Below are 143,463 nucleotides of genomic sequence, written 5' to 3' on the forward strand. Positions count from 1 at the left end.
GAGAGAGGGAAGGAGAGAGATTGAGCGAGAGAGAGAGAAAATGAGAGTGGGGGAAACCAAAGAGGGAGAGAGAGGGAGAGGAGGGAGGGAGAACACAGAGAGAGAGAGAGAGAGAGAGAGGATAGAGAAAGAGGAGAGGTGAGAGAGATAAAGGGAGAAAGGGAGAGAGAGAAGTAGAGAGAGAGAGAGGAAGGTGTACAGAGAAACTAGAGAGTTGGTGAGGACAGAGGGAAAGTGCAGACTCGACTGACTGAACCGGCACCCTGCCCCATCTCTATGAATTCTGCTTACTCTGTGTGCACCAGAGCATTGCTAATTCCCTATCCATCTGAGCAAGTGTCCAACTAGCCAGATGCTGAGCACTCTGCAGTTGTTGTGGCTCGGGTGTGGGAAGGTGTTTTGTGGGCAGTAATGGCTCCATGTGTTTGTATTCCAGCTCAGACTCCCCCATCTCCAGCTGCACAGATGACCGACAGAGTCAGCAATGGCACAGACTATTCAACTACTGAAACTACTAATGTAACCACAGGTAGGCCTGATGAACGTGGCTTGAGAGGTGAGGCATTTGGGGCAGAGGGAAGAGGGTGGAAGTGGGCGGAAGGTTAGAGCAGTGGAGGTGGAGGAGGGCAGTAGACATAGATTATGAGCAGTCATTGAGGAGAGGGGCTCTTATTGCGATAATAGTGCCACACAAGACTTGATGTTCCCGCTACTAATCAGCCCCCATGGATCAGTCACTATATCTTTGCTGCACTCTCTGTCTTTCTCTCTCTCTCTCTCTCTCTCACACACTCTCTCACTGACTCTCTCTCTCACTTTTTCATTGTCGCTCACTCTGTCTCTCTCACTATCTCTTTCTCACTCTGTCTCTGTATTCCTCTTGCTCTCTCTCACTCAGTTTCACTCTCTCTCCCTCACTCTCTCTCTCACTATCTCACTGTCTTACTCTGTCTCTCCCTGCCTCTCTGTCTCTTTCTCACTCTCTCTCTGTCCCTCACTATCTGTCTCTCTCCCTCCCTCTGCCTCACTCCCACTCTCTGTCTCTCACTCTCTCCTTCCCTGTCCTTCACTCTATGTCTCTCTCTCTGTCTCTCTCTGTCTGCATCAGTCTACCTCTCTCTCTCCGTCTCTCTCTCTCTCTGTTTCTCTCTCACTCTCTCTCTGTCCCTCACTCTATCTCTCTCTCTCTCTCTGTCTCTCTCTCTGTCTGCCTTGCTCTATCTCTCTCTCTCTCTCTGCTTCTCTCTTACTCTGTCTCTCTGTCCCTCATTCTGTCTCTCACTTTCTCTCTGCCTTGCTCTATCTCTCTCGCTCTCTGTCTCTCTCTCACTCTCGCTCTCTGTCCTTCTATCTCTTTCTCTCTCGCTCTCGTGGAATCGTCCCAGATTGGCACTAACGCGGTAGCCGGCAGAATAAAGAACATTTTGTCTGCTGGCCTCAACAGCAGCTTTTCACACCGTATCATCCCAAACCCGCCTCCTTAATCATGCAATCCCTGGGATCACATTGTTTCCATGGTGGGCGGGCTCTCATTCACCTGCCACGCCATCACCTCCCAGCTTCATCACGCTGGGCACCATCTTTAAAGTGCAGCCGTGCGCACACCTCTCAGTGCTTCCAGCCCAGGACTGCTGCACAGAAGACAAGAAGACTGCAGCCCCCCCAGTTTAATGACACGGCCCTCAAGCATCTTTGGATGCACTGGAGGCTGCCGGGGTGTCCTGTACCCCTGCTCTGGCCACAGGAAGGGCAGAAATGTAACCAATCCAGCATGGGAGGCAGTGGCGATGGTGGTCAGTGCCAATGCCCTGCAAAAGAGGGCAGCCACCCAGTGCCACAAGAGGATGAATGGTCTCCTCCGTTCTGCCAGGGTAAGTCACTCATCTCATCACTCTCAACTCACACACTCACAAACCCAGCACACACCCACAGGGCCCTCACTCACTGTCAGTTCAAAGGACATCACCATTCACTCTCTCACACTCACCATCATTGTCCTCATCCCATCCATGGGAACACTCACCACCCACACAGGCCATACCCTCTTCCCATCTCTATCCAAACAGGACAAGCTGGCACACAACAAGAGGGAGAAGTCTCAGACAGGTGGAGGAATGCCTGAAATCCAGCTCCTCACGGACTTTGAAATCAGAGCCATCCAGCTGGCCAGTGATGACTGGGACCGGTCCTGTGCTAATGGTGAGGTCAGTGCTGCTCTACCAAGTGAGGATCCAGCAGTGCAACATCCATCAGACAACCTGGACTTGGACATATCACAGTTGCTGGAACTGCAAAGGCAAGCTCAGGAACATCAGGAAGGGATGTCCGCTACCCTCAGGTTGCAAGGCATGATGGAGGAGTCTGTCCATCTTCAGGCTGGGGTGATAGCGCCAGCATTGCAACGCATCAAGGTCAACACTGGCAGGATGGTGACTGCCATGGAGACCTTGGTCCAGGACATCGCTCCTGCACTGCTATACGGGCTTAATTCCATCGCCATAGTTGGCTTCCAACAGCGTGCATGCGAGAGGGGTGCTGAGTAGCTCAAATTCACTCCAGCTTCCCTTTCTCCTCATGGAGTCAACCAGGGGCCCTTGGGCACCCATAAGGAGGAGGATCAGCAGGTGCACATCCCGAGGACTTCCACCCTAGTGACTCCAGGAGTATCCAGCCCATCCGAATCCCCTCTTCCTGTGACCTCAGCATCTCCAGCTCCACAGGTCGAAGAGAGTGCCATTGCCACAGAGCAGGACTCCGAAAGCAGGCTGGGGCCCTCCAGGTCTCAGCCCTCCAGAGGACGCCCACCAAAGTCATCACAGACAGGGTGTCACAGTCAGCAGGCTGCCTCCACCACCGATGTGGGGGAGCACCAAGACACAGTGGCAGGATTAGGAAAGTTAAGAAGATGTAACTCTTTCGAGTACAAACACGTTTCCATCTGTTCCTATTCAGAAGAAGTTACATTGTTTCATAGTTTGCCATTGTGAGATTTGAACTCTTGATCTTGGGGTTACAAACCCAGTACCATAACCACTTGACTATCATACCAGTTGCACAGACTGGGCATGTGTGTTAATCACTTGTAAATAATGTTCACTATTGTCAATAAACTCCCAAGGATGTCTCCCTGCCTGTGGCTCCTTGTTCTGATTAGCAGTGTTTGTGTCATTCAGATGTAAAACCTTGGTTCCTGCACAAGATAAAGGCAGGTGTCTCAGTCCAGGGCCTTTTCCCTGTGCAGTGTGTGATGTGGACACATTACTGACGCCTGCACCTCGAAGGTGCTGGTCATTGCTGCCAGAATGTAATTTCTCTCTCTCTCTCTCTCACCCTTTTTCTCCCTCTCTCAAATGTATCTCTCTCACACACACTGTCTCTCACTGTCTCTCTCTCTCTGTTTCCCTCTCTCTGTCTCTCTCTCTTTATCTGTCTCTTTCTCTCCCCCCTCTCTCTCTCTCTCTGTCTTTCACTCTTTCTCTTACTCTGTCTCTCCCTTTCTCACTCTTTCTCTCATTCTGTCTATCTTTCACTCTATCTTTCTCTCTTTCTGTCTTTAGGTATCCCTCTCTTACTCAGTCACTCTCTCTCTCTCTCTCCCTCTCTCGCTCCGTCTTTCTCTCTGCCTCTCACTCTCTTTTTTTTATTCATTTACGGAATGTAGGCTTCGCTGCCTGGGCCAGCATTTATTGCCCATCCCTAGTTGCCCTTGAGAAGGTGGTGGTGAGCTTCCCTCTTGAACCACTGCAGTCCCTGTGGTGTAGGTACACCCACAGTGCTGTTAGGGAGGGAGTTCCCTCTCTCACTCCATCTTTCTCTCACACACTTTTCTGTGTCTCTGTCTCTCTCTTTCTCTATTTCTCCCCTCTCTCTCTCTGTCATTCTTTCTCTCAGTCAGTCTCTCTCTCACACCTTATCTCTCTCTCTATCTCCCTCTCTCATCCTGTCTTTCACTCTATCTCTCTCCCTCATTCTTTCTGTCTTTCAGTATCCCTCTCTCATTCTCTCCCTCTGTCTCTCTTTCTCTCACACTCTTTCTCTCACTCTGTCTCACACTCTATATCTTTGTATCTCTTTCACTGTGTGTCTCTCCCTCTGTCTCTCCCTGTGTATCCCAGTCACTGTCATTCCCTTTCACTCTCTTCTCTCTCTCTCTCTCTTTCTCTGTCTCTCTCTCTTACACACTATCTCTCACTCTTCTCTGTCTCTCTCTCTCTCTATCTCACTCACTCTCTCTGTCTCCCTTGCTCTGTCTCCCCCATCTCACTCACTCATTCACTGTCTTTCTCTGTCGCTCCCTCTGTTTCTCTCTCCCTGTCTCTCTCACTCTCTCTGCCTCTTTCTCTCTGTCTCTTTCTCTCTGTCTCTCTCTCTGTCTCTCTCACTCTCTCTCTCTCTCTCTGTCCCTCACTCTGTCTCGCTCCCTCTCTGCCTAGCTCTATCTCTCTCTGACTCTCTTTCTTTGTCTCTCACTCTGTCTCTCTCTGTCATTCATTCACTCTCTCTGTCTCTCACTCTCTGTTTCCCTCTCTCTCTGTCTCACTCTCTCTCTGTCTCTCTCTCACTCTCTTCTCTCTCTGTCTCTCTCTGTCTCTCATTCTCTGTCTCTCACTCCATCTCTCTCTCTCTCTGTCTCTCTCTCACTCCCTTTGTCTCTCTCTCTCTTTCTCACTCTCTCTCTCACTCTGTCTCTCTCCCCTCCCTCTGTCTCTCTCTCTCTCATTCTCCGTCTCTCTCTGTCTGTCTGGGCGGAATCGTCCCAGAGTTGCACTAAGTGCGGTAACAGCGTTTTACCCGCTGGCCGTGATGGCAACTGTTCACACTGTTTCATCCCAAACTCGCCGCATTAATTATGCATTCCCGGGAAACACACCGATTCCATGGCGGGCAGGCTCCAATTCCCCCGCCATGCCGTCACCTCGTTGCTTCATCACGCCAGGCGGCGTATTTAAAACACAGCCGCATTCAGCGCTCCCAGCCCAGGATCGCAGCAAAGACATAGCCCCGAAAGACAAGAAGACTGCAGCCCTCGAGCGCCTTTTGGATATCCTGGAGGCTGCTGCGATGTCCTCTACCCCCGCTCTGGCCACAGGAGAGGCAGCAACGTTATCACTCCGGCTTGGTAAGCAATGGTAGTGGGATCAGTGCCAATGCTGCACAGAAGAGGCTGTCCATCCAATGCAGAAAGAGGATGAATGATCTCACCCGTGCAGCCAAGGTATGACAACAATCTCATCACTCTGAACTCACACATTCACTGGCATCTCACTCACTGCCAGCTCAAGGAACATCACTATCCATTTCCACATACATACCCTCACATCTCCATCTGGCCTCATCTCCTCTGGAGACTGCTTTCTCAGCCCTCTTGAGGCCACTTGCACCGATCAACACGTGCCCCCCCCCCAAAAAAACAACCAACCCCCCCCCCCCCCCCCCCCCCCCCATCCTGGGATACCCCCCTTCCCCAGTACAGCCTTCACCCTGCAGCCTCTTCCCTTGCCTGAGGCCACTTGTCCCCCTTCCCCAAGGAAGGCCTAGCCCTGCAGCCATTGAAAAGCCACCCATATATGGCTGATCTGGTAGGTGTGTTGGGGCCGTGTGACATTGGCAAGACTGCCTAGTGCTGGAAAAATAGTTGAAAATTGATCCCGAAACTCCCCAAATTAGCTTCCAGCCTCAGATTTGCCAGTGGCCTTGTCAGTGTATAATGGAGGTGATGGGGGGGTCTCATCCATTGGCTGCGGAGCTGGTGAATGCTGGGAAGGCTGGCTGCAGTAATTGCCAGGCGTGGATCAAAGACTCCAGAGGCAGGAGTCTTGCCCACCAAGAGCTGCTGGCCAATCAGATCCTGGCAGCTGTGCATTCCTCAGCTGTGCAGGGAGCTAGTGGTCCCTACTGACCACCTTCTGCCTCATTAAATGTTCCTCCAACCACCAAACTCACCATGGGGGGAAGTGGGGTCAGGGCATTATATTCCCCTTAGGACCCAGACCAGAGGTGGGAACTCGTTGGCAATCCAGCCTGACCCAGGGGTGTCATGTCCTCCCCCCGGAACCTTTGGTGGTGTGTGGCACTTAATCAGGTGGGAGGGTGACATGTAGGGACCCCACCTGTCTTCCTGCCTCCACCCTGACTAAATTTGTGGCAGGATGGCACATGGATGCCCTTCTCTCCCTGCCACAAATTGAAACCCTTAAGTGGGCAATTAGAGCCTCAAACCATGGCAGCTGGTATTAAATACCACCCATTGTTTCCTAAACCTGCCCCCCACCTCTTTCTCTTTCTGTAGCTCACTCTCTGTGCACCCCTTACCCTGGCTGGAAGTTTCCGATCCTATTGGCAGCGGGTGTCATGGTGGTTGTGAGCGGACAATATGGTGAGAAGACCACAAATCGGCCTCACGCTACCATGAAACCACTTTGTGACTGTCCGCTCCACCCTTGAATGGCGGGCCGTGTTTCCCACTGCCGCCTGTCAGGAACCTAATTTCAATATTTTAACATCTCATTATAAGACCTGCTCACCAGAATCATCCCCCCACCCCCCCAACAACGCCCCCCATCCCCCAATGCTGGATCATCTCCCACCCACCTCGCAGGATCATCCCCTCCCCCCCACCCACGCTGGATCATCCCCTCCCCCCATGCTGGATCATCCCCTCCCCCCACCCACACAGGATCAACCCCTCCCCCCATGCTGGATCATTCCCCCCCCCACGCTGGAACATCCCCTTCCCCCACGCTGGATCATCCCCCCCCCCCCCCCCCCCCCCCCCCACTCTGGAACATCCCCTCTCCCCCCATGCTGGATCCGGCGAGCTGCACTTCACTTGGGACTTCGAGGTTGATTTGCCAACCCTGCTTCGGCAAGGACTCGTGGTCATCAGCGCCAGGCTTCACAGGCAGCACCAGGTCACTTTTAGTGGGGGCTCATGGGCAGGTCTGTACCTACCAGACCAGCTGTAAGGCGGGGGTGGTTTTTCAACAGCTGCAGGGCTAGGGCTTGTTTGGGGAAGGGGAAGAAGTGGCCTCAGGCAAGGGAAGATGCTGCAGGGTGAGGGATGTACTGGGGAAGAGGGGTATCCCAGGGGGTGTGTGGGGGCACGTGTTGACCTGTGCAAGTGGCCTCAAGATGGTGAGGGCTGAGGAGTCAGTCTCCAGAGGAGATGAGACCAGATGGTGATGTGAGGGTGTGTGTGAGAGAGTGAGTGATGTCCCTTGAGCTGGCAGTGACTGAGATGCCAGTGAAAATGTGATTGGCTTGTGAGTGTGTGAGTTTGGAGTGATGAGATGGTTGCCTTACCCTGGTGGCATGGATGAGATGATTCATCCTTTTTCTGCACTGGATGGTCGACATCTTGCATGCAGCATTGGCACTGACCACCTCTGCCTCTGCCTCCCAAGCCGGAGTGGTGAGGCTGATGGGCCTCCTGTGGCCAGAGCAGGGGTAGAGGACATTGCGGTAAGCCTTGACAGTGTCCAGAATGCATTCCAGGGATGCATCACTGAATTCGGGGGGCTGCACTCTTCTTGGCTTTTAGGGCTACGTCTTCACTGGAGCAGTCCTGGGCTGCAAGCATTGAGAAGTGTGCACACGGCTGCAGTTTAAATATGGCGACCAGAGTGAGGAAGCGGCAAGGTAACGGCATGGCGGGCAAACGCAGAGAGAGCACGAGAGAGAGAGAGAGAGAGTTAGAGAGAGAGTGAGAGATAGAGAGTTAGAGAGAGTTGGGGAGAGAAAATATGAGAGAGGGAGTGAGAAGGGGGAGAGAGAGCACAAGAGAGAGAGGGGATTAGAGAGAGAGTGAATTAGAGAGAGAGTGAGTGGGGAATGAGAGAAAGAGTCAGAGAAGAAGTGAGAGAGCGAGATTGAGTGAGAAACAGAGAGTTGAGAGAAAGAATTAGAGGGGAGAAGGAGGCGTGTCTCCTATGGCTGCATAATTAATGAGGCAGGAATGGAACATTATGTTGTGAAAACCTCCTGCTGCTACCGGACTTTGTGCACATCTGGACAATTCCGCCTCTCTCTCTCACACTCTTTCTCTCTCTCTCTCTCTCTCCATTCCTCTCTCTCTCAATTTCTGTGATCTGCTCTTTATCTCTCTCACTCTCTCTCCCCCTCATTCTCTTTCTATAATTCTATCTCCCCCTCTCTCTCATCATCTCTCTCACTCACAGTTTCTCTCACTCTGTCCTCCACTCTTGCTCTACCTTTCACTCTCTCCCACTCTCTTACTCTCTGTGATCCCCCTCTCTCATGCATTCTCCCCTCTAATTTTTTCTCTCAACTCTGTTTCTCACTCAATCTCGCTCTCTCACTTCTTCTCTGACTCTTTCTCTCATTCCCCGCTCACTCTCTCTCTAATCCCCTCTCTCTCTTGTGCTCTCTCTCCCCCTTCTCACTCCCTCTCTCATATTTTCTCTCCCCAACTCTCTCTAACTCTCTATCTCTCACTCTCTCTCTCTAACTCTCTCTCTCTCTGGTGCTCTCTCTGCATCTCCTCACTCTCTATCTCTCATTCTTCCTCTTCCCCCACTCTCTCTCTAACTCTCTCTCTCTCACTCTCACTCTCTCACCCCACTGGGTGCTGATGCTGGTGTCTTTGTGTTTTGCAGTTGGAGTTACAACCAATTCCTCCATCCCCAGCCGCCACCTCTTGGTGATCACAGTTCTGCTGATACTGACAGTGGCTGCAGTTTGTCTCATCGTGTGGTTCAAGAAGTGAGTGACCCAATAGGAGCCTCCGTTCAGGGATAGAGGAGACAGGTTCCCTACACAAGATGCTCAGCTCTTCTCTGAAACATCTAATCACTGCACCATTATCCCCTACAACTCTAAACACCTCATGCATCAGATGTGGGCAACGCTGGCGGGGTCAACATTTATTGCCCATTCCCTAGATGCCCTAGTTTGGGGCTCACTAAACAGTTTAATGGGTGGGGCACACAGGCTGGTGTGATGTGTCGGTGATTTAACCACTTATCTTTGGAGACCGAGAATGATGATTGATACAGTCTCACACTAAATCCAACCTTTATTGAGAATTTTGAACAAAGCCATTTCAATTAAATCATACAGTTGCTCCTCAGGTAGTCAATCCGAGATGACTGTAGGTCATTTAGGAGTGATCTTTGAACGAAATCTTCCTGCTTGTCTCACTGACACTCTCCCCTTCAACATAGACTTCCTCATTGAGAGCTTCTGTGTGGGACCTTTTCAGGGGTTTACATACAGAATGCAGTTTGTAAAGAATTCATGCACAATCCCCCTCTGGATGAGGATTGGTTAATTGGGTGCATGATCGGCTGTTGGTTGGTTAGTATATTCCCAAGTTGTCTTCCATTGGCATAACCATATAAGCACTTTTACCTGTACTGCTCTGTTTAACTCTCTGGTTTCGATCAGTTTGCTATGATTAACTATCTGGTTTTGATCATTTTGCTGTGCTTACCTGTTGCATTTCAATGTAAATTGTCCTAATTAATTCAATATCATTGCAATTAACAAGTATGGATACAATTAGCAAGTATTGCACCAATCCAGTTTCCACATTACAAACACTGCTCTGAACTGATGGCCAATCGGTTACATCTTTCCTTACAGATGGGCAGAAGGGGCTGGTAGGATGGGTAGATGGATTGCTGTGTGGCTGATGCAGTTTCAAATCTTTTATTCCCTGTGTTTCATGTTCCAGAACAAAGCAAAAATACAAGAAACCTTGGGGGAATCAAATAAAACTGGGAGGCAACATTCCAGAGGCAAGGAACAGAGTGTCATTGGTGAAGGTTCTCCCTTCACCTCGACATTTGTCATCAACACATCGACGCACCAGAGAATTACGCTCATCATGCACAGCAGCAGGAACACAAAGTTTACAGGTACAAGTGTGTACACAACCGTTGTATATCTGCATATACACAATCGGGGTATATCTGTGTATACACAACTAGGGTATCTCTGTGTATACACAACTGGGGTATATCAGTGTATACACAACCGGGGTATATCTTATGTTAGGGTTCATTACACGGGGATAGGAGTAAAAGAATAAATAAGTCTTGTAATCACACATGGAATCCTGAGTACTGTTTTGATCCCCTTATCTAAAGAAGGATATACTTGCCATAGAGGCAAAGCAACAAAGGTTCACTAGACTGAGAACTGGGAGAGAGCAATGTTCCATGAGGAAAGATTATGTAGAATGGGCCGATAGTCCCTGGAGCTTATACGAATGAGAGAGGTAGCATTCAAGCATCTCAAATTCGTCAGAACACAACATTCCAGAGACAAGGGACAGAGTGTCACTGGTGAAGGGTAGATACTGAGAGGTTGTTTCCCCTGGCTGGGGAATCTAGAATACAGGAGCACAGTTGCAGGGCAAGATGTCAGTCATCGAGGGCTGAGATGAAGAGAAATATCTTTATTCAAAGAACGGTGAATCTTTGGAATTTTCTATCACAGAGAGAGCTGTGGATGCTCAAGACTGAGATCGATAGGTTGTTGGACTCAAAGGGAAGCGGGGATTGGACAGGAAAATGTCAATGTAGAAGATCAATCATGATCCTATTGAATGTCGGAGCAGACTCGAAGGGCTGAATGGTCTATTCCTGCTTCTATTTCTTGTGCTCATGCCCAACCCTGCTCCCTGCATTCTTTTGTTCTGTTTTTGCAGTCTGTCCACTTCACTGTCGAGGATCTGTCCTTGCTTGAGGTTTTGAAGATTGGCAATCAGGGAAAGTTCTACCGAGCGAAGATCACACGTGGCAACTGCAAAGGACATCGGCTAGTGACCTGCAAGCTGACAATGAGGAGTGAGTCATGGGCAATGGAGTTTGAACTTTGAACTCTGACCCTGTCTGGGTTACACAGTGTTGTGGGCTTTGCAGTAAGAAAGATTTGCATTTTGATAGCACCTTTCATTGCCTCAGGATGTCCCAAAATGCTTTACAGCCAATGAAGTTTATTAGAAATGTAGTCACTGTTGTAATGTAGGATATGTAGTCGCCAATTAGTGCACAACAATATTCCATAAATAAAATTGACTGGAACATCTGTTTCAGCGATGTTAGTTAACACAAATACAATGGCCCCAAGAGCTCCCCGATCATCTTCAAAATAGCACCATGGAATCATTTACATCCATCTGAGGGGGTAGAGTGGGCCGCAGCTTAATATACCACTCCGTGCAGACCCTCCAACAGTGCAGCACTCCCTCAGTATTGACCCTCTGACAGTGTGGTACTCCCTCAGTAGTGACCCTCCGACAGTGTGGCACTCCCTCTGTACTGACCCTCCAACAGTGCAGCACTCCCTCAGTACTGACCCTCTGACAGTGCAGCACTCCCTTGGTACTGACCCACTGACAGTGCAGCACTCCCTCAGCATTGACCCTCCAACAGTGCAGCATTCCCTCAGTACTGACCCTCCAACAGTGCAGCACTCCCTCAGTACTGACCCTCTGACAGTGCGGTACTCCCTCAGTACTGACCCTCTGACAGTGTGGCACTCCCTCAGTACTGACCCGCTGACAGTGCAGCACTCCCTTGGTACTGACCCTCTGACAGTGCAGCACTCCCTTGGTACTGACCCACTGACAGTGCAGCAATCCCTCAGCATTGACCCTCCAACAGTGCAGCATTCCCTCAGTACTGATCCCTCTGAGAGTGCAGCACTCCCTTGGTACTGACCCACTGACAGTGCAGCAATCCCTCAGCACTGACCCTCTGACAGTGCAGCATTCCCTCAGTACTGACCCTCTGACAGTGCAGCACTCCCTTGGTACTGACCCACTGACAGTGCAGCAATCCCTCAGCACTGACCCTCCAACAGTGCAGCATTCCCTCAGTACTGACCCTCTGACAGTGCAGCACTCCCTCAGTACTGACCCTCCAACAGTGCAGCATTCCCTCAGTACTGATCCCTCTGAGAGTGCAGCGCACCCTCAGTTTTGCTTTGGGGCTATGTGCCTGGATTATGTGTTTGCTGCCCTTTAGTGGGAATTGTGTCATGGCTATGTGACTTAGAGGAGGCAATTTTACCCATTAAGCTTTGGCAGACCCCTCTGAACCTGCTATCTCTGATGTTGCCTGGTTTATAATACATTGTAGCTGTACTCCAAATCCCAGGCTCTGTTTAGGGGACATTGGATTCTTTATTCCCTCATTTTTTTCTCCCATATTCCATCCCAAAGTGCTGACTGTCACTGGGCTACAGGTCCCATGGGAGCTGAGCCTTGGGCTCCATTACTTATCTGATTACAGAATGAATATAGCCAGGACATTGAGCCATGAGGGAATTCCAGCCACATCTGAGATGGTCCTCCTAGTCAGTCCCTCATTCATAACCCCATTCAGTACCCCATTCATTACCCCCATTAGTCCCTCCATTCATTACCCTCATTCAGTTCCCCCATTCAATCTCCCCATTCAGTCGCCCATTCATTACCCCCAATCAGTCCCCTCATTCATTACCCCCATTCAGTCCCCCCTTTCTGCCCCCACCTGGCTCTCTGGCTCCTGATCTCTGTGGCACTGAGGGGATCTCGGATCCTCTAGTCTGATGACCTTGCGATTTGAATATTATATCAGTGCTGTGAGCATCAGCCTACATTCCACATTCCAACCCCTGGCCCGTTATTGCATCAGTCTTTTATCAATGACTCTGCGCCATTTTAAAAACGTTTTTGTTCCTTCATGGGACATGGGAGACACTGTGGGTATCTGTAATTGGCTCTGAGGTTGAGTAGTCCTGTCATTTTTGGACTCTGGCTTCAAGTCTCAGCAGAAACCAAGACTAGAGCTTCTTATTAATGGTAGCAAATGTCAAAACTAAGAGATGCTGAACTCTAACGCTCAGGGCATTGAACTCTAACTCCAGGGGTGTTGAACTGTAACCTGGGGCCACTGAGCTCTTACTCCAGGGGTGTTGAACATTAACCTTTCCCATTATCTCTCTGCCAGGTGTCTCCCAGAAGAAGCTGCAGTCAGAAATCAACATCATGAACAAACTCGGGTATCATAAGAATGTCATTCAACTCCTGCAATGGAACATTACACAAGGTAAATCAGTGGGTCAGTGGCAATGCCAGTGCTTGTGTGGGGGCCCATACCTCTGTGACCCTGTGATCTTGAATTTTACAGAGCCATACATACTGATAATGGAGCATGTAAGTCGGAATCTGAAGAGTCTTTTACAGAACAATAGACCACAGCTTTCCAGCTGCAAGGACCTGCAAATCCAACTGACATCAGCAGCGTATTTCATTTCACTGGGAATGGAACACCTCGCATCAAAAAAGGTAAAGGTTCAGCTTGGCTCAGCACAGTTTGGTACTGCAGAGTAAAGGGTTAACATCAGAAACATACATGATGCTGATGTCATAGTGATGTCAGATCACATGACTGAGAAGTAAGCGAGATCTGGAAGGTGGAGAAGTTCCAACCTCGTGTAAAGGAAGAAATGTGTAAGTACTTGCTAAAAATAAAGAGTAATGGTTTTGAGAAACTATAGACTTGAGCAGCATACTTTGGGAGAATAGACAAACTCCAAAATAAAAACAGAATTACCTGGAAAAACTCAGCAGGTCTGGCAGCATCGGCGGAGAAGAAAAGAGTTGACGTTTCGAGTCCTCATGACCCTTCGACAGAACTTGAGTTCGAGTCCAGGAAAGAGCTGAAATATAAGCTGGTTTAAGGTGTGTGTGTGGGGGGCGGAGAGATAGAGAGACAGAGAGGTGGAGGGGGTTGGTGTGGTTGTAGCGACAAACAAGCAGTGATAGAAGCAGATCATCAAAAGATGTCAACAACAATAGTACAATGGAACACATAGGTGTTAAAGTTAAAGTTGGTGATATTATCTAAACGAATGTGCTAATTAAGAATGGATGGTAGGGCACTCAAGGTATAGCTCTAGTGGGTTTTTTTTTTATATAATGGAAATAGGTGGGAAAAGGAAAATCTTTATAATTTATTGGGAAAAAAAAAGAAGGGGGAAACAGAAAGGGGGTGGGGATGGGGGAGGGGACTCACGACCTAAAGTTGTTGAATTCAATATTCAGTCCGGAAGGCTGTAAAGTCCCTAGTCGGAAGATGAGGTGTTGTTCCTCCAGTTTGCGTTGGGCTTCACTGGAACAATGCAGCAAGCCAAGGACAGACATGTGGGCAAGAGAGCAGGGTGGAGTGTTAAAATGGCAAGCGACAGGGAGGTTTGGGTCATTCTTGCGGACAGACCGCAGGTGTTCTGCAAAGCGGTCGCCCAGTTTACGTTTGGTCTCTCCAATGTAGAGGAGACCACATTGGGAGCAACGAATGCAGTAGACTAAGTTGGGGGAAATGCAAGTGAAATGCTGCTTCACTTGAAAGGAGTGTTTGGGTCCTTGGACGGTGAGGAGAGAGGAAGTGAAGGGGCAGGTGTTGCATCTTTTGCGTGGGCAAGGGGTTGTGCCATAGGAGGGGGTTGAGGAGTAGGGGGTGATGGAGGAGTGGACCAGGGTGTCCCGGAGGGAGTGATCCCTACGGAATGCCGATAAGGGGGGTGAAGGGAAGATGTGTTTGGTAGTGGCATCATGCTGGAGTTGGCGGAAATGGCGGAGGATGATCCTTTGAATGCGGAGGCTGGTGGGGTGATAAGTGAGGACAAGGGGGACCCTATCATGTTTCTGGGAGGGAGGAGAAGGAGTGAGGGCGGATGCGCGGGAGATGGGCCGGACACGGTTGAGGGCCCTGTCAACGACCGTGGGTGGAAAACCTCGGTTAAGGAAGAAGGAGGACATGTCAGAGGAACTGTTTTTGAATGTAGCATCATCGGAACAGATGCGACGGAGGCGAAGGAACTGAGAGAATGGGATGGAGTCCTTACAGGAAGTGGGGTGTGAGGAGCTGTAGTCGAGATAGCTGTGGGTGTCGGTGGGTTTGTAATGGATATTGGTGGACAGTCTATCACCAGAGATTGAGACAGAGAGGTCAAGGAAGGGAAGGGAAGTGTCAGAGATGGACCACGTGAAAATGATGGAGGGGTGGAGATTGGAAGCAAAATTAATAAATTTTTCCAAGTCCTGACGAGAGCATGAAGCAGCACCGAAATAATCATCGATGTACCGGAGAAAGAGTTGTGGAAGGGGGCCGGAGTAGGACTGCAACAAGGAATGTTCCACATACCCCATAAAGAGACAGGCATAGCTGGGGCCCATGCGGGTACCCATAGCCACACCTTTTATTTGGAGGAAGTGAGAGGAGTTGAAGGAGAAATTGTTCAGCGTGAGAACAAGTTCAGCCAGACGGAGGAGAGTAGTGGTGGATGGGGATTGTTCGGGCCTCTGTTCGAGGAAGAAGCTAAGGGCCCTCAGACCATCCTGGTGGGGGATGGAGGTGTAGAGGGATTGGACGTCCATGGTGAAGAGGAAGCGGTAGGGGCCAGGGAACTGGAAATTGTTGATGTGACGTAAGGTGTCAGAGGAATCACGGATGTAGGTGGGAAGGGACTGGACAAGGGGAGAGAGAAGGGAGTCAAGATAACGAGAAATGAGTTCTGTGGGGCAGGAGCAGGCTGAGACGATCGGTCTACCGGGGCAGTTCTGTTTGTGGATTTTGGGTAGGAGATAGAAGCGGGCCGTCCGAGGTTGGGCAACTATCAGGTTGGAAGCTGTGGGAGGGAGATCCCCAGAGGAGATGAGGTCAGTGACAGTCCTGGAAACAATGGCTTGATGTTCAGTGGTGGGGTCATGGTCCAGGGAGAGGTAGGAGGAAGTGTCTGCGAGTTGACGCTCAGCCTCCGCGTGGTAGAGGTCAGTGCGCCAGACAACAACAGCACCACCCTTGTCAGCGGGTTTGATGACAATGTCAGGGTTGGACCTGAGAGAATGGAGTGCAGTAAGTTCAGAGAGAGACAGGTTAGAATGGGTGAGAGGAGCAGAGAAATTGAGACGACTAATGTCGCGCCGACAGTTCTCAATGAAAAGATCGAGAGAAGGTAAGAATCCAGAGGGAGGGGTCCAGGTGGAGGGAGAATATTGAAGATGGGTAAAAGGATCCGTTGAACTGGGAGAGGACTCCTGCCCAAAGAAGTGAGCCCGGAGACGAAGACGGCGGAAGAAGAGTTCAGTATCATGCCGAGCCCGAAATTCATTGAGGTGAGGGCGTAAGGGTATGAAACTAAGTCCTTTGCTGAGCACTGAACGTTCAGCATCGGAGAGGGGAAGGTCAGGGGGTATAGTGAATACACGGCTGGGGTTGGGATTGGAAGATGGGGTGGGGACGGAGGGACAGGCAGGGGTGGAGGGTCCTAGATGGGTGTTGGCGTCGATGAGTTGTTGGAGCTTGCGTTCCTTAGCACTTGAGAGAAAGAGAAAAAGTTTCTTGTTGAGGCGTCGGATGAGCCGAAGGATAAAATGAAACTGGGGGCACGCGCAGCTTTGAAAAAGGGTATGGCGGTGCTGCTGGAGGGAGAGGTCGAGTGTGTTCATATGGCGGCGCATGGCACTGAGAGTGGATTTCAGAATGTGACGGGAACAGCAGTCCGAGAAACGTTTTATGTCCCGGAGATACCTGTAATCCTGGGTGGGTTCGAAACATGAGGGGTGGAATTTCAGTTGAAATCCATGTGGGATAAGTCGGAGACGGAGACAGTCACTGAGAAAGGAGATATGGCTGTGAAAGCGGGTTTTAGTAAACACCTTGTCAAACACTAGGAGAGAAATGGAAAGCAATGAAGGTGAACAAGGCAACAGAGAAATCCGGAAATCTTGTCGCAGAGAGGAACAGAACTTCTTCAAGGAGGTAGGCATTTCTTGAAGAGCAGTGGCAGTCAATTAAACACAGAGAAAAAAACAAAAAAACTGCGGATGCTGGAAATCCAAAACAAAAACAGAATTACCTGGAAAACCTCAGCAGGTCTGGCAGCATCGGCGGAGAAGAAAAGAGTTGACGTTTCGAGTCCTCATGACCCTTCGACAGAACTTGAGTTCGAGTCCAGGAAAGAGCTGAAATATAAGCTGGTTTAAGGTGTGTGTGTGGGGGGCGGAGAGATAGAGAGACAGAGAGGTGGAGGGGGTTGGTGTGGTTGTAGCGACAAACAAGCAGTGATAGAAGCAGATCATCAAAAGATGTCAACAACAATAGTACAATAGAACACATAGGTGTTAAAGTTAAAGTTGGTGATATTATCTAAACGAATGTGCTAATTAAGAATGGATGGTAGGGCACTCAAGGTATAGCTCTAGTGGGTTTTTTTTTATATAATGGAAATAGGTGGGAAAAGGAAAATCTTTATAATTTATTGGGAAAAAAAAGAAGGGGGAAACAGAAAGGGGGTGGGGATGGGGGAGGGGACTCACGACCTAAAGTTGTTGAATTCAATATTCAGTCCGGAAGGCTGTAAAGTCCCTAGTCGGAAGATGAGGTGTTGTTCCTCCAGTTTGCGTTGGGCTTCACTGGAACAATGCAGCAAGCCAAGGACAGACATGTGGGCAAGAGAGCAGGGTGGAGTGTTAAAATGGCAAGCGACAGGGAGGTTTGGGTCATTCTTGCGGACAGACCGCAGGTGTTCTGCAAAGCGGTCGCCCAGTTTACGTTTGGTCTCTCCAATGTAGAGGAGACCACATTGGGAGCAACGAATGCAGTAGACTAAGTTGGGGGAAATGCAAGTGAAATGCTGCTTCACTTGAAAGGAGTGTTTGGGTCCTTGGACGGTGAGGAGAGAGGAAGTGAAGGGGCAGGTGTTGCATCTTTTGCGTGGGCAAGGGGTTGTGCCATAGGAGGGGGTTGAGGAGTAGGGGGTGATGGAGGAGTGGACCAGGGTGTCCCGGAGGGAGCGATCCCTACGGAATGCCGATAAGGGGGGTGAAGGGAAGATGTGTTTGGTAGTGGCATCATGCTGGAGTTGGCGGAAATGGCGGAGGATGATCCTTTGAATGCGGAGGCTGGTGGGGTGATAAGTGAGGACAAGGGGGACCCTATCATGTTTCTGGGAGGGAGGAGAAGGAGTGAGGGCGGATGCGCGGGAGATGGGCCGGACACGGTTGAGGGCCCTGTCAACGACCGTGGGTGGAAAACCTCGGTTAAGGAAGAAGGAGGACATGTCAGAGGAACTGTTTTTGAATGTAGCATCATCGGAACAGATGCGACGGAGGCGAAGGAACTGAGAGAATGGGATGGAGTCCTTACAGGAAGTGGGGTGTGAGGAGCTGTAGTCGAGATAGCTGTGGGTGTCGGTGGGTTTGTAATGGATATTGGTGGACAGTCTATCACCAGAGATTGAGACAGAGAGGTCAAGGAAGGGAAGGGAAGTGTCAGAGATGGACCACGTGAAAATGATGGAGGGGTGGAGATTGGAAGCAAAATTAATAAATTTTTCCAAGTCCTGACGAGAGCATGAAGCAGCACCGAAATAATCATCGATGTACCGGAGAAAGAGTTGTGGAAGGGGGCCGGAGTAGGACTGCAACAAGGAATGTTCCACATACCCCATAAAGAGACAGGCATAGCTGGGGCCCATGCGGGTACCCATAGCCACACCTTTTATTTGGAGGAAGTGAGAGGAGTTGAAGGAGAAATTGTTCAGCGTGAGAACAAGTTCAGCCAGACGGAGGAGAGTAGTGGTGGATGGGGATTGTTCGGGCCTCTGTTCGAGGAAGAAGCTAAGGGCCCTCAGACCATCCTGGTGGGGGATGGAGGTGTAGAGGGATTGGACGTCCATGGTGAAGAGGAAGCGGTAGGGGCCAGGGAACTGGAAATTGTTGATGTGACGTAAGGTGTCAGAGGAATCACGGATGTAGGTGGGAAGGGACTGGACAAGGGGAGAGAGAAGGGAGTCAAGATAACGAGAAATGAGTTCTGTGGGGCAGGAGCAGGCTGAGACGATCGGTCTACCGGGGCAGTTCTGTTTGTGGATTTTGGGTAGGAGATAGAAGCGGGCCGTCCGAGGTTGGGCAACTATCAGGTTGGAAGCTGTGGGAGGGAGATCCCCAGAGGAGATGAGGTCAGTGACAGTCCTGGAAACAATGGCTTGATGTTCAGTGGTGGGGTCATGGTCCAGGGAGAGGTAGGAGGAAGTGTCTGCGAGTTGACGCTCAGCCTCCGCGTGGTAGAGGTCAGTGCGCCAGACAACAACAGCACCACCCTTGTCAGCGGGTTTGATGACAATGTCAGGGTTGGACCTGAGAGAATGGAGTGCAGTAAGTTCAGAGAGAGACAGGTTAGAATGGGTGAGAGGAGCAGAGAAATTGAGACGACTAATGTCGCGCCGACAGTTCTCAATGAAAAGATCGAGAGAAGGTAAGAATCCAGAGGGAGGGGTCCAGGTGGAGGGAGAATATTGAAGATGGGTAAAAGGATCCGTTGAACTGGGAGAGGACTCCTGCCCAAAGAAGTGAGCCCGGAGACGAAGACGGCGGAAGAAGAGTTCAGTATCATGCCGAGCCCGAAATTCATTGAGGTGAGGGCGTAAGGGTATGAAACTAAGTCCTTTGCTGAGCACTGAACGTTCAGCATCGGAGAGGGGAAGGTCAGGGGGTATAGTGAATACACGGCTGGGGTTGGGATTGGAAGATGGGGTGGGGACGGAGGGACAGGCAGGGGTGGAGGGTCCTAGATGGGTGTTGGCGTCGATGAGTTGTTGGAGCTTGCGTTCCTTAGCACTTGAGAGAAAGAGAAAAAGTTTCTTGTTGAGGCGTCGGATGAGCCGAAGGATAAAATGAAACTCCAAAATGCCCGTCTAGTCCCCGATCACTCAGTGAAACATGGTGCCAGCAAGGAAAAGACCCAGCAGACCTTAAAATGAAGGTACAGGGTTGCCAAGATAAGAGATCCTCACAGGAAGGACAAAAGAAAGAAAAAAGACTCACCAAGATATCATCGAAACATTATGGGAGCAGCAGATACAAGTGGAGACACAGACCCAGAGACCGGACAGCAGTGAGCACAGGCCTGAAGCAGTGAGCAGCGGCACAGAAGCAGGAACAATTCCAGGACTCAGCAGAAACATGGAATTCACATTAACAGTCCCAGAACTATTTCAAAGCGCAATAGGCCCATAACTGGGATAACTGGAGAAAAAGGTTCACAAGGTACCAAACTGCTTCAGGATTACACAGAAAAGAACAAAAGGACCAGGTCAGTACACTACTGTATGCAGTAGGATCTATCACTGATGACTTGATAGTAAGACAGCGGGTTGATGAGACTTCAATCTCTTATGAAGAAGTCCTGCAAGCTTTCAACTCTTATTTCAGTGTCTGTCTGAATTTAATAATAGAGAGGGTTAAATTTAATAAAAGAAAGCAAGGACCTGGTGAAAGCATGGATTTGTTCATCAATGATCTCTGCAGGCTGGCAGGAAACTGTGAGTTTGAAACCTTAAAGGATGAGATGAATCGTAGTTGGGGTCCTACGTGAAGCATTTTCAGATCTCTGACAGACAAGAGGGGATTAAACATTAGTGAAAGCACAGCAGATTGTGAGATAAACAGAAATCAGGAAACAGAATTGAGCATTTGTTCATGGGGAAGGAGAGATCCCATGGAGAAGGTCAAGTGAAACCATTTAGTTTGTAGGCCAATAGAGAGAAAGTGCGGCAAAGCCTAAGCCCACCAAAACAGGGAAAAGAGCGCCATCCGCCATTTTGAAATGTCTTCGGTGTGGCAGGAACAAACTGCATAAATGAGAAGAATGTCCAGAAGTGGCGGAATAATTGTGGATCCGGAAATTTTCCAGAGGACAAGGTCTCAACCTAGAATGCATGGAAGGAGCAACATGCCATATGGGCGACACACTTATTCGTGGCTCCGTGAGAGACGAGCATGATCGCAGAGTCAGGGCAGTCCTGAGAGTCTTACAGGATGCAGGCCTAACATCGAATGAAAAATGTAAGTTCGTCAAACCTAAGATCAAGTTTCTAGGTCACATGGTACAAGCCACTGGAATCATGGTCGATCCACAAAAAACATAAGTAATCCAAGAATTTCCACAACGCAGGAACATAGCTGAGCTTCAGAGATTCCTCGGGATGGTCAGCCATGTAGGCAAGTTCCTACTAAATTTAGCAGAGGTCAACAAACCCTTGAGACAGTTGTTGAGACAGGGGCAACAGTTGAGCTGGGATGTGGACCAGCAAAATGCTTTTGAAAGGATCAAACAACTTCTAATCTCTTTTGAAATCTTGGCACGTTACAATCCAGAATAATAGGGGCAGATGCATCGTCTGGGAGCAGTTTTATTTCAAGTGCAGAGAGACAGAAAGTGTAGACCAATCTACTATGTCTCTAGGTCACTAACAGAAACAGAACAATGATACACCATGTTAGAAAAAGATGCTTTGGCAGCAACATGGGCATGTGAAAAATTTTCAGACTAGGTTATTGGATTGTGTTTCAAAATCGAAACAGACCATAAATCATTAGTCACTCTTCTGAACATGAAAGAAATTGCAAAGATGCTGTCCAGAATCCAACGGTTCAGACTGAGATTGATGAGATATGACTCCATCACAGAGTACGTGCAAGGGAAGTATTGAACAATGGCTGACACAATGGCCTGAATTTTTAGGTCGGCGACCAGCCAGTATGAAATGTGCACTGAGAAGCTCAGTGCTGCTGGGATGGGGGCAGGATGGCGGGCGCTGATGTCAGCTCAGGCACGGATGAGTGCTGACAGAAAGCTCCCTGTAGGCGGAGAGCTGCCTCAGGGAGCTGAAGACCTAAAAGCAATAAATACAGTTTTTAAAATCAGGAAAAAATGTGCAAGCATCACAATCAGTCGCCTGAACATATACACGATAAAAATGCTGTCCATAAATTTTTCTTTTTCTTTCTTTTAATAACAGAAACCTCATCCTGCTCGTGGATGGGGTTTCATAAAAAATGCAAAGTCTTCCTGGCTGATTCGCCAGTCAGCCAACCATAAGGTTGGACCGACCATGAAAAATCGAAGACAGTTGCACCTTTGATTACCTTAATGGGCCTCTTAATTGTCAGCGGATGCGCACACAGGGGTAGGAAACACACCCACCAATTGGAATATCGTGCGAGCGAGGGATGACATTTGGACGCTCGCCTGATGTCATCTTGTGCAATTTTGTGTCCGATTGGATTGGGTCCGCATGCGCCCGCTGAGCTAAAAATTCTGCCCCCACTGTCACAAGTATCATCAGAAGGAACCAAACAAGAGGATTTACACTTTGTCGAGGAGGTTGAAGCATATGGATCCTTAATCACTCAGCACTTACCAGCTACTGCAAAAAAATTGCAGGAAATAAAACAAGCCCAGAAACGAGATGAAGATTGTCTCCAAGTTCAAGAATATTGTCTGGAAGGACGGCCAGACTACATCCCCACTAATCCAATACTACAGCAGTACTTTGAATAGTGCAAGCACCTCACAACTTATTAGTCTTCAATGAGAGAATAGTCATACCGAGAACACTTCGGCTTGATATTCTTCAAAGCCTTCACCAAGGTCATCTAGGAATAGCAACATGTTGTGCAAGAGCACAGCAATCAGCCTGTTGGCTAGGCATTACAGGCTCCATGGCAGAAATTATTTCTAACTGTCTTTCTTGAGCTGTGAACAGCCAAGAACAAAAAGAACCACTATTACCTTCTACTTTTTCATGAAGGCCTTGGGACTACCTAGGAAAGGACTTGTTTGAATTTAGCAGGAAAACCTTCCTTATTGTCATTGATTACCACTCACGGTAGATTGAAATAAACAGATTGCTTGGTATCACAGCTGAAGCAACCATCCAATCCCTCAAGAAAATTGCATTCCAGACTTTGCAGTGTTTGACAATGGGCCACAATTTGCTGATGAGCTATTCCACAATTTTGAAGTGAATATGATTTTGTTCATGTAACCAGTACACCTCACTATCCTCAACTGAATGGAGAAGCTGAGAGAGGGATATGAATTGTCAAAGATTTATTGAAGAAAATTGAAGACCTTCATCTAGCTCTTCTGAGGTATTGAACTTCACCTCTACAAAATGGTTTCTCACCATCAGAGTTATTTATGGATAGGAGATTGAGAACAGTTTCCATCTCTAGAGTAGAAACTCAAGCCCAATATGACCACGAGAGGATAAAACAGCATGAGGTAGAAGAAACAGCCAGGCTCAGGACTTTAATCAAAGGCATAGAACACATGAGTCACCAGTGCTGAAAGGAAAAGAGTGGGGAAAGAGTACGGGTCTGAGACCAACAGAAGGAAGGCACAATCATTGAAAAAAAAACTCCCCAACCAAGATTGTACCGGATTGGGCCAGAATAGGGTATTATAAGGAGAGACCGCAGAGCCTTAATATCGTTGGAGAGAAAGTCAATAGAAACTTGGACTTACTATTCAGATCCTGATGAAGAAGAAGAAAGACTTACCACAAGTTCTACAGCCACCCAGGAGAAGAACACTCTGACCGACAGAAGGAAGGTGGAATATCCTCCACCTCAAGATCAGAATGAGATCAGGGAGGTTGGTCAAGGCACCTCAGAGACTAACCCTGTGAAGTCTGAGACCTTGTGGGAAGGTGTAGGAGGAAGTAAATATGATAGGGATAAAGACTTGGGGGGAGATGTAAAGTAAAGGATTAACATCAGAAGCATACATGATGCTGATGTCATAATGACGCCAGATCACATGACTGAGAAGTAAGTGAGATCTGGAAGGAGATGCTCCAACCTCATGTAAAGGTTGAAATGTGTAAATACTTGCTGTAAATAAAGAGAAATGGTTTTGAGAAACTACAGACTCAAGCAGCATACTTTGGGAGAATAGACAAACCCCAAAACCCCTTTCTGGATCCCGACCACATAACGAAACAGGTACAACTCGGTACAGCTCAGTACAGCTTGGCTCGGCTTGGCATGGCTCAGCTCAGAGCTGTATCAGAGTCCTGCATCTACCACTTGGGCTGTTATATGGTTATTTTATTCAGAAAGAGTTAGGACTGGGGACCACAAGACATAACGCAAATGCTGCGTCCAATGCTCTGACCCTGGGTCTAACTTTCTGCTGATTTTCTGTTGACAGATTGTTCACCGGGACTTAGCAGCAAGAAACATCTTGGTTGGTCGTTTTCCCCAGGAGTGTAAGATTGCAGAATTCAGCCTTGCAGTCGATCTCTCCAACACTGCAGCCGTGAAGTGTAAGAAAGGAAGAGCGGTTAGTATATCCAGCAATATCAAACCCACCACTCACTGAACAATCTGCCTCATCGGCTCCTGCTGACAGGATCCTGTGGGAACAGAACACATAGCCCAAAACTGGGGGGCTGCTTGAACAGCTGGGTTATGGGTGTGGGGAGGGATGGGCGAGAGGGGAGGAGAGGACTTTAACTACTGTTTCCATAATTACAGCAGACTTTCAGAGGGATGCAGAAGAGCACAGTCTGGAAAACAATAACACTGTGGTGAGACTGTGAGGAAACGGTCATCGGCCTGTCTGTGTAGGGTCAGCTGTAGGGAGCACAGGCAACAAATCCATTTCCAGTCAGGCAAGGATATCAATTCAGAGTGCAGAAGGCAGCAATACCTGAGCAGAGAGCAGACTGCCCCTTAGCCAAGCACTGACCCGGGACAGAGCAGTTCAATGTGTCAGTGCCAGTACAGAAGAAGAAGGTCGCAGGAACCAGCGCAGTTATTATTTCAGAAAATACCATAAGTGTGCAAGGCTCTTCATGGTCATCAATGTCTCTGGCAGACTTGTCCCCACCACTACCGTACCCCAATGTTACACAGCGACAGATCTGTCCCCACCAGTCCTGTATTCCAGTGTTATACAGTGACAGATCTGACCCACCAGTACTGTACCCCAGTGTTATAGTGACAGATCTGTCCCCGCCTGTACTGTACCCCAGTGTTATACAGTGACAGATCTGTCCCCACATATACTGTACCCCAGTATTATACAGTGACAGATCTGTCCCCACCAGTACTGTACCCCAGTGTTATAGTGACAGATCTGTCCCTGCCTGTACTGTACCCCAGTGTTATACAGTGACAGATCTGTCCCCACCAGTACTGTATCCCAGTGTTATACAGTGACAGATCTGTCCCCACCAGTACTGTATCCCAGTGTTATACAGTGACAGATCTGTCCCCACCAGTACTGTAACACAGTGTTATAGTGACGGAGCTGTCCCCACCAGTACTGTATCCCAGTTTTATAGAGTGATAGATCTGTCCCTACCAGTACTGTACCCCAGTGTTATACAGTGACAGACCTGTGCCCACCAGTACAGTTCCCCAGTGTTATACAGTGACAGATCTGTCCCCACCAGTCCTGTATCCCAGTGTTATACAGTGACAGACCTGTCCCCACCGGTACTCTACCCCAGTGTTATACAGTGACAGATCTGTCCCCACCAGTACTATACCCCAGTGTTACGCAGTGACAGACCTGTGCCCACCAGTACAGTTCCCCAGTGTTATACAGTGACAGATCTGTCCCCACCAGTCCTGTATCCCAGTGTTATACAGTGACAGATCTGTCCGCACCAGTACTGTGTCCCAGTGTTATACAGTGACAGATCTGTCCCCACCAGTACTGTACCCCAGTGTTATACAGTGACAGATCTGTCCCCACCAGTCCTGTATCCCAGTGTTATACAGTGACAGATCTGTCCGCACCAGTACTGTGTCCCAGTGTTATACAGTGACAGATCTGTCCCCACCAGTACTGTACCCCAGTGTTATATAGTGACAGACCTGTCCCCACCAGTACTGTGTCCCAGTGTTATACAGTGACAGACCTGTCCCCACCAGTACTGTACCCCAGTGTTATATAGTGACAGACCTGTCCCCACCAGTACTGTGTCCCAGTGTTATACAGTGACAGATCTGTCCCCACCAGTACTGTACTCGTGTTATACAGTGACAGATCTGTCCCCACCAGTATTGTACCTGTGTTATATAGTGACAGACCTGTCCCCACCAGTACTGTGTCCCAGTGTTATACAGTGACAGATCTGTCCCCACCAGTACTGTACCCCAGTGTTATATAGTGACAGACCTGTCCCCACCAGTACTGTACCCCAGTGTTATATAGTGACAGACCTGTCCCCACCAGTACTGTGTCCCAGTGTTATACAGTGACAGATCTGTCCCCACCAGTACTGTACCCCAGTGTTATATAGTGACAGACCTGTCCCCACCAGTACTGTACCCCAGTGTTATACAGTGGCAGACCTGTCCCCACCAGTACTGTGTCCCAGTGTTATACAGTGACAGATCTGTCCCCACCAGTACTGTACCCCAGTGTTATATAGTGACAGACCTGTCCCCACCAGTACTGTACCCCAGTGTTATACAGTGGCAGACCTGTGCCCACCAGTACTGTACTCCAGTGTTATACAGTGACAGATCTGTCCCCACCAGTATTGTACCTGTGTTATACAGTGACAGACCTGTCCCCACTAGTACTGTACCCCAGTGTTGTACAGTGACAGACCTGTCCCCACCAGTACTGTACCCCAGTGTTATACAGTGAAAGCATAAGAAATCGGAACAGCAGTGAGCCAAAGAACCCATCAAGCCTTCTCTGCCATTGAATGAGATCATGGCTGATCTGCTTATGGTCTTAACTCCACATTTCTCCCTGCCCTCCTATAACCTTCGACTCCTTTGTTGATCAAAAATCTGTCTAACTCACCCTTGAATATCTTTGCTGACCCAATCTCCACTGCTCTCTGAGTAAATTCCAAAGTTAACTATGTCCTGAGGGAAGAAATTCCTCCTCATCCCCATCTTAAATGGGAGACCCCTTATTTTTAAACTGCCCCTACTTCTAACTTCCCTCACAAGAGGAAACTGTCTCTCAGCATCCGCCCTGTCAAGTCCTATTTGAATCTTACATGTTTCAATGTGATCACCTCACAATCTTCTAAACAGTTCAATCTTTCCTCGTAAGACAACCCCTTTATCCCAGGAATCAGCCTGGTGAACCTTCTCTGAACTGTTTCCAATACAAGTTTATCCCTCCTTAAATAGGCAGACTAAAACCACACACAATACTCTGGGTGCAGCCTCACCAATGCCCTGTACTCTTGTAGGAAGACTTGCCGACTTTTAAATCAATCCCTCTTGCAGTAAAGGGCAATATTCTATCAGCCTTCCCAGTTACTTGCTGCACCTGCAGACTAACTTTGTGACCCATGAAGTTGTTCCCCACTCTCTCATTACCCAGCTGCACAGACAGTGACCCTGTGACTGAAGGTTTGATCTTTCTCTGCAGAATCCAGGCATCCCATTCCGCTGGTACCCACCGGAATTCTTTACTGATGGGATTTACTCGCTCCAGGGGGACGTCTGGGCATTCGGGATTCTGCTCTGGGAGTTGGAGACTTTGGGTAAGTGCAAGTCAGTGGAAACCATGGAAACATACACACTTCCCAAGCCCAACCACCAGAAATCCCTCACACCCTCAAATCCCTGACACCCTCACAAATCCTCAAATCTCCAAATCCCCACGCCATATCTTACTCCCTGGCCCTCCAGGTGCATTCCACCCCCCATTCTGCCCAGCCCTACCCCTTTCCTGCTCCCCCTGCACATCCCCTTCCGCCCTATTTCCTTCCTCCCATGCTCCCCCTCCCCACATGCTCCCACTCCCACATGCTCCTGCCCCCCCGGTGCTCCCCCTGCCCCATGCTCCCCCTCCCTTTCCGCATGTGTTAAATTGTGTACAGAATTTTGACTGCGCACTGTTTAAATATACAGAGAACAATGCAGAGTAGACACTCTTTATTGAACAGCCTGTGACCAAATCGTGGTTCCTTTGTCTCTGCAGGGAGTTCTCCATATCCGGAATTCGAGAGTGCCAAGCAGGTAGTGCTGAATGTTTGTGCCGGATACAAAATGAAGAAACCCCCCCATTGTCGAGATGAGATGTACGTGAGCAAACCTTAATTTTCTGCAGAGCGCCCAAAGACCCACCTTCCTTCACCCTCAGGTTCCCTCACCCTCACCCTCCCTCATCCTCACCCTCCCTCACCCTGACCCTACCTCACCCTCCCTCATCCTCTCTCCCTTACCCCCCAACAACCTCCCCACAACACCCATCCTCACCATTCAACATCCTCCCTCACCCTTGATCACTCCAAAATCCACTTTGCCCTTCCATCACCCCCTCCCTCCAACACGCTCCTCCCTCCTCTAATACCCTCCATCCAACACCATACTTCACCTTCCAACACCCCTACCTCCAACACACTCCCTCACCCTCCATCCCTCCAACACCCTCCTTGTCCTTACAGACAGGCAAGGAAATGGAGTTGAGGCCACGTTCAGAACAGCAATGATCTTATCGAATGCCAAAGCAGGGCTGAGGGGCTGAATGGCCTATTCCTGCTCCCAATTCATATCTTCGTATATTTGTTTGTAGAGATGCTGTTCTGCTTGCAAGTCATGGCTATCGCTCTTGCCTCCGAATCAGAAGTATCCAGGTTTAAGTCCCATGCAAGAGACCTCAGCACAAACTGTAAGCTGACATTGCTAGTGCTATATTAAGCGAGTGCTGCAATGTCGGAGGGTCGGTACTGAGGGAGTGCCGCACTGTCGGAGGGTCAGTACTGAGGGAGTGCTGCACTGTCAGAGGGTCAGTACTGAGAGAGTGCGGCACTGTCGGAGGGTCAGTACTGAGGGACGGCCGCACTGTCGGAGGGTCAGTACTGAGGGAGTGTTGCACTGTCGGAGGATCAGTACTGAGGCAGTGCTGCACTGTCAGAGGGTCAGTACTGAGGGAGTATGGCACTGTCAAAGGGTCAGTAATGAGGGAGTGCTGCACTGTCGGAGGGTCAGCACTGAGGGAGAGCCGCACTGTCAGAGGGTCAGTACAGGGGGAGCTCTGCACTGTTGGGGGGGCCAAGATTGAGGGAGTGCTGCACTGTTGGCGGGGCAGTACTGAGAGAGTGCTGTACTGTCAAAGGGTCAGTACTGAGGGAGTGCTGCACTGTTGGAGGGTCAGTACCAAGGTAGTGCTGCACTCTCAGAGAGTCAGTAGTGTGGGAACACTGCACTGTTGGAGGGTCAGTACTGAGGCAGTGCTGCACTCTCGGAGAGTCAGTTGTAAGGGAGCGCTGCACTGTTGAAGGGTCAGTACAGAGAGAGCGCCACGCCATCAGAGGATCAGCACTGAGGATGTGCCACACTGTCAAAGGGACAGTAATTGTGAACAATATTTATCCTGCAGCCAGCATCAATGAAACAGATTATTTGGTCATTATAATGTATCTGTGTATGGGCTGTCACTGAGTAACAATTGTCCTGTGTTTCCTGCATTACAACAGTAACAACACTTCCAATGTACACTTTTGGCCATCCTGTGGATGTGAAAGGCTCTACAAAAATGCAGGGCATGACTACGGTGGTCCTGATAATAACCAGACACTTGGTTTCATTGATGTTGGCTGCAGGTAAATATTGGCCAAGGGGCTGAATTCCTGTGCTTAGGCTTATGGGCCTTTAGCTGTCCAGTGAGTCACCATTTAATATCCCAGGAGCAGCAGGTAGCATTTAATCGAGAAATGGTGGAGCTCCCCAAGGAAGGAGCTGGCATAGACACGTCAATGTCACTGCCAAGGCCAGGAAATGGGCATCAGTGAAACCTGGAGACAGATTTACTCTGTATCTAAACCCGTGCTGTACCTGTCCTGGGAGTGTTTGATGGGGACAGTGTAGAGGGAGCTTTACTCTGTATTTAACCCTGTGCTGTACCTGTCCTGGGAGTGTTTGATAGGGACAGTGTAGAGGGAGCTTTACTCTGTATCTAACCCCGTGCTGTACCTGTCCTGGGAGTGTTTGATGAGGACAGTGTAGAGGGAGCTTTACTCTGTATCTAACCCCATGCTGTACCTGTCCTGGGAGTGTTTGATGGGGACAGTGTAGAGAGTTGGCGGTCCAGGTGTTTCTAAGAATCTCTATTTTTTTCAGTTATGAGGTGATGGATTTTTGTTGGTCGCAGAGACATGAGGAGAGGCCGACACTCAGCGACATCATGAAGTACCTGGAGGATCTGGTGGAGAACGATGCAGTGAGTAGTTGGTTAATCCTTCGGCTGCAAACTGAAGCAGACTCAGTGGGGGTTTCTTACTCCAGGTCCCATCTCCACTGAGTTAGTCCATGTGGAGTTGAGAACATTCCAAGCAGCTTTCCTCTGGGAGTGGAGCTAGTGGATCGGGGTCAACAGTCCAGCTTCCTGATCTTCGTTTCCCTCCTACTGAGTTTGTGGATATCAGCTGATCATAACTCCAGTTTCGTGAGATTCCACAGGGAACTGTCCCCCAGTGAAAGTCAGCACCTTCAGGAACTGTCCCCCGGTGAAAGTCAGCATCTTCAGGAACTGTCCCCCAGTGAGAGTCAGCACCTTCAGGAACTGTCCCCCAGTGAGAGTCAGCACCTTCAGGAACTGTCCCCCAGTGAGAGTCAGCACCTTCAGGAACTGTCCCCCAGTGAGTGTCAGCACCTTCAAGAACTGTCCCCCAGTGAGAGTCAGCACCTTCAAGAACTGTCCCCCAGTGAGTGTCAGCACCTTCAGGAACTGTCCCCCAGTGAGAGTCAGCACCTTCAGGAACTGTCTCCCAGTGAGAGTCAGCACCTTCAGGAACTGTCCCCCATTGAGAGTCAGCATCTTCAGGAACTGTCCCCCAGTGAGAGTCAGCATCTTCAGGAACTGTACCCAATGAGAGTCAGCACCTTCAGGAACTGTACCCAATGAGAGTCAGCACCTTCAGGAACTGTACTCAATGAGAGTCAGCACCTTCAGGAACTGTACCCAATGAGAGTCAGCACCTTCAGGAACTGTACTCAATGAGAGTCAGCACCTTCAGGAACTGTCCCTCAGTGAGAGTCAGCACCTTCAGGAACTGTCCCCCAGTGAGAGTCAGCACCTTCAGGAACTGTCACCCAGTAAGAGTCAGCACCTTCAGGAACTGTCCCCCAGTGAGAGTCAGCACCTTCAGGAACTGCCCCCCCAGTGAGAATTGTTCATTTCAGAACAAAGTTATTATGATATGCATCCTGGCTCTAAGTGTGGATCCTGACTAACACTCCAATCCCTTTCCCTCCAGGATTACATTCAGGTGGATGTCTGCATTGAGCAATGTCAGCTGCTGAACACCTCCCCGACTTGGACTCTGCCTCAACCTGCCAATGTTCAGAACACCTATGTCAAGGGCTGGCTGGATTCAGTCTGACACAACACTGGATGTGGGTGGGGAGAAAAGGCCACAATCCCCCTTCAATAAACACCTGAACCTTCAATGTGCTGGTCAGGAACCAGAATGAACGAAGAACTTTGGTGTGAAGATGGTGGAGTATTTAATATAGACTCTGTTCAGCCAATGCTATGTCCACACCTGTCAATGATTGTTGGGGCTGTAAATATTGAAAGAATTGTCTGTATTTATCAAAAGATAAGTAAAAGGAACAGGAGTAGACCATTCAGTCCCTCCCTTGCTCCGTCATTCAAAAATCATGCCTGATCTGGTTGTGGTCTCACCTCCACTTTCCTGCCTACCCCGCATTAACCCTTGACTCCCTTGTCAGTCAAAAAATCTGTCTAACTCAGCCTTGAATATATTCAATGACCCAGTTACCACTGCTCTCTGGACTGGGCAATTCCAAAGATTCATGACTATGAGATGAAATTCCTCCTCATCTGTCTGAAATAGGGGGCCTCTTATTCTTAAACAGAGACCCTCGTTCTAGATTCCCCCACGAGGGGAAACATCCTTTCAATGTCTGCCCTTTCAAGCCCCTTCAGAATGTTATTTGTTTCAATAAGATCACCTCTCATTTTTTTAAACTCCAATGGGCACAGGCCCAACTTGCTCAACCTTTCCCCATAAGACAAACCCCCTTCATACCAGGAATCAGCCAAGTGAAACTTCTCTGAGCTGCCTCCAACGTAAGTATATCCTTCCTTAAGTAATTAGAACAAAATTGTATAAATGTTGGTACACTGCATAATGTTTATCTTTGTTAATTATTGAGATGTGGGCATTGCTGGCCGGGCCAGCATTTATTGCCCATCCCTAATTGCCTTGAGAAGGTGATGTTGGGCTTTCTCCTTGAATAGCTACAGCGGTTTTGATCTGACTGAGAGGTTTCATGAGTCAGATTGTTGAATGCAGTGTTCTAGAAGAGTTTTGGAGCTATCCAGATGAGGTAAGGACAGTTTCCTTCCCTAAATTACATGAATGAATCATCTGAGTTTTTACAACAATCTGACAGCTTCAGCTGAGAATAGTGTTTTATTTCCAGGTTTTTAAAAAATTGTGTTCAAATTCTCATACAGCTGTAATAGGATTTGAAACCGTGTTCTCTGGACATCTGCATTCCTAGGCCAGGAACAGCACCCTGTTCCTACTTTCTGTCTCCCAGCTCCCAACCAATCACCAAACCAATGTGTTAATACCATCTCTTCCCAGTTTTGTCAATAATCTCTTGTGTGGAACCTCGGCATACAGATCAGCCACGTATAACAGAATGACCAGAGGGGCTGAATGGCCTACTCCTGATCCTAATAACAGAATATACCTGTGTGAATAATGGCATAAAACTGTGAATCTAACTGAGGTTAACCTCCAGTCTGTGTTAACATTTTGCATTGATATAGCACCTTTAATGCAGTGAAATATTGCCAAGTGCTTCACATTAACACCAAACTTTGACACTGTAAGGAGATATTACAGGGGACCAAAAGCTTGGTCAAAGAGGTCGGTTTTAAGGAGCATCTTAAAGGGGGAGAGAGGCAAAGAGGTTTAGAGAGAGAATTCCAGAGCTTGGGGCCCAGGCAGTTGAAGGAATGGCCATCAATGGTGGTGTGATTAAAATTAGGGATGCACAAGAGGCCAGAGTCAGAGGAATGCAGAGATCACAGAGGATTGCAGGGCTGGAGGAGATTCCAGAGATAGGAAAGAGGGTGAGGTCACTATGTTATAAATGACTTTGGCCAAGCCCATGTTAAAGAAATGAAATCCCAAGGGTCAGGTTGAAGTGGAGAGATTCCAATCCAGATCGAACAGTCACTGGGAGCTGGCAGCCAATGTAGCAGATTCCAGCGGCGATCACTGGGCCTCAGCATCCCCTACACCCACAGTCTTGGGAGGTGGCCTTTAATCCCCCAAGATGTCCAATTTTAAAAATGTACATTTGTGACAGGCCAGTGACCTGAGCTTCAATCCTCTCCCCACCTCAACACCTCAATCCAAAGGGAGGTGCAATCTCTGGCCCTGAGTGTGGTGGGAAAGCAGAGGGTGTGTGCAGAGACCCAAGTTGATTCCACGGCATCACAGAATCTGCCCCCTCTGGCCTCCCACTGATGGCACAAACTCTGGTGGGATCTACGTTGTCAGGCACTGGTGGGTAAGGTCCCAGTGTAACTGTGTGGGGTGAGGGCCCTCTGTATAACCCCAGGTAGTGCCTGCCTTCCGCCACTGCTTCTCTCCTGTCCTCTTGTAGCTTCTGCTGTTACAGGATTCACTGGACAATAGAAACTGAGTTCCATCGAGTTCACCTTCTACTATCAGGTAGTCAGATGTTACAACAATAATAGAGTTGTTGACCAATCAGAGTGATCAATCTCTATCAATGTGTCTACAGCAGACTGAGACATGACGTGAGGTAAAGCCCCAGTGGGGGAAAGATTTGGAAATATAGATCCCAACTCACCTGTTCCTTTGATCTCCACTGACCACACATCATGTCTCCAATTATTCAAAACCCAAACTATTACTTTTTGAAATAAATCTTTCAAATTCGCTCTGTTCACTGCTTTTATGCCAGGTTTACCCCAACTTAGTTCCTATTTCCTTGACTGGCTTTGACAAATTCTGATTGTCTGCAGGTCCACCTCAATGGGAGGGTTCCTCTCTTTGTCAGATGGAGTATTTGATGGTGAACGATGCTCCCAAGAGGCTGGAACCCCCTCAGTATCACAGTAATCATACACTCGACAGTCCTAATTAATTTCCTTTTACCATTCATTAGCAGCTCAGTGATCATGATAATGTGATGGAGTGAACGATTCAGAGCGGTGAACACAGGGCAATAAAAAGAGGGTGGGATTCACCATCACTAAATGTAAACAGAGAAAGCATTGTTCAGTGAACCATATGGCTGGGAACCCTCCTGAATGGCTGGGAGTCTGCTGGAATCGGCATCAATCTCCCAGTGGCCAAAGAAAGCATTCCAGGAGGTACGAATGTCGTTTTCTCGGTACAAAAGCTGTGTATTTCTAACATTCTCGGTTCTTAGTAAATGTATCACATGGACACATCCTCCAACTCAATTTGCCAACCCGCTGCATATACTGCACTTGTTCACAGAAACACACATCCAAGTAGGTCCCAACTGGAATTCCATGTTTTCCTCCTTGAGTCTCAGTTACAGGTCTGCACGTGCCTCTGTCTACTGGAGTTCAGCCTGTATTACAAAACAAGCAGGTTTCAGTTGTGGCTATTTTAGATTTACTGTGTAAAAAATAAAATTTTTCCCTCCCATGACGTACTTTCCACTTTTAACGTTTTCATTCAGCATGCTCATTTGTGTGTAGACATGAAGGAGTTAGAGAGGGTAAAATCACAGAATCCTCAAAGCGCAGTAGGCCAATCAGCCCATTGAGTCTGCACTGCACAAATAAATGGGATCAGGTAAAAAAAATTAATAGCCGAGATGATGAGTGATGGCAATATTAATAACTGAAATGAGATCAGAAAAGGACAACATGCATCTGCAAAGTTTTAATAGCTAAGGTTTACCTCTCTTTAGTGTGATGAATTGTTTTCTCTACTTCTTGAATCTAGCAGGCTGCAAATTCATTGCGTTGAGTGGATAGTTTTCAGATGCCCAACGTCTTTCTCAATCAAGTGGGTCAGTGACAATACAGGAGGAAAAATACTGTAGATGCTGGAAACCTCTTTATATGTTGCAGTTTCCAGAATTTTCTGAACTTATATTTGCATATTTATATTAAGTTCATTTATATTTTAGGCCCAACGTGTGACTCCAAGCTCTGGCTCTAAGGGATCAGCAAAGGAGGAATTGCAGCAGTTCGAACCACCCTCACAATTTCTCCTTTTTCTTTATTATCAAAAAACCAAGAAATTAATTTCTCAATAATGAAAGCAAAATACTGCTGATGCTGGGAATTTAAAATAAAAGCAGAAAATGCTGGAAAATCTCAGCAGGTCTGATTCTTCTGGGACTCACAAAGTGAACTCTGTTTCCCTTTCCACAGATGCTGCCAAAGTTGCTGAATTTTTATTTATTAATTTCTCTCAGGGTCAGCTTCCAGCGTCCATTCCCCTCTCACTCCTCCTATTTCCCAGTATGCTGTAAGTCGCTCCCTCCTCCCAGTCCTCCTTTTTCCCGGCATGCTGTAAGTCGCTTCCTCCTCCTACTCCTCCAATATCCCGGCATGCTGTAAATCGTCTCTTCTTGACCCGAGCGAACTCCTTGTTAAGATGGCGGGCGTCGGGACAGTGAAGCAGGAGCCGCACCGGCCCGGCGCCTTTAAACAGCCCAACAAGCAGCACAAAACCGGCCGGCACCGCAGTAAGGGCAGCCTGGAGCGGAACAGCAGAGGTACCGGGGCTGTCGCAGCATCAGACTGGAGAGGAGGAGGATGAAGGGTGGAGGGGGTGGGGGTCGGTCGAGGGATGGCGGGTGGGGGGGGGGTCGAGGGATGGCGGGGGGGGGGGGGGGGCGTCGAGGGAGGGGGGGGTCGAGGGATGGCGGGTGGGTGGTGGGGGCGTCGAGGGATGGGGGGGTCGAGGGATGGCGGGTAGGGGGGGTCGAGGGATGGCGGGTGGGGGGGTCGAGGGATGGCGGGTGGGGGGGGTCGAGGGATGGGGGGTCGAGGGATGGCGGGTGGGGGGGGGTCGAGGGATGGCGGGTGGGGGGGGGTCGAGGGATGGCGGGTAGGGGCGGGGTCGAGGGATGCCGGGCACGGGGGTGTCGGGGGATGTGGATGGCGGGTGTCGGGGGACGTGGATGGCGGGTGGGTCGGGGGATCTGGATGGCGGGGTGTGTCGGGGGACGTGGATGGCCATTGTGGGGGGGGTGTCGAGGGCGTGGATGGCGGGGTTTCCGGGGGGGGGGGTGTGGGGCTGGGCGCTGTTTGTGGGTACAGGGCGATGATATGGTATGGGGCTCTCCGAGCTAGCGGGGAAGATGGGGGCTGCGCATTGAGGACAGCTGGTTACTGACCTCTCTCTGTTGCTCACAGGCAGAGTGAGTGTGAAAGTTATCAGCAAGAAGCTTAGAAAAAACCTGAGGAAACATGATCGCCGACACAAAGCAAATCAGATCCGACAGCAAAAGAGGGAAGCGGTGAGTTATCCCTTCCCCAAAACTTACCCAGCCCATCACCCCCTACTCATCCTCCCAATCATTATGTTTCTTGCCTAAGGTATGATGTCAATTCTCTGTATGGCTGTAGGCTGTTAAACATGTTTATGTCGTGGTCGACGATGCAGTGAATTTTTGGTTGCTTGTTCCTTCTGCAGGTGCTCACAGAGAAGAGAATTCTGGGCAGTAAAGAGGGTCCCCCCCATCTGGTAGGTGTCATTGTGCTGCACAGTGGTACAAGCGCCCACCATGTCCTGAGGCTGATTCAGAGCGACGAGACCTCGAGTGTGTACAGCCACAATGAAAGTGGTGAACGCTTCGGGTTAGTTTGCCCCAGGTTCAAACAGAGATTCCACTTCATCAAAGTAAATGCAGGTGAGTGGCAGAGAGTTTCTCATAAATGGTTTCCACAGATTGATAGAACCAGTAGGGTCAAACGTTTTGTCCATGTGGCATGCTGCTCTCAATGAATGGTTAATTCAATGGTTGATATTGATCGATAGCATCCAAATTCCTTTCAGTTCTTGTTGATGACACGAGGTGGTCTTCCTGCATTTTCAGTATTTAGTTCACTGGTTGAGCACTTTCCTTTCAATGTCTCCAGTGTCCCCTTTTCCTCTTGACAGGGGTGTTTCAGAGAGAGAGCAGGTTATAGGGATATGAGAAGAAAAAGCCAGTTAACTATTGTTGTAAAATTACTGGAATCTCACACACAGGAGGGAGAGGTTTTAGGTCTTTTTTTCTTTCAGGCTAGGAGTGATTCTGCTGCTCTGCTCTCACAGAAAACCTGATTGGTCAGGAGCCAATTAAAACGTTGTTGCCAGACAGTTCTCCATTAGACCAGATAACTCCTCAGCACCATCCTGTCTTTCATAGCACACTCTGTTCCAGGACAGAAAAATTGTATATATCCCTCATGCTATTCCATTAGGCATGTCCTTCAAATTGCAACCATTGTAATTTTAATCCACAGTCCAACAGAAATAAAAAGATATGTTCTTTACAAGCTCCTGACCAGGTGACCAGAGTTTGTGTGAGAGCAGTGCAGCAGAATAGCTCCTAGCCTGAAAGAAAAAAGACCAAAAACCTCTCTCTCTCCTGAAAGGAATTTGGAAGACATCGACCAAAATCAACCCATCAGATCGTGTTCTCCGGAATTGGTGCTATTGAACTGTTTTATCCACCCTTAAAATTAATGTTTTTGTGTTTCTTATGTGTGTTTGTATAGGGACTTCAGAAGGGGTAGAGTTTAAGTTATAGACTTATAAATTAGCAGTTCATCTCTCTTCCTTTTGACACTGGTTAAAGACAATTTGTTCAATAAACAGTTATTTACTTATTAAGTTTACAAGCCTGGTGCTTGTATTCTGTTAACCTAAATTAAACAGTCAGGTGGGATGATCAAACGTCTCGGCTCGGGAAGCAGCAGGGATTGATATTACAGCGCACTGTGCCCAGTGAGTCGTGACACCTTGCTGTTCCTTATATTCTGTCCAATCTTCTGATCATCCACCTATCTTTGCACAATTTTCTTTAAATTTGATACTATCATAACCTTTCTAGTTAACCACAGATGTTATGTCCATCCCTTGGACTTTTTCTTACTCGTTGGAATGTATCTATTCTGTATATTCTGAAATATCCCCTTAAATGTTTGCCATTGCATCTCTATTGACCTATTCCTTAACCTAATTTGCCAGTTCACTTTAACCAGCTTCACTTTCATGCCCTCACAGTGTGAACCATGACCCCTAGCCGTTCAATATCCCCCTTAAGAATGTCCTGTTTCTGAACACGACTGATAACCACGTGCCACATTTATACATTATGCTGTACTCTCAGCTGAAATGTCTTGTTTTTAAAATCCCGAATCCCAACCCCCAAGCTCTCTTCTCTCTTGACCCCCCTGACCCCCTCCTCCACCCCTCTCCTCTCCTTTTGTCCTCAGAACAAGAGCGCAAAACCTTAAAATCGGAGTGGTGTCAGGAAGCACCTCTTCACACAAAGGATAGTGGAAATCGGGAACTCTCTCCCCAAAAAGCTGGGGATCGATTGGAACTTTCAAGATTGATATTGATTATTTGCTGGATTTGGATATCAGGATTTTGAGCTAAGGTGCATAAAAATAAAGATACAGATCAACCATGATAAAATTCAATGGTGGAACAGGCTTGAGGAAAGGAATAGTCTCCTGCTGTGCCTACATTCACGTGTCTTTTTGTCCTTCGTTTAGGTGGTATCCATGCAGTTCTTGACCTCGCTAAAGTAGCGGACACACTGATGTTTGTGTTGGATCCATATGAAGGATGGGACAGTTATGGTGACTTTTGTCTCTCCTGTCTGTTTGCACAGGGCCTCCCTAGCCATGGTACGTGGATTGGCTGCTGCATGGTGCTGTCAGGGATTTGCTGTTGGAATTTGATAGCGTTCGCGGATTTGTGACTGAATTAGCAATCTAGAGAAAGTGAGCTCAAATACTCACTCAAACTTAGCTTTTTTAAAAGAAATCTCATCAGTAAAAGTGATCATATTTCATAAAAATCCAACTGGGTCACTAATGTCCTTTAGAGAAAGAAACCTGGTGACCTTACCCAGTCTGGGCCTATATGTGACTCCAGTCCTACACCAATATGCGACTCTTAACTGGCCTCTGAAGTGAGCCAGTGAGGCACTATCACCAGCCTCTCAGGGTAACTAGGGTTGGGCAATAAAGATTTGATGGACTTGCCAACGTTACCCAAATCCTGAGAATGAATATTTTAAAATGAATCAAATTCCAATTTTAATAGAAAAGAATTGAAAGTTATTGTATCAATTGAGCCACCTGGAAAATGAATATTAAGGCCATTTTTTTGATCTAGCTTGTTGGGGTTCCACTGCAAGGAAATATGGTAGGGGCTGGGGTTGGGAGAAGAAGATGGGATTGAAATCCAGCAAAAGGAGATGGGCTTGTTGGGTATAATGTCCCTTTCCTGTTGCTAATATTCCTCTTGATTGTCACGTACCCTGTTGTTGCTGCTTAATGTGGGGTAATGAGGGACATAGAGGGCATGTGATCCTAAATGTTTCTATCTGACTGTCACCCCACAGTGTTTGTGGTTCAGGGAATTAATGACCTTCCTGTTAAGAAGCGAACAGATGTCAAGAAGAACCTGAGCAAAATGTTGGAGAAACGTTTTCTTGATGCCAAACCTTTTCATCTGGACACTGAGCAGGAGGTTGCACTGGTCATCAGACACATTGCCATGCAGAAACAACGACACATTGCCTTTCGTTATCGCCGATCCTACTTGCTGGCTCAGCAAGTGGCCTTCGAGGCTAGTGACAAAAGTGGACTGGTGGGAACGCTGAAGGTGTCTGGTTATGTCCGGGGCCAGGCGCTGAATGTGAATCGGCTGGTTCACGTTGTAGGGCATGGAGATTTCCAAATGGGCCAAATTGATGGTCCACCTGACCCCATGCCCCTGAACCCCAAGCCTACAAAGAAAAAAGAGGACATGGAGGTGAGAGTGAGAAAAAAGACAGTTAACTGAAGTACTTTGATGCTTATGTAACCATAAAATCTTGCACCACAGGAGACCATTCAACTCATTGTGTCTGTGCTGGCTCTTTGTAAGAGTTATCCTATTAGTCACAGTTCCCCTCTGCTCTTTCCCCACAGCCCTATAGATTTTTCCTTTTCAAGTATTTATCTAATTCCCTTTTGAAAGTTGCTATTGAATCTGCTTCCACGGCCTTTACAGGAAGCACATTGTGTGGGGGGAAAAAAATCTCTACTCAACTCCCTCTCTGGTTCTTGAATCCGTAATAAAACGTAAAATGCTGCAAATACTCAGCAAGTTGGGCAGTATCTGGAGAGAGAAAAACAAAGTTAGTGTTTCAGGGCCATGACCTCTCAGCAGATCTTAAATCTGTGTCCTCTGGTTACTGATGTTCCTGCCTGTAGAAACAGTTTCCCCTTATGTACTGGATCAAAACCTCTTAGAATTTTAAACAGCACTATTAAATCTCGCCTTAACCTTCACTGTCCTGAGGAGAATTTTCCAAGTATCTTAATGTAACTGAATTCTTCATTCCTGGTACCATTCCAATAAATATTATAAATATTTAATATCAAAATTGATCCATCTCCCACAGTAAGATTCAAGACCAAGTATAGTACTGTGCCGAGGTAGGTTTCAATGCCAGGGTATAGTTGGATCGGGCTGTCTGTACATTTAATTCAGCTATTGTTTTTATATTATATGTTATTTTCACGTTTCTATCATAAATTGTCATGTCCACATAAAATATCACCTGTTTATGTAAACCTGTCACGCTGTAATTACACTTTTCACTAGTAGTAATGCTCCAAGACAAGTGAGGTTAGGGTGAGGTGAGAGGGCAGAGGTGGTTTAGAGTTATACATTTTATTTTTTTTGTATTTTAATTCATTCCCATGTCCATATTTATAACGGAAACTGCTTATGTAAACCCGTTACACTTTTCCACTAGTGTTGATGCAGCACCTTCACTGACAGGAGGGTGTAATTACGGCGTGATGTTTACATAGGCAACTTCTATTAAAACTGCAGAAATATTTATAATGAAAAGCGAAGGGCAGTGAGAGGGGAAGCATATTTTTAAAATATGTATAGATTATATATTATATGGAGAGCAAATTGCCTTTGGTTATATTTCTGGGAGTTCTTATTTCATCGAGGGAGAGACTGGGTAGATAAATTTTGTGGCTGTTGGAGCAAATGTCTGAAAGATGGGCCCTATAGGATGAGCTTGAAGCCCTTGATCCTATACCCACTGATTATAATTCTCTTCCTTTGATAGGACCCCTGTGCCGAGATGGAAGAGGACCTGAAAGTTCTGATGAAAGCAGATTCCAGGAAGCAGGAATCACTAGAGTCAGAAGTGGTTCCGGATCCAATGGAGGGGGAGCAGACCTGGCCAACGGATGAGGAACTGCAAGAGGCTGAGGGTGGGTACTTGCACACTGAGTACAGGCAGGCTGAGATTTAATGACCACCTTCACCGTGTGGGTTCTGTGGGTTTCAAGAGGAAAGACCATCTCCTGGCAGCTTGAGGATGTGTTATCACTGACAGCCTTAGCAGCAAACACGCACAGTTCCCAAGAATTCAAATTGAAAAAAAAGACTTGTATCCTGCATCCTAACATTTCTGATGAAAACCTGTATTACCCATTTTCTGTTTAAAAGCCTAAGTGATGCTGTGTGCTTTTTTTTGTGTCTATTTCGCAGTCAAAGGGGAGACCTGTGTTGAATTGATTTGTCAATCATTTGGACTGGTTCTCAATCACCCCAATGTTGAGCAATTTTCCAAATCCTTTCTGTGGTAAAGTGAACAATGTCCCAAAATAAAACCAACCCAATGTGCCTCACTGCTGCAAGGCAGTGAGAGGGGTGGGTGGGGGTCAGGCGAAGGGGCTTAGGGGGAGAGTTCCAGAGAGCAGTGTCGAGCAAGCTGGAGGCTTGATCCCAGGGAAGGAGGGAGGACACTCGAGGCTCGACCCAGCATCTCCAAACACTCAGAGAATTGTGTGTAATATAGTCAGTCATTAACCTAATCATCCTGCTGCTCAGCTCACTTAGACTAGATTATTGAAACAATACAGCAGATCATTATAGAAACCATGTGAGCCTTCAACAATCACTCTGATTTGCCATCAGATTATTCAGTCTCTCTCCCTCTCTCTCTCTCTCTCTCTCTTTCCCTCTTTCCCTCTCTCCCTCCTCCCCCACCACTCTCGCACTCACTCTTTCTCCATCCTTCTCTCCTTCCGCCCCCTCTCTCCCCTCTCTCTTTCTCTCTTCCCCCCCTCGCACTCACTCTCTCTCCCTCCTTCTCCTTCCGCCCTCCCCTCCCCTTCCGCCCTCCCCTCCCCTCCAAACCCCACCCCCCCCAACTTGGTTCCTTGGGAACTCCACCGTCACTCACAGCTCTCCCCATCTTACTCATTTAGATGCACTAAAGGGAAGCAGGAAGATTGTTCGTAGGCTTCCAAAAGGTACGTCTGATTACCAGGCCGCCTGGATCCTGGACGATGAAGAAGAGATAGATGAGGAGGAAGGAAGTGATGATGATATGGAAGAGGATGAGCTGATGGGAGAGGCGGTGTCACAGGTGAGCCTCCTGTGGATATTTCAGTCTCTACTATATGTACACGTCTCCACAGAGCACCAGGTTCCTAAGAGCAAAACCTGCTTGACTGGAATCGCAGCTTCCATTCCCCCAGTACTAGGAAACAGTACTGTTTAATTCTACATCCTGTGCTTCGTGGCTCTCAATATTAACTTTCCTGAAGTGATACAGCTGCTGTTTTCTGCACTGCCCAGGCTTCCCATTCACTGCGTTAAATTTAATGTTTGGGTACAGTGTAGTGGTTTAGTACAATGCCCTTATATCCCTGGGAGTCGACTGTAAAGCACTTATCTGAAGTGGGAGCCAGAAATATGCACTCAGTCCCCAGTGAGTGGGACGATGGCCATCAGTCTCTTTGGGGCTTCGAAGAATGGCAATTCTCCCTGGGTACAGTCAGGGGTATCCTGAAGGTCAGGTAAGCAAGTACAACAGGCTGACACCATATTGCAGTACTGAGGGCATGCTACAGTGTAGGAGCTGCTGTCCTCAAGCTGTACACCTGTTAAGCCAGATGTGAATTAACAACTGGTGAGCCAGTATCCAAACTAATATCCTGCTGGGAACAGACTGCACCAGACACTAGTTACCTGCTCATTCATCTCACAGCTTTTAGTGGGATATTGTAGTGTTTATAGTAGCTGCTTCTGCCTCTGTAACAGCAGTGACTGCACTTCAGAATATTTCATTGTAGGAAGTGTAGCAACATGCCTGAGATGTGCTAAAGCATTAAATAAACATAGGCACAGCTCGACCTGACTCAGAGCTCCCCGATGCAGCCACTGGTTATATAAGTGGGAAAGGGTTATGTCACCCCGGCAGCTGATGTATTCTGGTGTTAATGCTTACCTGTAGGCCAGTGATGAAAGTGATGGTGAGGAAGAGGCTGGTGAAGAATGTGAAACCATGACAGTTCCAGAAAACATTCGCGATGATCATTATGATGAAAAGATTGATGAGGAGGAGGAGAGGGTGATGTTGGAAAAGTACAAACAGGAACGGATGGATGAAATGTTCCCTGATGAGGTGGACACTCCAAAAGATGTAGCTGCTCGAATCAGGTATGTTGATGTCGGCTAATGTTTCTCTCGGTGGTGTGGGTGGTATTCAGTGATTCTGAGTGCAGGGCTTATTCTGAGATGTACACTGAGGGGAATGACTGACCATTCCATCCTTCAGGTATATCCTTTTTCTTTCATACATCTACAAGCAGTCGGGTTTGAGGTGTTAATGATATAAGTTAACATTCAGGAAACAAATAAGTTTCCCAGCTGCCTCGGCACCAAATACTTAACTACACGTCAGGAACACCCAACTCCATTTCCTTGTTTATGCCACATTAGGCAATGTTAATCGGTCCATTGTTGGACACTACCACCAGTCTTTGCACTCCAGAATCATGCCTCCTGCATATGTGAGTGCTCAAATGCCTGATTCATCTGTGTGACACACCACAGTCAGCAGCAAATCAATATGCATTGTCTTGGTTCATGAACAGAGATTGGTCACTGGGGTGAGGCACAGAAAGAGCAGGACTCTGACTGTCAGCCCCTTAGAGAGAGCTTGGAGGGGGAAACTAATGAAACTGAGTACGTAAGATGCTGTTGACAATTAAAATACCTCTGTTTTTGATGACTTGAAATATTGTAAATTCCTGGTTATGTTCCAACCTTTGCTTCTGTTCCCTGTGGGATGTTTTGCTGAGGTAAAACCCTCCATTGAAATCCTACTGCATGATAGTATACCACTGGTAAATATAACCTCTGACCATTAAAAGTCTACTTGAGGGGTTTGGATAGAGTAGGTAGGGGGTTTCTGTCTCCACTAGCAGCAGGGTCTGTTATCAGAGGAAACAGGTTTAAGGTAATTGGCAAAAGAGCCAGAGGTGACATGAAAATCTTTTATGCAGCAAGTTGTTGTGATCTGTAATGTGCTGGCTGAACGGGTGGTGGAAGCACATTCAATGGGAACTTTCAAAAGGGAATTGAATAAATATTTGAAAATAAATTGTAGGGATATGGAGAAAGAGCAGAGGAGTGGGATTAATGGATAGCTTTTTCAAAGAGCCAGAGCAAACACATAGGCCTCCTCCTGTGCTGTATCATTCACAGATGTTGGGGCAGGATGATTCAAGAGAAGCCAAATGATGTGCTTAGCTCCTCCCGAAATGATGCTTAATTATTCTGGACATGTTTTGTTCTCCGCAGGTTTCAGAAGTACAGGGGTCTGAAGAGTTTCCGGACATCACCCTGGGATCCCAAGGAGAATTTGCCACGGGATTATGCCAGAATATTCCAGTTTCAGAACTTTACCAGGACAAAGAAAAGAATCTTCAATGAGATTGAAGAGGAGGAGGAAGGTGCAATGGTAATTTGAGTGTGTGTTGGGGAGGGAGGTGCGAGTGTGTAACGTCCTTTCATAAACCGTACAAGGCAGGTCAGGATGTGGGTTTCACAAGCAGATGAGCAGAGATGGGGGGGTGGAGACTGCTGATGTTACTGAGTTGGAAATAGGTGCTTTGGATGATGGAGAGGATATGAGCTCAGGCTAGACAGGATGGTGACTGCAGGCAATCTGCTTCAACCTCAGGCACTGGCCAGAGAGTAGCTTCTTAACTTCAATATATGAGCTTACATCTTCAGTCATCATGCCTTTGTGTTGGTCAGGATCTGTATTTTTGTTTTATATGTTTAGTACAAAAATATTCAGAACTTGGTTTTTCTGACTACATGAGTGTAAGCTGAGTGTCACTGGGGAACTAGCTGGATTTTCTGAATCACGCTCTGGGGGAGCTGGGTTATACGGGTGAGCAACTAGCACCTTCACACCAGTGTATTCAGTGACTTGCCCACACCTCTTTTCCAATGTGTGGTCGGAGCACATTAAATACATTTTTAAAGTGGTCAGAGAAAAAGAAACAGGCAATGGAGGTGCTCTGGGGGCTGCAGGATGTGTTGTCCCATTTCTCTCTAATTACCCTCTCCTGGGGAGGTGTCGACTCTCGTTGGGGTTCAGTTCCACAGTACCTCACCATATGAGAGTGGGACAGTGCTGACTCACCATTTGGACTCCCAAATGTCCTGTGTGCATCTGCCCACGTTCTTCAGCTGGTGGTCATCTGCAGGAGCCCTGGCTGCTTTTCGCCCACTTGCTGCTACACGAGCTGAGATGTTGGAGTGGGCATGGATTAATGCCAGAACCTGGGACTGTTGTGGTCAATCAGGGCAGTGTCATATCGGCTGGTAAGTTCAGCCAGAGAGAGTTTGGTAACGGATTGTAATTTATCAGTTCCTGTCAGCCTGTACTGGTGTTGTAGCTGCTCCTTACTGTAGCTAACTTGTGTTTTATTTCCATGCCCACAGCCTGGCTGGTACGTCACAGTCCACATCTGTAACGTGCCTGTATCCGTGATGGAGAGTTTGAAACCTGAGATCCCGCTGGTCCTCTTCACCCTGCTGCCACATGAGCAGAAGGTAATGCAGGGGCAAGAGAGGGGTGAGGAAACAGGACGAGGGAGGATTGGTGGCAGAATTGTACCCCAGCATTATACAGTGTGTCACAACTCACTGGGAACAGTAATATCAAACTTCACTGTTCCCCGAGCCGCGAAAAATGTGAAAAAGTTTGATTAAACCACCAGATTGCCCCAATTCTACCCAACTGTTTAATTTAGGTTAACAGAATACAAGCACAGGTTTGTAAACTTAATAAGTAAAATACTGTTTATTGAACAAACTGACATTAACCAGTGGCAAAACAAAGAAATAGAAACTGCTCATTTCTAACACTATAACTTAAACTCTCCCACTTCTTAAATCCCCATACACACACATACAAGGCACATAAGACACACAAAAACATGGATTTTAAGGGTGGGATAAAACAGTTCAATAGCACCAATTCCGGAGAACAGGATTCGATGGGTTGATTTTGATCGATGTCATTCAAATTCCTTTCAGTTCTTATTGATGACATGAGGTGGTCTTCCAGCACTTTAAGTATTTAGTTCACTCTTTGAGCACTTGCCTTTCAGTGCCTCTGACAGTGATTTCCCCTTTGCTTCTGGACAGAGATTTTCAGAGAGAAAGCAGGTTATAGAAATATGAGGAGAGAAAAAACAGCTAGCTATTATTGTGGAATTACTGGAATCAAGGGAGAAAGAGGATTTAGATCTTGTTCCTTTCAGGCAAGGAACTATTCTGCTCTGCTGTCACACACCACCTGGTCAGGAGCCAATTAAAATGCTCTTGTCAGGCAGCTCCCTTGGTTCAGGACTCTTTTCCAGTACCATCCTGTCTTTCATGGCACACTCTGTTCCTGGACTGCAACATTGTATATATCTCTCATCCTGTTCCAGTGGACATGTCTTTCACCCTGCAGCCATTGTAATTCTGATCCACAGTCCAACAAAAAAAAATGTTCCTTACAAGTGACAGCCCTGTCCCCACCAGTGCTGTACCCCAGTATTTCACTATGACAGACCTGTCCCCACCAGTACTCTACCTGTGTTACACAGCTTTTTAAAATTCATTCATGGGATATGGGTGTCTCTGGCTAGGCCAGCATTTATTGCCCATCCCTAATTGCCCATGAGAAGGTGGTGGTGAGCTGCTTCCTTGAACCGCTGCAGCCCACATGGTGTAGGTACACCCACAGTGCTGTTGGGGAGGGAATTGCAGGATTTTGACCCCGCGACAGTGAAGGAACGGTGATATATTTCCAAGTCAGGATGGTGGGTGACTTGGAGGGGAACTTCCAGGTGGTGGTTTTCCTGTGACAGTGGCAGACCAGCCCCCATCAGTACTGTACCCCAATGTTACACAGTGACAGACCTGTCCCCACCAGTATTGTACCCCAGTGTTATAGAGTGACAGACCTGTCCCCACCAGTCCTGTACCCCAGTGTTATACAGTGACACACCTGTCCCCACCAGTACTGTACCCCAGTGTTATACAGTGACACACCTGTCCCCACCAGTACTGTATCCCAGTGTTATACAATGATAGAGCTAAGGATTGCACTGGCTTGGGCATTCTCAGATTGCACAATTGATCTGTCTGTTTAATGCCCATTGTAACTGAAGTAAATGTTTGATCTGGGTTAGAAATTGGCCTCACCTACTGAATTCTGAGGTTTTTCTTTCTTTCTGTTCCAGATGTCGGTGATCCATTTCCTGCTCAGGAGACACCTGACCAATGCTGAGCCAATCAAGTCCAAAGAGGAGATGGTTTTCCATTGTGGCTACAGGAGATTCCGGGCCCCTCCTCTGTATTCACAGCATACAGCAGGTGTGTGAGTTGGGCAGTACCGTGCTGGGACTGAGGGGGGGAGATCATCTTCGAGCTGAATCAGGTCCTGTTCTCAACTGGTATTCAGACTTTTATTTTCCAGTGTTAATCACTGCAAGAGAGTTGGGCACAAAATAGAGGTTGACATTTCAGTGCGATGCTGAGAGAGCTCCACACTGCCGGAGGGTCAGTCCTGAGGGGGTGCCGCACTGCCGGAGGGTCAGTCCTGAGGGGGTGCCACACTGCCGGAGGGTCAGTCCTGAGGGGGTGCCGCACTGCCGGAGGGTCAGCCCTGAGGGGGTGCCACACTGCCAGAGGGTCAGTCCTGAGGGGGTGCCGCACTGCTGGATAAAACATTATATTGAGGCTCTATTTGACGTTTCGGCTGGGTGCAAAAGGCTTGGGACACAAATTGAAGTAATCTCCACGGTATCCTGGCTAAATTTCTCTTTAAATCAACACCATTAAAAGCAGATTAAGTTGTATTTTGTCAAATTAATGTTTGTAGGACTATAGTGTATGTCAAGTGCCTGGTTTGATTGTGTCCAGAAGAACAGCAACAGTTCTTTAAAAATAAATCATTGACTGTGAAGCGCTTTGAGGTTTCCTGAAGACATCAATTGTTATTGAAAAGTGGAAGTCTGTTGCTCCTTTCTTTAACCGTTTCCTTTTCTCTCTCACAGCCAACAAGTTCAAATATGAGCGGTTTCTGCGTTCCAACACCACTGTGGTGGGAACTGTTTACGGCCCAATAACCTTCCCTCCAGCCTCGGTCTTGATGTTCAAACAAAGAGCAAATGGTACGTACAGCTGATTCTAATCAGTTCTGCCGGGTGATGGGGTGTCTCTGTGCCTAGGGGGTTGTTTGGTAGTAGGCCTGCATGAGGAGGGGTCCTCTGGGTAATAGATATGTTGCTGTTGGTGTAACAGACTGGAGTTATCTGTATATGTGCTGCCTGTGTTGAATTTTGCCGGTGGGGAAGCCTCCTCTCAAGCTCCACTCGGTATAGAGTGACTGGCGTGCTGCTGTTTGCCCCCTAGTTTTGGATAGATAATTTGGGGTTGGCCTCAGTGCCACATGGCTAGTGCAAGGGATATTGCCCGATGACTGATGTCCACTGCTGACCCCTGATAACCTGATCAGGTGGGGGAGGTCAATTGTAATGTCGATCTGGTAGAATAGCCTGCCAGTTCTTGGCATCATGCCCATGTGAAAAATAGCCACTAGAAATGGGCGTACTAGGGAGCTGGATATTCTGTCTCGTGTCACCTGCTTCGCTGGGTGTCGTGTAATCGGGGGCTGGGTTTAAAGCTGCTCCTGGTCCCATCGGTCACTGATGTGTAACTGTTTGTATTCTTTGTATTGCTGAATGGATCCTAGGTATGCATGACCTGATTGCAACGGGCTCTGTGCTAAAGGTCGACCCTGACCGAGTGGTCGTGAAGAGAATTACCCTAAGTGGCCATCCCTTCAAAATCATGACCAAAACCTCGGTGGTGCGGTACATGTTCTTCAACCGAGGTGAGAATGCGGTGTGGGGCGGGGGTCTGAGGAGAGGAAGAAGGATGTGGGGGGCTGCGGGGGTGAAGGGTGGGATAGATGGAATCCTACACGTTGGAATTTGTGAGAGCTGCTCCAAGTCGGAGATTGAGACTGCTGGTCAGGGTTGAAGTTTGAGCTGCAGGAGCGGCTCCGAGGAGGTTCCTGACAGCGAGTCAACTTGTTTAAAAATGCTGCATGAGCTTGGGGGGAGGGGTAGAGGAGCCAGGTGTAGCTGGGGCATCCCATTACAATCGAATCGCTGTGTCACAACACTTACAAATTGTAACTCCATTACTCATACTATTAAATAGTTAGAATCACCAATAATAATGAAACATCCCAAGGCACTTCACAGACTCAGGATAATGATTTATAATATAAATCAGTATAACACTGAGCCACAAAAGGAAAGATTAGGTCAGGTGACCAAAAGCTTGGTGAAAGAGGTAGGTTTTAGGAAGTGTCTTAAAGGAGGAAAGTGAAGTAGAAAGGGAGTGAGGTTTAGTGAGGGAATTCCACAGTCTGGGGCTTAGGGAACTGAAGGCACAGCCACCAATGGGGATGGCAATTGGGGATACACAGAAGGCCAAAGTGAGAGGAGCACAGAAATCATGGAGGGTTGTGGGGCTGGAGCAGATTACAGGGATAGTGAGGTAATGAAGGGATTTGAAAACAAGGATGAGAATTTTGAAATCAAGATGTTACTTGATTGGGAGTCAATGTAGTTCACTGAGCAGTGGGTGAAAGGGGAACAGGACTTGGTGTGCATTAGGACGTGTGCAGCAGAGTTTTGGATTACCTCAGGTTTATGGAGGTTAAAATGTGGGAGAGCAGCCCAGGAGTGTCTGGATTAGTCAAGTCTAGAGGTAACAAAGAATCAAAGAATCTGACAGCACTGAATGAGGCGATTCGGCCCATCATGTCTGTTGAGCTGTCCAATTCAGCTCATTCCCCAAGCGTGAGGATAGTGTAGAGAAAGCTCTGCTCTGTATCTAACCCTGTGATGTATCTGTCCTGGGAGTTTGGTACCGGAATGGAGAGAGATGAGGACAATTAACTTTCTTGCTGCTGCACTAATGAGCACAGTGCCTGTTGATACTGAGGGAGAGGCTTTGTTTTTACAGAAGACGTGCTATGGTTCAAACCAGTGGAACTACGAACCAAGTGGGGTCGAAGAGGTCACATCAAGGAGCCTTTGGGTAAGGAGATACTGTGTAAGACTTGGGGTTTTATACAGTGGGGTTTTATACTTGTTCTAGGTGTGTTGATCTGACAAGCAGCCTGATGGCCTATAAGCTTGATATACTGTGTTGCGGAGGATATGTCATTTCAAGAATGACTTGCGTTTCTGTAGCACCATTCCCAAACTCGGGATGTCCCAAAGCACTTTACAGCCAATGAAATACCTTTTGAAGAGTGGTCACTTGTAAAGTAGGAAACACAGCTGCCAATTTGCACACTGGTTCTGACAAACAGCAGTATAATAATGACCTGATGATCTGTTTTAGGTTTTGTTTGAGGGATAAATATTGCCCACCTCCAAGAACTCCTGTTCTTCTAATGAAATATGAAAGGGCTGTGGGATCTTTTGCATCGACCTGAGAGTTTTAGCCTGCCGTCTGAAAGAAGGTCCCTCTGACACTGCAATGCTCTCAGTAGTAACTCGCCAGTGTGACGCTCCCTCAGTCCTGACCCTCCGCCAGTGAGGCGCTCCCTCAGTCCTGACCCTCCGTCAGTGTGACGCTCCCTCAGTCCTGACCTTCCGTCAGTGTGACGCTCCCTCAGTCCTGACCTTCCGTCAGTGTGACGCTCCCTCAGTCCTGACCCTCCGCCAGTGTGACGCTCCCTCAGTCCTGACCCTCCGCCAGTGTGACGCTCCCTCAGTCCTGACCCTCCGCCAGTGTGACACTCCCTCAGTCCTGACCCTCCGCCAGTGTGACGCTCCCTCAGTCCTGACCCTCCGCCAGTGTGACGCTCCCTCAGTCTGACCCTCCACCAGTGTGACGCTCCCTCAGTCCTGACCCTCCGCCAGTGTGACGCTCCCTCAGTCCTGACCCTCCGCCAGTGTGACGCTCCCTCAGTCCTGACCCTCCGCCAGTGTGACGCTCCCTCAGTCCTGACCCTCCGCCAGTGTGACGCTCCCTCAGTCCTGACCCTCCGCCAGTGTGACGCTCCCTCAGTCCTGACCCTCCGCCAGTGTGACGCTCCCTCAGTCCTGACCCGCCGCCAGTGTGACGCTCCCTCAGTCCTGACCCTCCGCCAGTGTGACGCTCCCTCAGTCCTGACCCTCCGCCAGTGTGACGCTCCCTCAGTCCTGACCCTCCGCCAGTGTGACGCTCCCTCAGTCCTGACCCTCCGCCAGTGTGACGCTCCCTCAGTCCTGACCCTCCGCCAGTGTGACGCTCCCTCAGTCCTGACCCTCCGCCAGTGTGACGCTCCCTCAGTCCTGACCCTCCGCCAGTGTGACGCTCCCTCAGTCCTGACCCTCCGCCAATGTGACGCTCCCTCAGTCCTGACCCTCCGCCAGTGTGACACTCCCTCAGTCCTGACCCTCCGCCAGTGTGACGGTCCTGACCTGCCGCCAGTGTGACGCTCCCTCAGTCCTGACCCTCCGCCAATGTGACGCTCCCTCAGTCCTGACCCTCCTCCAGTGTGACGCTCCCTCAGTCCTGACCCTCCTCCAGTGTGACGCTCCCTCAGTCCTGACCCTCCGCCAGTGTGACGCTCCCTCAGTCCTGACCCTCCGCCAGTGAGGCGCTCCCTCAGTCCTGACCCTCCGTCAGTGTGACGCTCCCTCAGTCCTGACCTTCCGTCAGTGTGACGCTCCCTCAGTCCTGACCTTCCGTCAGTGTGACGCTCCCTCAGTCCTGACCCTCCGCCAGTGTGACGCTCCCTCAGTCCTGACCCTCCGCCAGTGTGACGCTCCCTCAGTACTGACCCTCCGCCAGTGTGACACTCCCTCAGTCCTGACCCTCCGCCAGTGTGACGCTCCCTCAGTCCTGACCCTCTGCCAGTGTGACGCTCCCTCAGTCTGACCCTCCACCAGTGTGACGCTCCCTCAGTCCTGACCCTCCGCCAGTGTGACGCTCCCTCAGTCCTGACCCTCCGCCAGTGTGACGCTCCCTCAGTCCTGACCCTCCGCCAGTGTGACGCTCCCTCAGTCCTGACCCTCCGCCAGTGTGACGCTCCCTCAGTCCTGACCCTCCGCCAGTGTGACGCTCCCTCAGTCCTGACCCTCCGCCAGTGTGACGCTCCCTCAGTCCTGACCCGCCGCCAGTGTGACGCTCCCTCAGTCCTGACCCTCCGCCAGTGTGACGCTCCCTCAGTCCTGACCCTCCGCCAGTGTGACGCTCCCTCAGTCCTGACCCTCCGCCAGTGTGACGCTCCCTCAGTCCTGACCCTCCGCCAGTGTGACGCTCCCTCAGTCCTGACCCTCCGCCAGTGTGACGCTCCCTCAGTCCTGACCCTCCGCCAATGTGACGCTCCCTCAGTACTGACCCTCCGCCAGTGTGACACTCCCTCAGTCCTGACCCTCCGCCAGTGTGACGCTCCTGACCTGCCGCCAGTGTGACGCTCCCTCAGTCCTGACCCTCCGCCAATGTGACGCTCCCTCAGTCCTGACCCTCCTCCAGTGTGACGCTCCCTCAGTCCTGACCCTCCTCCAGTGTGACGCTCCCTCAGTCCTGACCCTCCGCCAGTGTGACGCTCCCTCAGTCCTGACCCTCCGCCAATGTGACGCTCCCTCAGTACTGACCCTCCGCCAGTGTGACACTCCCTCAGTCCTGACCCTCCGCCAGTGTGACGGTCCTGACCTGCCGCCAGTGTGACGCTCCCTCAGTCCTGACCCTCCGCCAATGTGACGCTCCCTCAGTCCTGACCCTCCTCCAGTGTGACGCTCCCTCAGTCCTGACCCTCCTCCAGTGTGACGCTCCCTCAGTCCTGACCCTCCGCCAGTGTGACGCTCCCTCAGTCCTGACCCTCCGCCAGTGTGACGCTCCCTCAGTCCTGACCCTCCGCCAGTGTGACGCTCCCTCAGTCCTGACCCTCCGCCAGTGTGACGCTCCCTCAGTCCTGACCCTCCGCCAGTGTGACGCTCCCTCAGTCCTGACCCTCCGCCAGTGTGACGCTCCCTCAGTCCTGACCCTCCGCCAGTGTGACGCTCCCTCAGTCCTGACCCTCCGCCAGTGTGACGCTCCCTCAGTCCTGACCCTCCGCCAGTGTGACGCTCCCTCAGTCCTGACCCTCCGCCAGTGTGACGCTCCCTCAGTCCTGACCCTCCGCCAGTGTGACGCTCCCTCGGTCCTGACCCTCCGCCAGTGTGACGCTCCCTCGGTCCTGACCCTCCGCCAGTGTGACGCTCCCTCGGTCCTGACCCTCCGCCAGTGTGACGCTCCCTCGGTCCTGACCCTCCGCCAGTGTGACGCTCCCTCGGTCCTGACCCTCCGCCAGTGTGACGCTCCCTCGGTCCTGACCCTCCGCCAGTGTGACGCTCCCTCGGTCCTGACCCTCCGCCAGTGTGACGCTCCCTCGGTCCTGACCCTCCGCCAGTGTGACGCTCCCTCGGTCCTGACCCTCCGCCAGTGTGACGCTCCCTCGGTCCTGACCCTCCGCCAGTGTGACGCTCCCTCGGTCCTGACCCTCCGCCAGTGTGACGCTCCCTCAGTCCTGACCCTCCGCCAGTGTGACGCTCCCTCAGTCCTGACCCTCCGCCAGTGTGACGCTCCCTCAGTCCTGACCCTCCGCCAGTGTGACGCTCCCTCAGTCCTGACCCTCCGCCAGTGTGACGCTCCCTCAGTCCTGACCCTCCGCCAGTGTGACGCTCCTGACCCTCCGCCAGTGTGACGCTCCCTCAGTCCTGACCCTCCGCCAGTGTGACGCTCCCTCAGTCCTGACCCTCCGCCAGTGTGACGCTCCCTCAGTCCTGACCCTCCGCCAGTGTGACGCTCCCTCAGTCCTGACCCTCCGCCAGTGTGACGCTCCCTCAGTCCTGACCCTCCGCCAGTGTGACGCTCCCTCAGTCCTGACCCTCCGCCAGTGTGACGCTCCCTCAGTCCTGACCCTCCGCCAGTGTGACGCTCCCTCAGTCCTGACCCTCCGCCAGTGTGACGCTCCCTCAGTCCTGACCCTCCGCCAGTGTGACGCTCCCTCAGTCCTGACCCTCCGCCAGTGTGACGCTCCCTCAGTCCTGACCCTCCGCCAGTGTGACGCTCCCTCAGTCCTGACCCTCCGCCAGTGTGACGCTCCCTCAGTCCTGACCCTCCGCCAGTGTGACGCTCCCTCAGTCCTGACCCTCCGCCAGTGTGACGCTCCCTCAGTCCTGACCCTCCGCCAGTGTGACGCTCCCTCAGTCCTGACCCTCCGCCAGTGTGACGCTCCCTCAGTCCTGACCCTCCGCCAGTGTGACGCTCCCTCAGTCCTGACCCTCCGCCAGTGTGACGCTCCCTCAGTCCTGACCCTCCGCCAGTGTGACGCTCCCTCAGTCCTGACCCTCCGCCAGTGTGACGCTCCCTCAGTCCTGACCCTCCGCCAGTGTGACGCTCCCTCAGTCCTGACCCTCCGCCAGTGTGACGCTCCCTCAGTCCTGACCCTCCGCCAGTGTGACGCTCCCTCAGTCCTGACCCTCCGCCAGTGTGACGCTCCCTCAGTCCTGACCCTCCGCCAGTGTGACGCTCCCTCAGTCCTGACCCTCCGCCAGTGTGACGCTCCCTCAGTCCTGACCCTCCGCCAGTGTGACGCTCCCTCAGTCCTGACCCTCCGCCAGTGTGACGCTCCCTCAGTCCTGACCCTCCGCCAGTGTGACGCTCCCTCAGTCCTGACCCTCCGCCAGTGTGACGCTCCCTCAGTCCTGACCCTCCGCCAGTGTGACGCTCCCTCAGTCCTGACCCTCCGCCAGTGTGACGCTCCCTCAGTCCTGACCCTCCGCCAGTGTGACGCTCCCTCAGTCCTGACCCTCCGCCAGTGTGACGCTCCCTCAGTCCTGACCCTCCGCCAGTGTGACGCTCCCTCAGTCCTGACCCTCCGCCAGTGTGACGCTCCCTCAGTCCTGACCCTCCGCCAGTGTGACGCTCCCTCAGTCCTGACCCTCCGCCAGTGTGACGCTCCCTCAGTCCTGACCCTCCGCCAGTGTGACGCTCCCTCAGTCCTGACCCTCCGCCAGTGTGACGCTCCCTCAGTCCTGACCCTCCGCCAGTGTGACGCTCCCTCAGTCCTGACCCTCCGCCAGTGTGACGCTCCCTCAGTCCTGACCCTCCGCCAGTGTGACGCTCCCTCAGTCCTGACCCTCCGCCAGTGTGACGCTCCCTCAGTCCTGACCCTCCGCCAGTGTGACGCTCCCTCAGTCCTGACCCTCCGCCAGTGTGACGCTCCCTCAGTCCTGACCCTCCGCCAGTGTGACGCTCCCTCAGTCCTGACCCTCCGCCAGTGTGACGCTCCCTCAGTCCTGACCCTCCGCCAGTGTGACGCTCCCTCAGTCCTGACCCTCCGCCAGTGTGACGCTCCCTCAGTCCTGACCCTCCGCCAGTGTGACGCTCCCTCAGTCCTGACCCTCCGCCAGTGTGACGCTCCCTCAGTCCTGACCCTCCGCCAGTGTGACGCTCCCTCAGTCCTGACCCTCCGCCAGTGTGACGCTCCCTCAGTCCTGACCCTCCGCCAGTGTGACGCTCCCTCAGTCCTGACCCTCCGCCAGTGTGACGCTCCCTCAGTCCTGACCCTCCGCCAGTGTGACGCTCCCTCAGTCCTGACCCTCCGCCAGTGTGACGCTCCCTCAGTCCTGACCCTCCGCCAGTGTGACGCTCCCTCAGTCCTGACCCTCCGCCAGTGTGACGCTCCCTCAGTCCTGACCCTCCGCCAGTGTGACGCTCCCTCAGTCCTGACCCTCCGCCAGTGTGACGCTCCCTCAGTCCTGACCCTCCGCCAGTGTGACGCTCCCTCAGTCCTGACCCTCCGCCAGTGTGACGCTCCCTCAGTCCTGACCCTCCGCCAGTGTGACGCTCCCTCAGTCCTGACCCTCCGCCAGTGTGACGCTCCCTCAGTCCTGACCCTCCGCCAGTGTGACGCTCCCTCAGTCCTGACCCTCCGCCAGTGTGACGCTCCCTCAGTCCTGACCCTCCGCCAGTGTGACGCTCCCTCAGTCCTGACCCTCCGCCAGTGTGACGCTCCCTCAGTCCTGACCCTCCGCCAGTGTGACGCTCCCTCAGTCCTGACCCTCCGCCAGTGTGACGCTCCCTCAGTCCTGACCCTCCGCCAGTGTGACGCTCCCTCAGTCCTGACCCTCCGCCAGTGTGACGCTCCCTCAGTCCTGACCCTCCGCCAGTGTGACGCTCCCTCAGTCCTGACCCTCCGCCAGTGTGACGCTCCCTCAGTCCTGACCCTCCGCCAGTGTGACGCTCCCTCAGTCCTGACCCTCCGCCAGTGTGACGCTCCCTCAGTCCTGACCCTCCGCCAGTGTGACGCTCCCTCAGTCCTGACCCTCCGCCAGTGTGACGCTCCCTCAGTCCTGACCCTCCGCCAGTGTGACGCTCCCTCAGTCCTGACCCTCCGCCAGTGTGACGCTCCCTCAGTCCTGACCCTCCGCCAGTGTGACGCTCCCTCAGTCCTGACCCTCCGCCAGTGTGACGCTCCCTCAGTCCTGACCCTCCGCCAGTGTGACGCTCCCTCAGTCCTGACCCTCCGCCAGTGTGACGCTCCCTCAGTCCTGACCCTCCGCCAGTGTGACGCTCCCTCAGTCCTGACCCTCCGCCAGTGTGACGCTCCCTCAGTCCTGACCCTCCGCCAGTGTGACGCTCCCTCAGTCCTGACCCTCCGCCAGTGTGACGCTCCCTCAGTCCTGACCCTCCGCCAGTGTGACGCTCCCTCAGTCCTGACCCTCCGCCAGTGTGACGCTCCCTCAGTCCTGACCCTCCGCCAGTGTGACGCTCCCTCAGTCCTGACCCTCCGCCAGTGTGACGCTCCCTCAGTCCTGACCCTCCGCCAGTGTGACGCTCCCTCAGTCCTGACCCTCCGCCAGTGTGACGCTCCCTCAGTCCTGACCCTCCGCCAGTGTGACGCTCCCTCAGTCCTGACCCTCCGCCAGTGTGACGCTCCCTCAGTCCTGACCCTCCGCCAGTGTGACGCTCCCTCAGTCCTGACCCTCCGCCAGTGTGACGCTCCCTCAGTCCTGACCCTCCGCCAGTGTGACGCTCCCTCAGTCCTGACCCTCCGCCAGTGTGACGCTCCCTCAGTCCTGACCCTCCGCCAGTGTGACGCTCCCTCAGTCCTGACCCTCCGCCAGTGTGACGCTCCCTCAGTCCTGACCCTCCGCCAGTGTGACGCTCCCTCAGTCCTGACCCTCCGCCAGTGTGACGCTCCCTCAGTCCTGACCCTCCGCCAGTGTGACGCTCCCTCAGTCCTGACCCTCCGCCAGTGTGACGCTCCCTCAGTCCTGACCCTCCGCCAGTGTGACGCTCCCTCAGTCCTGACCCTCCGCCAGTGTGACGCTCCCTCAGTCCTGACCCTCCGCCAGTGTGACGCTCCCTCAGTCCTGACCCTCCGCCAGTGTGACGCTCCCTCAGTCCTGACCCTCCGCCAGTGTGACGCTCCCTCAGTCCTGACCCTCCGCCAGTGTGACGCTCCCTCAGTCCTGACCCTCCGCCAGTGTGACGCTCCCTCAGTCCTGACCCTCCGCCAGTGTGACGCTCCCTCAGTCCTGACCCTCCGCCAGTGTGACGCTCCCTCAGTCCTGACCCTCCGCCAGTGTGACGCTCCCTCAGTCCTGACCCTCCGCCAGTGTGACGCTCCCTCAGTCCTGACCCTCCGCCAGTGTGACGCTCCCTCAGTCCTGACCCTCCGCCAGTGTGACGCTCCCTCAGTCCTGACCCTCCGCCAGTGTGACGCTCCCTCAGTCCTGACCCTCCGCCAGTGTGACGCTCCCTCAGTCCTGACCCTCCGCCAGTGTGACGCTCCCTCAGTCCTGACCCTCCGCCAGTGTGACGCTCCCTCAGTCCTGACCCTCCGCCAGTGTGACGCTCCCTCAGTCCTGACCCTCCGCCAGTGTGACGCTCCCTCAGTCCTGACCCTCCGCCAGTGTGACGCTCCCTCAGTCCTGACCCTCCGCCAGTGTGACGCTCCCTCAGTCCTGACCCTCCGCCACTGTGACGCTCCCTCAGTCCTGACCCTCCGCCACTGTGACGCTCCCTCAGTCCTGACCCTCCGCCACTGTGACGCTCCCTCAGTCCTGACCCTCCGCCAGTGTGACGCTCCCTCAGTCCTGACCCTCCGCCAGTGTGACGCTCCCTCAGTCCTGACCCTCCGCCAGTGTGACGCTCCCTCAGTCCTGACCCTCCGCCAGTGTGACGCTCCCTCAGTCCTGACCCTCCGCCAGTGTGACGCTCCCTCAGTCCTGACCCTCCGCCAGTGTGACGCTCCCTCAGTCCTGACCCTCCGCCAGTGTGACGCTCCCTCAGTCCTGACCCTCCGCCAGTGTGACGCTCCCTCAGTCCTGACCCTCCGCCAGTGTGACGCTCCCTCAGTCCTGACCCTCCGCCAGTGTGACGCTCCCTCAGTCCTGACCCTCCGCCAGTGTGACGCTCCCTCAGTCCTGACCCTCCGCCAGTGTGACGCTCCCTCAGTCCTGACCCTCCGCCAGTGTGACGCTCCCTCAGTCCTGACCCGCCGCCAGTGTGACGCTCCCTCAGTCCTGACCCTCCGCCAGTGTGACGCTCCCTCAGTCCTGACCCTCCGCCAGTGTGACGCTCCCTCAGTCCTGACCCTCCGCCAGTGTGACGCTCCCTCAGTCCTGACCCTTTGACAGCTCATCGCTGCCTCTCTGTAAGCTCACTGGTGGGGGAGCGGCGTGTATACTGTGGCTTCTGTTTGTGATTTGTGGAGCTGTAATCTAATGGGCCTGTGTTTTTTTGCAGGGACTCACGGACACATGAAATGTTTGTTTGACGGCCAGCTCAAATCCCAGGATACTGTGCTGATGAACTTGTACAAACGAGTTTTCCCAAAGTGGGAGTATGATCCCTATGTTCCAATTCCGGTGGCATGGGAGAAACCTGAATCCAATGTCAACGTGCAGGAAATCGAGATGGACTAGAGTCTCTGATGTGATTTCAGAATGAGTGCCTTTTATTTAAAAATACCAATTTTCTGATTCGGCATCAGCTGGATCACAAGCTCTGATTTTTGTTTAAACTGTATTGAGTTGGGAGACTTGGATGTCCTGTTTGTTGGATGTCTTGAGACTTGTTTAAATTTGAAGAGGTCGTTGCAGTTCTGCTGCATTAGCACAAGGTGTCAGTGCTGTGCTTTGTTATAAAGACCATCATCGCCATCTGGTGCTGCTGGAAGATACTGTCTCCTTATACAGTCATTCAGCAGAAATTCTTACTGCATATTATTCCTATTGAATACCCTCTCCAAATTCACCCCTCTTTCCTCAGGCAGCCAACTTGTCCCTTCACTTGCCGAATACCAGAGAGTGGGAAGCGGCTGATCCTTGCAGAAATCACCTCGCCTCCTCCAGGGTCAGGCAATGTCTTTTAAAGGGGGTTTTGCTGATGTATTTCTCACTGCTACAGTCAAACCGACCAGTAATGTCAGTTGGGTGTCTTTATACAATGGCTAGCAGTCGATGAGGTTACAAACATATCAACATATGAATTAGGCATAGGCCACTTGGCCCCTCGATCCTGCTCTGCCATTCAATTAGATCATGGCTGATCTGATTATAATCTCAATTCCACATTCCCACCAACCCCCAATAACCCCCTTGCTTATCAAGAATCTACCTAGCTCTCTCTTGAATATCACAGAATCTTTACAGTGCAGAAGGAGGTCATTTGGCCCTTCAAATCTGCACCACACTGGCTCTCCAAAAGAACACTCCACCTAGTCCCACTCCCCTGCCTTATCCTCACTTTTCAGATAGCAATCCAATTCCCTTTTGATTACCTCGATCGAACCTGCCTCCACCACCCTTTCAGGAAGTTTCAGAAATTTTTCCTTGCATCACATTTACTCCTTTTGCCAATAGTTCTTGTTGCTCTCTTGAGTGGGAACAGTTTCTTACTGTTTACCCTGTCCATACCCCTCAGGAGCTTGAATACCTCTATTAAGTCTCCTCAGCCTTTTCTCCAAGAAAAAGAGTCCCAACCTCTCCCAGTCCATCCTCGTAGCTACAGTTCTTCATCCTGGGAATCATTCTTGTGAATCTCCTCTGTACTCTCTCCAATGTCTTCACATCCTCCCTCAAGTATGGCCCCCAGAACTGGACTCAGGCTTCATCTGGAGTACTAATTAGTGTCTTATACAAGTTCAAAATGATCCCCTTACTCTTGTACTCAAAGCCCCTATTAATAAAACCTAGGATACTATATACTTTAACTGCTCTCAATATGCCCTGCCATCTTCAATGACCTATGTACGTATACACCGAGGCCCCCCTGTTCCTGCACCACCCCTTAGAGGCTCTCCCTTTATCTTATGCTGTCTCTCCATATTCTTTCTGCTAAAATGGATCACCTCACACTTCTCTGCATTGAACTCCATCTGCCACTTGTTTGCCCAATCCACCATGTCTATGTCCTTTTGAAGCTCGAGACTATCCCCATCACAGTTGACAACATTTCCAATCTTCGTATCAAAAGCAAATTTTGAAATCATGCCCCGCACATCTAGGTCATTAATATATAACAAAAAACAAAGGTCCCAACACTGACCCCTGGGGAACTCCACTACAAACCTTCCTCCAATCTGAAAAACAACCATTTATAACTACCCTCTGTTTCCTGTCACTCAGCCAATTTCTTATCCAAGTGCCTACTTTCCCTTTTATTCCATGAGCTAGAATTTTGTTCACAAGTCTGTTTGACACTGTATCAAATGCCTTTTGAAAATCCATATACACCTTATCAACGTTTTCTGTTACCTCCTCAAAAAACTCCAACAAGCTAGTTAAACATGATTTACCGTTAATGAATCCATGCTGGCTTTCCTTAATTATCCTGCACTTAGTGACTATTGATTTTATCCCGAAGTATTCAAAGACTCTGCTTCCACTGCCTTTTGAGGAAGAGAGTTCCAAAGACTCTCAACCCTCAGAGCAAAAAAATTCTCACCTCTGTCTTAAATGGGTGACTCCTTGGTTTTAAATAGTGACCCCTAGTTCTAGATTCTCCCACAAGAGGAAACATCCTTTCCACATCCACCCTGTCAAGACCCTTCAGGATCATGTTATGTTTCAACAAGTCACCTTTTACTCTTCTAAACTCCAGTTGATACAAGCCAAACCTGTCCAACCTTTCCTTATCAGACACCTGCCCATCCCTGGTATTAGTCTGGCAAACCTCCTCTGAACTGTTTCCAACACATTTACATTGTGCATTCTGAATCGGGCTAGATGCTTTCTGTGGGTTTCCCTATAACGTGGATTGGAAGTGAGATACTTGGCAGTATGGACAATTAGGAACAGGGAGAGTCCATTCAGTCTGTTGAGCTTATTTCGCCATTCTGTTCGGGTTGACATATAACTTAAATCCATTTACCTGCCTTGCTTCCATATCCCTCAACACCCTTGCACAAATCCTCATTTTTTTACAGTTTCAATGGCTTTTTGGGAGAGAGAGTTCCAGATTTCCACTCCCCTTTGTGTGAAGAATTGTTTCCTGCTTTATCCCTGAATAGCCTGGTTCTATCATTCTAAGGTTTGGCATTCCACCAAAGGAAATAGTTTCTCTCTTTTGACACTTTCAACTCCTTGAATCGTCATCAACCGATCACCCCTTAATTTAAAGTTGAGGGCATACAAGACTGGTCCGTGTACCTGTTCTCATAAAGCTTTCAGCCTCAGCATCATTCTGGTAAAATGGTACTGTCCCCCAACCCTCCAGGCTGATATATCCTTCCTGAGGTGCGGTACCCAGAACTGAATCCAGTTACTCTCGATGAGAGTCTACTATAGCTCTGTACAACTCAGTGTTCAGGTGAATTCAATTTGGAAAGGAAGCTTACTGAATTTTCAATTGAGCCAAAGTGAATGTACTTCCAACAAGTTTCTTACAAAAATCCTCCAGCTTTAATGAAAAATAAACAATTTTCAAGAGCTCTGAACCATGAAACTACTCAACCACACTGTGTTCCACATCTTCTCCTAATGTAACTAAACCCTATTGTTTGATTTACTCCATTCTCTCCCCATTCCAGTTCTGCTTGTGCCCAGAAACCGTGACCTTGGCCTTACTCTTTGCCAAGATCTTTGTGCTTCCACAGAATCAGGCAGCATGAGGGAAGCCCAGTGCAGCAGCTGGCATCTACAGATCAGCCATAGCTGGGTGTTGGGAGGAGGCAGGGAAACGATTCACTCTCAGCCTCATTTTATACCATCAGAAGGATGTCTGTTCTGTGTAACAGGAGGTGACTGTGTGAGGGTCTGGTCTGTCCTGTATAACAGGAGATGCTGTACTGGGCCCTGTTTGGACCTGTATAACAGGAGGGTATTTGAAATATCATATGACTTAGGGGATTTTTGCACTGTATTTGTTCATTTCACATGCTTGTAAAACCTTGTGCTTGAGAGCAATTTTATTTATATATAATTAGAAGATCTCCTTTGACATTGCTCTTGGGACTCGCACTATAAGGGGTTTGTAAAAACTGAAGGATGGTGAAAATAGAACAAAGAGCAACAACTTGTTTTAATAGAGCACCTTTAACATAGCTTCCATTTGCTTAATGGCAATTAAACTCTCTGACCTTGAACATCTATTTTGTTGTGAGCAAAAGTGTGGGACAATGGCTCATGACCAATAATTTGGGATGCACTGATGCCAGTGAGAGTTGCGAGCTGACATTGATTTAAGCACAGTCTTTCTAATTTGTTGCTTTTCAATGTAATGAGCAACTGGATGAGGGGAAAATTATGGATCAAACATGAGAAAGAGAAATGGAAAGATGAAATGCTGACTAACACAGCAAGCAAGTGGTGGAAAGGAGAACTGCAGATGTTGGAAATGCACAGCAGCTGAGTCAGCAGTGGCGAGGGAATAGTAACAGGTTACTGCTTAGGTTAGATAGATCTCATTGGATTTGGAGGAAAATTACTGTAGACAGAAAATACAAACACATGGAAAAAGATGGTAAAAATCACGTGGTCTAGCTGGCTTAATCTAGCCAGACAATGCACCATGAACTTACCTCCCTCCTTCCCTATCCCAACAAACTCTCCAGTCACACACATGCCAGAAGCACATGCAATCTACTGGTGGGGATATCTTTATCAGGATATGTTCTGCAATGTCAGAGGTACATGACCTGGCTGTTTTCCATCACATAATCAAATGGATTAACACTACAGGAGTTACTAGCGCTCAAACCAAACCTCAATGGTCAAACTGGCAATCAGGAGCTGCATTCTAGAATTCAAAATCAACCTAGCTGCAAGTTACAAAGCTTCACAAACTCATTCCTGTTTGCTGAATTCTTGGGCACCATAATAACATATTTATCTCCCAGTAAAATGTCCCAAGGCAGTTCACCAAGTCACAGGTATTAGGACAGATAACCAAAAATGTGGTGAAACAGGTTGGTTTTTAAGGAACCATCATTCAGTTTGAATAGAAATGACATGACAATGTATAGAGTAGATTCACCAAGAAGATGCCATGGATGGGAAACTATAATTATAAGGCACTTGGTATACTTTCACTATTCTCACTCAAGTAGGGAAAGCTAAGAGGAGATTTAATTGAGATTTTGATTGCCTGGATAGGGAAAGACTTATTACCTCTGAGGAAGTCAGTAATGAGGGGACATTAATTTAAAATTGTTACAGAAATTTTAGGAAAAAAGATCATTACGCAGGGAATGATTTATCACAGGGAGTGGTTGAGGCAAAGACTGTTGTATCTTTTAAAGGAATATTGCATGAAAATTTGCACCAGACCAAGATACAGGATTATGGGGCGAAAGCAAGGCAGTGGGATTAGTTTGGGATTGATGCAGGGCTATTATCAAGAGAGTGGGGCAGTGGCACTTTGAGGCTACTAGCAAAGAGGCAGCACAGGCACAATGGGCTGAATGGCCACCTGTGCTGCCAGGGCAAGGATATTATTGTAGAAAAGACAAATATTGGACAAATTTGTGTGTTTAATATTTCATTGGGAGGTAAAGACTGCCAAAACTTGCTCAACTTACAACTCTTACAGGCAGCAGTGGGAAGGGGCTGTTACCAACACTGGATTTAATCCTCTGTCCCAAAACTGCATGGTCAGTGTGGTACAAGCTGTACTATAAGGAAGATCAAGGTCTTGCTGACACTAAAATAACAAATTATGGCTCAGTTCGAAGTCATTGTACACAATCTCTGGTGACTCCCCCTCCGAACCAGGACCAATCCTACACCTGAAATCATTATCCCACCCCCTAAGCTCATGATTTACATCCCAGAGCCCCCACCATTGTAAATCTATAACATGAGCTGCCAATAACTTTTCTTTGGAGGTGGTTGAATATTGGGAACAGGAACTGTTCAAATGGAAAATGTTTGAATTGTTTACGAGATTCCACAATTGAATTCCAAGTATTGCATTATTTTAAACAGGGTTTGTTGCTAATACTATTAGCCTGCACTAGCTCTATGCGCTGGCATAAATTTAATAGCTTTGAAAAGAAGTGTAATTTGATCTGTGATAAATACAACTAAGCCAGACATCTGTTGGTTATAAGCCATTACATTAGTAATCCGCGAGCTCTGGGATGTCAGTCCGTTGTTTTAGTTTTTACTGCCAGTTGGGGAGATGTTTAAGATCCCACGGCATTTTTTGAAGAGCAGGGGAGTTCTCCCTGTGTCCTGGCCAATGTTCATGCGTCAACTAACATTACCAAAACAAAGATCAACAGGTTATTCATCGTTCAGTGCTCAGCAAAGGACTTAGTTTCATACCCTTACGCTCTCACCTCAATGAATTTCGTGCTCAGCATGATACTGAACTCTTCTGCCGTCTTCGTCTCCGGGCTCACTTCTTTGGGCAGGAGTCCTCTCCCAGTTCAATGGATCCTTTTACCCATCTCCAATATTCTCCCTCCACCCGGACCCCTCCCTCTGGATTCTTACCTTCTCTCGATCTTTTCATTGAGAACTGTCGGCGCGACATTAGTCGTCTCAATTTCTCTGCTCCTCTCACCCATTCTAACCTGTCTCTCTCTGAACTTACTGCACTCCATTCTCTCAGGTCCAACCCTGACATTGTCATCAAACCCGCTGACAAGGGTGGTGCTGTTGTTGTCTGGCACACTGGCCTCTACCTCGCGGAGGCTGAGCGTCAACTCGCAGACACTTCCTCCTACCTCTCCCTGGACCATGACCCCACCACTGAACATCAAGCCATTGTTTCCAGGACTGTCACTGACCTCATCTCCTCTGGGGATCTCCCTCCCACAGCTTCCAACCTGATAGTCGCCCAACCTCAGACGGCCAGCTTCTATCTCCTACCCAAAATCCACAAACAGAACTGCCCCGGTAGACCGATCATCTCAGCTTGCTCCTGCCCCACAGAACTCATTTCTCGTTATCTTGACTCCCTTCTCTCTCCCCTTGTCCAGTTCCTTACCACCTACATCCGTGATTCCTCTGACACCTTACGTCACATCAACAATTTCCAGTTCCCTGGCCCCAACCGCTTCCTCTTCACCATGGACGTCCAATCCCTCTACACCTCCATCCCCCACCAGGATGGTCTGAGGGCCCTTAGCTTCTTCCTCGAACAGAGGCCCGAACAATCCCCATCCACCACTACTCTCCTCCGTCTGGCTGAACTTGTTCTCACGCTGAACAATTTCTCCTTCAACTCCTCTCACTTCCTCCAAATAAAAGGTGCGGCTATGGGTACCCGCATGGGCCCCAGCTATGCCTGTCTCTTTATGGGGTATGTGGAACATTCCTTGTTGCAGTCCTACTCCGGCCCCCTTCCACAACTCTTTCTCTGGTACATCGATGATTACTTTGGTGCCGCTTCATGCTCTCATCGGGACTTGGAAAAATTTATTAATTTTGCTTCCAATCTGCACCCCTCCATCATTTTCACGTGGTCCATCTCTGACACTTCCCTTCCCTTCCTTGACCTCTCTGTCTCAATCTCTGGTGATAGACTGTCCACCAATATCCATTACAAACCCACCGACTCCCACAGCTATCTCGACTACAGCTCCTCACACCCCGCTTCCTGTAAGGACTCCATCCCATTCTCTCAGTTCCTTCGCCTCCGTCGCATCTATTCCGATGATGCTACATTCAAAAACAGTTCCTCTGACATGTCCTCCTTCTTCCTTAACCGAGGTTTTCCACCCACGGTCGTTGACAGGGCCCTCAACCGTGTCCGGCCCATCTCCCGCGCATCCGCCCTCACGCCTTCTCCTCCCTCCCAGAAACATGATAGGGTCCCCCTTGTCCTCACTTATCACCCCACCAGCCTCCGCATTCAAAGGATCATCCTCCGCCATTTCCGCCAACTCCAGCATGATGCCACCACCAAACACATCTTCCCTTCGCCCCCCTTATCGGCATTCCGTAGGGATCGCTCCCTCCAGGACACCCTGGTCCACTCCTCCATCACCCCCTACTCCTCAACCCCCTCCTATGGCACCACCCCATGCCCACGCAAAAGATGCAACACCTGCCCCTTCACTTCCTCTCTCCTCACCGTCCAAGGACCCAAACACTCCTTACAAGTGAAGCAGCATTTCACTTGCATTTCCCCCAACTTAGTCTACTGCATTCGTTGCTCCCAATGTGGTCTCCTCTACATTGGAGAGATCAAACGTAAACTGGGCGACCACTTTGCAGAACACCTGCGGTCTGTCCGCAAGAATGACCCAAACCTCCCTGTCGTTTGCCATTTTAACACTCCACCCTGCTCTCTTGCCCACATATCTGTCCTTGGCTTGCTGCATTGTTCCAGTGAAGCCCAACGCAAACTGGAGGAACAACACCTCATCTTCCGACTAGGCACTTTACAGCCATCCGGACTGAATATTGAATTCAACAACTTTAGGTCGTGAGCTCCCTCCCCCATCCCCACCCCCTTTCTGTTTCCCCCTTCCTTTTTTTTTCCAATAAATTATAAAGATTTTCCTTTTCCCATCTATTTCCATTATTTTTAAAAAAAACCCCACTAGAGCTATACCTTGAGTGCCCTACCATCCATTCTTAATTAGCACATTCGTTTAGATAATATCACCAACTTTAACTTTAACACCTATGTGTTCTATTGTACTATTGTCGTTGACATCTTTTGATGATCTGCTTCTATCACTGCTTGTTTGTCCCTACAACCACAACCCCCCCCCCCCACCTCTCTCTCTCTCTCTATCTCTCCGCCCCCCACACACACACCTTAAACCAGCTTATATTTCAACTCTTTCTTGGACTCGAACTCAAGTTCTGTCGAAGGGTCATGAGGACTCGAAACGTCAACTCTTTTCTTCTCCGCCGATGCTGCCAGACCTGCTGAGTTTTTCCAGGTAATTCTGTTTTTGTTTTAGGTTATTCATCTTATTGCTGTTTGTGAGATCTTGGTGTTTCTCTGTCTGCTGACAATACAGTCACTGTGTTTCAAAGTAAGTAATTAAGGCATGTTGACAGATTTCTGAGAGATTTGATAAGGTCCCATAGAAATTCTTTTTGATTGGGAGCAAATTTCCACATCTTCACAACTCAGGAAACTTCACCTCCGCAAAGGAATCTCACAACACAAGATGAAGAATCTACAGTCATCTCATCCTCTCTCAATCCCTCCACTTTCTCTAAATTATCAGGCTGCTTGCCCAACATCCAAGATTGTATGAAGAGAAATATCTTGCAATTAAATATTAGGAAGCTGGAGGATATTGTCTGTTCTTGATATTGTCTGTCACTGACTCCACCCTCTCCCTGGCAATTGTCTTTTTTCATTTGCTCCTGGCCAGCAATTATTGTCTATTACTAATTGCCCCAAGTGGTGGTGAGCTGCCTTGAACCGCTGCAGTCCAGGTGGTGTAGGTACACCCACAGTGCTGTTGGGAGGGAGTTCCAGATTTTTGAACCAGTGACAGTGATAGAACAGCGATATGTTTCCAAGTCAGGACGGTGTGTATCTCAAAGGGGAACTTGCAGGTGGTGTTGTTCCTGTGCATCTGCTGCCCTTGTCCTTCTCAGTGATCAAGTGCATGGGTTTGGAAGGTGCTGTCAAACTAGCCTTGGTGATTGCTGAGGCTGAACCAGACTGTTTGCAACCTCAGTGTCATATTAGATCCCATGATGAGCTTGACCACATGTCCTCTTCTAAGTCTATTTCCACTTCTGTAACATAGCCCGTCTCTGCTCCTGCCTCAGCTTATCTGCTGCAGAGACCAACATTCGTGTCTTTGTTACCTCTAGACTTGACTATTCCAATACACTCCTGGCTGACCTCTTACATTTTACCGAGTATAAATGAGGTCATCCAAAAATCTGCCCGTGTCTTAGCTCACATCATCATCACCTTTGTGCTTACTGACCTACATTGGCTTCCTGTTTAAACAAAACCTCAATTTTAAAATTCTTATCCTTGTTTTCAAATCCTGCCATGGCCTAACCCTTCCCTATGTCAAAACTCCTCCAGCCCCTCAATCTTCCCAGATATCCGCCCTCCTCTAATTCTAACCTCTTCCCATCTCTGAATTTAATAACTGCCTTTGGTTGCCTTGCTTTCAGTTACCTGTGCTCTAAGCTCTGGAATTCCCTCCCTAACCCATCTGCCTTTCCTCCTTTTAAGATGCTCCTTAAAACCTACATCTTTGATCGAGCATTTGGTCACCTGACCAAATATCACTTTATGTGCCTCAGTGTTAAATTTTGTTTGATAATCTCTACTGTGAAGCACTTTGGGATGTTTTACCATCATTGTGAATATCTAGTTCATGGTTCATGTTAATATTTTAGCTGTAATGTTTAGTTTTTGGAAGACTTATTATGGAGGTAAAGTAGCTAAAGTGCTGGGCTTTAGTGATTGCCAGAACACCTAAGAGAAATGGCAGTTCAGAAGGTTACCCATTTGTCCAGTGGAGTCAGAATAGAAGAGATGGAGTCATAAAACAGCAGGTGGACTTTCCAAGTGGGAGAAATTGTAAATGAGGTATAAAGAGCTTAAAGGTTGATTAGAGGATAGCCAGAGCAAGTTATATTGTTGTGGAGATGGGTAGAGCTCAGGAAGGCTCTCTGGTTTCAATGTATCTGGGTGTTTGCTGGGAGACGTTTTTTATTTGTAGTTTGGACTTCATGTGGTTTGCAGCTCACTGAGAGAACTTAGCCAAAATAAATGGCAGTTAGATAGACTTGTGCTGTAAGCAGGGTAAAACACTAACTTCATCATTGACTACGTGGAAGGTGGGTGAGGTTTAATTTTTTTTATTCTTTCACGGGAGGTGGGCATCGCTGGCTAGACCAGCATTTATTGCCCATCCCTAATTGTTCTTGAGACGGTGGTGATGAGCTGCCGTCTTGAATCACTGCACACCATGTGGTGTAGGGACACCCAAAGTGCTGTTAGGAAGGGATTTCCAGGATTTTGACCCAGCAACAATGAAGGAACGGCGATTATATTTCCAAGTCAGGATGGTGAGTGGCTTGGAGGGGAACTTCCAGGTGGTGGTGTTCCCATGTGTCTGCTGCCCTAGTCCTGCTAGATGGTAGTGGTCGTGCATTTGGAAGGTACTATTGAAGGAGCCTTGGTGAGTTACTGCAGTACCATCTTGTAGATGGTACACACTGCTATCACTGTGTGTTGGTGGTGGAGGGAGTGAATGTTTGTGGTTGAGATGCCAATCAAGCAGGCTGCTTTGTCCTGGATGGTGTCGAGCTCCTTGAGTGTTGTTGGAGCTGCACTCATCCAGGCAAGTGGAGAGTATTCCATCACACTCCTGACTTGTGCCTTGTAGATGGCAAACAGACTTTGGGAAGTCAGGACATGAGTTACTCGCTGAAAAATTCCCAGCCTCTGACCTGCTCTTGTAGTCACATAATTTATATGGCGAGTCCAGTTCAGTTTCTGGTCAATGGCAACCCCAACTTTCTTGAGTTCAAACAAGGATTGACAATAAATGCTGGCCTAGTCAGCAACACCCACACCCCATGAATGAATTTTTAAAAATTCAGTGACGGTAATGCCAGTGAATGCCAAAGGAAGGTGGTTAGATATTTTCCAGGTTTTGTTGCATTTGGACATGGACTGCCTCAGTATCTGAGGAGTCGCGAATGGTGCTGAACATTGAGCAATCATCAGCAAACATCCCCACTTTTGACCTTATGATGGAAGGAAGGTTGTTGAAGCAGCTGAAGAAGGTTGGGCCAAGGACACTACCCTGAGGAACTCCTGCAGTGATTTCCTGGAGCTGAGATGACTGACCTCCAACAACCACAATCATCTTCCTTTGTGCTAGGTTTGACTCCAACCAGTGGAGAGTTTACTCCCTGATTCCCATTGACTCCAGTTTTGCTAGGGCTCCTTGATGCCACACTCGGTCAAATACTGCCTTGATGTCAAAGGCAATCACTCTCACCTCACTTCTGGAGTTCAGCTCTTTTGTCCATGCTTGGACCAAGGCTGTAATGAAGTCAGGAGTTGAGTAGGCCTGGCGGAACCCAAACTGAGTGTCCATGAGCAGGTTATTTCTGAGTAGTGCTGCTTGATAGCACTGTTGATGACCCCTTCCATCACTTTGCTAATGATCGAGAGTAGACTTATGGGGTGGTTACTGGCCGGGTTGGATTTGTCCTGCTATTTCCATATAGCTGGGTAGATGTCAGTGTTGTAGCTGTTCTGGAACAGCTTGGCTGGGGGTGCAGTTGGTTCTGGAGCACAAGTCTTTGGTACTTTTGCTGGAATATTGTCAGGGCTCATAGCCTTTGCAGTATTTAGTGCCCTCAGCCATTTCTTGATATCACGGCTGAATCGAGTTGGCTGAAGAGTGGCATCTGTGATGCTAGGAACCTCCGGAAGAGATGAATCACCCACTCGGCACTTCTGGCTAATTATGGTTGCCCATGCTTCAGCCTTATCTTTTGCACTGATGTGCTGGTCTTGTCACTGAGAATGGGCATATTTGTGGAGTCTGCTCCTCGAGTTGTTTAATTGTGCACCACCATTCATGACTAGATGTGGCAGGGCTGCAGAGCTTAGATCTGACCTGTTGGTTGTGGGATCGCTTAGCCCCGTCTATCACTTGCTGCTTATGTTGTTTGGTACACACGTAGTCCTGTGTTATAGCTTCACGAGGTTGAAACCTCATTTTTAGGTATGCCTGGTGCTGCTCCTAGCATGCCCATCTGCACTCTTCATTGATCCCCTGGCTTGATGGTAATGGTAGAGTGGGGGATATGCTGGGCCATGAGGTTACAAATTATAGTTGAGTACAACTCTACTGCTGCCGATGGCCCATGTGCCTCAATTTTTGTGTTGCTAGATCTTCTCAAAATTATCTCATTTAGCATGGTGGTGGCAGTGCCACAAAGCACAATGGAGGGCATCCTCAGTGTGAAGACAGGACTTTGTTTCCATGTGGGCTTTGCAGTGGTCATTCCTACCAATATTATCATGGACAGATGCATTTGCAACAGGTAGGTTGGTGAGGGTGAGGTCAAATAGGCTTTTCCCTCTTGTTGGTTCCCTCACCACCTGTCACAGACCCAGTCTAGCAGCTATGTCCATTAGGACTCAGCCAGAAGTGGGGCTACTGAACCAGTCTTGGTGGTGGACATTGAAGTCCCCCACCTATAGTACATTCTGTGCATTTGCCACCGTCATTGCTTCCTCCAAGTGGTGTTCAACATGGAGGAGCACTGATTCATCAGCTGAGGGAGGGCGCTACATGGTAATCAGAAGGTTCCTTTGCCCATATTTGACCTGATGCCATGAGACTTGATATGGTCAGGAGTTGATGGGCTGAATGGCCTCCCTCTGCGCCATAACAATTCTGTGATTCTGACTCTGATGTTGAGGACTCCCAGGGCAGTTCCCTCCTGACTGTATACCACTGTGCCGCCACCCGTGCTCAGTCTGTCCTGCCGGTAGGACTGGACATACCCAGGGATGGTGATGGTGGAGCCTGGGACATTATCTGTAAGTTATGATTTTGTGAGGACGACTATGTCAGGCTATTGCTTGACTAGTCTGTGAGACAGCTCTCCCAATTTTGGCACAAGCCCTCAGATGTTAGTAAGGAGGACTTTGCAGGGTCGACAGGGCTGGGTGTGTCGTTGTCATTTCCAGTGCCTAGGATGACGCCGAGTGGCCCATCCGGTTTCATTTCTCATCAGCTCTTCTGTAGTGGTTTGACATAACCGAGTGTCTCACTTGGCCATTTCAGAGGGCAGTTAAGAGTTGACCACATTGTTGTGGATCTGGAGTCTCATGTAGGCCAGACCAGGCCCATCTCCTCAGAGCATTAAACTGGGCCTTTGGATTACTAGTCCATTGACATTACCAGAATGCCATCAGCACCTTCCCTCCTCTCCCCTTTAATCTCAGTTTGAATCTTGAAAGGGAACACAAGCTGAAAGATTGCCTAGTTTGAAGCTAGGGGGAGAATCTACAATAGGTGTCACTATGTGTTATTGCAAAAAAAAGTAACCAGAACAAGGGACTGAGGCCTCCACAATCAAGAGAGGGTAAATGGGAGTTTTACCTTGGAGCTGAGGAGAATTCTGACGAGGACTGTGGCATACTTATGGGTGGTCCCTACAGAAATAAAAAACTTTATGATTGATGTATCTTAAAAGAGAATTTTTGGGGTAAGTAGGAAATAAACCTGAGTGCATAAGATACGTATTATTGTTATGTGAATAATCCTTAGAGTCATAGAGGTCTACAGCACAGAAAAAGGCCATTTGCCCATCGAGTCTGCACCGGTCAAACAAGTACCGAGCTATTCTAATCCCATTTTCCAACACTAGGCCCATAGCCTTGTATGCCATGGCATCGTGAGTGCACATCCAAATACTTCTTAAATGTTGTTATGAGTGTTTCTGCCTCTACCACCCTTTCAGGCAGTGAGTTCCAGATTCCCACCACCCTACGGGTGAAAAAATTCTTCCTCACATCCCCTATAAACCTCCTGCCCCTTCCCTTAAATCTTTGCCCCCTGGTTATTGAGCCCTCCACCAAGGGGAAAAGTTCCTTCCTGTCTACCCTATTTTTTCCCCTCATAATTTTATACACCTTAATCATATCCCCCCTCAATCTCCTCTGCTTCAAGGAAAATAACCCCAGTCTATCCAATCTCTCCTCATAACTAAAACTCTCCAGCCCAGGCAACACCCTGGTAAATCTCCTTGTGTTTTTTTTTAAGTCTTTTATGAACAATAGTTTGTTTTGTTAAAAAATGTAGTTCTATTGGTTAAAACCAGATATTTGGATTTCTTTCCAAATAAATATTGTTCCCAACTGGATTATAACACTATTATTAATGGTGCTATATAAATACAAGTTGTTGTTGCTTCAACTGAATTGGACAGTGACAGAAATGGCAAAGTGTAGAATTGGTGTAAGTTGGGAGCAGCAGATGAAGGAGATTCACTGTGCCTGACCATAGCAGCCTCTCCTGGTTGCTTTTTTAAATTATTTATTCAAGGGATAAGGGCTTCGCTGGCTAGTCCAGCATTTATTGTCCATCCCTAATTGCCCTTGAGAAGGTGGTGGTGAGCTGCCTTCTTGAACTCTTGCAGTCCATGTGGTGCAGGTACACCCACAGTGCTGTTAGGGAGGGAATTCCAGGATTTTGACCCAGCGACAGTGAAGGAATGGCGATATATTTCCAAGTCAGGATGGTGAGTGACTTGGAGGGGAACTTCCAGACGGTGGTGTTCCCATCTACCTGCTGCCCTTGTCCTTCTAGATGGTAGTGGTCGTGAGTTTGGAAGATGCTGTCCAAGGAGCCTTGGTGAGTTTCTGCAGTGCACCTTGTAGATGTTACCCACTGCTGCTACTGTGCGTCGGTGGTGGAGGGAGTGAATATTTGTGGATGTGGTGCCAATCAAGTGGCTTGATTGTGGTTTCTCAATGTTAGGCAGCGGAAGCACAGCAGCCCATACCTGGTAAAGGAGCTGAATGACTAGAGTACAGTACATGGTCTCTAGCTCTGGAGATGATCAATTTGCAAGATTCTTAGGTTAACAATATAACAGAATGTGCACTGCCATCTCTGAGCTTCAGTTCTAGTCAGTCAATGTCCTCCCTCAGTAAAACTCAGATATCAAACGCTTAAATAAATGCAATAACATTAACAGATGGCAGAGAAAGCCACGTGATCAAGTACTGTGACCAAACCTCCAGGAATTGGTCCAAACAGAGTTGGCACCCGTTTATAAGAGTCTTTATTTTGTTGAACAGGGTGAAGGGGCCAGCGATCTATCTCGCTTACTGTCTTCATTTAGAGTTTATAGGTATTTGCAGCCATCATTAAAGAAGGAATGTCTGGGAGACACACTGTCAGCATCAAGTACTCTTATAAAGCTTGACTTTGTGAAACATTTGCTCTTTTCTATAGAACCCTCATAGAGTCATAGTCATAGAGTTATACAGCACAGAAACAGGCCCTTCGGCCCATCATGTCCATGCTGGCCATCAAGTACCCATCTATTCTAATCCCATTTTCCAGCACTTGGCCCGTAACCCTGTATACTATGACGTTTCAAGTGCACACCAAAATACTTCTTAAATGTTGTGAGGGTCCCTGCCTCTACCACCCCCCTCAGGCAGTGAGTTCCAGATTCCAACCACCCTCTGGGTGAAGAAAATGTTCCTCAAATCCCCTCTAAAGCTCCTGACCCTTGCCTTAAATCGATGCCCCCTGGTTATTGACACCTCCACTAAGAGGAAAAGTTTCTTCTTATCTACCTTATCTATGCCCCTCATGATTTTGGATACCTCTATCAGGTCCCCACTCAGCCTTCTCTGCTCTAAGGAAAACAACCCCAGCCTATCCAGTCTCTATTCATAGCTGAAACGCTCCAGCCCAGGCAGCATTCTGGTGAATCTCCTCTGCATCGTCTCCAGTGCAATCACATCCTTCCTAAAGTGTGGCAACCAGAACTGCACGCAGTGCTCCAACTGTGGCTGAACTAGTGTTTTATACAGCTCCAACATAACCCCCCTGCTCTTATATTCTATGCCTCAGCTGATAAAGGCAAGTATCCCATATCCCTTCTTAACCACCTTATCTATCTGTGCTGCTGCCTTCAGGGATCTATGGACAGTCACACCAAGGTCCCTCTGATCCTCTGTACTTCCTAGGGTCCTACCATTCATTGTGTATTCCCTTGTTGTGTTAGTCCTCCCAAAATGCATCACCTCACACTTCTCAGGATTAAATTTCATTTACCACTGCTCTGCCCATCTTATCAGCCCATCTATATTGTACTGTAATCTAAGGCTTTCCTCCTCACTATTTACGACACCACCAATTTTCATGTCATCTGCAAACTTACTGATCATACCTCCTATATTCATGATGAAGACATTAAAGTAGACTACAAATAGCAAGGGTCCCAACACCAATACTTGATGTACACCACTTGTCACAGGCTTCCAATTGCAAAAACAACCTTCGATAATTATCCTCTGCCTCCAGCCACTAAGACAATTTTGGACCCAATTTGCCAAATTGCCCTGGATCCCAAGGGCTCTTACCTTCTTGATGATTCTCCCACGCGGGACCTTGTCAAAAGCCTTACTGAAGTCCATGTAGACTACATCAACCACACTACCCTCATCTACACAACTAGTCACCTCCTCAAAAAATTCGATCAAATTTGTTAGACGTGATCTTCCCCTGACAAAGCCATGCTGACTATCCCTGATTAATCCCTGCCTCTCCAAGTGGAGAATGTTTTCCAATGTTTCCCTACCACTGATGTTAGCCTCACTGGCCTGTAATTACCTGGTTTATTCCTACTTCCCTTCTTGAATAAGGCTACCACATTCGCTGTCCTTCTGTCCTCTGGCACCTCACCTGTGGCCAAAATAGATTTGAAAATTAGTATCAGAGCTCCTGCAATCTCCTCCCTGCCTCATACATCTAATCTGGGCGTGGGAATTTATCCACTTTTAAGTCCACTAAAACCTCCTCCCTTTCAATGCTAATTCGTTCAAGTACATCACAGTCTGCCTCCCTGATTTCTACACTTATATCATCCTTCTCCATAGTGAACACAGATGAAAAGTAATCATATAAAACCTCATCTATGTCTTCCGGCTCCCCATGCCGATTGCCACTTTGGTCCCTAATAGGCCCTACTCTTGGTTATCCTCTTGCCCTTAATATATTTATAAAATGCCTTGGGATTTTCCTTTATCTTGCCCACCAGTGTTTTTTCATGCCCCCTCTTCACTCTCCTAATTACTTTTTTAAGTGCCCCCTACACTTCCTATACTCTTCTAGGGCTTCCACTGTTTTCAGCCCCCTGTATCTGCCATAAGCCTTTTTTTCCCTTATTCAATCCTCTATATCCCTTGACATCCAGGGTTCCCTGGATTTGTTGGTCCTACCCTTCACCTTTACGGGAACATGTTGGCCCTGAACTCTCACTATTTCCTTTTTGAATGACTCCCACTGGTCTGATGTAGACTTTCCTGTAAGTAGCTACTTCCAGTCCACTTTGGCCAAATCCTGTCTTATGTTGAAATCAGCCTTCCCCCAATTCAAGACCTTTATTTCTGGTCCATCTTTGTCCTTTTCCATAACTACCTTAAATCTTAAAGAGTTATGGTCACTATCCACGAAATGCTCCTCCACTGACACTTCTAGCACTTGCCGGTTTCATTCCCTAAGATTAAAAGAACAAAGAACAAAGAAAAGTACAGCACAGAAACAGGCCCTTGGGCCCTCCAAGCCTGCACCGATCATATTGCCCGTCAACTAAAATATTTTGCACTTCCAGGGTCCATATCCCTCTATTCCCATCCTATTCATGTATTTGTCAAGCTGCCTCTTAAACACCACTATCGTACCTGCTTCCACCACCTCCTCTGGCAGCGAATTCCAGACACTCACTACCCTCTGCGTCACAAACTTGCCCTGCACATCACCTTTATAGTTTTCTCCTCTCACCTTAAATCTATGTCCCCTAGTAATTGACTGTTCCACCCTGGGAAAAAGCTTCTGACTATCTACTCTGTCCATGCCACTCATAATTTTGTAAACTTCTATCAAGTCGCCCCTCAATCTCCGTCGCTCTAGTGAGAACAATCCGAGTTTCTCCAACCTCTCCTCATAGCTAATAACCTCCAGACCAGGCAGCATCCTGGTAAACCTCCTCTGCACCCTCTCCAATGCCTCCATATCCTTCTGGTAATGTGGTGACCAAAATTGCACGCAATATTCCAAGTGTGGCCTAACCAAGGTTCTATACAGCTGCAGCATGACTTCCCAGCTTTTATACTCAATACCCCTGCCAATGAAGGCAAGCATGCCATATGCCTTCCTGACTACCTTATCCACCTGCGTTGCCACTTTCAGTGACCTGTGGACCTGTACACCCAGATCCCTCTGCCCGCCAGTGCACTTAAGGGTTCTGCCATTTACTGTATAATTCCTGCCTGTATTAGACCTTCCAAAATGCATTACCTTGCATTTGTCCAGATTAAACTCCATCTGCCATTTCTCTGCTCAAGTCTCCAACCGATCTATATCCCGTTGTATTCTTTGACAATCCTCTTCACTATCTGCAACTCCTTCAACCTTAGTGTCATCTGCAAACTTACTAATTAGCCCAGTTACATTTTCCTCCAAATCATTTATGTATACCACAAACAGCAAAAGTCCCAGCACTGATCCCTGCGGAACTCCACTAGTCACAGCTCTCCATTCAGAAAAGCACCCTTCCACTGCTACCCTCTGTCTTCTATGACCAAGCCAATTCTGTATCCATCCTGCCAGCTCACCTCTGATCCCATGCGACTTTACCTTCTGTACCAGTCTGCCATGAGGGACCTTGTCAAAGGCCTTGCTGAAATCCATGTTAATAGCATCCACTGCCCTTCCATCGTCGATCATCTTTGTCACTTCCTCGAAAAACTCGATCCAGTTAGTGAGACACGACCTCCCCTTTGCAAAACCATTCTGCCTCTCACTAATATGCCCATTTGCTTCCAAATGGTAGTAAATCCTGTCACAAAGAATCTCCTCCAATAATTTCCCTACCACTGATGTTAGGCTCACCGGCCTGTAATTTCCTGGATTATCCCTGGTACCCTTCTTAAACAATGAAACAACATTGGCCATTCTCCAGTGCTCTGGGACCTCACCCGTAGCCAGTGAGGATACAAAGATTTCTGTCAAGGCCCCAGCAATCTCCTCCCTTGCCTCCCTCAGTACTCTGGGATAGATCCCATCTGGCCCTGGGGACTTATCCACCTTAATATTCTTCAAGACGCCTAACACCTCCTCTTTTTTGATCTCAACATGATCCAGGATATCTATACACTCTTCCTTAGACAAATCAACTGCTAAGTCCTTCTCTTTGGTGAATACTGATGAGAAGTATTCATTTAGTATCTCTCCCATTTCTTCTGGCTCCACACACAGATTCCCACCTCTGTCCCTGAGTGGGCCTACCCTTTCCCTGGCTACCCTCTTGCTTTTTACATATGTATAAAAGGTCTTGGTTCAGTACCGCCCCTTCTCTTGTAGGACTTTCTATGTGCTGGCCCAAAAACATCTCTTGGATGCACTTTAAGAAGTCCGCCCCCTCTAAGCCTTTCACACTAAGACTATCCCAGTTAATATTGGGGAAGTTGAAATCCCCTATTATTTTTATGCTTCTCTGAGATTTGCCTGAGATAGAGGAGCTCCCCCTGTTTAGAGGCCTATAGCACACTCCCAGCAAAGTGATTGCCCCCTTTTTGTTTTTAAGTTCTACCTATATGGCCTCTTTTGAGGGATCCTTCTAAGATACCATCCCACCTTACTGTAGTAATTGACTCCTTGATCAATAGTGCAATGCCACCTCCTCTTACATGCCCATCCCCCCCCACTCCCCAATAATGCTTGAGGATTCTATACCCTGGAATATTGAGCTGCCAGTCCTGCCCTTTCCTCAACCATGTCTCTGTGATAGCAACAATATCATATTCCCATGTGTTAATCAACTCCCCCAATTCATCTGCCTTACTTGTAAGACTCCTTGAGTTAAAATATATGCAATCCAGCCTTGCATTATTCCCTTGTGCCTTAGCAGGTCTATATTTACTCTGTCTTCCAGACTGACTTAGTTTCTCTTCTATATTTGGCTGTGCATCACCCCCACTGTACCTCCTCTCTGTATCCCATCCCCCTGCCAAATTAGTTTAAACCACCCCCCCAACAGCATTAGCAAACCTCCCCGCAAGGATATTGGTCCCATTCTGGTTCAGGTGCAACCCTCCGACTTGTACAGGCCCCACCTTCATTAAAAACAGTCCCAGTGACCCAGTAAACTAAGGCCCTCCTTCCTGCACCATCTCTTCAGCCACACATTCATTCTCTCTATCCTCCTATTCCTATACTCATCAGCACATGGCACAGAGAGTAATCCAGAGATTACAACCTTTGAAGTCCTGCTTTTAAATCTGCTACCTAGCTCTTTATACAGCTGCTCCGCTCCCTCACAGGTAAACTCCCGCTCTTTATACAGCCTCTCCGCTCCCTCACAGGTAAACTCCCGCTCTTTATACAGCTGCTCTGCTCCCCCACAGGTAAACTCTGCTCTGCTCTTTATACAGCTGCTCTGCTCCCCCACAGGTAAACTCTGCTCTGCTCTTTATACAGCCTCTCCGTTCCCTCACAGGTAAACTCCGCTCTGCTCTTTATACAGCCGCTCCCCTCCCTCACAGGTAAATTCTGCTCTTCTCTTTATGCAGCCTCTCCGCTCCCTCACAGGTAAACTCCGCTCTGCTCTTTATACAGTCGCTCCGCTCCCTCACAGGTAAACTCTGCTCTGCTCTTTATACAGTCGCTCCGCTCCCTCACAGGTAAACTCTGCTCTGCTCTTTATACAGTCGCTCCCCTCCCTCACAGGTAAACTCCGCTCTGCTCTTTATACAGTCACTCCGCTCCCTCACAGGTAAACACCCGCTCTTTATACAGCTGCTCTGCTCCCCCACAGGTAAACTCTGCTCTGCTCTTTATACAGCTGCTCTGCTCCCCCACAGGTAAACTCCGCTCTGCTCTTTATACAGCTGCTCTGCTCCCCCACAGGTAAATTCTGCTCTTCTCTTTATGTAGTCTCTCCGCTCCCTCACAAGTAAACTCCGCTCTGCTCTTTATACAGCAGCTCCGCTACCTCAAAGGTAAACTCCCGCTCTTTGTAAAGTCTATCCGCTCCCTCACAGGTAAACTCCCGCTCTTTGTACAGTTTATCCGCTCCCTCACAGGTAAACTCCTGCTCTTTGTACAGCTGATCTGCTCACACTCTTTGTACAGTCACTCCGCTCTTTAACCAGCCACTCCATTCTTGCTCTTTTTTGTTGCTTCCCTTTATTATTTATTTAATTTCCCCCCAACCCTAAGTTACTAATTTAATAATAATCAACAAATGATAGTTACTCAGCTGCTAATTTAAATCTAAAACAAAGCTAAAAGCTGAAATACTCACCAGCCAATCATCTACCTGCCCTCCTGTGATGTCATTCTTTGTTTTTTCACTGTTGGTTGAATCGCTGTTTGGAGGGTGGGGGGGGACTCTGTCTCTCTCCCTCCACCCTTTATTCAGTCTCTCCTCCCACCCTTTATTCAGTCTCTCCTCCCATCCTTTATTCACTCTCTCCTCCCACCCTTTATTCACTCTCTGCCCCCCGCCCTTTATTCACTCTCTCCTCCCACCCTTTATTCACTCTCTGCCCCCCGCCCTTTATTCACTCTCTCCTCTCACCCTTTATTCACTCTCTGCCCCCCGCCCTTTATTCACTCTCCTCCCACCCTTTATTCACTCTCTCCTCCCACCTTTTATTCACTCTCTCCTCCCACCCTTTATTCACTCTCTCCTCCCACCCTTTATTCACTCTCTCCCCCCACCCTTTATTCACTCTCTCTGCGCTGTTTACACCCCGGGCCACTCTCGTTCCTGCCGCTGATAGTGGGGCCCGTCTCTCTCCTCCTGCCCTTTATTCGCTCTCTCCTCCCACCCTTTATTCACTCTCTCTCTGCGCTGTTTACACCCAGGGCCACTCTCGTCCCTGCCACTGATAGTGGGGCCTCTGTCTCTCTCCTCCTGCCCTTTATTCACTCTCTCTCTCCACGCTGTTTACACCCAGGGCCGCTCTCACTCCTGCCGCTGATAGTGACAGGAACGAGTTTCAGAGTGTGCACTACAATAATGTATATGAGTTGGGCCAAGGAAAGCTAGTGTTGGCAGGACACAGTTACCACTGAGGGTCTGTGCCATGCTAGCTGACTGCTCTCACCAGAACATTTTTAATGAAAGCATTTTGTCAGAAATCTGCCACTCAATCCAGATGGTGTTAAAAGGCCATGAGTGAATTAAATTCTGAAAGTTAATATTGTGATCTGTCAGATACCTGTGCAAAGCACGTATAATACTCTTCCAATTATCCAACTCTACTTCAACTTTACAGCTTCATTTCTTGATCAGGTTTCCTCCAAACCCATTGTAACCAAATAAATGTAAGCAGCAGATGTTTCCTGAACTACAAGGGTTATGAATCAGATTGGTCTCTGAGTTTCTTTGGAGAATTTACTGCTCTGTAGCCCTACCCATTGAAACATTGGCATTATAGTCAGGAGACTTCACTGCAGACTGGAACTGATTATTAATTGCAGATAACTCATAGAAGAAGCATCAGATGCACCAGGTATGTTTGGGACATGTTGGCTTAACTCCTTCTGCAGTTACTTTCAGACCTATCTGAAATAACCCATCCCTTTGACCGGCTGGCTGGCAGGATTCCAGCTTTGAGTGTAGTCCTCAGCTCCATGGCGAGTCTGGGAACAGATTTACTTCAGTTAAATCTCTGTTCTATATCAGATAGAGTTTCAGAGAATTGGTCACTATCCAAGATATCATCTGTGTTTGCAGTAGTACTGGAAACGGCCAAACAGATCAGGCACTCACTGTCCTCCATTCCCTCTGCAATAACCTACAGCTGCCAATTCCATTATTGACTTCGACCCAAGCCAGCTCTCCATCAGATGAGAAATCCCAAAGTGATGACTCAAGTGCAGCATAAACGTGGTGTGAGTTGCTGGTAAACCAATCTGCAGCTGGAACCTAACCCTAGGCCCTAAGCTCTGGAATTTTTTCCCTAAACCTCTCTGCCACTCTACCCTATGAAACACTCCTTAAAAGCTACCACTAAGCTTTTGGTTATCTTTCTTAACAGCTCCTTTTGATGCTAGGGGTCCTGTGTGGTTTGATAATGCACCTTGGGATATTTTTACTATGTTAAAGGCTCTATATGATATACCTGAACTGTTAACCCTGTTTCTTTCTCCACAGCTGTTGCCAGACCTGCTGAGCTTTTCCAGAAATTTCAGTTTTAATTTGAGATTTCTGACTACTGTCGTTCTTTGCTTTTGTACCAATGGTGCAACTTATGTCAACATTTTGGTATAATTTGGTGCCACTTAGATGCCTGTCTTGGCTCAGTAGGTAGTACCCCTTTCAAACCTCAGCAGACCAGGAACATCTCCTATTCAACCTAACTGGTGTTTATAAAATTCTTAGAGAGCTTGACACGATAGATGTTGACAGGCTATTTCCCTTTGGATAGGCTAGAATGAAGGGGTCAGAGTCTCAAGGTAAAAAGTCAGCCATTTAGGACTATGATGAAGAGAAATTTCTTCACTCAGAGGGTTGTGAATCTTTGGAATTCTCTGCTGCAGAGAGCTGTGGATACTCACTTGTTGAGTATATTCAAGACAGGGGTCGATAGATTTTGGGCACTCAGGGATATGGGGATAGTGCAGGAAAGTATAGCTGAGTTTGAAGATCAACTAAGATATTGAATGGGGGAGCAGGCGCGAGGGGACAAATGGCCTCTTCCTGCACCTATTACTTAAGTTCTTATTCTCACAAATTGCCAAACTGCCATGCTGGGATGTGAATCATAGACAGAATCACAGAAAGTTTATGAATTACAGAAAGAGGCCACTTGGCCCATTGTTTCTGCACCGGCTGAAAAACGAGCCACCCAGCCTAATCTCACTTTCCAGCATTTGGTCCGTGGCCCTGCAGGTTATGGCACTTCAGCTGCATATCCAGACATCTTTTAAATGAGTTGAGGGTTTCTGCCTCAACTACCCTTTCAGGCAGTGAGTCCCAGACCCCCACAACTATCTAGATGAATTTTTTTTTTCCTCATCTTCCGTCTAATCTATCTCGCAATCACTTTAAATCTCTCCCCCCGCTAGTCACTGACCTCTCTGCTAACGAAAATAGGCCCTTCCCATCCACTCTACCCAAGCCCCTCACAATTCTGTACATCTCAATTAAATCTCCCCTCAGCCTCCTCTGTTCCAAGGAGAACAACCCCAGCCTTTCCAAACTGCAAGGCTGCAACTTTCCAGTCCTCGCAACATCCTTGTAAATTTCCTCTGTACCCTCTCGAATCCTTCCTGTAATGAGGTGACCAGAACTGTACACAGAAGGAAGGGACAGAGAGAAAAAAAATCTAAGAATACACCAACAATCAAGACTAAATGCTACAAAGATAACAAAGATAACAAAAAGACAAAACCAAAGGCTCGCTATCTAAATCCACGGCAGATGGTGGAATTTGAATTCAATAAAAAATATCTGGAGTTAAAAGTCTAGGTACTAGTCTAGTAAAAACTCATCTGGTTCACTAATGTCCTTTAGGGAAGGAAATCCGCCGTCCTTACCTGGTCTGGCCCACATGTGACTCCAGACCCACAGCAATGTAGCTGATTCTTAAACGTCCTGTGAAATGGCCGAGCAAGACACTCACTTGTATCAAACCGCTAAAAACAAGTCAATAAGGAATGAAACTGGTAGGACCACTTGGCATTGACCTAGGCACTGGAAATCAGTACTGGGAAAAGTGGGGGCTGTACCATTGGGACGGTCTACACCTGAACCCTGCTGGGTCTTGTGTTCTGGTGAGCTGCATAACTAGGGAAGTAAAGAGGGCTTTAAATTAAACTCAGCCTGGTCAAACCAGCAAAGTCCATCTGGACTCATGTTCTCTGCATTATTAATTGAGTAATGTAATGATTTACACTACTGTACATCTGAATTGATCTCAATTGGGGTTTACAAAATTATGACGGGTATAGACAGAGTAAATACAAGTAGGCTCTTTCCACTTAGATTAGGAGAAATATACATGAGAGGACATAGCTTTAGGGTGAAAGGGGAAAGGTTTAGAGGGAACATTAGGGGGAACTTCTTCACTCAGAGAGTGGTGAGAATGTGGAACGAGCTACCATCTGATGTGGTAAATGCGGGCTCACTCTTAAGTTTTAAGAATAAATTAGATAGATACATGGATGGGAGAGGTCTGGAGGGTTATGGACTAGGTGCAGGTCATTGGGACTAGTGGAATAATATTTCAGCACAGACTAGAAGGGCTGAATGGCCTGTTTTCTGTGCTGTAGTGTTCTATGGTTCTATGGGGTCTATGATGTGAGACAATGTTTGGAGGAGGTCAAAAAGCATCTAGACCTCTACCTCGCAGAGGGTGAGCATCAACTCGCAGACACTTCCTCATACCTCCCTCTGGACCATGACCCCACCACTGAACATCAAGCCATTGTTTCCAGGACTATCACTGAGATAAAAGCAAAAAACTGCAGATGCTGGAAATCCAAAACAAAAATAAAAATACCTGGAAAAACTCAGCAGGTCTGGCGGCATCTGCGGAGCGGAACACAGGTAATGTTTCAAGTCCGTATGACTCTTCATCAGAACTAAATAAAAATAGAAGAGAGGTGAAATATAAGCTGGTTTAAGGGGGGAGGGGGGAGTGGGACAGGTAGAGCTGGATAGAGGGCCAGTGATAGGTGGAGATAGCCAAAAGATGTTATAGACAAAAGGACAAAGAGGTGTTGAAGATGGTGATATTATCTAAGGAATGTGGTAATTAAGGGTAGAAAGCAGGACAAGCAAGGTACAGATAGCCCTAGTGGGGGTGGGGTGGGGTGAAGGAATCGAAAAAGGCTGAAAGGTAGAGATAAAACAATGGATGGAAATACATTTAAAAATAATGGAAATAGGTTGGAAAAGAAAAATCTATATAAATTATTGGAAAAAAAGGGGGGGATCAGAAAGTGGGTGGGGATGGAGGAGACAGTTCACGATCTAACATTGTTGAACTCAATATTCAGTCTGGAAGGCTGTCACTGACCTCATCTCCTCTGGAGATCTTCCTTCCACAGTTTCCAACTTCATGATCTCCCAAACTCGGACGGCCCGCTTCTACCTCCTACCCAAAATCCACAAACAGGACTGTCCCGGCAGACCGATTGTGTCAGTCTGTTCCTATCCCACGGAACTCATTTCTTGCTATCTTGACTCCATTCTCTCTCCCCTTGTCCAGTCCCTTCCCACCTACGTCCATGATTACTCTCATGCCCTATATTATATCAACAATTTCCAGTTCCCTGGCCCCAACCGCCTCCTCTTCACCATGGACGTCCAATCCCTCTACACCTCCATCCCCCACCGGGATGGTCTGAGGCCTCTCTGCTTCTTCCTCGAACAGAGGCCCGAACAATCCCTATCCACCACTACTCTCCGTCTGGCTGAACTTGTTGTCTCACTGATCAATTTCTCCTTAAACTCCTCTCACTTCCTCCAGATAAAAGGTATGGCTATGGTACCTGCATGAGCCCCAGTTATGCCTGTCTCTTTATGGGATATGTGGAACATTCCTTGTTCCAGTCCTACTTAGGCCCCCTCCCACAACTCTTTCTCCGGTACATCGATGATTGCTTTGGTGCTGCTTCATGCTCTAATCTGGATCTGGAAAAGTTTATTAATTTTGCTTCCAATTTCCACCCCTCCATCATTTTCACGTGGTCCATCACTGACACTTCCCTTCCCTTCCTTGACCTCTCTGTCTCAATTTCTGGTGATAGACTGTCCACCAATATTCAATATGAGCCTACCGACTCCCACAATTACCTTGACTACAACTCCTCACATCCTGCTTCCTGTAAGGACTCCATCCCATTCTCTCAGTTCCTTCGCCTCCGTCGCATCTGTTCTGATGATGCTACTTTCCAAAACAGTTGCTCTGACACGTCTTCCTTAACCAAGGTTTCCCACCCACAGTGGTTGACAGGGCCCTCAACCGTGTTCGGCCCATCTCCCGCGCATCCGCCCTCACACCTTCCTCTCCCTCCCAGAACCATGATAGGTCTCCCTTGTCCTCACTTATCACCCCACCAACCTCTGCATTCAAAGGATCATCCTCTGCCGTTTCTGCCAACTCCAGCATGATGCCACCACCAAACACATCTTCCCTTCACCCCCCCCCCCCCCCCCAGCGGCTTTCCACAGGAATTGTTCTCTCCAGGACATCCTGGTCCACTCCTCCATCACCCCCTACACCTCATCCTTCTCCCACGGCACCTTCCCATGCAACCGCAGAAGTTGCAACACCTGCCCCTTTACTTCCCCCCCTCCAAGGGACCAAATTCTCCTTTCAAGTGAAGCAGCCTTTCACTTGCACTTTCCTCAATTTAGTCTACTGCATTCGCTGCTCCCAATGCAGTTTCCTCTACATTGGAGAGACCAAACGCAGACTGGGTGACTGCTTTGCGGAACACCTTCGGTCTGTCTGCAAGCATGACCCAGACCTCCCTGTTGCTTGCCATTTTAACACACCACCCTGCTTTCATGCCCACATGTCCGTCCTTGGCCTGCTGCAACGTTCCAGTGAAGCTCATCACAAACTGGAGGAACAGCACCTCATCTTCTGACTAGGCACTTTACAGACTTCCGGACTTAATATGGAGTTCAACAATTTCAGATCATGAACTCTCTCCTCCATCCCCACCCTCTTTCTGATCCCCCTTTTTCCAATAATTTATAATTAAAAAAAAATATATTTTTCTTTTCCCACCTATTTTTAAATTTATTTCAATCTATTGTTTTATCTCCTCATTTTAGCCCATTTTGATCCCTTCACCCCACCCCATCCCACCCCCACTAGGGCCATCTGCCACTAGCTTGTCCTGCTTGCTACCCTTAATGTCCCCGTTAGCGCATTCCTTAGCTAATATCACCACTGTCAACACCCCTTTGTCCTTTTGTCTATGACACCTTTGGCAATCACTTCTTAGCCTCCACCTATCACTGGCCCTCTATCCAGCTCTAAAATAAAAACAAAAAATCTGCGGATGCTGGAAATCCAAAACAAAAACAGAATTACCTGGAAAATCTCAGCAGGTCTGGCAGCATTGGCGGAGAAGAAAAGAGTTGACGTTTCGAGTCCTCATGACCCTTCGACAGAACTTGAGTTCGAGTCCAAGAAAGAGTTGAAATATAAGCTGGTTGAAGGTGTGTGGGGGGCGGGGGGGGGGGGGAGCGAGAGAGAGAGAGAGAGAGAGAGAAGTGGACGGGGTTGGTGTGGTTGTAGGGATAAACAAGCAGTGATAGAAGCAGATCATCAAAAGATGTCAGCAACAAAAGAACAAAAGAACACATAGGTGTTAAAGTTGGTGATATTATCTAAACGAATGTGCTAATTAAGAATGGATGGTAGGGCACTCAAGGTATAGCTCTAGTGGGGGTGGGGAGAGCATAAAAGATTTTAAAATATTTAAAAATAATGGAAATAGGTGGGAAAAGAAAAATCTGTATAATTTATTGGGAAAAAAACAAAAGGAAGAGGGAAGCAGAAAGGTGGTGGGGATGGGGGAGGGAGATCAAGACCTAAAGTTGTTGAATTCAATATTCACTCAGGAAGGCTGTAAAGTGCCTAGTCGGAAGATGAGGTGTTGTTCCTCCAGTTTGCATTGGGCTTCACTGGAACAATGCAGCAAGCCAAGGACAGACATGTGGGCAAGAGAGCAGGGTGGAGTGTTAAAATGGCAAGCGACAGGGAGGTTTGGGTCATTCTTGCGGACAGACCGCAGGTGTTCTGCAAAGCGGTCGCCCAGTTTACGTTTGGTCTCTCCAGTGTAGAGGAGACCACATTGGGAGCAACGAATGCAGTAGACTAAGTTGGGGGAAATGCAAGTGAAATGCTGCTTCACTTGAAAGGAGTGTTTGGGTCCTTGGACGGTGAGGAGAGAGGAAGTGAAGGGGCAGGTGTTGCATCTTTTGCGTGGGCATGGGGTGGTGCCATAGGAGGGGGTTGAGGAATAGGGGGTGATGGAGGAGTGGACCAGGGTGTCCCGGAGGGAGCGATCCCTACGGAATGCCGAAAGTGGGGTGAAGGGAAGATGTGTTTGGTGGTGGCATCATGCTGGAGTTGGCGGAAATGGTGGAGGATGATCCTTTGAATGCGGAGGCTGGTGGGGTGATAAGTGAGGACAAGGGGGACCCTATCATGTTTCTGGGAGGGAGGAGAAGGCGTGGCTCCTCACGCCTTCTCCTCCCTCCCAGAAACATGATAGGGTCCCCCTTGTCCTCACTTATCACCCCACCAGCCTCCGCATTCAAAGGATCATCCTCCACCATTTCCGCCAACTCCAGCATGATGCCACCACCAAACACATCTTCCCTTCACCCCCCCTATCGGCATTCCGTAGGGATCGCTCCCTCCGGGACACCCTGGTCCACTTCTCCATCACCCCCTACTCCTCAACCTCCTCCTATGGCACCACCCCATGCCCACGCAAAAGATGCAACACCTGCCCCTTCACTTCCTCTCTCCTCACCGTCCAAGGGCCCAAACACTCCTTTCAAGTGAAGCAGCATTTCACTTGCATTTCCCCCAACTTAGTCTACTGCATTCGTTGCTCCCAATGTGGTCTCCTCTACATTGGAGAGACCAAATGTAAACTGGGTGACCGCTTTGCAGAACACCTGCGGTCTGTCCGCAAGAATGACCCAAACCTCCCTGTCGCTTGCCATTTTAACACTCCACCCTGCTCTCTTGCCCACATGTCTGTCCTTGGCTTGCTGCATTGTTCCAGTGAAGCCCAACGCAAACTGGAGGAACAACACCTCATCTTCCAACTAGGCACTTTACAGCCTTCCTGAGTGAATATTGAATTCAACAACTTTAGGTCTTGATCTCCCTCCCCCATCCCCACCACCTTTCTGCTTCCCTCTTCCTTTTGTTTTTTTCCAATAAATTATATAGATTTTTCTTTTCCCACCTATTTCCATTATTTTTAAATATTTTAAAATCTTTTATGCTCTCCCCACCCCCACTAGAGCTATACCTTGAGTGCCCTACCATCCATTCTTAATTAGCACATTCGTTTAGATAATATCACCAACTTTAACACCTATGTGTTCTTTTGTTCTATTGTTGGTGACATCTTTTGATGATCTGCTTCTATCACTGCTTGTTTGTCCCTACAACCACACCAACCCCCTCCACTTCTCTCTCTCTCTGCACCCCCCACACCTTAAACCAGCTTATATTTCAACTCTTTCTTGGACTCGAACTCAAGTTCTGTCGAAGGGTCATGAGGACTTGAAACGTCAACTCTTTTCTTCTCCGCCGATGCTACCAGACCTGCTGAGTTTTTCCAGGTAATTCTGTTTTTGTTTTCTCTATCCAGTTCTCTGCCTGTCCCACCCCCCTCTATCAGTTTATATTTCTCCTCATTTCTATATTTCCTCAGTTCTGATGAAGAGTCACATGGACTCGAAACGTTATCTATATTCCTCTCTGCAGATGCTGTCAGACCTGCTGAGTTTTTCCAGGTATTTTTGTTTTTGATCTAGAAGACATGTTCCTGATCTAGGAAACTCGTCGTAGATTGTTATGGGTTGCGAGAGGAAATGCTGAAAACATAAAACCAGATATTCTCTGGATTAGAATACAGAATAGAAATTAGCAAAGGTGTGAGGAGGAGGAAGCAGTGAGTTTCTGCAGATTTGGTTGGAGTGGTTGTGTTGACTCCTAATTGCAGCTCTGGCTGCTGTTTGCAGCCTGCCGCTGGGGGGCAGCGACGATCCGCGCTTTCACCCTCGGCGGCCGCCGTCCGCCGCCACCTGCTGCAGTCTGGGTAATGTAGTCCGCCGCTACCGCAAGATGGCGGACTGTCTGGAGCGGGTCCGAGTGTCCGAGGCTGAGCTCAGGGAATTGGCCCGAAACCTCAGCACCGCGGCGGCCCGTACCGGTAAGAAACGCCAAGGGGACAGCGCTGGACACGTGGAGCCGCCGGAAACCGGCGCCGAGTTCTTGTCCGGTTAGTAACTCGGGCCCGGGCCCACAGGCTGGGGACAGCGCGGGCGGCAGTAACGGACCCGGGCAACCGGCATCCCCCCGCCCACTCCCCCCCCCTCCCCCATTCCCCCTCCCCCGCTCCCCCATTCCCCCTCACACCTCCTCCTCCTTCACCACCCTTCCCCCTGCCCCTCCCCCGTCACACCTCCACCTCCCCTCACACCTCCCCTCGTCCCCCTCACACTTCGCCTTGTCCCCTCCCCGTCCACCTCCCCCCCTCACCCCCCCCCACCCCCCTCACCCCCCCTTACCCCCCTCACTCCCATCATCCCCCCTCGCCCTCACTCTCCCTTCCCCTTCCCCCTCTCCCTTCCCCTCCCGCTCCCCCCCACTCATTCAGGCCCTCCCTTCCTCTTACCTCATCAACCCTCACCCTCTGCCTCCCCGTTCCTTTCCTCCACCACCCTTTTCTTCCCTCCATTCCTCCCCCCCCCATCTCCCACCTCCCAAATTCATGTTCTTATAAGTGTGTCTTGGTTTGTGTGACTATTGTAACAGTACACTCTGCTTCCTTTGCAGACCTTCCCAAGGAAATCAAGGAGCCAAGATCACGGAAAGACAACAGGCGCCCTGATATTCAAATTTATCAGCCTGGCGTTTCCAGACTGAGAAACAACAGACAAAAAGTGCCACAGTTGGAAACTTTGGCAAAGGAGGAGACAGATGGGAAAGATCTTGGTGGATATAAGGAAGTTCAGTGTCAGACTGTACCAAAGAGAAGTTGTGCCTTGGCTACTGAGGGCCACAGTAATGGCAGCAGTAACCAGGGATGTGCCAACAGGAACGGACAGCTGAATAGAAATGAGGAGGAAGATCTTAAATGGGCTGATGAGCAAATTGTGATGAGCTCTAACTCCAATGCTGTTGGGAAACAATCAAAGAGGGTCAAGAAACCAGATCGTCAGATCTACCAGCCGGGCAGACGTGTGCAGGTGCTCAACAAGGATTCACCCAGCAGCTTAGGCACTGAGGAGCTGGTGAAGAAAGTGGAAGAGCTGAGGCTGGCGGATGAGAGTAAGAATGTCTGTGCTGAAGAGGAGAATACTGAAACTGAAGATAAAGGCAACCAGCAAGACCGAGCAAAGATTCAACCAGTTGTAGAGGTGAAACTTGGCAAAAGAGAAAAGGGGAGGAGGGGAAGGAAAGATGCTGCAGATCAGGGGAACAACTTTGCAGAAGAACCTGAAAACAGCCGAATCATTCGATCCCAGGCAAGACCAGAGAAAGCTGGAGGGCCCTCCAAGCGCTATTCCAGGTCAGACAAGCGCAGGGGTCGTAACCGGACCTGCAGTACAAGCTCTGCAGGGAGCAACAACAGCTTGGATGGGCCTCTGTCCCAGCATGGACCCCCTGATGGAGAAAGGAAGAAAATGGGAGTGAAGGAAAGGAAAATAGCTGCCGAGAGAAAAGAAAAGTTGAGACCCTGCAAGCAGGTTTCAATTTCGTCAACTGATTCTTTGGAAGATGACTGTGCTGAGGAGAACAGAAATCGTGCCTCGCTAAAGAGCCCTGAAAAGCCGAAAGGCTTCAAGAAAGAATGGGTGCATGGCAGAAACTCTGAGGGTTCAGAGTGCTGGAACAGGGAGAGTAAATCCTCACTCACTGAAACAAACTGCAGGGCAGCTATAATAGCAAAGCAAAACTCTGAGGAAAAGAGCAAAGGGAGAGGTAAATTGTGCAGGGTTGAGGCAAAACCCAACCTCTCAGCAAGCAAGCTGAGTCACAGCACCGAGAAAAGGGAGAAAGTTGAGGAGCCCAGGGGGAAGGGTCGGGGTATCTTGGTCCTGCCTGCCAATACCGATCTTTCTTCCACAGCACCCGGCTCTCCTGATTCTCCACAAATGGGGACAAGACTTCTGTTTGGTCGAAGTTCTCGGAGCCGAGGCCGTGGTGGGACTTCCCGTAGACTGTGGGATCCCAACAACCCTGATCCGAAACCTGTGCTGAAGAGCCAGACTGCTCAGCTCCACTTCCTGGACACTGATGATGAATGCAGTTCATCTTCTCAGGGAGAAACCTCCTACTCCTTTACACATCCAGCTCCCACAGCATACTATAAATTCCAGAACTCAGACAATCCGTATGGTTATTCCAGAGCTGCGGTGCCTGGCCCTCAGTATCCCTATGGCCCTTATGCAATGCCGTACCAGATGAGTGGCAATAGCAGCATATATCCGGCGACATATTATCCAGGCTACCCAACTCCCCAGTTCCTAGCTCCCTATCAGAGTGGGCAGCTGAACCCAGAAGACATGGAGCAGCATGTGCGGACCCTACAGCAACAAGAACTGGGGAAGCTGCTGCGGATGGCAGATAACCAGGAGCTGCAGCTCAGTAACCTGCTCTCGAGGGACAACGTCAGTAAAGACGGGCTTGAGAGGATGGCTCAGCTCAGGTGAGGACCATCCCCATAGCTTTGTTTGTTTTTCTATCCTTTTCCATTTGAGCTTCCTCTTCCTCCTATGGGCATCATTCCAGATTGCTAGCTAACCATCCTCCCATCTCCTGTACTTCAGGCTGTTTGAGCTTGACAGCTGGTGTAGGCAGATTGCAGGGACATTCAATTGATCAAACTAAGCCACCCCCACCTTACCTGACCAGAGGGAACTGTCCAGGAGCCCCAGAGGCAAACCAGAGAGGCTCAGTATAACATAAAGTAGCAGGGATTTTAATCAGGTGGTTTGATGACCCAAAACTAAATTAATTTCCCGATTTACATCTAGTCAGATGTCATTAGCAAGTTTTAATTAAAAGTCCTGACTGTTCATCTCTGCAACCTAACCACAAAAGCAGTTTAATTTATACATTGGTTCAGATTAAACTCTGATAATAGAACAAGTAGGGTCAAACTGAGGAAAAACTGTACAGGCTAATCATTGTGTTGAATGTTTAAGAGTTAGGTCTGGGTTGGGAGGACTGCTTTCTGCGTAAGTGAGCTCAATGGCCTTCCTCATTTTTTAATTCATTTACGGCATGTGGGCGCTGCTGGCTAGGCCAGTTTTTATTGCCCATCACTAATTGCCCTTGAGAAGGTGGTGGTGAGCTGCCTTCTTGAACCGCTGCAGCTCCTGTGGTGTAGGTAAAGCACAGTGCTGTTAGGAAGGGAGTTCCAGGATTTTGACCCAGTGACAGTGAAGGAACAGCGATATATTTCCAAGTCAGGATGGTGAGTGACTTGGAGGGGAACTTCCAGGTGGTGGTGTTCCCATTTATCTGCTGCCCTTGTCCTTCTAGATAGTAGTGGTTGTGGGTTTGGAAAGGTGCTGCCTAAGGAGCCTTGGTGAATTCCTGCAGTGCATCTTGTAGATGGTACACACTGCTGCCACTGTGCGTTGGTGGTGGAGGGAATGAATGTTTGTGGCTGTGGTGCCAATTAAGCGGTTGCTTTGTCCAGGATGGTGTCAAGCTTCTTGAGTGTTGTGGGAGCTGCCCTCACCCAGGCAAGTGGAGATGATTCTGTTACACTCCTGACTTGTGCCTTGTAGATGGTGGACAGGCTTTGGGGAGTCAGGAGGTGAGTTACTCGTCGCAGAATTCCCAGCCTCTGACCTGCTTTTGTAGCCACAGTATTTGTATAGCTAGTCCAGTTCAGTTTCTGGTCAATGGTAACCCCCAGGATATTGCATGTCCTTTGTGATTTGCCTCATAAGAGATAGCAACTGACCATAAGATTATGTCTGGAGTGAAAGAAGACCCGTTCACACTCCATCCAGAGTCCACAGTGGTTGTTCTGTCATGGTCGCTGCCCCCAGCTGTTCATTCCCTCTGCTACCTTCCTTTCCCATGCAAAAATAAAATCCAGTATTGCTGGTAATTTCTCTCCAACCCTCAGCCTCCCTTTGTAACACGTACCAATCCTGATCTCTTTAAAGATCTTCATTTCCTCTTCCTATGACTGGGACTCTGTCACGGCCACCCTGTACTGGAGATGGTGTTGCTGATCTTGTACCTTGGGTCAGGGTTTTGAATTTTGAATTACACTGATGAGAGCTGAATGTTCAGAATTACACACATTTAAAGGGACATTTTGATATCAGTTCCACTTAATCCAGAGATCAGCCCTTTAGCTTGAGGTGCTTGTTATTTTTATCTGTGGAGAGTGTAGGGCTGAAATTCAGCTTCTGAATAAGTGTCTGTCTGAATTAGGTAGAAATCGTGAATGGTTTTGGAGAAATTAGTGGCAGCCGTAAGACCATAAGATGTAGGAGCAGAAGTAGGCCATTCGACCCATCGAGTCTGCTCTGCCATTCAAGAGATCATGGCTGATCTGATAATCCTCAACTCCATTTTCCTGCCTTTTCCCCATAACCCTTGATTCCCTTACTGATTAAAAAAGTGCCTATTTCAGCCTTGAATATACTTAACGACCCAACCTCTACAGCCCTCTGCGGTAAAGAATTCCACAGATTCACTAACCTCTGAGAGAAGAAATTCCTCCTCATCTCTGTCTTAAGTGGGTGCACCCTTACTCTGAGATTATGCCCTCTGGTCCTATACTCTCCCACAAGGGGAAACAACCTCTCAGCATCTACCCTGTCAAGCCCCCTAAGAATCTTATATGTTTCAATAAGGTCGCGCCTCATTTTTTTAAACTCCAGTGAATACAGGCCCAACCTACTCAACCTCTCCTCGTAGAGAATCCCTCCATACCCAGAATCAACCTAGAGAACCTTCTCTGGACTGCCTCCACTGGCAATATATCTTTCCTTAGATAAGGGGATCAAAACTATTCACAGTATTCTAGGTGTGGTCTAACTAGTGCCTTGTATAGTTTTAGCAAGACTTCCCTATTTTTATACTCCATTCCCTTTGAAATAAAGGCCAACATTCCATTTGCCTTCCCTATTACCTGCTGAACTTGTATGCTAGCTTTTTGTGATTCATGTACGAGAACCCCCAAATCCCTATATGCTGCCGCTTTCTGCAGTCTTTCTCTATTTAAATAATATTCAGCTTCCCTATTCTTCCTGTCAAAGTGCATAACCTCACATTTTCCGATATTGTAATTTATCTGCCAAGTTTTTGCCCACTCACTTAATCTGCCTATATCCCTCTGTAGACTCTGTGTCATCCTCACCACTTGCCTTCCTGCCTATTTATGTGTCATCCGTAAACTTGGTGATAATGCATTCACTGCCCTCATCTAAGTCATTAATATATATTGTTAATAATTGTGGCCCCAGCACTGATCTCTGTGGCACTCCACTAGCTACAGGTTGCCAATTTGAAAATGCCTCCCTTATCCCAACTCTCTGACTTCTATTAGTTAGCCAATTCTCTATCCATGCTGATATGCTACCCCCAACACCATGGGTTCTTATGTTATTAACTAGCCTTATGTGTGGTACCTTATCGAATGCCTTTTGGAAATCCAAACATATTACATCTACTGGTTCCCCTTTATCTATCCTGCTTGTTACCTCCTCAAAGAATTCTAATTAATTTGTTAGGCATGATTTCCCCTTCAAGAAGCCATGCTGGCTCTGCTTTTTTATATAATGTATTTCTAGAAGCTCTGCTATTGCATCCTTTATCATAGACTCTAACTATTTGTGTAACTACTTCCTTTAATATCCTAGGATGTAACCCATCAGGCCCAGGGGACTTATCGGCCATTAGCTTTATTAGTTTCAAAAACAAAAACAGAATTACCTGGAAAAACTCAGCAGGTCTGGCAGCATCGGCGGAGAAGAAAAGAGTTGACGTTTCGAGTCCTCATGACCCTTCGACAGAACTTTATTAGTTTCCCTGGTACTTTTTCTCCAGTGGTAGTTATTGTATTTATTTCCTCCCTCCATTTTGCCCCTTGATTATTTAGTATTTTTGGAATGCTATTAGTGTCTTCTACCCTGAAGACTGATGCAAAGTATTTATTCAATTCTTCTGCCATTTCCTGGTTCCCCAAAATTATTTCCCCAGTCTATGTTCACTTTGGCCTCTCTCTTCCTTTTTATATATTTAAAGAAGCTCTTAATGCCTGTTTTTATATTACTTGCTAGTTTACCCTCAAAGTTTATATTCTCCCTCTTTATTATTTGTTAGGTCATCTTTTGTTAGTTTTTAAAATGTTCCCAATCCTCTGGCTTGCCACTAACCTTTACCACATTGTATGTTTTTTCTTTCAATTTGACTTCTTTCGTTAACCATGGTTAGTTTATCCTCTTCTTAGAATCCTCCTTCCTCACTGGGATATATCTTTGTTGTGAGTCTTGCAAAGGTCTGCCATTGTTCATCAACCGTCTTTTCTACTAAACTCCTTTTCAAGTCCACTCCAGCCAACTCTGCCCTCATTCCTTTGTAATTACCCTTATTTAAGTTTAGCACAGTTGTTTGTGACCTAAGTTTCTCACTCAAACTGAATGCTACATTCTACCATGTTATGGTCACTGTTTCCTAGGGGATCTTTTACTCTTGAGATCATTTATTAAACCTGCCTTATTGCACACTACCAGACCCAAAATAGCCTGATCCTTGGTTGGATCCACAACATATTGTTCAAGGAAACTGCCCCAAATACATTCAATTAATTCTTCCTCTTGGCTACCTCTGCTAATCTGATTTTACCAATCTACATGAAAATTTAAGTTATCCATGAATAACGTACTTCCTTTTCTACATGCCCTCATTTTCTCCTGATATATTCGCCGTCCTACAGTGTAGCTACTGTTAGGGGGCCTATGGACTACATCCACCAGTGTCGTCTTCCCCTTGTTATTTCTTACCTCCATCCATATGGATTCTACATCTTCAGATCCAAGATCATTCCTTGCTATCATACTTTTTCCATCTCTTACTTACAAAGCTACCTCACAACCCTTTCCTTCCTGCCTGTCCTTTCAAAAAGTCACATAGCCCTAAAATTTTAATTCCCAGCTTTGATCTCCTTGTCTTTGTAATGGCTATAAGAATTACCCATTAACCTCTATTTGTGCTGTCAATTCAAGTAAAGAGCCATTAATTTTGCCTTTTTTTCCATTTTTTTCCCCCATTGACCCTACTTGCAGCTTTTTTTAAAGTTTATACACCCTGTCCCTTCCTGTCACACTCAGGGTATCTTACCAAAATAGCTGCCCTGCAGTGATACCACATCCTTTTGCTTTGCAAGCCTATGTATCCCCGCTCCAGAACCCTCCCCCACCATTTAGTTTAAAGCCCTCTCCACAGCCCTAGTTATTCAATTCACCAGGACACTGGTCCCAGCATGTCCCACCGGAACAGTTCCCTTCCACCTCAGTACTAGTGCCAGTGCTCTGCGAACTGAAACCCATTCCTCCCACATCAATCTTTGAGCTACGCATTTAACTCTTTGACCTTATTTACACTATGCAAGTTTGCCTGTGGCTCAAGTAGTAATCCCGAGATTATTACCTTAGAGGTTCCGCTTTTTAATTTAGCTCCTAACTGTTCAAATTCTTTGAACAGAACCTCCTTTCCAGTTCTATCAATGCCGTTGGTACCAATGTGGATGACGACAACTGGATCTCTCCCCTCCTACTCCAAGTTCCTCTCCAGCTCTGAGGAGATGTCCTTAACCCTGGCACCGGGCAAGCAATACAGCCTTCGGGACTCACGCTCATGGCTGCAAAAACAGTAGCTATCCCCCTAATATACTGTCCCCTACTGCTACTACTTTCCTATTTTCTCCCCCCACTTGAATGGCTCCTTGTACCATGGTGCTGTGGTCAGTTTGCTCATCCTCCCTGCAGTCCTCGCTCTTGTCCATACAGCTTGCTAGAACCTTGTAACTGTTGGACAATTGCAGGGGCCGAGGCTCCTCGAATGCTACCCCCTGGGTCTCCAAACCTGCCTCACTTGCAGTCATACCCTCCTGTCCCTGATCACAGACCAAATTGGAATTACCTAATCTGAGGGATGTGACTGTCTCCTGGAGCAAAGTGTCCAGGTAACTCTTCCCCCTCCCTGATGTGGAGCAATGTCTACAGCTCGGACTCCAGCTCCTTAACTCGGATCCATAGTTCCTCGAGCTGCAAACACTTACTAAAGATGTGTTTGCTCTGGATCACCTTGGTGTTCAGCAGCAGCACATCACCTGCCCTGCCATCACTATTGTATGTTATTTAATTTATTAATTATTTACTCTAGTATCCCTGCTCTTTACTTTTGAAGAATCCCCTGCTCTTTACACTTTATTGTAATTTTTTTCACACCAGCATTGATCTTATATTTAAGCTATTTTTAGGAAAAAGAAAAACAAAGACCAGAGATCTAAACACAAACTAAAGACCTTACTTTTACTTTATAGACTAGAAATACTCACCAATTCTACTCACCAGTCAGCTGCTCTCTTTAATGGACTCTCGTCACTCTTTCTGCACTCTTTAATGGACTCTCATCTCCCTCTCCATGCTTTTTAATGGACTCTCGTCCCTCTCTCTGTGCTTTTTAATGGACTCTCGTCTTTCTCCCTCTGTGGTCTTTAATGGCCTCTTGTCTCTCTCTCCACACTCTTTAATGGACTCTTGTCTCTCTCTCTCCCTGCGCTCATTAATGGACTCTCGTTTCTCTCTTCGCGTTCATTAATGGGCTCTCATCTCTCTCTCTCTGCGCTGTTTAATGGCCACTCTCTCTCTGCGCTCTTTAATGGCCTCTCGTCCCTCTCCCCACTCTCCATGCTCTTTAATGGTCTCTCATCTCTCTCTCTCCGCACTCTTTAATGGACTTTCATCTGAGTCCCTTTCTCTCTTCCTGCGCTCTTTAATGGGCTCTCATCTCTCTCTTTCCATGCTCTTTACTGGACTCTCGTCTCTTTCCCTCCGCGCTCTTACAAGGACTTTCGTCTCTCTCTCTCACCTCTGTCTCTCTGCGCTCTTTAATGGACTCTCATCTCTCTCTTTTTGCTTTTTAATGGACTTTCGTCTCTCTCCCTTTGCGCTGTTTAATGGACACTTATCTCTCCCTCTCTGTGCTCTTTAATGGCCTCTTGTCTCTCTCTTTACGTTCATTAATGGGCTCTCGTCTCTCTCTCTCTGCGCTGTTTAATGGTCACTCATCTCTCTCTCTCTCTCTACACTCTTTAATGACCTCTCGTCCCTCTCCCCACTCTCTCTGTGCTCTTTAATGGTCTCTCATCTCTCTCTCTCTCTCCGCGCTTTGGGGTGTCTTACTATGCTTCTAATGGCCTGTCTCTGTGTTTATTAATGACCGCTTGTCTGTCTCTCTGCGCTGTTTAATGGTCTCTCGCCTCTCGCTCTCTCCGTGCTCTTTAATGGTCTCTTGTCCCTCTCTCTCCGCGCTCTTTCATGGACTCTCGCCTCTGTCTCTCTCTTCTCTGTCTCTGTCTCTCTCTTCTCTGTCTCTGTCTCTCTGTCCTCTGTCTCTCTCTCTTCTCTGTCTCTCTCTCTTCTCTGTCTCTCTCTCTCTTCTCTGTCTCTCTCTCTCTTCTCTGTCTCTCTCTCTCTTCTCTGTCTCTCTCTCTCTTCTCTGTCTCTCTCTCTCTTCTCTGTCTCTCTCTCTCTTCTCTGTCTCTCTCTCTCTTCTCTGTCTCTCTCTCTCTTCTCTGTCTCTCTCTCTCTTCTCTGTCTCTCTCTCTCTTCTCTGTCTCTCTCTCTCTTCTCTGTCTCTCTCTCTCTTCTCTGTCTTTCTCTCTCTTCTCTGTCTCTCTCTCTCTCTCTTTGTCTCTCTGTCTCTCTCTTCTCTGTCTCTCTCTCTCCTCTGTCTCTCTCCCTCTGCGCTCTCTAATGGACTCTCGTCCCTCTCTCCGTGCTTTTTAATGGACTCTCGTCCCCCTCTCTTGTGCTTTTTAATGGACTCTCGTCCTTCTCTCCGTGCTTTTTAATGGATTCTCGTCTCTCTGTATTCATTAATGGGCTCTCGTCTCTCTCTCTCTGCGTTGTTTAATGGTCTCATCTCTCTCTCTCTCCGTGCTCTTTAATGGTCTCTCGTTTCTCACTCTCTCTCTCTCACTCTCCGTGCTCTTTAATGGTCTCTCGTCTCTTTCTCCATGCTCTTTAATGGTCTCGCGTCTCTTTCTCCGTGCTCTCTAACGGTCTCTCGTCTCTTTCTCCGTGCTCTTTACTGGTCTCTCGTCTCTTTCTCCGTGCTCTTTAATGGTCTCTCGTCTCTTTCTCCGTGCTCTTTAATGGTCTCTCGTCTCTTTCTCCGTGCTCTTTAATGGTCTCTCGTCTCTTTCTCCGTGCTCTTTAATGGTCTCTCGTCTCTTTCTCCGTGCTCTTTAATGGTCTCTCGTCTCTTTCTCCGTGCTCTTTAATGGTCTCTCGTCTCTTTCTCCGTGCTCTTTAATGGTCTCTCGTCTCTTTCTCCGTGCTCTTTAATGGTCTCTCGTCTCTTTCTCCGTGCTCTTTAATGGTCTCTCGTCTCTTTCTCCACGCTCTTTAATTTTGTACTAGTCTCATTCCAGAGCTGATGATAATCTAGGCTAGATGTTTACCTCTTTATATAAAACACCAACTTGCATTTACATAGCACCTTTAGCATAGTAAAACACCCCAAAGCGTTTAACAAGAATGATATAGGGCAAAACTTGACACTGAGTAAAAGGAGGAGACATTAGGACAGGTCAGCAAAAGCTAATTAAGTAGTAGGTTTTAAGGAGCGCCTCAAAGGAGGAGCTAGAGAGGCAAAGACACTGAAGCATGGAATTCCGGTGCTTCCTACTTTTGACAGCTGAAGATACGGTTGGTGAAGAAAGTGGGAGAGGCATGTGAGGCCAAGTTAGAGGAGCACGGAGGTCTTGAGAGGGTTGTGGGGCTGGAGGAGATTACAGAGGTAGGGAGGGGCGAGACCATGGAGAAATTTAAAAATCAAGATAAGAGTTTCAAAATCAAAGCATTCCTGGACCAGGACCTGATGTAGATCAATGAGCACATTGATGGGTAAACAGGACTTGGTGTGAGTTAGGACATGGGCAGCAGAGTTTTGGATAAGTCATAGAGTTTTACAGCATGGAAAGAGGCCATTTGGTCCATTGTGTCTGCACCAGTCATCAAGCCCCTATCTACTCTTATCCCATTTCCCAGTACTTGGCCTGCAGCCTTGTATGCTATGGTGTTTCATGTTCATCTAAATACTTAAATGTTGTGAGGGTTCCCGTCTCTACCACCCTTTCAGGCAGAGAGTTCCAGATTTCAACCACCCTCTGAGTGAAAAAAATTTTCCTCAAATCCCCTCTAAACATTCTGACCCTTACCTTAAATCTGTGCTCCCTGGTTGTTGATCTCTCCAGTAAGGGGAAAAGTTTCTTCCTATCTATGCCCCTCATAATTTTGTACATCTCAATCAGGTCCCCTCTCAATCTTCTCTGCTCTAAGGAAAGCAACCCTAACATATCCAATCTCTCTTCATAACTGAAACACTCCAGCCCAGGCAACATCCTGGTGAATCTCCTCTGCAACCTCTCCAGTGCAATCACATTTTTCTTATAGCGTGGTGACCAGAACTGCACACAGTACTCCAGCTGTGGCATAACTAGCGTTTTATACAGCTCCAACATAACCTCCCTGCTCGTGCCTTTATTAGTCGAGGCATTGAATACAAGTATCCCATATGCCTTCTTAACTGCCTTATCTACCTGTCCTGCTGCCTTCAAGGATCTATGGACATGCACACCAAGATCCCTCTGATCTTCTTTATTTCCTAGGGTCCGACCATTCATCGTGTGCTCCCTTGCCTTGTCAGTCCTCCCAAAATGCATCACCTCACACTTCTCAGGATTAACTTCCATTTACCATTGTTCTGCCTATCTGACCAGCCTGCATGCATCGGCCTGTAACCTAAGGCTTTTCTCCTCACTATTTACCACACCACCAATTTTCGTGTCATCTGCAAGCTTACTGATCATACCTCCTACGTTCGTGTCTGGATGATTGATGTACACTACAAACAGCAAGGGACCAGCACCAAACCCTGCGGTACGCCACTGGACACAGGCTTCCAGTCACAAAAACAATCTTCGATCATCACCCTCTGCCTCTACTAAGCCAATTTTGGACCCAGTTTGCCAAAATGCCCTAGATCCCATGGGCTCTTACCTTCTTGACCGTTCTCCCATGTGAGACCTTGTCAAAAGCCTTACTGAAGTCCATGTAGACTACATCAACTGCACTACCCTCATCTACATACCTAGTCACCTCCTCGAAAAATTCAATCAAATTTGCTAGACATGATCTCCCCCTGACAAAGCCATGCTGACCATCCCTGATTAATCCCTGCCTCTCCAAGTGGAGATTAATTTTGTCCCTCAGAATTTTTTCCAATAGTTTCCCTACCACTGATGTTAGACTCACTGGCCTGTAATTACCTGGTTTATCCCTACTACCCTTCTTGAATAATGGTAACACACTCACCCTGCCATTTTGTCCCTTGCCTCACATAGTAGCCTGGGATACATCTCATCTGGACCTGGGGATTTATCCACTTTTAAGCCTGCTAAAACCGCTAATACCTCCTTCCCCTCAATGCTAATTTGTTCAAATATATCACAGTTCCCCCTTTTTAATTTCTACACCTACATTGTCCTTCTCTGTAGTGAATACAGATGATGGTGGCGCCTGGGACAGATAATATCCCAGATGCCACCATCACCATCCCTGGGTATATCCTGTCCCACCGGCAGGACAGGCCCAGCAGAGGTGGCGGTGCAGTGGTATACACTAGGGAGGGAGTTGCCCTGGGAGCCCTCAACATCAACTTTGGGCCCCATGAAGTCTCATGGTATCAGGTCAAACATAGGCAAGGAAACCTCCTGCTGATTACCATGTACCACCCTCCCTCCGCTGATGAATCAGTGCTCCTCCATGTTGAATACCACTTGAAGGAAGCACTGAGGGTGGCAAGAGCACAGAATGTACTCTGGGTGGGGGACTTCAATGTCCATCACCAAGAGTGGCTCGGTAGCACCACTACTGACCAAGCTGACTGAGTCCTAAAGGACATAGCTGCCAGACTGGGTCTGTGGCAGGTGGTGAGGAAACCACCAAGAGGGAAAAATATACTTGATCTCATGCTCACCAACTTAGCTGCCGCAGATGCATCTGTCCATGACAGTATCAGTAGGGGTGACCACCGCACGGTCATTGTGAAGACGAAGTTCCGGCTTCACATTGTGGGTACCCTCTGTCGTGTTGTGTGGCACTATTACCATGCTAATGGGATAGATTTTGAACAGATCTAGCAACTCAAACTGGGCATCCATGAGGCACTGTGGGCCATCAGCAGCAGCAGAATTGTACTAGAACTGTAACCTCATAGCCCGGCTTATCCCCCACTCTACCATTGCCATCAAGCCAGGGGATCAACCCTGGTTCAATGAAGAGTGCAGGATGACATGCTAGGAGCAGCACCAGGCATACTTAAAAATGAGGTGTCAACCTGGTGAAGCTATAACATAGGACTACTTGTGTGCCAAACTGCATAAGCAGCATGTGATTGACAGAGCTAAGCGACCCCCACAACCAACAGATCAGATCTAAGCTCTGCAGTCCTGCCACATCCAGTCGTGAATGGTGGTGGACATGTAAAAAAATCACTGGAGGAGGAGGTTCCACAAATATCCACGTCCTCAATGTTGGAGGAGCCCAGCACATCAGTGCAAACGATAAGGCTGAAGCATTTGCTACAATCTTCAGCCAGAAGTGCTGAGTGGATGATCCATCTCGGCCTCCCCTGGAGGTCCCCAGCATCACAGATGCCAGTCTTCGGCTAATTCAATTCACTCCACGTGATTTCAAGAAACGGCTAAAGGCACTGAATGCTGCAAAGTCTATGGGCCCTGACAATATTCTGGCAATAGTACTGAAGACTTGTGCTCCAGAACTTGCTGCGCCCCTAGCCAAGCTGTTCCAGTACAGCTATAACACTCGCATCTACCCAACTATGTGGAAAATTGCCCAGGTATGTCCTTTACACAAAAAACAGCACAAATCCAACCTGGCCAATTACCGCCCCATCAGTCTATTCTTAATGATCAGTAAAGTAGTGGAAGGGGTCATCAGCAATGCTGTCAAGCTGCACTTGCTTAGCAATAACCTGCTCACTGATGCTCAGTTTGGGTTCTGCCAGGGCCACTCAGCTTCTAACCTCATTACAGCCTTGGTTCAAACATGGATAAAAGAGCTGAACTCCAGAGGTGAGGTGAGAGTGACTGCCCTTGACATCAAGGCCGCATTTGACAGAGTGTGGCATCAAGGAGCCCCAGCAAAACTGGAGTGAATGGGAATCGGGGAAAACTCTCCGCTGGTTGGAGTCATGCCTAGCACAAAGGAAGATGGTTGTGGTTGTTGGAGGTCAGTCATCTCAGCTCCAGGACATCACTGCAGGTGCCCCTCAGGGTGGTGTCCTCGGCCCAACCATCTTCAGCTGCTTCCTCTGTGACTTTCCTTCCATCATAACGTCAGAAGTGGGGATGTTCACTGATGATTGCACAATGTTCAGCACCATTCGTGACTCCTCAGATACTGAAGCAGTCTATGTCCAAATGCAGCAAGACCTGGACAATATCTAGGCTTGGGCTGACAAGTGGCAAGTGACATTTGCACTACACAAGTGTCAGGCAATGACCATTTCCAACTAGAGAGAATCTAACCATCTCCCCATGACATTCAATGGCATTACCATGACTGAAACCCCATTATCAACATCCTGGGAGGTTACCATTGATCAGAAACTGAACTGGATTAGTGATATAAATACTGTGGCTACAAGAGCAGGTCACAGGCTATGAATTGTGTGGTGAGTAACCCACCTCCTGACTCCCCAAAGCCTGTCCACCATCTACAAGGCACAAGTCAGGAGTATGATGGAATACTCCCCACTTGCCTTGGATGAGTGCAGCTCCTACAACACTCGAGCAGCTTGACACTGTCCAGATTAAAGCAGCCACTTGATTGGCACCACATCCACAACATTCACTCCCTCCACCACCGAGCACAGTAGCAGCAGTGTGTACCATCTACAAGATGCACTGCAGGAATTCTCCAAGGCTCCTTCGACAGCACCTTCCAAACCCACGACCACTACCATCTAGAAGGACAAGGGCAGCAGGTGATGGGAACACCACCACCTGGAAGTTCTCCTCCAAATCACTCACCGTCCTGACTTGGAAATATATCGACGCTCTTTCATTGTTGCTGGGTCAAAATCCTGGAGCTCCCTCCGTAACAGCACTGTGGATGTACCTACACCACAGGGACTGCAGCGGTTCAAGAAGGCAGCTCACCGCCACCTTCTCAAGGGCAACTAGGGATGGGCAATAAATGCTGGCCCTTCCAGCAAAGCTCACATACCATGAATGAATAAAAAAAAGGTGAAAAGCAATCATTTAAAACCACCTATGTCTTCTGGCTCCTCATACACATTGCCACTTTGGTCCCTAATGAGCCCTACACTTTCCCTGGTTATCCTCTTGCCCCTAATATACTCATAAAATCCCTTTGAATTTTCCTTTATTTTACTTGCCAATGTTTTTCATCCCCTCTCTTCGCTTTCCTAATTTCTTTATTAAGTAAACCCCTTATACTTTCTATGAGCTGAAATTTATGGTTGGTGGAGGATGGCCAGGAAAGCATTGGAACAGTCAAGTTGAGAAGGAAACAAAGATATGAGTAAGGGCTGATGCTAATAATGCATGACCTATTGATATTAGATAAAACACAAATATACTGAAAATAGGTGGGTGCTGACTAGGACATGTGGCTCCGGGAGCGGGCGGGTCGCTGGGGCATTGGGAGTGGGTGGGTCGCTGGGGCACCGGGAGCAGGTGGGTCGCTGGGGCACCGGGAGTGGGCAGGCGGGTCACTGGGGCACCGGGAGCAGGTGGGTCGCTGGGGCACCGGGAGCGGGCGGGCGGGTCACTGGGGCACTGGGAGCAGGCGGGTCACTGGGGCACCGGGAGCGGGCGGGCGGGTCGCTGAGGCACTGGGAGTGGGCGGGCAGGTTGCTGGGGCACCGGGAGCGGGCGGGTCGCTGGGGCACCGGGAGTGGGCAGGCGGGTCACCGGGGCACCGGGAGTGGGCGGGTCAGTCGCTGGGGCACTGGGAGTGGGCGGGCGGGTCGCTGGGGCACCGGCACCGGGAGGTTTGCTAGGGCACCGGGAGCAGGTGGGTTGCTGGGGCACCGGGAGCGGGCGGGTCGCTGGGGCACCGGGAGTGGGCGGGCGGGTCACCGGGGCACCGGGAGTGGGCGGGTCAGTCGCTGGGGCACTGGGAGTGGGCGGTCGGGTCGCTGAGGCACCGGCACCGGGAGGTTTGCTAGGGCACCGGGAGCAGGTGGGTTGCTGGGGCACCGGGAGCGGGCGGGCGGGTCACTGGGGCACCGGGAGCGGGCAGGCGGGTCGCTGGGGCACCGGGAGTGGGCGGGCAGGTCAGTCGCTGGGGCACCGGGAGTGGGCGGGTCAGTCGCTGGGGCACCGGGAGTGGGTGGGCGGGTCGCTGGGACGCTGGCACCGGGAGGGTTGCTAGGGCACTGGGAGTGGGCGGGTTGCTGGGGAACCGGGAGCGAGCGGGCAGGTCACTGGAGCACCAGGAGTGGGCGGACGGGTCACTGGGGCACCAGGAGTGGGCAGGTCGGTCGCTGTGGCACGGGGAGCGAGCGGGCGGGCAAGTCGCTGGGGCACTGGGAGTGGGCAGGTGGTGTGTTGGAGTTGTACTGGGTCAGTGAGCCTGGGGCTTTTGGGACTGGGTTGGATGAGTTTTGTATTGACCATGTTAAGGCCGCTGCACACTGTTCTCTGGATGTTTCATTCAAACTATCACTCTCTTTTACATAGGGCAGAGATTTTACTGCTGTACGAGCGTTGCATTCTTACTGATATAGAATACTCGGACAACCAAAATGTGGAACAGACAATGTGGAAGAATGCCTTTTATCAGGTGATTGAGAAGTTCCGCCAGATGCTGAAAGAACCTTCCGGAGAGAGTGAAGATGAAATCCGAGGAAAGCTTTTGAATTTATTGGATGAGGTGAAAATAGATTTTAGTCACTGTGATATTGCTGATACTAGAACTTGTATTTCATTTTGAAATTTTTGCTCCCCATCGACAAGTGACGGACTTTGTTCCCTCTTCAGCCAACTCAATTTTCACTCATTCCCTTTCTTCTCCTCTCCCCTTCCTCTCAGGCCTCTCTCTCTCTCCGCCGCCCCCCAGCCTCCTGGGCCCCTCTTTCTCCTCCCAGGTCCCTCCTCCATGGAATGAGGCCATTTGGCTTCTGGTGTCTGTGCCAACCAAAGATGAGCTATTCTGCCTAATGCCACCTTTTGAATCTTGGTTCATAGCTCTGTGGATTACAGCATCTCATCTGCATATCCAAGTACTTTTTAAATACGATGAAGTTTTCTGTCCCTACCACCCTTGTAGGCAGTGACATCCAGTTCATACCACTTGCTGCACAAAAGAAGGTCTTCCTCACATCCCCCTTGTATCTCTTGTTCAAACTCTTAAACCTGTGTCCCCTGGCCCTTGTACCATCAGCTAATGGGGGCAGCTTTTCTTTATCAACTTTGTCTAAATCTGTCATTATCTTGGACACCTCTTTCAAATCTCCCCTTGACTTTCTTTATTCCAAGGAGAATATCCCCAACTTCTCCATTCTGACCTTGTAGCTAAAACTCCCAATACTCTAATCATTCTAGTAAATCTCCTGCGCACCCTCTTAAGGACCCTTACATTCTTCCTCATTGCGGTTGCTTTTCTCACCTAACTCCTTCCATATAGTCAAACCAACTGTGATGCCATGGACTTGGTTTTGGCTGTATTTCGCCAGGGGATCTATCACTCTGACCATCAATTGGAGAGCAAGATGCACTGAGGACTCCTGCAGTATCTACTGGTCCTTCTTGTCTGACAGTCACTCATTCCCCCTCTGCTTGCACACATTCATTCTCACAAGCTGTGGAGTGACCACCTCCAGAAATGTACTATCCATGTAGTTCTCAGTCTTGTGAATGCACTGTAAGAATCCAACTGCTGCTGCAGCTGATGGCACATCATGATCATGTGGTTGCCCAGGACACAAGAAATGCCCCGAGTTCTCTTATGGCACAGGATGTGTATTCAGTGGCACTGAGATGCCCTGCCATGGCTCTACTAATTAGATGAGAGGCTAAAGTTACCAAAAATAAACTTAAGACTCAATTACTTGATCTATTTTAAGTCATAGGTTAACTAAAATAAGTATTCCCTGCAACTGATGCCTCTCGCCCCTTCTTGTGATGTGAAGTCTTCCTCCTCTGTGTTTACTGTGATGTTGCTTTGATTCCCTTGATTTCTGCTCTCTGTCACCCTCTCAGGGTCCTGGCTGATTTATGCCCTCTACAGTGGGGGGTGGTACCATGCCCACCCTCAGCTTAGACCAGCTTTTGTCCAAAGAGGGGGGAAGCTTTCATCATTTCTTGGAATTACGTAGGTATTGCATCACCCAGTGAAAACTCTTTTTGTAAATGTTGATGCACATGGTGCAGTGAGTATTATAGGCCAGACTGTGGATAATCCAGCCAGACTGTGGATAATCCAGGAGTTGCTTCTTTTTCAGGGGACCAACTTCTTTGACAGCCTCTTGCACAAGCTGCAAATCACATACCAGTTTAAACTGGAGGACTACATGGATGGGATGGCCATACGCAGCAAGCCACTTCGCAAAATGGTATGTACAGGCGAGCAGTTCATACTGTGAGCACAGCTCTTTTTAAACTTTCTTTGGTAATGAAATTGGGCAACAGGGAATCTGATTCTATACTTTAGAAAATATACTGGCTGCTCCCAAAAGAGAAGTTTGCTTTTAACTGGAAGAAGTGATGTAACAGGTCTTGGAAGCAGTGGAAATCATGCATTCAAATTGGTGCTAATGATAAATCACTTGCCTTGGTTATCAGGCTTGTCTCAGTTTGTCTGTGTGTCTCTGGTCTGATTGCTCCCTAATTGCTGTGATTCATCAGATTTTTACTCTGTAATTCCTCTGGGGTAGACTGCAGGAGGCTGGGATTGGTACTCAGGTGAGTGCTTGCTCTTGAGACAGTAAAGAGCCTTGTACACCTGTCCCTTTCCAAGCCGCCTCCTTATCCCAATTCTGAACAGATTTTTATTTGCCTCTTGTTCCAGTGATTCAGTTTGTTCAATATTTCTTTCTGTTAATTGACTTAATTTAAAAAAACTTTTAAATTGAAGTAGCTTAGAAGAAATATTCTTGTCTCTGTTTTTTTTTAAGTGGGCTTGGTATCCCAGTATTTTCTTTCCATTCTAGCTGTGTTGGTGCATGTACCTCGAGTGACTGAGAGTAAGGGTGTGCTGCTGCCTGGCCTGTTGATTATTCCCTTTTGTGATTTTCCCTCTTGCTTGAAATCTTACGCTCCACTCTTCATTCAGAATGCTGGTGACGGAACACTAAGTCCATGTACCTTGTACAGTGCTGTAAGTCAATGCCTCAGAATACTGCCCCATCTCACTGAAAGTTCAAAGTACTGACAAGTGCCGGGTTGCAGTTGGGTTGGGTTGGGGGGGGATGTTCATGATACTTTTGCCTCCCGTAATCACTAAATGTTATAATTCCTGGATTACAGACAACAGGATTTTCACTGGAAAAGCCTACAGTTTTTGAGGGTAGAGAACACAGCATTCACTCCATTCGGGAGCTCAGTAATTGCTCCAGTAAAATTATAGTCGTGTGTATTTAGTGCCTCAAAACTCACAACCACAAAACTGTTCCATCACACACTCACTGCCCAAACACAGTAACATCATTGTATCACACACAGTCCCAAACATTGTGCCATCCCATCTCACACTCACTGCCCAAACACACTGTGATATCTCTGTGGCGCACACTGTCTCAACATACTGTACCAACCTGTCTCTCTCTCTCTCACTCACACGCACACACACACGCCTCAACGCACTGTACCATCCCGTCACATACACTGTCTTAACACACTGTACCATCCCATCAGTCCGTGTCAGGTGATGAGCCCTTGGACTCGGCCATTCCTCAGTTGCTGGAGCTGCAAAGACAAGTTTGGAACATCGGGAAGAGACGTCTGCTGCTCTCCTCAGATTGCAAGGCATGATGGAGGAATCCCTCTGCCTTCAGTCTGAGGTGATAATGCCGGCATGCCAATGCACCAAGGTCAACCCTGGTAGAATGGTGGCAGCCATGGCGATCTTGGTCCAGAGAATTGGTCCAGCGCTGCTGTGTGTGATGAACTCCCATTGCTGGTGCCATAGTTGGCATTCAGCAGTGTCAACACGTGAGGTGTGCGGGGCAGCTCGATCTCACTGCAGCTTCCTCTTCTTCTCAAGGAGTCAGCCACAGGCCCTTGGGCACCCATGGGGAGAAGGATCAGCAAGTGCACACCCTGGAGCCATCCATCCAGGTGACTCCAGGAGTGTCCAGCCCATCGGAATCCCTTCTTCCTGTGACCCCAGCAGCTCCAGCTCCACAGGCCGAGGAAGGTGTTACTGCCACACAGCAGGATCCTGAAAGCAGGCCGGGACCCTCCAGGTCTCAGCCCTCCAGAAGACCCCTGCCAAGGTTGTCACAGACAGGCAATACATAGCGGTTGCCAGGCTCCACTGTGGGTATTGGGGGAGCACCAAGATGTAGCGGCAGGATTAGGAAGGTTAAGAGGATGTAACTCTTTCGAGTACAAACCTGTTTCCATCTGTTTCAGATGAAGTTACATTGTATCATAGGTTGCCATTGTGAGATTTGAACTCTTGATCTTGGGGTTACAAACCCAGTACCATAACCACTTGGCTATTTAGGCCAAGCCGTTAAGAGGATGTAACTCTTTTGAGTACAAACCCGTTTCCATCTGTTTCAGATGAAGTTACATTGTTTCATAGTTTGCCATTGTGAAATTTGAACTCTTGATCTTGGGGTTACAAGCCCAGTACCATAACCACTTGGCTATTTAGGCCAAGCCGTTAAGAGGATGTAACTCTTTTGAGTACAAACCCGTTTCCATCTGTTTCAGATGAAGTTACATTGTTTCATAGTTTGCCATTGTGAAATTTGAACTCTTGATCTTGGGGTTACAAGCCCAGTACCATAACCACTTGGCTATTTAGGCCAAGCTGTTAAGAGGATGTAACTCTTTCGAGTACAAACCCGTTTCCATCTGTTTCAGATGAAGTTTCATTGTTTCATAGCTTGCCATTGTGAGATTTGAACTCTTGATCTTGGGGTTACAAACCCAGTACCATAACCACTTGGCTATTTAGGCCAAGCCGTTAAGAGGATGTAACTCTTTCGAGTCGTTAAGAGGATGTAACTCTTTCGAGTACAAACACATTTCCATCTGTTCCTATTCAGATGAAGTTACATTGTTTGCCATTGTGAGATTTGAACTCTTGATCTTGGGGTGATAAGCCCAGTACCATAACCACTTGGCTATTTAGGCCAAGCCGTTAAGAGGATGTAACTCTTTCGAGTCGTTAAGAGGATGTAACTCTTTCGAGTACAAACCCGTTTCCATCTGTTTCAGATGAAGTTACGTTGTTTCATAGTTTGCCATTGTGAGATTTGAACTCTTGATCTTGGGGTTACAAGCCCAGTACCATAACCACTTGGCTATTTAGGCCAAGCCGTTAAGAGGATGTAACTCTTTCGAGTCGTTAAGAGGATGTAGTTGCACAGCCTGGGCACGGGTGTTAATCGCTTGTACATAATGTTCACTATTGTACATTAACTTCCAAGGTTGTCTCCTTGCTATGATGTCACTCAGACGTGAAACCTTGGTTCCTGCACAAGATAAAGGCAGGTGTCTCAGTCCAGGGCCTCTTCCCTGTGCAGTGTGTAACCTTCAGACCAAAGTGATGGTCCGGCTTCACACTCACTAGACACATGAGTGATGCCTGCTCCTCGATGGTGCTTCTCATTGCTGCCAGAATGTCGTGGGCAGGTGTCAGAGTTCCATCATTCTCCCTGTGTGCTCTCAGCACCTTTGAGGTGGGGCTGGCCCCCCATCTTTTCATCTGTGACTGGTGACGCTGTGCTCCTGAAGGGGTCAGGTGCTGAAAGCTGACAAAGGATCAAATGCACGGCTGTATCTCCATGATTTAACCCTGATCACAGAGTGTAAGCGAGCTGCCCTCAGCCTGACAGGAGTCAGACATTCACAGAGGTTATGTGAAGATCCAGAGAGTGTCCTCTCTGCATGTCGTCATCATCCTCCTGGACTCTAGCAACTATTACAGCCTCCGCTGCATCTCCATGACATGAGCCTGAGCACTGAGGGTGTGTGCCCTGCCATCAGCCACACAGGAGTCAAACATTCACAGATGCAAGATGAGGATGTCATGACTGTCCTCGCTGCATCTCGCATCATCCTCCATGAATCCCTACTTCATCTGGCCCATGTGAAGGCCTCATCGGTGGCATCCTTTCCTTTGAGGAAGTTATCATTGTCATCTTCTTCGACATCTTCCTCATCATCGAAGCTCCTCCAGCTCCTCAGCCAGATCCCCCCCATTGCAACGCCAGGTTGTAGAGCATGCAGCAAGCGACAGTGATGGGCGACACCCTCTGGGGACTGTATTGCAGGGCTCCACTGGACCTGAGCAGGCACCGCAATCTCATTTTCAAACTGTCTATCATTTGCTCCACCAAAGTCTGGGTCACGACATGAGCCTCATTAGACTGTCACTCTGCTGCACTCTGAGGCTGTTACAAGGGCAGCATCAGCCACGTCCACTGTGGGTAGCCCTTGTACCCGAGGAGCCTGTGCTGCCTTGCTCCCCACCCCCAGCCTGACCCGCACTGTAGCCCTTGCCCTGGCACTGCACTGAAAGTCAGCCGGGAAAAAGTGACTTGCTGGTGCCCCCCCGCAAACGTGTGGCATCTCTTCCTTGAGGGGCTGTGGCCGATGCTTGCGAGTTCTGGTAAAGGTTGTGTGCATTCGCCTCTGAGTTCTCCTCGAAGTTCAGACCGTCAAGTGCACACCTTTTAAAGGCAGTCGTAAATCACGCCGTTCTGAAGTCACTCCGATGTGGGATGTAATGTGACGTGGCAGGATGATTTTGCCTTGCTAAAGTATTGAAATTAGGTTCCCGATGTGCAGCAGCAGTAAACGTGACCCGCCATTGACAGGTGGAGCGGATGATCACAAACTGGTTTTACAGTGATGTGAAACCAACTTTTGGCCTTCTCGCCATATTGTTCCCCACCAGCCTGCAATGACGTCTGACGCCAATGGGGGTGGCAAATTCTGTCCACTGTCTCGACACAATAGAAACTGGGAGCAGGAGCAGGCCATTCGGCCCTTCTAGCCTACTCCACCGTTCAGTATGATCATGGCTGATCTTCTATGTTAATGCCAGATTACCACTTTTTCTTCATACCCCTTGATGCCCCTAATATCCAAAAAATTATCAATTTCTTTCTTGAATATACCCAGTGACCCGGCCCCTACAGCCTTCTGTGGTACAGAATTCCACAGGTTGACCACCCTCTGAGTGAAGAAATTTTTCCTCATTTCAGCCCAAATGGTGTGCCCCAAATCCTGAGCCTGTGGCCCCTGGCTATAGACTCCCAATGAGAGGAAACATCCTTCCTGTATCTAGTCTGTCTAGCCCTGTTAGAATTTCAATCAGATCTCCACTCATTCTTCTAAACTCTAGTGAATACAGGCTCAGTTGAACCAATCTCTCCTCATACGACAATCCTGCCATCCCCGGTATCAGCTTAGTGAACCTTAGCTGCACTCCTTCTATGGCAAGTATATCCTTTCTTTGGTAGGGAGACCAAAACTGCCACAATACACCAGGTGCAGTCTCACCAAGGCCCTGTATAACTACAGTAAGACATAAGCTAAAAGCAAAATACAGCGGATGCTGGAAATCTGAAACAAAAACAAAATGCTGCAAAAATTCAGCAGGTCTAATGGCATCTGTGGAGCGAAAAACAGAGTTAACGTTTTGAGTCCGTATGACTCTTCATCTGAAGAACTAGATTGTTAATTAATCCTTTCTCATTGCACAATATCCAGTCTGGGATAGCCTACTCTCTAGTTGGTTCCTCAATGTATTGGTCTAAAAAACCATCATGTACACATTCCAAGAAATCCTCCTCCACAGTATTATTGCTAGTTTGGTTTGTCCAATCTATATGTAGATTACAGTCACCCATGATTACAGTTCCACCCTTATTGCATGTGTCTCTAATTTCCTGTTTAATGCCTTCCCTTACATCTCTGTTACTGTTTGGGGGCCTATAGACAACCCCCACCAATGTATTCTGCCCTTTGGTGTTTTTTACCTCCACCCAAACAGATTCCACATCATGACTTTGCGAGCCAATATCCTTCCTCACTATTGCATTGATTTCTTCCTTTACTAACAATGCCAACCCACCACCTTTCCCTTTTTGTCTGTGCTTCCTAAATATTGAATACCTTTGGATGTTCAGTTCCCATCCTTGGTCACCCTGCAGCCATGTCTCCATAATTGCAACTATATCATAACCATTTATATCTATTTGCTCTGTTAATTCTTCTACCTTATTGCAAATGCTCTGCGCATTAAGATACAATGCCTTGAATATACCCAGTAACCCAGCCTCCACAGCCTTCTGTGGTACAGAATTCCACAGGTTGACCACTCTCTTAGTGACGACATTTTTCCTCATTTCAGCCTAAAAGGTGTGCCTCACATCCTGAGACTGTGGCCCCTGGCTGTAGACCCCTTTTAGTTAATTGCTAAATTAAAGAAAGATTAGACTTTAGATAGAATTTAACCCTTAAACTCCCTGTCACCAATCTCCAACTGAAGCTCTCTAAAGCAGCCAAACGCAGCACTTCAGTGCAGACAAAGTCAACACTATAAGATAGCCTACTTTTATACTCTCTGAACCTAGCCTCTGAAAATCCGATTAAGCCAGTTATCTAATTAACTAGTTACAGTTGCAAGCTGAGCCTTTATGAGCCCCGTTTTAAGGCTGGATTAAAACTCACCTTCCAACCCTAACAGCAACTTTTAGTTAATTGCTAAATTAAAGAAAGACTAGACTTTAGATAGAATTTAACTCTTAATTTAATCCTTAAACTCCCTCAGTCACCAATCTCCAACTGAAGCTCTCCACTGCAGCCAAACACAACACTCCAGTACAGACAAATGTACTATACCATCACACACACACTGTCCCAACACACTACCATTCCATCACATACTGTGCCTCAACACACTGTACCATCCTGTCATACACTCATGGTCCCAACACACTGTACTGTCCTGTCACACACTCATGGTCCCAACACACTATCGTCCAGTCACACACTCATGGTCCCAACACACTACTGTCCTATCACACTCTCTGTCTCGACACTTGAACCATCCCATCACACATTCACTGTCGCAACACACTGTACCATCCCCATCACACATTCACTATCGCAACACACTGTACCATCCCCATCACACTCTGTGTCTCAACATGCTGTACCGTACTGTCACATACTCATGGTCTTAACACACTACCATCCTGTCACACACCCTGTCTCGACACATTGTACCATTCCATCCATCACACATTCACTATCTCAACACACTGTCTCATCCCATCCCATCACACACTCACTGTCTCAACACACCGTACCATTCCGTCACACATTCACTGTCTCAAAACACTGTCCCATCCCGTCACATGCTCACTGTCCCAACTCACTGTCCCATCCCATCACACACTCACTGCCCCAATGGACATGCTCACTGCCTCATCCTGTTACTTCTCATTATTCCTCATGCCAGCCCAATGCAATGTACTTAAAAAGAAATGCTGCAAATACGCAGTAGATCAGGTAGCATCTGTGGAGAGAGAAGCAAAGTTAACGTTTCAGGTCAATGATCTTTTGTCGGAACATCAATGTGTTTTACTGCTCCCTTGAGTACTAATTACTTCAATACATCGTAAAATTGCACTGCTCCTAAAGCTGTGTTCTGTATGACTCTGCAACTGCCTTGGTTGCACGCTCTGGCTGAAAATGCACATCCACAGCGATGTTTTCAGCACTCCTCTGCATGTTATGTATCGATGCAGTAATGGTATTGTTATTGTTGAATTTTAGGTGAAATATGCACTGATCAGCGCCCAGCGATGTATGATCTGTCAGGGAGACATTGCCCGCTACAGAGAACAAGCCAATGACACCACAAACTATGGCAAGGCTCGCAGGTGTAGTATTGCTGTCCAGTTAACAAAAGAGAAGGATGTAGAACAAAACCACCTCTCACATTCTGTTTATTGATGCTTTATTTTCCCTCTTGCTTCAGGTCTGTCTGTTTTTACCAGGTGTCAACAGAGGGGATTTGTCCCAGGCACAGCTGGTTTTACTTTTCACCTTTGGCCCCAGGAAGGTGGTAGTTAGTTTAGCCTTTTTCCCTTCCCTTTATTTTCCATTTTCTTAATGGTTACAGAAAGTCAGGCTCCCATAAAACCTAGTGTCAACAGACTTTGTTTCTGTCCCTACTTCCGAATAGTTACTGTGATTTTTAAATAAATAAATAACCTTTACAGCCGGCCTGGAGATCCATTGGAGCAGGGGAAAGCCATTCTGGCCCTTGAACCTGTCCTGCCATTCAGTTAGATTATAGCAGATTAGAGTATTGCATTTTAAAGGAAGATTTAGATTGCAATAATACCTTGCACAACTTTGAAGACCCTTGAAAAGTATTTCACGCCCAGTTTAGTATGTTAGAAAAGCAGCAGTCAATATGTGTCCAGCAAGCTGCTGCCACAGTTTTTCTAGTTGTGTTGATTCAGGGATAAAAATTGGTTAGGATCCTGGGGAGAACTCCCCTGCTTTTCTTCAAAGTACTGCCATGGGATCTTTTGCAAATGTGAAAGGGCAGACAGGGCTTCGGTTTAACTTCTTATCTAAAAATGTCACCTCCGTCAGTGCAGTACTCCCTCAGTACTACACTGGAGCGCCAGGCTAGATTTTTGTGCTCATGTCTCTGGAGTGGTAGTTGAACCCACAATACCCTGGTCTAGAGGCAAGATTATTACCAGCTGAGCCTTTGCTGGCACTAGTTTCTCCTCATCTTAGTCCTAAAATGATTGTCCCTTTATCCTGAGACTGTGCCCCCTTGTTCTAGATTCCCCAGCCAGGGGAAACAACATCTCCATAATCCTTCATAATCTTAAATGTTTCAATGCAATCATCTCACATTCTTCTAAACTCCAGTGAACATAGACCCAATTTATTCAGCCTCTCATCATAGGACAATCCTCTCATCCCAAGGACCAATCTAGCTATAGCACCATACCACCTCCAATGCAGGTATATCTTTCATTAAATATAGTGACTAAAATTTCCCTCAGTATTCTAGGTGTGGTCTACCAAAGCTTTCTACAATTGTAGCAAGACTTCTTTATTCCTGTACTCCAATCCCATTGCAATAAAGGCCAACATGCCAATTGCTTTCCTAATTGCTTGCCGTACCTGCATATTAACTTTTTGTGTTCCTTGTACAAGAACACCCAAGTTTCTCTGAATATCGCCGTTTACAAATTTCACGCCTTTTAAAAATATATTCTGCTTTATTATTCTTCTGACCAAAGTGAATAACTTCACACTTCCTAACATCGTACTCCATCTGCCACCTTGTTAACCACTCATTTAACCTTCTTTATCTCTTTGTGGCCCCTTTGTAACCTCTTCGCAGCTTGCATTCTCACCTAGCTTTGTGTGGTCAGCAGACTTAAATAGATTAATCTCTGTCTTTTCATCTAATTCATTAATGTAGATAGTAAATTGCTGAGGCTGCAACACTGATTGTTGTGGCACTCTATTGGTCACAGCTTGCTAATTTGAAAATGTACCTTTACCCCTGCATTCTGCTTCCTGTCTGTTAACCAATCCTCTTTCCATGCTAATATATCATCCCAACTCCATAAGCCCTTGTTAACATTTTGAGTCTGTATGACTCTTCTTCAGAGCGGGTCATACGGACTTGAAACGTTAACACTGTCTTTCTCTTCACAAATGCTGTCAGACGTGCTGAGTTTTTCTAGCATTTTTTGTTTTTGTTTCAGATTTCCAGCATCTGTAGTATTTTGCTTTTATTCATAAGCCCTTACCTTGTGTATTAACCTTTTGTGTAACACCTTATTGAAATCCAAATATACTACATCTACTGGTCCCCCTTTATCTACCCTACTAGTTATATCTTTGAAAAATCGAATAAATTTGTCAAACACGATTTCTCTTTCGTAAAACCATGTTGGCTTTTTCTAATCATGTTATGCTTTTCTAAGTCCATTGTTAAGATTCCTTTAATAATTGATCCCACATGTTTCCAATGACTGATGTCAGGCCAACTGGCCTGTAGTTCCCTGTTTCCCCTCTCCCTCCTTTCTTGAATAGCGGTATTACATTTGCTAACTTCTAATCTGCTGGGACTGTTCCAGAATCTAAGGAATTTTGGAAAATTATAACCAGATCATCTGCTATCTCTGCAGCTATTTCTTTTAAAATCCTAGGGTATAGGTCATCAGGTCCTGGAGATTGGTTGGAATTTAATCTGTTAAATTTCTCCAGGAGCTTTTCCCCTTACTGATATTAATTACCTTGAGTTCCTTACCCTTATTAGCCCCTACATTACCCTCTATTTCTGCTGAAGACCGAGACAAAATATTTGTTGAATGTCTCTGCCATTTCCTCATTCCCCATGAGAATTTCTCCTGTCTCTGCTTCTAAGGGACCAACGTTTACTTTAACTACTCTCTTCCTTTGTATATACTTGTTAAAACTCTTCCAATCCTTTTTATATTCCGGGCTAGTTTACGTATGTAATTGGTTTTGTTTAAGCTTAAGATTCTTGTTTGTGATTGGAATATGTCACTTTCAAACTTAGCATGGAATTTAATATTCCCCAGTGGATCTTTTACAGTGACATTCATTAACCCTGCCTCATTGCACAATACTAGGTCCATAATAGTTTTATCCCAGTTGGTTCCACAACATATTGCTCCAGGAAACTGCCATGAAAGCATTCTACAAACCCATCTTCCAGACATTTTGCCAATTTGTTTGGTCCAGTCTCTATGAAGATTAAAATCCCCTACGATTATTATATTGCCTTCGTTACAGCCTCCAATAATTTCTTGTTTAATGTCCAATGGTAGGACCACAGTTAGGAGAACCTATAAACTACCCACACCAGTGTTTTCTGTCCCTTGCCATTTCTAATCTCCCCCCCATTGTGATTCCAATTCCTGATTATCTGAGCCAAGATCCTTTCTCACTGATGTCCTTTGTTCATCCTTTATTATCAAGGGCTACCCCATCTCCTTTGCCATTCTGTCTGTCTTTTCGAAATATTGTGTAGCATGGAATATTTACTTCCCAACCTTGGTCACCTTGTAACCATATCTCTATTAGTGATTAGATCCCATCCATTTATCTCTATGTTTGCTACTAGTTCATCTATCTTATTGTGAGTGCCCTGCACGTTCAGACAAAATGACTACAATTTTATTTTTTCATTATTATTCCCTGCATGGACCTTACCCTGATATAATATTGTAGTTAAACTTTCTGCCCCTTCCAGACCCACTTATCTTGTCTTTACCCACATTGATATGCTTTTCTACTGCATCAACTTTATCTTTGAATTTCTAAATCTCCTTTCACCCGAGCCCTCCTTCCCCTCTGTTAGTTTAAAGCCACTTTTCCCCTACTTTGACCAGATTTGCTGGTGCACTCTTATGTTTGTATACTTTGCCCCTTACACTCTCTGGTTAACTTTGCCCATATCGCTACCCTGCACATTTGCCCTGACCTTTCCAAATTTCCCCTCACATTAACCCTCCCCCTGACTATTCAGTTTAATGCCCTCTCTGTAGCCCTAGTTATATGATTTGCCAGGACACTTGTCACATTGCAGATCACCTGAGACAGGATGTCAGACAACACAGGCGGCGGACGGTTTGAGAGACATGGTGAAGGGCTAGAGTTGGTGTCATCAGCGTACATATGTAATCTGACCTGCTGGCTGTGAATGGTGCCGTTGGCAGGCAGCATGTTAATGTGGAAGAGGCCAATGATAGATCTCTGTGCCATTCTTAAGCAACGAAAGAAAACAAACAAGATCTTAGGATTTTAATCAAAGGCTAGACTAAAGTCCCAGGAGATGATGATGAACCTGTAGAAAGCTCTGGACTCAGTTCTACGTACGTTGCTACATAGAACGCCAGAAGAGTCGCTAAATTGATACCTAGGGTTAGACCCCTGATCTTCCAGGAGAGGCAATTACAGCTGAGAATGTTTACTCATACAAAAAGATAGCTTGTGGGAGATCAGGCTGACATTTGCAAGATTACTGAGGTCATCAGCACTGAGCCCTTTAAAGTTGATTGACATAACAACAAACCCTGCGTTTGAGGGGCATGAATCAGAATAGAGAAAGGAAGCAGGCAGTTGTCATGCAGGGTGGTGAATGCATGCAGCTGATTGCCCAGGGAGACAGGAGAGGCACTTGGGAAGGGACTGGATAATTCTTTGGCAAGGCAAAGATTTGAGGAGAGGGAGAAAGAGAGAGAAGTATTGGGAGGGAATTAGAGGACTGGGAAACAGGTGAGAGAGACAGCAAGAGGATTGAAGGGGAGGGGGAAGAGAAGGGGAGGGAGGCAGAGGGTGAGGAGACTGGCATATAGAAGGGGAGGCAAGAGAGGGTACGGGGATGGAGAGAGGGGGAAAAATGGGAGAGGTGGTGTGAGAGGGGGAGAGGATTGAAAGAGGATAAGGGGAGAGAGGATGAGGGGGAAGAGAGCAGGGAGAGTGGGAGACAGGGCAATGAAAGTGGGGGAGGAGGAGAGAGGAAAGAGAGAAAGGACAGGGAGAGTGGTAGAAATGGGGGGAGAGAGGGGGAGGAGTGGGGGAGAGGGAGGGTAGGAGAAAGTGGGGAGAATGAAAGAGAGAACATTATTGAACTCTGGCTGGATCAACTGCAAAAGTCTTTCCAGTTAGGGTGAATTCCCACTGTTCCTTTTCAGCTGTGGGAAAACTCCTCAAATATAAATATCTGAAGCTGTAGAAACCATCTGATCTGCATGTGTTCAGCAGGAGGGAGTGTGTTTACTGTATTGTTGGAGGTTGGAATGTGACCTTTATCTAACGCCTACTCTCTTCTCCACAGTTGGTACTTGAAAGCCCAACAGATTGCACCAAAAAACGGACGCCCTTACAACCAGCTTGCTATTCTGGCCATCTACACGGTGAGACCCTTAGCTTGATTCTCAGGCTGTCCAGCGTCGAAGCTTTTACACAATAGTACAGATGATGCAGTAACTTGATTTGTTAACCTATTTATTGAATCAAAGTCCCAAAATGTTAACATTTGTTCACCTGTCCTAAACATCTCAAAGTGCCTCGTATGCAAAAAATAGTCTTCAAATGAAGAGACTGCTGTTGTGTATGGAAGTTCGGTGCCCATTTTTAACACAGCAAGATCCCAATAATATCAATAAGGCGAATGATCGGTTAATCAGTTTTGGTGGAGGGCTGAATATTGGTCAGGGTACTGGGAGAACTGCTGCTCTTTAGGTAGTGTGCCATAGAATCTTTATCAACTAGCCTAATAGGCACTTGGGGCCTTGGTTTAATATCTCATCAGTCAGGAGGTGCTGCACTGTTGGATGGATCATCTTTGGGATGAGACTTTAAACCAAGCCCCTGTCTACCCTTTCAATTGGTGCAATATTTTGAAGAGGAGCAGGGGGAATTATTCCTGGTATGCTGGCCAATATTTAGCCCTCGATCAACAACACAAACAGATTATCTGGCCATTATCAAATTGCTGTGTGTGGGAGCTTGCAGTGTGCGCAAATTGGCTGCTGCATTTCCTACATTACAACAGTGACTATAATTCAAAAAGTATTTCATTGGTTGTAAAGTGCTTTGAGATGTCTGGTTGCGTAGTCACTTTTTTTTATCCTGCCAGTTTAGATTATATGCCTAACTACCAGAATGGGACTTGAGCCCACAACCTTTTGCCTTGTAGGAGAGGTGCTAGCATCTTGTAATCTTTTCACCATTTGTAGCCTGCACCTGTCCTGCCCTAGCTCTGGCTTCACTGTTCTGGAATAATAGAGTGAATTGGAATCCAATCTTGGTAGATGTGGGGCTTGTAGGTAGTTCCAGTAGGTGGCACTATGGCTTCATTACTGTGATGGTGTTAGAATGAGGTCTGAGTGGCCCATTGGACTGAAGAACATATTCTTAACATAAAATATAAGGCACAGAAACAAACTGTTTGGCCCAACCAGTGCATGCTGGTGTTTATGCTCCAGTTGCACCTCCTCCCATCTAGTTGGGCCATATAAACACAACATCTGGCTAAGGACAAAAGTTAAACACTAGAGTGCTGAACAGCATCAGAACTTTCCAGCTGAGCCCGTGTTCCTGATTGACGGCTTGCCACATGTTCAGCTGTGAAAAGGACAGGTGCTTTGACTAATGAAACTACTTCTTTTAATCTGGGATGAAAACAAAAAACTGCAGATGCTGGAAATCTGAAACAAGAAAATGCTGGGAAAACTCAGCAGGTCTGACAGCATCTGTGGAGAGAGAAACAGTAAACGTTTTGAGTCCGTATGACCCTTCTTCAAATCTGAAGAGAAGAGGAAATGTGATTAAATTTATATGTATAAGGGGAGGGTGGAGCAGGTGAAGCTGGATAGAAGGCCAGCGATAGGTGGGGGCTAAGTAGAGATTGACAAAGATGTCATGGACAAAGGGACTGTTAATGGTCGTGTTAAAAGTGGGAGTGATAGTCCTTGTGTCCATGACATTTTTGTCGATCTCTCCTTTGCCCCCACCTATCGCTGCCCTTCAATCCAGCTTCACCTGGTCCAGCCCCTTAAACAGTATTAATTTCATCACATTTCTACTGTTTAGCTCTGAAGAAGGGTCTCGGAAAGTTAACTCTGTTTCTCTCTCCACAGATGCTGTCAGACCTGCTGAGTTATTCCAGCATTTTCTGTTTTTGTTTTTTTAAATCTGGGTTTCTGTGGTTTGTATCAGTGAACACTGGGGAGTTACAAAACTTAGCTCCTGTTCCCATTAATTTGCATATAACCCCAATTGTCGATAGCTACTGATCTTGGATTTGGGATTCATCCTGCAGTGGATAACAGTCCCAGAACACTGTCCTTTTCAACCTTCAAAACCTCATCAAATGTAAACAGAAGAATCCAGTCAGTAGCCTGGGCTTATTTACTCACCTCACTTCCTCATATTTAAAATCCTGATCCCTTGAGATAAAAGTCAACATCCTATTAGTCTTTGATTTTCTGTACCTGTGTACTAGCTTTGTGATTTACATAGATGCCCAAATCCCTTGGCTTCTCCACAGCTCATAGTTTCTCACCATTAAGATTTTTAAAAAAATTTGTTTGTGGGATGCTGGCTAGGCATGTTCATTTTTCAGAATCAACCACGTTGCTGTGGGTCTGGAGTCACAAGTAAGCCAGACCAGGTAAGGATGGCAGATTTCCTTCCCTAAAGGGCATTAGTGAACCAGGTGGGTTTTTATGACATTTAACAATGCTTCATGGTCATCGTTAGACTTTTTAATTCCAGATATTTATTGAATTTAGATTGCACCATTTACCCTGGTAGGATTGGAATCTGGGCCCCCAGAGCATTACCTTGGGTCTCTGGATTACCAGTCCAGTGACAATACCACTTCCCCTTTAATACCCTGATTCCTGATTTATCTTACTCTAATCCAAAGCCTCAGCCATTTGCCATAGTTTGTCCCCACTCACTTTTCCAATGTCCCTCTATAGCTTCTGCCTTCTATCTACATTACTTACTCCACTTCCTAACTTCAGCAAAGTAGGATGTGCGGTGCTTTCTTTTTTTCATCTAAATCATTGATAACCAGGTTGAAAAGCTGAGGTTCCAGTACAGATCCCTTGTCAAACCCCACCAATCAGAGCAAAGCCACTATCTCTACGTCCTATCTTCGACCTCCCAGTTATCATGTCTCAAGGTTGTGTCCAATTATGTCCCCTTCCATTTTAGTTAATAGCCTCTTGTGTGAACCTGTATCAAATGCCTTCTGCAAGTCCATACGGACAAGATCCAGAAATTCTTCCATCAGAACAGCCCAACAGCTGATCTATGCTTCCCCTATCCATTAGAAAATGCCATGTTGGCCACTAGTTTCGTTATCTGTTGGTGATCCCAACTCCTGAGCAAGTGGGATAAAACCTGTGCTCAAGTAGATATTAGAACTTGGGAGCCTCCCACAGAAAGACAGTGTATCCTGAATTTATCTTTAAGTATTTCATTAAACAAAAGTGAAGTTTAACTTAAAAACAAGAGGCAGATCCAGCAGAAATGATCGCTTTTGTATTTAAAAATCTCCTGTTTGTTGCACAGGATTGATACCATAATACACTTCTTCCACTGGGTAAGTATTTTACAGTAATAAGTTCAGGTTTTTTGTGTGCATTGCAGAAATGTGGCTGCCCTTCGACACTGGAAATTCCCAGGACTTGTCAGCAGTCTGAGGGTTAATGGTCCAGAGTATTTGAAGTGCACCCAGGAGAGTGGGCTGGTATGCAGATATCTCATTGTTACCAAGTGTTGTCATCCGTGCAACCAGCGTGGGAGAGTTTAAAGCAGCAAGATTCACGCTGTGGAGCTACAGCTATGGGCCAGAGTTTACATTTTTTCATATAGTCACATTTACAATAAATTTTGCCAGTTCTTGGCCAAGTGGTGAAACAGGGCACTTGACAGCAGTGAGATAACTTTTCCACCTCTTCTTTCTGTTTCCCTCATCCCCCTGGGGCTACAGTGCATGCTTCTTTGTCAAATGAGCATGGGGTAGTTTTCATGTTGAGTTGTGGTGGAATCTTTTTGCTTGTGGGTCTCTCTCAGCGGGAGGAGGCAGCGTGGAGCGCATGGCTGCTTAGAGGGATGGGGAAGATGTTGTTATTGCCTAATTGCTGATTCAGGTGTTCTGCTTGCTCTATTCTGGATTGAAGCTGATGTTTCAGTCAGTTACTGTTAAACCCAGTGTGTTCAACCCTGGATTGTTTGTTTGGAAAAGAGGATGAAATGCTCTGGAGTATTACATGGGGAGGGACACCAACAGTCCAACCCCTATTTCAAGGTGTGAATCCAGTTAGCCTTCTACCAGGACTAAGTTTGAACACATGGTCCAGGGATGGAAGGACAAAGCTCAAACACCCTGCAGCTCCAAGTTCTTCTGAGACTTGACCTTTCCCCTGCACTGAATACTGCAGATGAGTTTGAGACAAAAGAACGTAGGAAATAGGAGCAGGAGTAGACCAAACAGCCACTTGAGCCTGTCTCGTGCTCCCTCCTTCTGCTTAGGCATTCATTCAGGATCAAGGATGACTCCCTCCCACTCTGGTTCAGTGGGTTCTGAAATTGCTGATAAAACCAATGTGTGATGTGCAGATTCTGCTACATGTGGGACAGGTGGTGCCTGAAGGGTTGGGCAAATAAGAGATTTGTGCCGATACCTTGACTTTGTCTCTGCACGTTCCCTACCAAGTTTCTTAGTGTGTTCAGTGCCTTCCCGAATGAGCCTTTTTCATTTTGGTCGGTCACAAGACAGGGACTCCCATGAGCCAGTGTATGTGTTTGACTCCTCAGGGAAGTTTTGAGGATACTACTGAAGTGTTTATGCTGACCTCCTGGGAGTCTCTTGCTGTGACCAAGTTTCGAGTAGAACAGTTACTTTGGGAGACTGGTGTCCCTCTCTACCTTCTCTGAGAGAGAGAGAAAACTGACTGACCCTGACGATCCATGTCTGTCCAGTGAGCTGGGGGATGGTGTATTTGCCCTCAACTGCACTGGCAGAGAAGCTCCCTACAAGATTGGAAGGAACTGTAAGAGCGGGAGGTAGGCCTGATAAACTGCAGCAGTGTTGAAGATCCCTTCATTATGTAACTCGGGGCTGGTTATTGGATATTGGCACTTTCACACACTGAGCAGTTTAGATAACTAATGGGTGCTAACTGTCACTTAGACTGTTCACTGCTTCTTTCTTTGTCTGGGTGCATTTCTATTTGTGTCTGTGTACATCTCTCCTAATCTTGTCTACCATTTTTCTAGCTCGCTTTATGATTGTCTCTCTTCAACTCTTCAACAGGCCTCTCGCCCCGCCCCACCCCACCCCGGACGCTGGCACCTCTCGCCCCACCCCACCCCGGACGCTGGCGCCTCTCGCCCCACCCCACCCCGGACGCTGGCGCCTCTCGCCCCGCCCCACCCGGACGCTGGCGCCTCTCGCCCCGCCCCCGCCCCCCCCCCTCCCCGGATGCTGGCGCCTCTCGCCCCGCCCCACCCTGGACGCTGGCGCCTCTCGCCCCGGCCCCCCCTCCCCGGACGCTGGCGCCTCACGCCCCACCCCACCCCACCCGGACGCTGGCGCCTCTCGCCCCACCCCACCCCGGACGCTGGTGCCTCTCGCCCCGCCCCACCCTGGACGCTGGCGCCTCTCGCCCCGGCCCCCCCTCCCTGGACGCTGGCGCCTCACGCCCCACCCCACCCCACCCCGGACGCTGGAGCCTCTCGCCCTGCCCCACCCCGGACGCTGGCACCTTTCGTCCCCCCCCCCCCCCCCCCCCCCGGATGCTGGCACCTCTCGCCCCGCCCCCCCCGCCAGACGCTGGCGCCTCTCGCCTCGTCCCCCCCGGACGCTGGCGCATCTCGCCCCCCCCCCCCCCCCCACCCCCCGACGCTGGCGCATCTTGCCCCACCCACCCACGGACGCTGGCGCCTCTCGCCCCGCCCCCCCCAGACGTTGGCGCCTCTCGCCCCGGCCCCGTCTCCCCAGACGCTGGTGCCACTCGTCCCGGCCCCCCCCCCTCCCCGGACGCTGGCGCCTCTCTCCCCCCACCCCCCGCACCGGCCGCTGCTCTCTTTGGATTCTGGGACACTGCGATCCGTGAGATGCTCATGGTGTAGTTAAACTTTCTGCTCCCATCCCAGTGGCATAATTGACCCACAATAAAACCTGGAGGATGCGGCAAGGATTACTTCCCATGGATGCTGGTCTTTGGAATCTGATTGAAAATGGTGGCGATATTAAAGCAGGCCAAAGCTCCCCTCATGTCCAAAAAACCCAATCGTAGAGAATGCTACTGCCCTATGGCAGCAGCATGACAGGGTTTTATTCCCCATGTGGAAGGTGGCAGGTGCTGTGTCAACACATGCCCACTGGGAACTGGGTGGAAACTGCTCTGCATTCACTTCCTTCACTTTCTGGCTTTATGCTGTGCCAGTTGGTCCCTGCAGTCTCATTTTCAGCTTCAGAGAATTCAGAATTGCATCCGTTTTTGTTGGCTGTTTAAATACTAAGTGATTGGCGCATCATTGGGAGTGCCTGAGATGTACTATTGTACCCAGCAGTGCAAGGGGGCAGAATTACTGTTCCTCTGAATCATCCCAAGTTAATGACCCTTCATTCAACATGAATCCGGCCTTCTCTCTCCATCAGGTCAGTTCTGAAGAAGGGTCATATTGGACTTGAAATATTAACTCTGTTTCTCCACAGATGCTGCCAGACCTGCTGAGTTTTTCCAGCATTTTCTGTTTTAACATTTGTCCTGGTGACTATACAAAGTCTGCCCTCCTGATTTGTGCTATTGCATTTCTTATGTAGGCAAAAACATCTGCCGGTTTCAGTTCAAAGAACTTGTGAAGAAGAGCAGGGAGTTTTCTGGGTGTCTTGACCAACATTCCATTCTCAGCAGACACTGTCAGAAGCAGATTAACTGGCCTTTCTTCTCATGGTTCTTTGTGAATCTAGCTGTGCACAAAATAGCATTGCTGGTCCTTTACATAAGTCACTGCATCTTTAAGTAATTCATTGGACTTGAAGTGCTGTTACGACGTTGAGTTATGGTGTGTTTTCAAGTCACTCAGAATTCTAAGCTGCTGCTTTTGAGATTGGGCCCTTATGATGCCTGTTTCAGGTTTACCTGTGTCAAGTTTTTGAATCTTTGACAATTCTTTGTGCCACTAGATGTCACTGGTTCACAAGAAATGTAATGTGGGATTTTTTGAAGTGTTAATGAGAAGTCATTGAAACCTTTGGGATTACAAACTGATTAGATTTCACATTTAAAACAGGGTAAGGAATTTGATCTTCTGGCATTAAATGTTGTAACATGGATTTGAGGTTGAATTAATGCCAGGATATTGCAGAGATTTGAAGCAGTTCTGTGCATTTGGAAGAATAGAAACCTCTTTGGAGTTGGGCCTTAATATCCTCACCTCACGTGAGCTGTGTGGAGTTCGACACTGGTGGACATTTTCAGGTTGATGTGGACTGTTGCTGTGATCCATGGCGTGTGAAGCCTTAGCTTGGTTTTTGTACTTGTAGCTCACTAACACATCTCCATCGTCAAACAGCAGTTGTCAGAATTGTTTTCTGTACACACATGCTGATGAGAGCATTCTAAAACTGAACGCTTACACACCTCACAAAATAGCTAGGGGCCATGTCAGGGGTGTGGGAGGGCTGCTTTATTGTATTTGTGTTGAGTCTGATAAATCTGAGCTTTGGTTCTCAGAGGGGTAAGCCAACCAGGGGAAAAATGTCCAGCGGTTTTATGAAACTAAGATAATTTATGACTAATAGACAATTGTGGGAATGCTCAGTAATTAGGTTCAGCTGAGCTGTGTCTGTGTTTTAAACTAGTTTCATCTTTGCTCCTTTTATTTTTGTTTTTTTTTAACAGAGGCGGAAGCTGGATGCTGTATACTATTACATGCGGAGTCTTGCTGCCAGCAATCCAATTCTTACAGCTAGGGAGAGCCTGATGAGCCTCTTCGAAGAAACTAAGAGGAAGGTCAGTCTGTCACTCAGTGCAGGGAGCAAGCTGGCAGTTTTTTTGTGTGCGTGCGTGGGAGGGAAGAGGGAGAGAGCAAGTGGACGAGTTTGGCTTTTGCTAATGTTTACTTAGTCATAAACAGACCTTGGTGGCAGTGCTGGAAAGCTCTGTGAGATCTCTGTGACTTGTCTAGATCAGAAAAACAAGTCGGATGGGCCGTGTGAAAATGACCATTCATGCCTTCTGCACTACTGTGATGGCAAGCTTGGCAAATGAACAAACTAGGATCAAAGCCTCAATACTCTCTCAGAAAATAAACAGAATAAACTGTACTTGAATGCATTGGAGAGGTTTAAAAGGCTGCACTCACTGCAGGTCACATCTCAGGATTACACAGGGATATGTTGCATATTTTTAAAAAATGTAGTTTCATGAAAACTTCTTAAAACATAACCATATATCAAAAGGATGAAATCCAGAATCCTACTGAATGCGCAGCTGAATATTCAATCCCTGGTAGATGATTAACACTTTCACAGTTAGTTGCAAAGGGGAAGAGGAGGCTCATGTGAAGCGTAAACACCAGCATGAACTTGGTGGGCTGAATGGCCTGTTTTTGTACTGCATGTTCTATGTAATTGGGTGTTGACCATTCTCTGCAGCTTTCACCGTGGATGCATGATTTCATTTTGATGTGCAATATTTATAGAATTTAATTACAAAAGCAATGAACAAAAATATTTATGGAACAGTAAAAGGCAACAAGTCTCATCCCTTTTTGATCAAATCAATCCCACCAACCAAACCTCATCAAACACTCCCAGGACAGGTACAGCGCAGCATTAGATACAGAGTAAATCTCCCTCTACACTGCCCCCATCAAACACTCCCAGGACAGGTACAGCATGAGGTTAGATACAGAGTAAAGCTCCCTCTGCACTGTCCCCATCAAACACTCCCAGGACAGGCACGGCATGGGGTTAGATACAGAGTAAAGCTCCCTCTGCACTGTCCCCATCAAACACTCCCAGGACAGGTACAGCATGAGGTTAGATACAGAGTAAATCTCCCTCTACACTGTCCCCATCAAACACTCCCAGGACAGGCACGGCATGGGGTTAGATACAGAGTAAAGCTCCCTCTACACTGTCCCCATCAAACACTCCCAGGACAGGTACAGGATGGGGTTAGATACAGAGTAAAGCTCCCTCTGCACTGTCCGCATCAAACACCCCAAGGACAGGTACAACACAGGGTTAGATACAGAGTAAAGCTCCCTCTACACTGTCCGCGTCAATACCTCTACCTCAAAGTTAAAACAACATTATTTTTTGTCAGTTAGTCATGGAGATAATTTTGAACCTGAATGGAGATTTCCCTTAGATTCTTACAACCTTTAGGCACAGGAATTTTCTCCTATCAATTTTAGTTATACATTGACCACATCCCAGAGGTGAAAATTCAGTATTGAACCATTGCACCATTTAGTCCACATGAGAATGTCACCCGGCTCTAAATGTTAGATTATGAAGAGAGATTACATAAACTAACCTTGTATTTCCTTGCATGTAGAAGTGTAAGGATTGATTTGATTGATATTTTAAGGATTTTTAAAGTACTTGATAAGATCGATAGACTTTACCACAGATTGAAAAGGTTTCTTTCTATGACAAGGGGACATGACCTTAAAATTCAGCTAGGTTGCTCAAGAGAGAAGTTAAGACCCACTTCGCCACATGGAGGGTGGTAGAAGTGTGGAACTGTCTCCCCCAAAAGCAGTGGATGCTATCTTAATTTATCATTTAAAATTTTGATGGACAGACTTTTGCTAGGCAAGGGTATAAAGCTAAGAAACAGCAAGGGGCAGCAAACTTTGGCAGGTGCTGTTTATAGGCCACCTCATAGTAGTGGCTATGCAGGGCACGGTATAAATCAGGAAATTAGAGTTGCATGTAACAAGGGTAATATGGTAATCATGGAGGACTTAAATCTACATATAGACTGGGTAAGCCTAATGAGCACTAATGCTGAGGAGGGCGAACTCCTGGAACGTATATGTGTTGGTTTCCTGGAACACTGTTGAGGAACCAACTAGAGAATGGGTTATTTTAGAACAAGTATTGTGCAATGAGAAAGGTCTCAGTAATCTTGCTATAAAGGAGCCTTTAGGGAAGAGTGATCATAATATGATAGAATTTTACATGAAGTGTGAAGGTGATGTAGTTCAGACTACGTCAACTAGGGTCTTTAATCTAAACAAAGGAAACTACAAAGCTGAGGGGCAAGTTGGCTGAGGTAGATTGGGGAACTACGTTAAAAGATATGATGGTAAACAGGCAACGACTAACATTTAAAGAACTAACACATGGCTTGCAACAAGTTTACATTTTTTAAGGAAAAAAAAGACAGCAAGAAAACTGATCCAACCATGGCTAACGAGAGACGTTAAGGATTGCATCAGATCAAAGGAAGAGGCATTAAAGTTGCCAAAAAAAATGTAGCAAGCCTGAGGATTAGAAGAATTTTCAAATTCAGCAAAAGAGAACCAAGGAATTGATAAGGAAGGCGAAAATAAAATATGAAAGTAAACTAGTGAGGAACATAAAAACAGACTAAAAACTTTTATAGACAAAATAAGGAAAAGATTAGTAAAGACAAATGTGGGCTCATAACGGGCAGAAAATGGAGAAGTTATAATGGGGAATAAGGAAATGGCAGTGAAACTAAACAAATACTTTGTGTGTCTCTTTGTATAGGAAGACCCAAAAAAAATCTCTGAAATACTGGGGAGCTAAGGGACTAGTGAGGTTAAGGTTCTGAAAGAAATTAGTTAGTAAAAAAGCAGTACTGGAGAAAGTAATGGGACTAAAAGTTGATAAATCCCCTGGACCTGATGATCGACATCCCAGAGTATTAAAAGAGGTGGCTGTAGAGATAGTGGATGCATTGGTGATCACCTTTCACTATTTTATAGATTTTGGAACGCTGCCTGCAGAATGGAAGGTAGCAAATGTAACCCCACTATTTTAAGAAAGGCGCGAGAGAGAAAACGGGGAACTACAGACCTGTTAGCCTGACATCAGTGGTAGGGGAAATGCTAGAATCTATTCTAAAAGATGTGATAACTGGACACTTAGAAAATAATGGTAGGATTGGGCAGAGTCAACATAGATTTATGAAAGGGAAATCACATTTGACAAATCTGTTGGGAGTTTTTGGGGGTGTTACTAGCAGAATAGATAAGGGAGAACCAGTGAATGTGGTGTATTTGGATTTTCAGAATTTGGATTATCGATAAGGTCCCACACAGGAGGTTAGTAGGCAAAATTAGAACACATGGGATTGGGGGAAACATTGGCATGGATTGAGGATTGATTAATGGACAGAGAACAGAGTAGGTTTAAACGGATTATTCTCAGGAAGGTAGGCTGTGACTAGTGGTACCGCAAGGATCAGTGCTTGGGGCCCCAGTTATTCACAATCTATATTAATGATTTAGATTTGGGGACCAAATGTAATATTTCTAAGTTTGCTGATGACACAAAACTTAGTGGAAATGTGAGTTGTGAGGAGGATGCAAAGCGGCTTTAAGGGGATTAGACAGGCTAAGTGAGGCAAGAACATGGCAGATGGAATAAAATGTGGAAAAATGTGAAGTTATCCACTTTGTTCAAAAACAGAAATGCAGAGTATTTCTTGAATGGGGAGAGGTTGCAAAGTGTTGATGTCCAATGGGATCTGGGCGTTCTTATAAGCCACTGAAAGTTAACGTGCAGGCGCAACAAGTAATTAAAAAGGCAGATGGCATGTTATCCTTTATTGCGAGGGTCTTTGAATAAAAGGAAATCTTGCTGTAGTTGTATAGAGCCTTGGTGAGACCACACCTGGAGTACTGTGTACAGTTTTGGTCTCTTTATCTAAGGAAGGATATATGTGCCATAGAGGGAGTGCAGCGAAGGTTCACCAGACTGATTCCTGGGATGGTGGAGATTGGGCCTGTATTCTCTAGAGTTTAGAAGAATGAGAGATGCTCTCATTGCAGTGTACAAAATTTTTGCAGGGCTCGACAGGGTAGATGCAGGAAGGATATTCCCCCTGATTGTAGGGGAGGTTCTAGATCCAGGGGACACAGTTTCAGAATAAGGGGTATGCCTTTTAAGATCAAGATGAGGAATTTCTTCAGTCAGAGGCTGGTGAATCTTTGGAACTCTCTACCCCTGAGGGCAGTGGAGACTCAGTTACTGAGTATGTTCAAAGCAGAGGTCGATAGATTTCTAGATACCAGTGACATCAAGGGATACGGGGATAGTGCCACCTTCCCGCACTGAGGTAGAAGATCAGCCATGATCCAGTAAGTAATGGAACAGGCTCGAGGAGCCAAGTGGCCTATACCTGCTCCTATCTTCCTCTGTTCCTATAAAGGGATGAGGTGTGAATGCAGGTGGGTGGATGGATACCGATCAACTAAAATCTAATTTAATGGCAAAACAGACTCAAAGGTCTGAATGGCTTCTCCTTGTTCTTATGTTCCTTGCTGCTTTAGAAGAATTTTTTTCTCCAGTTTTGGCTTTGAATGACCCTTTATTATCATTGTTACAGGGAGTTGAGCTGGAAACTCCATGCATCTGCCTGTGTTGCAGCACTGGCTTAACAGATCAACAGCTTGCGCCAGCTTAGATTTGTACCATTCTTTCCTGATGATGGATTTAAGAATCCAATATTGGCCTCTACCCCTGACTCCACGGTCATTAGATCATAGCTGCTCACAAACATGGGGCCCCTGGCCCTGCAGTATGGAAACATTTAGCTAACTGCATACAGTTCCCAGTGACTGTCACTCAGTAACTTTCCCCTGCTTGCTCTTTATTTTATGAATGTCTGACATAAGGATGGGAGCATAGTATTCAGAGAATTTGAGGTTTTCAGGCAGACTGATTTTTAAAATGAGCAAAGCCACAGTATGTTTGCTGAGGAAGGTTGTCTTCCATTTTGCACCTGAACCACAGGACAGTTGCAAACCAGAGCTGAGCTCACTGATGACTTAAACTCATTGATACCCCTTCTGTGACATGCAGTGTGTCAGTGTTTTACTGCACAGTCCACACAGAGGATCTTCAAATAATCACATTAACAAAAACCCATTCGTCAATTCCTTCAAAAAGGTCCCTGGCGCTCTGGACAGATATTTCCTGAGATTAACATAATCCACTCTCTAAGATTTCCTCAGTACATCTGAGTGCCATAAACACCAGTTTGTGTGTGAGAGTATAAATACTAACTGCAGAAAATAGCAATTTAACCATTGGTTAAACTGATTCAACAGTCCTTCTCATGCAGACATGTTCTCATGCAGCAACCGTTGCTCCCTAGTTTGGTGGTGGCTGATTCTGTTCGCTTTGGATGTTTGAACTGATTTAGCCTTCAGAAGGAATTAATTGAGGCCAGTAAGATCTGTGTTGGAATTTTTCAACCTCCTTTCCCTCTCCATCCCAATCTAAATGACCATGTGTGATTCACAGTGAGATGGAGCTGCTGCTTAACACTGTATGTAAGTTTTGTACTGGCATTCCTGTTCTTCCTGTTCTCCCTCAGCCCAGTCCAAATGTCTGTGTGATTCCCACTGAGGGAGCTGCTGTGTCTCACTGTATGTTAATGATCTGAGCACTACTGGCAGTGTGGCTGGGAAACAAAATTATTGCTTTCATTCCAGGACATTTTTCTTTACCTTGGACAGACAGAGTCCAGAGCCAGTGTTGCACTTATCCCTCTTCTCTGTCTAGTCCCTCTCCATTACTTCACATCATATCTTGGATCACACAATGAAAATATATGTTCATTGTTTACCATCACAGCTATTTTCATCATCTTTTATCAAACCTTATTACAGCAGTTTTGTTAAAGGATTTAAATTAAGAAGTGATTGCTGCCCCCTCACAGTGGTTTCCAAGGTGGGACTGCCTCACTGGTGTGGAGGTAGGATTAACCATTTCAGCTACTAACAGGACATTCAACAGGCTATCATGCCCCCTGTGGCTGTCCCTCATTCTACGAATCAGGAGCGACTCCATATACCTGCTGTTTGAAGACTTTGTGTTTAGTGGGTACAGCGTGCTATTGACGTCACATCATGCTCATGCTGACAGAGCACACTATGCTCCTACTGTCCTTACTCTTTCGGTTTAGACAAGCAGGATCACACTGTTTGACCTGCTGTCTGTAACGCTACACAGGTAGTAGCTCCCAACATGCCTCCACCACACTGCTTCGTGGTTGGCGGACAGGGAGCTTGATCGCTGATTTTTGTGTTCAGTCAGGCACTAGCACTACTCTCAATGTGTGGCTGTGGTTGAGGGGTAGGGTGGGGATGGGAGATGGGGAACACATGGCAGGACAAGAAAGTGTTCGTGGAGTTGTGGGGTATTGAGCACACAATTTAGCCAGACTTCTGTCTGTTGAGTGTAAGAATCTGGAATATGGATAGTGAGTGTTACCATTGTATTTTGCATCACTGCAGTATAGGAGTTCATGGTTGAACTTGTGGTCCTCAGTGAAGCTGTAGATTCTTAAAGCTCACAGTTTGTGACAGTGTTTTGGATGCCCGCCTATGACTCTTCACAGCAGGAGACTTTAAATGAATACAGAATGAAAACACAAACCTCTCTTATGAAATACTCTTGGGATAAAATTTTAAGTCAGCACTCGCTGTTTAAATGTCCCATTTTTTAGAGTATGAAACTGAATGTCTACACTTTGCCATTTTTAAGGATTATGTCCCTTCACATTTTCTATCGTGCTCCAATTCTTTGAGAGAGGGAGTGAAAGTCACCTTCAGTAATTGAAATTCATTCCCCTTCAGACCCACCTCACCAGTGCAGTGTCTGGTTGCAGTCAAACCTGTGCCTGATCATTCTCCTCCTGTTCAGTGCCTCTGGCATTCTGTATGGATGAGGGCTCCTCAACCATGATCCCCCCCCAAGGGAGGGCCACAATCTTTGATTGATTCTGTAACTCTTAATACCCTTAGGCAAGGGTATTAAGAGTTACAGAATCATTGAATGGTGGAACAGACTCAAGGAGACAAATGGGCCTGCTTCTGTTCCTATAATCTCTCTTTTGATGCTTTTGAACAATGATCCAGCCCCTCTCCCGAGATCCTGTCCCACTTGGGTCTTATGGAAAGTGGAATAGGTCTTAGGCGATGAATATCAGGATAGAACTGTGTAAACACAGTCTAGCTAAGACCCAACACAACAGGAATGCAAGGTGACAATCCGGATCCTTTTGTTGCCCAGGCCCAACATCTGAGCAAAGCCAGAGCTGGAGTAATTCAATTTCTTCAATTTTATTGAATATAGGTTACATTACTTTGAGAAAACCTTTGCCTTAAATTCCTTCTTAAGGAGAATTCCGATGGAGTGTGCTGGACTGGCAGTGGGTGATGATGTATAGATACTATTTGAATATGCCAACTGCAAGATTTCACTTTTACTTCATTGAGTGGATTTCTAAATGCAGAGACATGATGATTCCACAGTGCTGTTCGAAGGAGAGCTGGGGAATTCTCTGGATGTTCTGGTCAAATGAACAAGGAGCGGGAGTAGGCCATTTAGCCCCTCAAGCCTACTCCACCATTTAATAACATCATGGCTGATCTGATGTTAATCTGAAATCTGCATTGCACCAATCCCTGACTGCCGAATTTTATCCCTCAACCAACACCTAAAAACAGATGATCGGACCTCGTATTTAATTTCTGTTTGTGGGAGCTTGCAAATTGAATGTTGCTTTTCTTTCATCATAACACCGACTACACATCAAATGTATGCAAAATACTGTGGATGCTGGAGATCTGAAATAAAAGCAGGAAATGCTGGAAAACCTCTGCAGGCCTGGCTGCATCAGTGGAGAGAGAAACAGTTGACATTTTGAGCTCGTGTGACTCCTCTTCAGTGCTCCAGCACTTTCTTGTTTTATTAAACATCGAATGTACTTCATTGACTGTGAAGCATTTTGGGATGTCTTGAGCTTGTGAAAGGTGCTATAGAAATACGTGTCTCTTATGTTTTCTGCAGTGTTTGTTTGTCACCCCAATGACTATGCATGCTTCTTGTGCAGGAAATTCTTGGTTTCATGGAGTGCTTGTGTTTCTATTCCAGGCTGAACAAGCTGAGTTCAAGAGGCAGCAAGAATCTGAACTCAGCCCGGGCCCCAGAGGCAAGGGCAGGAAGCAGACTCTTAGGCAGGTTGGGGAAGACACCAGCCGGGTGGAGGTTTGGATCCGTGCCACTCACCCTTGCTTGTCTCAGGGAAGTGAGTCGGGCAGAGATGATGGAACTTCAGAACAGGATGAAGATCTTGGAAACCTCTCTCCTAGTGATGTAAGTATACTGATGTAGTCACCTCTGCATAATGGATATTATTGTGCAGCTCAATGGAAAATAACCAGTTGGCCACTGAGCCAAAGTGTATGGTAGCCCTGGGAATCAGATGGATTTGGATAAGATACAATTTTATAATTATTGTTTACTACTTGTTTACAAGATTGAGATTGGCTACCTGACCATTTGATTTCATGTCAGTATAAAGCATTTTGTGGCTCTTGCTGTATGTCCCGTTGTAATAGAGGGTTGAGCCAACTTGGGTTTCCTTGTTCATGAGTCACTGAAAGCTAACGTAGATATAGAAAGCAGTTAAGAAGGCGGCGGCATAGTGGTATTGTCACTGGACTAGCATTCCAGAGACCCAGGGTAATGCCCTGGAGACTTGGATTCAAATCCTGGCGCAGCAGATGCCAATAAAAATCTGGAATTAAAAGCCCAATGATAACCAAGAAACCATTGCTGTTTGTTGTAAAAACCCATCTGGTTCACTAATGTCCTTTAGGGAAGGAAATCTGTCGTCCTTACCTGGTCTGGCCTACGTGTGACGCTAGACCCACAGTGATGTGGCTGACTCTTAAATGCCCTCTAAGGATAATTAGGGATGGGCAATAAATGCTGGCCTAGCCAGTGACAATTGATGGCTACATCCCATGACTGAATTTTAAAAAATGGTATGTTGGTCTTTATTACAAGAGGATTTGAGTATAGGAGTAAAGATGTCTTACTGCAATTATATTGAATCTTGGTGAGACTACACCTGGAGTATTGCGTGCACAGTTTGGTCTCCTTACCTAAGGAAAGATATAGTTGCCATAGAGGGAGTGCAATGTAGGTTCACCAAATTAATTGCTGGGATGGAGGGATTGTCCTATGAGGAAAGATTAAGTAGACTGGGCATTTATTCTCTGGCGTTTAGAAGAATGAGAGGTGACCTCATTCAAACATATAAAATTCTTACAGGGCTCATCAGGGTAGATGCAGGAGGGATGTTTCCCCTGGCTGTGGTTGGGAGGGGGGTGGGGCGGGGTGGGGGAGTGGTGGTTTTAGAACCAAGGGACATAGTTTCAGAATAAGGGCCAGGCCATTTAGGACTGAGATGAGGAGGAATGTCTTCACTCAGAAATGGTGAATCTTTGGATTTCTCTGCCCCAAAGGGCTGTGGAAGCTCAGTCATTGAGTAGATTTCTACATATCAAAAACACCAAAGGATTTGGGGACATTGCAGGAAAATGGTGTTGATGGTGAAAATCAACCATGATCTCATTGAATGACGGAGCAGGCTAGAAGGGCTGAATGGCCTATTCCTCCTATATCTTGTATTTTGCTTTTATTTTCTTCCCATTTTTTCCCTCCTTAGCTAACAAGTATTCCTTGGAAGTCAAAATAATCTATTACCTTCCCCAGTTAGCCTTAGCTGCAAATGTCATAACATAAGAAATAGGAGCAGGAGTAGATTGTAGAACCCATTGAGCCTACTCCACCATTCATTACGGTCATGACTGATCTTCTGTGTCAACTCCATTTTCCCACCTGCTCCCCATATCCCTTGGCTCCCTGAATGTATATATTTAAGGTTGAGACTGGCAGATTTTTGGTCAGTGATGGGGCAGAGAACCCTCTACCTCTGTGGTAGAGAATTCCAAGGATTCACAATCCTTTGAGTGAGAACATTTCTCCTCATCTCAGTCCTAAATGATCGCTTACCCCCCCCCCCCCCCAAAACAATCTGAGGCTGTGCCCCCCTTGTTTTATATTCCCCAGTCGGGGGAAACAACCTCGGTGTCTACCCTGTCAAACCCTTTCAGAATCTTGAATTGTATGTTTCAATGAGTTCACCTGTCATTCTTCTAAACTCTAGAGAAAATAGACCCAGTTTACTCAGCCTCTCAACATAGAACACCCTGTCATCCTAATGACTAATCAAGTAAACCTTGTACCACTCCAAGGCAAGTATATCCTCCTTTAGATATGAGGATCAAAACTGCGCACACTACTCCAAGTATGGTCTCACCAAAGTCTTGTACAATTATAGCAAGACTTCTTTTTACTTACTCCAATCCCCTTGCAATAAAGGCTAGCATGTTACTTACCTTCCTAATTGCTTGCCGTACCTGCATGCCAACTTTGTGTTCCTTGTATGAGTACACCCTAGCCCCTCTGAACATCACATTTACAAGTTTCATGCAGGTTTTTTCAGGTGTAACATACCAGCCAAACTTGTCTGCCCTCACTTGGTGCCCTCAACAGGGAACATGATTTAAATCTGATCCATTTTTTTTTAGCGTTTTGGTGAAATTGATTAGTGTGGAAGTATTTTCTTCCAAACTGTGCAGTGCATCCTAAGTACAACTGGTTTATAAAATCTAGGCTTGTCTTTATCTACAAAATAGGCAATGTCCAGGGTTATTTCCCATGCTGTTGAAAAAGTATGTGTGCAGCAAATGTGGCTGTAATCAATGTAACAATTATCATTGCACCTCATTGATTGAGAATGATAATTTTCTCTGATTGCGTCATGTATGTAATAGCAGTCAATTGATTGATCTGTTCTGCTGAAAGATTTCCACCTTTCCCACGGCTGTGACGAAAGAAAAGCAAACTTCAAACAAAGCCAAATATTAAAACCAAATCCCAATAAAAGCAGAGCCTATGTCTGGCATCAATAGACGACTACATGTTGAAGTATTTTGTACACGTAAATTTCTATTTTATTTCCTCCACTTGTGAGGCTGACATGCCCGCCTCATTCGAAGAATAAAAAACATATGCGACATTTCAATTTCATGTTTGCCCAGCAGAATGTCAGCACTTCTTTGTTCACCTTCAGTTATTCAATTATTAATTAAGTAGTATAAAAGGTTCAGTTTATATTGTGCAAGTTAGTGCCACTGTAAGATGCTATTTAAATAGTATATTCTGTTTGATGCTGCAAAATTGGAGCAGCACAAACATCACACAACCACTCTACTGGGTCCTTGGGAAAAAGCAGGGTTGGGGTTGGTGTGGAATGTGAAAGCGAGCAGGAAGTCTTTTTTAACTTATTCACAGGAGGTGGGCATCACTGTCAAGGTCAGCGTTTATTGCTCATCCCTAATTGCTCCTGAGAAGGTGGTAGTGAGCTGTCACCTTGAACCGCTGCACACCGAGTGCTCAAGGTATTTCCACAGTGCTATTCGGGAGAGAGTTCCAGCCTTTGAACCGGGAACTATGAAGGAATGGTGATATAATTCCAAGTCAGGATGGAATGTGATTTAGAGGGGAACTTGCAGGTGGTGGCGTTCCCATGTATCTGCTGCTCTTGTCTTTCTAGGTGGTAGAGGTCATGGGTTTGGAAATTGATGTCTCAGGAGACTTGCCGAGTTGCTACAGTGCATCTTATAGATTTTATACACTGAAGCCACACTGTGCTTATGTTGGAGGGACTGAATGCTTAAGGATGGGATGCTGATCAGGCGGGCTGCTTTGCCCTGGATGATGTCAAGCTTTTGAGTGTTGTTGGAGCTCCATTCATCCAGGCAAGTGGAGAGTATTCCATCTCACTCCTGACTTGTGCCTTGTAGATGGTGCACAGGCTTTGGGGAGATTGGAGTTGATTCACTTGCTGCAGAATTCCCAGCCTGTGACCTGTCTTGTAGCCATAAGTGTTTATATGACTGGACCAGTTAAGTTTCTGGTCAACAATAACCTCCAAGGATGTTGATGGGGACTTCAACAATAGTAATACTGTTGAACATCAAGGGAGGATGGTTAGATTTCCACTTGTTGGAGATAGTCATTACCGGGCATGAATAGGCACCACTTGTGTGGCATGAATGTTACTTGCCACTCATCCGCCCAAGCTTGAATGTTGTCCTAGTCTTGCTGCATACAGGCACAGACTGCTTCAGTATTTGAGGAATCGCGGATGATGGTGAACATTGTGCAATCATCAGCGAACATCCCCACTTCTGACCTTATGATGGAAGGAAGGTCATTGCTGAAGTAGCTGAAGATGGTTGGGCCAAGGACAATACCCTGACGAACTCCTGCAGTGATGTCCTGGGACGGAGATGATTGACCTCCAACAACCACAACCATCTTCCTTTGTAAAAACAAAAATACTGCAGATGCTGGAAATCCAAAACAAAAACAAAAACAGAATTACCTGGAAAAACTCAGCAGGTCTGGCAGCATCGGCGGAGAAGAAAAGAGTTGACGTTTCGAGTCCTCATGACCCTTCGACAGAACTTGAGTTCGAGTCCAAGAAAGAGTTGAAATATAAGCTGGTTTAAGGTGTGTGTGTGGGGGGGTGGAGAGAGAGAGAGAGAGAGAGGTGGAGTGGGGGTGTGGTTGTAGGGACAAACAAGCAGTGATAGAAGCAGATCATCAAAAGATGTCAACAACAATAATACAAAAGAACACATAGGTGTTAAAGTTAAAGTTGGTGATATTATCTAAACGAATGTGCTAATTAAGAATGGATGGTAGGGCACTCAAGGTATAGCTCTTCCTTTGTGTTCGGTATGACTCCAACCAATGGAGAGTTTTTCCCATGATTTCCGTTGTAAGATGTCACTCAAACATGCTATCCAAATGCTTTATTCTGTTGAGTCCTCAATAATGGAGCAATACTGGTTAAGTGGGTCCTGGGATTAAAGCTGGATGAGGATTGTGGAACGTGGGGGTCAGGGGTGGGGGTGGGGGGGGTTGGGGGGGGGTGTGGTGGTTCGGGGGCAGGGGTTGCACTAAAAGCGAGTAGGAAAATTGGCACTCATACAAGCCCATTCTCCAGGCTTGGAGATTTGGTTTAAAATGCTTTTTGATAGCCCTGGCACTACTGCTGAAGTTATAAAGTTTCAGCTACTTTCTCAAACTTTATTTTTCTGATTTGACATTCCCTCCCACTATTCCCAGGCTAAAGGGGCAGGTGAACAACCCTTGTGGGACTGGGCAGCAGTGCTGCAGCCCAGTTGTTTGTCTGAAGAGAAGCGGAAGTGCAAATTCACCACTGCCTCCTTTATGTGTGTTAATTTGCCTTAGCTCCCTCCCTGTCTCTGATAGGTCCTGTGGTGTTCAGGGAAGTTGTAGCCTAACCTGGCTCCTAGGTGCAAGAATTTTTTTTTGAAATATATACTTTATTCATAAAATATCTGGAAGAACATTACAAAACATTTCTAAATCGCTATCACAAAAAGTGCGATCAGATTCAACTTTTACACATGGATCACGAGGTGCTTCAATACAATCAATGAACATTACAGTCATTTCAACATGGTCATTACAGACAGTCAGACAGTGCAATGGTATTGGAGTTATCAACATACATCATGTTGCACTCTGAGGTACTTCAATACAATTATAATACAATTAGTATTCAATGCATACATTCATTGTGAGCTGTACAGCCCGAGGGGTCTACACCTTTCCCAACCCCTTGGTGCACTATGGCAGAAAGGTCTTAGACAGCAAACTTTCCCCATTGTGCCTTTGCAGTGGCTGCCCCAAACTTTAGTTCGTCCCTCAGTCCTGGACCTTGGAATGTGCCAGTCAGCAACACTCGAGGGCAATGTGCAGAAGAGGTGAGACTCCTGGCGTGTTAGAAGGATCGATAGGGAGGGCCTTTCTCACCACCAGCCAAGCTACATCTTGG

At 47.6% G+C, this 143,463-nt stretch overlaps 3 protein-coding genes and 1 long non-coding RNA gene across 6 annotated transcripts in view; 3 read left to right on the forward strand and 1 right to left on the reverse strand.

The window, feature by feature from the left end:
* Positions 1-4,905: 4,905 nt before the first annotated feature.
* si:ch211-167j9.5 (tyrosine kinase receptor Cad96Ca) lies at positions 4,906-31,381 on the forward strand. Its single transcript, XM_041196698.1, has 11 exons — positions 4,906-5,119; positions 8,616-8,721; positions 9,695-9,878; positions 10,673-10,811; positions 12,960-13,058; positions 13,140-13,297; positions 24,012-24,143; positions 27,213-27,327; positions 27,768-27,867; positions 29,909-30,008; positions 31,045-31,381. Exons 1-11 carry the CDS (start codon positions 4,906-4,908, stop codon positions 31,168-31,170), a joined length of 1,473 nt encoding a protein of 490 aa, XP_041052632.1. The 3' UTR covers positions 31,171-31,381.
* Positions 31,382-32,216: 835 nt separating this feature from the next.
* Positions 32,217-35,372, reverse strand: LOC121283350. Its single transcript, XR_005944232.1, has 3 exons — positions 34,738-35,372; positions 34,488-34,607; positions 32,217-34,402 (listed from the first exon to the last, which is right to left on the reverse strand). It is a non-coding gene; the product is annotated as an uncharacterized LOC121283350 (long non-coding RNA).
* A 28-nt stretch (positions 35,373-35,400) lies between these two features.
* On the forward strand, positions 35,401-59,621 carry tsr1 (TSR1 ribosome maturation factor). Its single transcript, XM_041197828.1, has 15 exons — positions 35,401-35,563; positions 36,207-36,310; positions 36,487-36,703; positions 38,562-38,696; positions 39,419-39,831; positions 41,153-41,300; positions 42,303-42,463; positions 43,334-43,539; positions 44,686-44,845; positions 45,841-45,951; positions 47,634-47,766; positions 48,450-48,566; positions 49,148-49,288; positions 50,434-50,508; positions 59,206-59,621. Exons 1-15 carry the CDS (start codon positions 35,443-35,445, stop codon positions 59,382-59,384), a joined length of 2,421 nt encoding a protein of 806 aa, XP_041053762.1. The 5' UTR covers positions 35,401-35,442; the 3' UTR covers positions 59,385-59,621.
* Positions 59,622-90,435: 30,814 nt separating this feature from the next.
* The window catches only part of smg6 (SMG6 nonsense mediated mRNA decay factor), a 417,242-nt gene continuing 364,214 nt past the window's right edge, over positions 90,436-143,463 (forward strand). The window contains exons 1-8 of one of the 3 annotated variants that reach the window (XM_041197159.1): positions 90,436-90,628; positions 91,186-93,061; positions 107,408-107,600; positions 109,171-109,281; positions 116,693-116,799; positions 121,767-121,845; positions 129,361-129,471; positions 137,610-137,831. In XM_041197159.1, the coding sequence (XP_041053093.1) occupies positions 90,472-90,628; positions 91,186-93,061; positions 107,408-107,600; positions 109,171-109,281; positions 116,693-116,799; positions 121,767-121,845; positions 129,361-129,471; positions 137,610-137,831 (2,856 nt within the window). In that variant the 5' untranslated portion in view covers positions 90,436-90,471. The remainder of the gene's footprint in view (positions 90,629-91,185; positions 93,062-107,407; positions 107,601-109,170; positions 109,282-116,692; positions 116,800-121,766; positions 121,846-129,360; positions 129,472-137,609; positions 137,832-143,463) is intronic. The other 2 variants (XM_041197156.1, XM_041197158.1) reach the window with 2 other exon arrangements.

Source organism: Carcharodon carcharias, chromosome 10, assembly GCF_017639515.1.
Source record: "Carcharodon carcharias isolate sCarCar2 chromosome 10, sCarCar2.pri, whole genome shotgun sequence".
Classification (NCBI taxonomy): domain Eukaryota; kingdom Metazoa; phylum Chordata; class Chondrichthyes; order Lamniformes; family Lamnidae; genus Carcharodon; species Carcharodon carcharias.

What these genes read in the sequence shown, in the direction of transcription:
- si:ch211-167j9.5 (XM_041196698.1), top strand. Translation starts at nt 4,906, where the DNA reads ATGCCGTCACCTCGTTGCTTCATCACGCCAGGCGGCGTATTTAAAACA. An exon ending in CTGCAAGCTGACAATGAGGA is followed by an intron (nt 10,812 to 12,959) that starts GTGAGTCATGGG and finishes TCTCTCTGCCAG; the next exon opens with GTGTCTCCCAGAAGAAGCTG. An exon ending in ATCTGGTGGAGAACGATGCA is followed by an intron (nt 30,009 to 31,044) that starts GTGAGTAGTTGG and finishes CTTTCCCTCCAG; the next exon opens with GATTACATTCAGGTGGATGT.
- tsr1 (XM_041197828.1), top strand. Translation starts at nt 35,443, where the DNA reads ATGGCGGGCGTCGGGACAGTGAAGCAGGAGCCGCACCGGCCCGGCGCC. An exon ending in GATGTAGCTGCTCGAATCAG is followed by an intron (nt 43,540 to 44,685) that starts GTATGTTGATGT and finishes TGTTCTCCGCAG; the next exon opens with GTTTCAGAAGTACAGGGGTC. An exon ending in TGCTGCCACATGAGCAGAAG is followed by an intron (nt 45,952 to 47,633) that starts GTAATGCAGGGG and finishes TTTCTGTTCCAG; the next exon opens with ATGTCGGTGATCCATTTCCT.